At 38.7% G+C, this 128,935-nt stretch overlaps 3 protein-coding genes and 2 non-coding genes across 11 annotated transcripts; 2 read left to right on the forward strand and 3 right to left on the reverse strand.

Annotated features, from left to right (window-relative positions):
- The first annotated feature begins 15,590 nt into the window (after positions 1–15,590).
- On the forward strand, positions 15,591–42,647 carry LOC120872505 (zinc finger protein 420). 3 transcript variants are annotated; one of them, XM_040252922.1, is made up of 5 exons: positions 15,591–15,866; positions 17,474–17,524; positions 25,418–25,504; positions 26,797–26,923; positions 39,449–42,647. In XM_040252922.1, exons 3-5 carry the CDS (start codon positions 25,496–25,498, stop codon positions 41,374–41,376), a joined length of 2,064 nt encoding a protein of 687 aa, XP_040108856.1. In that variant the 5' UTR covers positions 15,591–15,866; positions 17,474–17,524; positions 25,418–25,495; the 3' UTR covers positions 41,377–42,647. The 3 variants fall into 3 exon arrangements, with proteins under 3 accessions (XP_040108856.1, XP_040108857.1, XP_040108858.1); XM_040252923.1 differs by lacking the exons at positions 15,591–15,866; positions 17,474–17,524 and adding an exon at positions 18,965–19,042; XM_040252924.1 differs by lacking the exons at positions 15,591–15,866; positions 17,474–17,524; positions 25,418–25,504; positions 26,797–26,923 and adding an exon at positions 35,321–35,401.
- An 8,567-nt stretch (positions 42,648–51,214) lies between these two features.
- On the reverse strand, positions 51,215–75,590 carry ZNF570 (zinc finger protein 570). Of its 3 annotated transcripts, none has more exons than XM_040252972.1 (5): positions 75,448–75,590; positions 74,432–74,505; positions 70,019–70,145; positions 69,605–69,700; positions 51,215–57,012 (listed from the first exon to the last, which is right to left on the reverse strand). In XM_040252972.1, exons 2-5 carry the CDS (start codon positions 74,462–74,464, stop codon positions 55,658–55,660), a joined length of 1,611 nt encoding a protein of 536 aa, XP_040108906.1. In that variant the 5' UTR covers positions 74,465–74,505; positions 75,448–75,590; the 3' UTR covers positions 51,215–55,657. The 3 variants fall into 3 exon arrangements, with proteins under 3 accessions (XP_040108906.1, XP_040108907.1, XP_040108908.1); XM_040252973.1 differs by having other exon boundaries at positions 75,364–75,451; XM_040252974.1 differs by lacking the exon at positions 75,448–75,590 and adding an exon at positions 60,474–60,615 and having other exon boundaries at positions 74,432–74,507.
- A 6,121-nt stretch (positions 75,591–81,711) lies between these two features.
- On the forward strand, positions 81,712–111,157 carry ZNF569 (zinc finger protein 569). 3 transcript variants are annotated; one of them, XM_040252916.1, is made up of 7 exons: positions 81,712–84,008; positions 85,429–85,587; positions 88,632–88,760; positions 89,069–89,126; positions 101,302–101,467; positions 101,775–101,870; positions 107,925–111,157. In XM_040252916.1, exons 4-7 carry the CDS (start codon positions 89,112–89,114, stop codon positions 109,742–109,744), a joined length of 2,097 nt encoding a protein of 698 aa, XP_040108850.1. In that variant the 5' UTR covers positions 81,712–84,008; positions 85,429–85,587; positions 88,632–88,760; positions 89,069–89,111; the 3' UTR covers positions 109,745–111,157. The 3 variants fall into 3 exon arrangements, with proteins under 3 accessions (XP_040108850.1, XP_040108851.1, XP_040108852.1); XM_040252917.1 differs by having other exon boundaries at positions 101,341–101,467; XM_040252918.1 differs by lacking the exon at positions 88,632–88,760 and having other exon boundaries at positions 101,341–101,467.
- TRNAG-CCC lies at positions 81,987–82,059 on the reverse strand. The gene has a single exon. It is a non-coding gene; the product is annotated as a tRNA-Gly (tRNA).
- Positions 89,542–89,613, reverse strand: TRNAE-UUC. The gene has a single exon. It is a non-coding gene; the product is annotated as a tRNA-Glu (tRNA).
- Positions 111,158–128,935: the final 17,778 nt, after the last annotated feature.

A 128,935-nucleotide genomic window follows, 5' to 3' on the forward strand; every position in this document is an offset into this window, starting at 1 on the left:
TCAACCCTGTTCCATCCACTCTTCTCATTTTTACAGATGGCACTAGCCAAGGAAAAGCAGGATATACAGGCGCATTTATGCTAGTTATTGAAATACCTGAATATTCTGCACAACAAGCAGAAGTTCTGGCTGTTAACGCACGCATTACAAAATATTCCCCTAGCAGTTAATATCTTATCTGATTCTCAATATTCTGTACATGTCACTAAACATATAGAAACAGCAACTATTAAGGATACTATCCCATCCACATTGTATACACTTTTCACAAATTTACAACAGGTGATTAGACACTTGACAGTTTCCATTCTACATTACTCATATTTGGGCTAGTACTAATTTACCAGGGCCTTTAACAGAAAGAAATGCTCAAGCTGATGCCCTTTTACTTCCAGTCTTTACAGAGGCATCAGCCTTTTATGACCTGACACATTGTAATTCAAAATGTTTAAAAACCAAGTTTCACATCACTTTGGCTCAAGCTTAACATTGTGCAGACTTGTTCTAAGCGTCAGATGGTTGTGATAACCACCTCTCCAACAGAAGCCCTGGGGGTTAATCCCTGTGGCCTGAAGCCACATCAGATCTAGCAGATGAACGTAACTCACATTCCATCCTCTGGAAAGCTTGCTTATGTGTATATCATGGTTGATACTAGAAATTTATCTGGGGAACTGCTTGCTCTGGAGAATCTACAAGACATGTTATTTCACATTTGTGTAGCTACTTTGCTACTATGGGCCTCTCACAAAATATAAAAACAAACAATGGCCTGGCTTAGACTAGTTCTGCTTTTAGGGATTTTTTAAAGGCTTGGTCTATAAAATATACAGGAATCCCCTATAATCCCCAAGGACAAGCTATTGTAGAATGAGCTATAATGTCTCTTAAAGAAATGTTACAAAAACAAAAAGGGGAGATGGAATGTCACTTCCCTCACAGCAAAAGTTATATAAAGCATTATTCACTCTAAATTTTTTGCTTCAAGATGATGATTTCACTGCAGCAGAATGACATTTTACAAAGGAACAAAAAGAAATTTGCCCCCAAACCACCTGTTTGGTGGTTTGATCCAGTAACGCACACAAGGCATAGGGGAATCTGATAACCTGGGGAAGGGGTTTCACTTGTGTTTCGCCAGGTGATTCAGAAACACCTGTTTAGATTCCCTCACATCATCTGAAACCATATCATGAATGAACTCCCACAGAAGAGATGCTTTGCAAAGGACGTAGAGCCCCCCAGTAATGAGTTTCAAGGATCTGAGTCTGAAACAAACAACGATTCCCCTCCCATCGACAAATTGGAACAAGATCCCCACTTGGGGACAAATTAAAAGATTAACACAGAAATCAGAGGAGATCTTAGAAAATAAAGGGAAAGCTGTCAGTCCTAACAATCTGGCTGTTGCCGTGTTTGCTCTTATCACCGCCACAGTGAGTATACCCTTAGCAACAGCTGAATCTAAAAATTATACTTATTGGGCATACACACCTAACCCCCCATTACTAAAACCCATTGGTTTGGGGGATTCTGTGATCCCCATTTGTATCAATGATTCTTCCTGGATACCAGGACCTGAAGATACACACCTTCCTCTTTTTAAACAAGAGGAAGGGACTCCCTTCAATGTTACTTATAGTATGAATCCTGGCCAATTTGTGTAGGACCAGCTACAGGATGTCGTAAATTATCTATGCAAGCCTGGCTGTCCACTAATTCTTTAAATAGCAACTAGACTAAGGTTCAGTTACATCTCTCTGGTCTGAGTTTTGCTTATAACAACTCAGAACCCAGTAATGACACCAAATCAGACAGACCTTTATGCAAGCACCACAAGCTGTGGACTGAAAAACAAGATTGTATTAAGTGGGATAATTGCCACAGAACTGAGGGAGTAATTTTGATTAAGAGTTCCTGTGGAATTATATGGGACTGGTCCTCTAAGAAGTCAGTGAGTTAGTTGGTTCAGTCGCTCAGTCATGTTCGACTCTTTGCTACCCCATAGACCGCAGCACGCCAGGCCTCCCTGTCCATCACCAACTCCCAGAGTTTACCCAAACTCATGTCCATTGAGTCATTGATGCCATCCAATCATCTCATTCTCTGTCGTTCCCTTCTCCTGCCTTAAGTCTTTCCCAGCATCAGGGTCTTTTTAAATGAGTCAGTTCTTCGCATCAGGTGGCCAAAGTATTGGAGTTTCGGCTTCAACATCAGTCCTTCCAATGAACACTCAGGACTGATCTCCTTTAGGATGGACTGGTTGGATCTATCTCCTTGCAGTCCAAGGGACTCTCAAGAGTCTTCTCCAACAGCACAGTTTAAAAGCATCAATTCTTCGGTGCTCAGCTTTCTTTATAGTCCAACTCTCACATCCATACATGACTACTGGAAAGACCATAGCGTTGACTAGACAGGCCTTTGTTGGCAAAATAATGTCTCTGCTTTTTAATACCCCTAGGGGGTATACAGTCTCTAATTGCTCTCATCAAAATCAGCTCTGCAATCCTCACAAAAGGCTGCACTGGCAGGTGCATAGTCTTTGACTATGCTAATATTACCATTGATTCAGATCCTCCAATTCTATGGCATGGTAATGCAACATCACCTCCCTTCCCACAATTGGATCAAGGAAGAAGGCAAGGAGAGATTTGGAAATTGGCTTTAAGTCTTAAAAATTCCAAATTTGGGATGGGTATTATTCCAATAAAACTATTCATTGACATTTAATATCAGTACAAACTGGACATTTTATATTCAGATTTGCATGAGAGATCCTTATGTACTCTTGAAAGAAACAATTTCTATCAGTGAAAGTGTACAAGAACTTTCTTGCCAGGATTGCAAATTATATACTTGCTTAAATTCTTCACTTTATAATTCTAATCACGCATTTGTTATATTAAGAAGGAGATTGGGAATATGGCTTCCAGAAAATCAAACCAGACCTTGGGAAGACTCCCCTGAAACATATGCTCTTTTAAAGGTTACAAAGAAAGTACTACAATGTTCCAAAAGGTTTACTGAACTCTATAGCAGCTATTGTGGGAATTATTGCTATAGCCACAACGACAGCAGTAGCTGGGATAGCACTGCATGAAACTAGGTACAACCGACTACATTTGTACAGCAGTGGCACCAAAATGCAAGTTCTGCCTGGGAAAATCAAACCCACATAGACCAAGAAATTAATGAACGATTGATTTAGAAAATGCAGTTCTCCTACTAGAAGATGGAGTACAAAATTTAAAATTACAAATTCATCTTAAGTGTGATTGGAATATCTTTTCATTTTGTGTCACACCTCGTAAGTATAATCAAAGTGCATATACTTGGATCAATTAAACATTTGAGAGGACGCATTCGTAATAATCTATCCTTATATATTTCCCAACTACAGGCTACTATTTCTAATATGCAGAATGCTCACTTATAATTACTCCCAGAAACTGACTTATTTGAAGAAATTGAGGAAAGCTTACATAAACTTGACCCCATGATGTGGATTAAAACTTTAGGAGGAAGATTACTTGGTACTATAATATCAGGTTGTATATTTTTAACTGATTTGTGTCTAGTCCTCAGATGCATGAGAGAAACCATCCGAGAATTGATGAAGAAAGAAGTTGCTTGGATGGCATATCTACTTCTGCAGAAACAAAAAGGGGAAGATGTAGTGGGAATTCCTAATAATGTACTTTCACAACCTTGAGAAATTTCACAGAAACAGCACCGGGAAACACAGTGTGTTAGAAACTGTGTTAATGATTATCTTTCATGTTTTAAGAATAATCACCTTGTTATAAACCCCGAGGCCAGACCCAGAAGGGAGTATGACTGGGTTCATGAAAGCATGGATCTTGGAACACCAGCTTGGCGCCAGGCATGAACGCTGCCTATGGACTTGCTAATTGTTCCTAAGACTAGCCCAGAAGGGAACTGCCTGGGGTAAAACGCAAGGAGATCTGGACTATGTCAGTGTAGTCCATGACATTTAGGAGTATGTGATTAACACATCATGTGTCTTGAGAAAGATAAGATCTGAGAAAGTCTTGTAGTCTGTGATTAGGAATAAAAGCTGGACTCAGAGTGGACTCTGCACCTTAGTCTATTAGAGGCTGCAGGTCCCCTGACCCATTGCACCAGATTTCGTGTTCTGCCTTCATTCTTATCGCTTGCTTCAGGACCATTAGGACTACACAGTTGTTCTAGTACTATTTGTTATATAAAGGCTATCTTTATTGAATTGATTCTGTGCCTTTATATTTGTTTTATGTCTGCTTCTGGATTATCTATTCCTTTCTCTTGATCTATGTGCCAATTCCTCTGCCAATACCACCCTGTCTTATTTATTGTCATTCTATAGGATGTCAATATTGGGTAGAGTGACTCATCCTCATCCCACTTTACCTTTTTAAAACTGACTTAACTACTCTAGGTCTTTTCATATAAATTCTAGAATAAACTAACCTATATCAATCAAAAAAAAAAAGCTTGCTGAGTTTTAGTAGAATTTCAATTTGGGGATAATTGATGTCATTACTATCTGAGTCTAACAATCCATGAACATGTCTCTCCATTTATAGGTCTTTACTGTGGGTTTGTGTTCCCCCAAATATTCAAATCTTAACTCTCAGTACCAGTGAATGCAATCTTATTTGGAAATAGAGACTTTGCAGATACAATCAAATTAAGGTGCGATTGTATTGGATTAGAGTAGGCACAACTCTAATAACCAGTATTCTTATAAAAGGTAAGTGTGACCACAAACACATAGGGAAAGCCATGTGGAATGAAAGGCAAGGTTGGAATGATGCATCAATAAGCCAAGGAACACCTTGGTTACTAATACCTATCAGAAGCTGGAAGGGGCAAGAAAGAATCATCCCCTTGGGTTTTTAGAGAAAGCATGGCCCCACCAATACCTTGATTTTAGACTGTGCAAAAATAAAGTTTAGTTGTTTTAAACTAAATCTGTGGTAATTTGTTATGGAGCCCTAGAAAACTAACATAGTCATTGATTTCTCTTATTAGGATTTGCAATTTGGGGCATACACATCTCATATATGATTTATCAGTGTATAAGTGTTTCACGTTCTTTGGAAAAGTTATAAATGGTGTTTTTGTTTTTACCTATTCATTGCTAGTACATACAAATTGTGTGTGTACATATACATATATACAAATCAATATACAAATTATTAATTAGTTCTACAGCAAAGTCATAGATTATAATATCAATATAATTTGTATATGGACTACAAATAATTTGTATATTGATCTTGTAATCTATGATCTTGCTGCAGAACTCATTAATTAGTTCTTAAAAGCTTGTTTTTTTAGTACATTCCTTGGAATTTTCTACATAGACAAATCATGTTGGCTGAAGTGGGGACAGTTTTTTTCTCCTAGTCTATATGCCTTTTTTCTTTTCTTGCCTTCTTTTGGTGGCTATTACTTCCCGTGCTATGTTGAGTAAGAAGTGGTGCAAGTATAGGAGGAAACATTCAGTCTTTCACCATTATGTTAGCTACAGGTTTCGTGTAAGTGCTCTTTTTTAAATAGAAGGAATTCCCTTCTGTTCCTAACTTCCTGAGGTATTATGTTTTTTTAATCATGATTAGATGTTGGATATTATAAAATGCTTTTTCTGCAGCAATTGAACTTTTTCTGAGGCAGTTAATCATAGTATTTTTCCTTTTCAACCTGTTAATATGGTGGATTATATTTATTTTTTAAAATGCCAAACCTGTCTTGTATACCTATAATAAATCCCACTCAGTCATGTTGTATAACTTCCTTGCTGTATTTGATTTGCTAACATTTGCTAACATTTGATGGTTTTTGTGTCAAAAATTATGAGTTTTTCCCCTAGTCTTTGTCTCATTTGGGAATCAGTGTAATAATGGCCTCATAAAATGAGTTGGGAAGTGTTCCTTATATTTTCTGGAAGAAGTTGTGTAAAATTTGTGTTCATTCTTCAAATGTTTTTGAAAAACTTCCAGTGGAGACACCTGGGCCCAAGGATTTCTTTTGGGGGAGATTTACAATACAAATTCAATTTTTAAAATGGTTATTTGGGATAACTTTCAATTTAGTTGAGATTTAGTAGCCTGTGGGGTTTTGTCTTTGTTTTGGGGAGTTTTGGGGGTTTTTTGTTTTATTTTTTCCCTGCGACGGGGTTTGCAGGATCTGTTTCCTAGCCAGCAATTGAATCTAGGCCATGGCAGTGAAAGCACCAAATCCTAGACAGTAGACCTCTTCCTTAGTAGTTTGTGTGTTTTGAGAAATTTAGTACAATTAGTTCTCCACCTGAAAATTTTCAACACCACTCCCCTAATAAAATTTTTGAAGTTCATTCTGTGAGGCTGGTAGCATAGCCCGAGTTTCAAAGTCAAACAGGAGCAGATAATAAGATTTTTGCTGTAAATGATAATAAATACTCTAGGTTAAAATATAAATAACATCTAACATACAATTAAAAGAATACAAGGGAATACCACTTTCCAGAATATTTTAGGATTAAACTTTTCTAGATTAATTCCAGAGTTTAGGAATTATCTTTCCAAGAAACGTTTATGATGGGAAATTGACTTGCCACAGCCTCAAGTCATTTTCATTATCTTAATGTGTGGTTTTGGATTATGATATGTTTTTCAAGCTTCTTTGAGGGTGACCCAAATAAAGAAATACATTTTACATGTTATTTCCAGTCCGAAAAATATTTTAATTAATATTTCAAATAATACTGTTTCTTGGAGAAGTTCATTGAAACCAGATTTGACTGAATGCTTAATACTTGGCTTAAGACAAATGCACACAATTAAAAACAAATCTGGTATACAAAAAACTCTGAGAAATTTTTTTCTTTTTTTGATAGATTTTATTAAATGATTTCAAAGTTTTTTTCATCATGAAATTTGAGGGGTTTTTCCTTGAGGTAGGAACTCTTTATTTTCTTTTTAGATATAATTGATATAAGTGCTATTTTAGTCTCAGGTATATAACATGTTTATTCAATACTTGCATGTATTTCAAAATGATCACCAAAATAAGTCAAGTTAACATCTGTCACTAGATAGAGAAATTGTGGGAAAAGGGAACCCTTCTATACTTTTGGTGGGATGTAAATTGGTGCAGCCACTAGAGAGAACAGTATGGTGGTTTGTTAAAAAGAACTAAAAACAGAGCTACCATAAGATCCAGCAATCCCATTCCTGGGCATATATCCCAAGAAAGCTCTAATTCAAAAAATACGTGCACCTCAAGGTTCATAGCCGAAATGTTTACAACAACCAAGACATGGAAGCAACCTAAATGTTCACTGACAGATGAATACATAATGAAGAGATGGTACATGTATACAATGGAATACAACTCAGCCATAAAGAGGGATGACAATGCCATTTGCAGCAACACTGACGGACCCCAAAATTATCATAGTAAGTAGGTCAGAAAGACAAATACTGTGTGATATCTCTTATATGTGGAATCTAAAATATGATACAAATGATATTCAAACCAAACAGACTCAGAGAGAACAGATTTGTGGTTACCAAGGGGGAGAGGGATAGAGGAGGATGGATGGAGTGGGAGTTTGGGATTTGCATATGCAAACTATTATATATAGAGTGGATAAACAAAATGGTCCTTCTGTATAGCAAAGAGAACTATAGTCAATATCCTGTAAAAGGGAATTATCTGGCACTCCAGTGGTTAGGATGCCATGCTTCTGCTGCAGGGGCACAGGTTTGAGTCCTGGTTGTGGAACTAATATATGGCAAGCTGCACGGTACAGTCAAAAAAATAACAATATCCAGTAATAAGCCATAATGGTAAAGAATATGAGAAAGAATATATGTAGACATATAATTAGGGCTTCCCTGGTGGTTCAGATGGTAAAGAATATGCCTGTGATGCAGGAGACCCAGGTTCAATCCCTGGGTCAGGAGTATCCTCTGGAGAAGGGAATGGCTACCCACTCCAGTATTCTTGTCTGGGGAATCCCATGGATAGAGGATCCTAGCAGGCTATTGGAGAAGGCAATGGCACCCCACTCCAGTACTCTTGCCTGGAAAATTCCATGGACAGAGGAGCCTGGAAGGCTGCAGTCCATGGGGTTGCTGAGGGTTGGACACGACTGAGTGGCTTCACTTTCACTTTTCACTTTCACATGTTGGAGAAGGAAATGGCAACCCACTCGTGTTCTTGCTTGGAGAATCCCAAGGACGGGGGAGCCTGGTGGGGTGCCGTCTATGGGGTCACACAGAGTTGGACACGACTGAAGTGACTTAGCAGCAGCAGCAGCAACAGCAGCAGGCTGTAGTCCATGGGGTCACACAGAGTTGGGCATGACTGAGCAACTAACAAGAAAGAAAGAAGATACATATAACCGAATCACTATTGTACAGCAGAAATCAACACAATATTTTAAATCAAGTATACTTAAAACTTTTTTAAAAAGCGTAAAAATTAATTGCCTAATTATCCAGCTTAAAATATGGGGGGAAAATGGCAATAAACCAAAAGAAAGTACAAACAAGGGAATAATAAAGATAAGAATAAAAAATAAACCTATATACTGGAGAAGATTAACAAGGTCCCAAGTAGGTCTTTGTGTTATCATATACCAAAAACTATGTTAATCAAGAAATCAATCCTGAATATTCATTAGAAGGACTGATGCTGAAGCTGAAGCTCCAATACTTTGGCCACCTGATGTAAAGAGCTGACTCATTAGAAAAGACCCTGATGCTAGGAAAGATTGAAGGCAGGAGGAGAAGGGGATGACAGAGGATGAGATGGTTGGATGGCATCACTGACTCAATGGACATGAGTTTGAGCAAACTCCAGGAGATGCTGAAGGACAGGGAAGCATGGCATATTGCAGTCCATGGGGTCACAAAGAGTTGGACATGACTGAGTGACTGAACAACAACAATCAAGATCATGTACATATTACAGGAAATAATAAATTAATCAACAGATTGAATAAAGACCCTCCCCCATCAGTTCCATACATATATGTTAATCTAATTTATGACTGTCAGTAAGAAGGGAAATGATGGCCTTTTCATGTTCTGGAACAATTGGTGTACACACACATAAATTATACTTTTATCTTTCAGAAACAGATTGATTCCAAAAGATTTTATAACAACCAAAAATGTGGAAGGCAAAACTATAAACCTTTAAGAAGATAATGTAGGAGACTAAACTTAAGAGCTTGGTATAAGATATTGATTTCTTAAAATACAAAAAAAGAACAAGTCTTAAAAACTTTTTAAATAAATCTGACATTGGAGAACTACTTACTGAAAGATTCACTAGAGAATGAAAAGACAAGCTTTCAACACATATGACTAACACAAGATAAACATCCAGAATATTTTAAATAAAATTCTATAAGACAATTTAAGGAAAAAATGAGCACATAACTTTAATACGCATTTCATATTAGACAAATGGCCAGTAAATATTTCCAGATAAAACCTTAACCTTAATTAGAGAAATGCAAAGTAAAACCAAAATGAGATTTCCTCTCATATCCATCTACCATCTAAACTTAAAATTCTGACAATTTCAAATGTTAGTAAGGAATAAAAGTTGAAAAATCTCCTTTGAAAAATACAGCATTGTCTAGTAAAGGTGATAATATTTGCATGTTCCAAATACCCTATGTTCAGTGATACAACATTCATAATATACATCCTAGAACAAAGGCTGGCAAACTATAGTCACCCCCCTCCCCAGCTAAATCCTACCACTGCCTGTTTCTGTAAATAAAGTTTTACTGGAACACAGTTACACTCATTCATTTTTATACATATAATTTTTATTTATTTTTGGGTGTGCTGAGTCTTCACTGCTGTGCAGGCTTTTCTCTAGTTGGGGTGAGCAGGGGCTGCTCTCTAGCTGCAGTGCACAGGCTTCTAATGGAGTTGCTTCTCTTGTGGAGCACAGGCTCTAGGGTGCACAGGTTTCATTAACTGCTGAACATGGGCTCAGTAGTTGTCCTTTATTGTGCTCATCTTTGCATGAAATGTTCCCTTGGTATCTCTAATTTTCTTAAAGAGATCTCTAGTCTTTCCCATACTATTGTTTTCCTCTATTTCTTTGCACTGATCACTGAGGTAGCCTTACTTATCTCTCCTTGCTATTCTTTGGAACTCTGCATTCGAGTTGGTATATCTTTCCTTTTCTCCTTTGCTTTTAGCTTCTCTTCTTTTCTCAGCTATTTGTAAGGCCTCCTCAGACAACCATTTTGTCTTTTTGCATTTCTTTTTCTTGGGGATGTTCTTGATCCCTGCCTCCTGTACAATGTCACAAACCTCCATCCTTAGTTCTCAGGCACTCTGTCTATCAGATCTAACCCCTTGAATCTATTTGTCACTTCCACTGTATAATTGTAAGGGATTTGATTTAGATCATACCTGAATGGTCTAGTGGTTTTCCCTACTTTCTTCAATTTAAGTCTGAATTTGGTAATAAGGAGTTCATGACCTGTGCCAGCGTCAGCTCTCAGTCTTGCTTTTGCTGACTGTATAGAACTTCTCCATCTTTGGCTGCAAAGAATATAATCAATCTGATTTCAGTATTGACCATCTGGTGATGTCCATGTGTAGAGTCTTTTCTTGTGTTGTTGGAAGAGGGTGTTTGCTATGACCAGTAGTACATTCTCTTGGCAAAATGCTATTAGCCTTTGCCCTGCTTCATTCTGTACCCCAAGGCCAAATTTGCCTTGGAGTCTACCACACAATTGCACTCATCTCACATGCTAGTTAAAGTAATGCTCAAAGTTCTCCAAGCCAGGCTTCAACAGTACGTGAACAGAGAACTTCCAGATGTTCAAACTGGATTTAGAAAAGGCAGAGGAACCAGAGAGAGATCAAATTGCCAACATCTGCTGGATCATCGAAAAAGCAAGAGTTCCAGAAAAACATCTACTTCTGCTTTATTGACTATGCCAAAGCCTTTGACTGTGTGGATCACAACAAACTGGAAAATTCTGAAAGAGATGGGAATATCAGACCACCTGACCTGCCTCTTGAGAAATCTGTATGCAGGTCAGGAAACAACAGTTAGAACTGGACATGGAATAACAGACTGTTTCCAAATCAGGAAAGGAGTATGTCAAGGATGTATATTGTCACCCTGCTTATTTAACTTATATGCAGAGTACATCATGCAAAATGCCGGGCTGGATGAAGCACAAGATGGAATCAAGATTGCTGGGAGAAATATCAATAACCTCAGATATGCAGATGACACCACCCTTATGGCAGAATGTGAAGAAGAACTAAAGAGCCTCTTGATGAAAGTGAAAGAGGAGAGTGAAAAAGCTGGCTTAAAACTCAACACTCAGAAAACTAAGATCACGGCATCTGGTCCCATCACTTCATGGCAAATAGATGGGGAAACAGTGGAAACTGTGACAGACTTTATTGTTTTGGGCTCCAAAATCACTGCAGATGATGACTGCGGCCATGAAATTAAAAGATGCCCGCTTCTTGGAAGAAAAGCTATGACCAACGTAGACAGCATATTAAAAAGCAGAGACATTACTTTGCCAACAAAGGTCCATTTAGTCAAAGCTATGGTTTTTCCATTAGTCATGTATAGATGTGAGAGTTGGACTATAAAGAAAGCTGAGGGCCGAAGAATTGATGCTTTTGAACTGTGCTGTTGGAGAAGACTCTTGAGAGTCCCTTGGACTGCAAGAAGATCAAACCAGTCAATCCTAAAGGAAATCAGTCCTGAATATTCATTGGAAGGACTGATGCTGAAGCTGAAACTCTCAATACTTTGTCCATCTGATGCAAAGAACTGACTCATTGGAAAAGACTCTGATGCTGGGCAAGATTGAAGGCTGGAGAAGGGGACGACAGAAGATGAGATGGTTGGATGGCATCCCCAACTCAATGAATGTGAGTTTGAGTAAACTCCAGGATTGGCAATGGACAGGGAAGCCTGGTGTGCTGCAGTCCATGGGGTCACAAAGAGTAGGACATGACTGAGCAACTGAATTGAACTGATGTGATGTAATAGGATGCATACAGCACTGCCTCCAATATTCTTGTCAAATATATTTAAATGTGACCTAATCATGACAAAACAAAGAAATTCAGAATGTTAGGCTCACCATTCTAGTCTCTTCAATTCTTTAAAATGTCATTGTAAAACACAAAACAAGTGAAGGGAAGGCTGCTGCTGCTGCTGCTGCTCTAAGTCGCTTCAGTCGTGTCTGACTCTGTGCGACCCCATAGACGGCAGCCCACCAGGCTCCGCCGTCCCTGGGATTCTCCAGGCAAGAACACTGGAGTGGGTTGCCACTGCCTTCTCTGGAAGGGAATACTGCTCTACATTAAAAAGATAGGCCCTTTTTTCACCATGTGAGAAAACAGCAAGATGGTGGCCATCTGTAAACCAGGAAGGGCTCTCAGAAGGAACAAAATCTGCCTGTATCTTGATCTTGGACTTACCAGCCTCCAGAACTCTGAGACATAAAAGCTGGTCCACTGCAACGTGAGGTTTTGACTTGGAGTATGTATCAGTTTTTAAAATGCACATATAGGGTATCGGGGAACAACTGGAACAATGTAAAAGCAGATTATATATTAGATGATATTATGAATCAATGTTAAATTTCTTATATATATTCATGGTGTTGAATACTCACAATATTGCACTTATAAATAGAGCAAAAAACAAACAAAAATATGTAAATAAGCATAGAGAATGGTGCAAAATGTTAAAAACTGGTGAATCTAGGTAAAGGGCATAGAATATACATCATTATAATATTCTTCTGCTTTTCCTATAGCTTAAATTTTTAAAAATAAAAACATTGAAAAATAATTATAAAAATACTTGAGAACCTGAGATCACTGACTAAATGCCTGACTCATATGTACTGAGTCAGGCATATGACTCATATGTATTCATATGTACTCATATGCATAAACCTAATCTATTGCCAGCATTGATAAAGAGTCTTAAAGAAAATGACCCAATGCCAGGAAAAAGAATATACTTACCAGTAATGTTCATGGGACACGACTGAGCAACTGAACTGAACTGAATGTTCATGGGACATTGACTACCACAGGGCTCTAGTTGCTGGGCTCAAGCAATAACTAATCCTTGAGGGTCTGGGCCATAATGTAAATCTGAAACTGCCAGCTAATAAACAGGGCACCTGGGGCTTATGAAAAATTATTGCCTGTGCATTCTTTCCCCTTTGCAGTTTTCTCCATGGTTTTTCTGGATTTTATCTTCTTCCACAGAATTTAGGTTCCTTGACTCATTTCTTGTTCCAAAATCTTCAAAATCTCCATTTCCTTTTGACTTTTAAGATTAAAATTTACATACACGAATAATATGTTTTCCTTGTAAGGAAAAAAGAGATACTATCATTAATACCTAAAGTCCTCTTTGACACTCTCCCCCTTTACCATAAGTCCTCGCTTCTTGCCTCAAAGGTTACTACTGACAGAGGGGCATATCCTTCCAAAAATATATACTATTTTTTATGTTAAATATATCATATAGTATGCTGAAAAAAGGTCCTCCTCAGCTCCTGTGACCTTTATTTCTAAAGGTCTTTAGTTCTGGGGGGGTCAAAGTATCTCTGTGTATCTGATAAAGGTGCCTCTACTTTCTCTGGAAAAGAAAAATCACATTTATACACATACAAAATGTCATAAGTTTAATATACAATAAGAAACCCAACTACATAGAATCTATTCATCTCAGGGTACTAATTCCTGTTTTTTAAACAGTAACTTCTTTTCTCTTGCAAGCAATCATCACAACTATTCAAAAGCCAAAAGAGACAACAACAGACAATCAAGATGTGGCTTGAGACCTATGCATGTCTGTCCAATTTGAAACCAAAAAAAACCAAAAAACTACATTTCCTATGTATCCTCTTGACAAAATTTTGGTCCACTCTGACATTCTGACCCACTCTAAGTCAGAGCGATTTGACCATCTCTATTTCACATAGCTATATTGGATCAAGCACACAGGTTCATTCACTCAACAATCTTGGTCACCAAACTTGCTACTCCACAAAATTGGGAAGAAATCAAAGTATTTGGTAAATGGTCCTAAAAATCAGATAAGCTTTATTAGTTCTTGCTCTTCCGTCCCCCAAGGAGTGATGAAACGACAGCTCCATCTCTTTTGGGCTGGACGTTCACAAGTTTATGATTTTTTTTTAAGAACAGGAGGTCATGAAGTAAGTGAAGACAAGCCGAGGCTTATCAACAGACCTACATTAAGTTCTTTTCTCTCTTTGAGTCAAGGTATGCTCATAGAATGGAGAAGGAAATGGCAACCCACTCCAGTACTCTTGCCTGAAAAATTCCATGGATGGAGGAGCCTGGTAGGCTACAGTCCATGGGGTCACAAAGAGTCGGACACAGCTGAATGACTTCACTTTCTTTCTTTCTATAGTTTCTTTTGGAGAAGTAAATGGTGACCCACTCTGGTGTTTTTGCCTAGAGAATCCCATGGACGGAGGGGCCTGGTGGGCTGTGGTCTATGGGGTTGCAAACAGCTGGACATGACTAAGCAACTAACACACACACATGCTCATAGAAAAGGGGAACAGGGTTTGACCTAGAATTCAGGAAATCTGACTAATGCTGGACTCTACTGAAATTTACTCTTCGTATGTATAATTATTTTATTGTTTTATTAACTGGATGGCCTCTCAACATTACCCAACAAAGTCCCTTTAATAGTAGAAAAGAATGAATGCCTACTTTGAAGGGCTGTGGTGAAGGAAAAAGCGGTTACCCTAAGGTTGCCTTTGAAAATATGTTTCTTAAAAAAAAACAGCTGACTAAATTGATTTTGCATTCTTCCCCATAATTACATGTATTTGATCCAGTAGAAAAATCAGGCCTAAATTATTTGCCAAATGAACTGATGACCTTTTCCAGACTATCAAATTGGTGTTCAAGGAAGAAATAATTTGACCATCCGTCGTTTTTTCACAATCACATATGTTCTTTTGCTAGTCACACTCCTACAGATGTTCAGATGTAGGCATAATAAAAGTATATTTATATAAGACAAACCATCACCAGTCACACAACCACTCTCAATTATGGACACAAAACGAACTACAAAGGCAGAGAGTTCCCTTAATCTCTCAGACAATCCCACACAGTTGTAAAATGCTATTACTATGCAGCTTCTCCTACGAATCACCTGACACCCAGCAGCACATAGAATCACACACAGGCAGAAACACAATCCTATACCCGGTCACTGAGGGACTCCTAGTCCACCCGAAAATACCTCGCAATGTCTCGCACATATTCACCTGCTCCAAAGGGACACACAGGGTCTCGTGTCAATCTGACGCTCAAGTTGATTCCCTGCACCTGCCCTATCGGCCTGTCCCACTTTCTCCTGATCAGCCATGACCCGCGAGACCACTCAGCAGCGGCCGCGGTCTTTGCCCCAAAAGCTAGAGATAAGCGCGTCCCACGCCTGCGCAATGAAAGCAGGCGGGCTCTCCCAGAAATCTCCGGGGCGCGGCAGTTGGAGCTCACTGGTTCTAGCAGCAGTGGGGTCCACGAAGCCCGCAGGGAGTTAGTGAACTAGGTCTCCTAGCGTCCTGGCCGGCCAGCCACAGCCTGCCCGGAGTTGGACTACATTTCCCAGAGCCACCGCGTCCCGAACGCGGCTTCATTTCCGTTTTTTCGCGTGATTTGGGGACGTCGCATGGGGAGAGGGCTGCGCCCCTGGTGGAGTTTGGCCTGGCTCCCGCAGGGCGGGCGAACCCGAAACCCGGCAGGGACTCCGGGCACCAGATCCTGGGCCCTGAACTGCATGCACCCTCTGTCGAGGTATGTCCGGAACGCCAGGGCGGAAACGCTCCGAGGAAGCGTCGGGGTGTGTGCCTGGGTGTGTGTCTGTGTGTGTGTGTCAGGCAACCTGGTATTGGTTACCGTATCGGCGAATGGGCGTGTACTGCTGTGGTTTTGTGTGTAAGCGTTTGTGTGAGTGTGAGTTGTTTTTGACTCTGAGGATGTGGTAGTTCTGCTTTGACTGTGTTCATGACCGCGTGCTTCCCTGAGTGGAAATGTGCTTATGTGACAGTATAATTGTGTGTGGACCGTTTGTTCAAGACTGCGATGTGCGACAGTGTTGTTGTGACAGGCTGTTTGAAAGTGCTTGTGTTACTTTGAGGTTGTGTGTGTGTTTCTTGGGTTTGCCTGTTACTTTGAGGTGTTATGATCGTGTTTCTGTAACACGATGTTTGTGATTGCTTGTTTCCTTGAAGTGGTACTTGGTTGTGTTTTTCTGACTATCTGATTGAATGACTGTGAAAAGAGTAAAAGTGTTGTGAAAGGTTATTTTGGGCTGTGTGTGTCCCCAGCAGGGTGCTTGTATGTGCTTGAGTGATGTGTATGTTCGGTATAGGATTGGATTTTCAGACTAGATGGTCAGACAGTGTAGTGTTAACTTGGTGATGGTGACTGGCCGTGAGACTGTGGAAATGTGATTGTGTGTGACTCTGTAAGTCATTTGTATGTTTCATAGCCTGTGACCTTACGGAAGTTTAGCTGGATACAGAGGTAAAATTGCATATTGGTATTTCTGGATTCATTCTGGGGCTGTCTGCCTATGGATCAAGAATCCCATGTGGGTACCTCCCTGGTGATCCAGTAGCTAAAACGCCCTGCTTCGGATCCAGCGGGCCTGGGTTCCATCCCTGGTTCGGGAATTAGATCCCACATGCTGCAACTAAAGATCCTTCATGCTACAACTAAGACCTGGAACACCCAAATAAATAAATATTAAAAAAAGAAAAAAAGAATCCCATGTGGTCCTCTGAGGATGACTTCCTTCTCTTTTGATCACAGTGATTCATTTCCCCTCTTTTCACACATTGGCTGTGGTGCTTCATTTTTCATATTTATCCTTAGTTTGCTGTGGGATTTAAGATGTAACTTCCCTACTGCTTGCTGGTGCCCTCTCACCTTAGAACCTTCAGAGTTTTGAATGCAGAAAAGTGACAGGAAGGAATGTCAGAAATTTGAACTCCTGATTTAAGACTATTAGTTATTCTAAAGCACAGATTCTTGAGATGAGAATTTTAGAACTGATGGCACCTTCAAGACAGGTCACTGGGAAATGTAATGGAATTCCAGGAGTGGGAATACTTCCAGAGAGTGTGCTAGAAGAGTCAATCAGAGACTTGGGAAACTGTACACTCCACTGCAGTTTGTCTCCAACAGACAGCTTTGAATTCAGAAACAGATTCCAGCCCAAGATGGCTGTGATCTTGGCCCTTCTTTCTAATACAGAAAGTGCAGAACTGTTCTAGTCTCCTTCTGATTTTCTTCTATATTAAATGAGGGGTAGATTAATGGGGTGGGGTTCTAATTTAGAGTATACCCTCAGAAAGGGCCAGTATTTCATGGTTCTTTTTTTTCCCTTCTGAGAGTAGCACCCAGAGGAAGGAAGAATGACTGTCGTACAGTCAGAAGCAAGCTTCAAGGTGTGTATATGTTTCCTCTTCGTTTCATGAAATGATTTTGTTTTTTCAGGGCGTAAGAATCTTTTCTTTTTGAAATGTCCACTGAAGCCTTCTCAAGTGATGGAGGGGCCAGGCAATTTTCTGTAGACTGGGAGCAAGGAATATATGTTCAGTTAATTGTGATGGATGCTTCCTGCTGCTGCTGCTGCTGCTCAGTCGCTTCAGTCATGTCCGACTCTGTGCGACCCGACCCCATAGACGGCAGCCCACCAGGCTCCGCCGTCCCTGGGATTCTCCAGGCAAGAACACTGGAGTGGGGTGCCATTTCCTTCTCCAATGCATGAAAGTGAAAAGTGAAAGTGAAGTCACTGAGTCGTGTCCAACTCTCAGCGACCCCATGGACTGCAGCCTACCAGGCTCCTCCGTCCGTGGGATTTTCCAGGCAAGAGTACTGGAGTGGAGTGCCATTGCCTTCTCCAGGATGCTTCCTAGTAGTGGTTAGATAGAGGAAGAAGGACCTTGAGATCCATAAATTTAAAAAGGAAGAGCTCTGTTGTGTTATTTCTGACATAGCATTCTGTTTTAACTTTTTTTTGTTATTTTTCAGAGATACACAAAAGTGTAATGAACTATCACATGCCCACCTTAAAAGTTATCACTTGGTAATCTTATTTCAGTTATTCTGCCTTCAGTTCACAATCCCTCCTAATTTGCCTTTTGATTTCTTCTTTGTTGTATGGGGTTATTTAGCAACACTTTATTTAGTTTTCAAACATTTTAAGGATCTTCCAGATGTTTTTCTGCTACTGATTTCTAATTTCATTCCATTATGTTCAGAGAACATACTTCATATGACTTGAATCATTTTAAATTTATGAATGTTTATTTTATGACCCAGAACGTGTGGGCTCTCCTATAAATGTTTGGTGTGCACTGAAAAGACTGTATTCTGCCACTGTTGGGCAGAATGTTCTGTGAATACTTGCTAAGACAGATAGATTGGTAGTGTTTAAATCTTCCGTGTGCTGTACTCAGTTGCTTCAGTTGTGTCCAACTCTTTGCAACCCTATGGATTGGAGCCTCCCCTGTTCATGGGATTCTCTAGGCAAGAATACTGGAGTGGGTTGCCATGCCCTCCTCCAGGGGATCTTCCCAACCCTGGGATTGAACTCACATCTGCATTGCAGGTAGCTTCTTTACCCCTGAGCCACCAGGGCTGCTGCTGCTGCTGCTAAGTCGCTTCAGTCGTGTCCGACTCTGTGCAACCCCAAAGACGGCAGCCCACCAGGCTCCGCCGTCCCTGGGATTCTCCAGGCAAGAACACTGGAGTGGGTTGCCATTTTTTTCTCCAGTGGATGAAAGCAAAAAGTGAAAGTGAAGTCGCTCAGTTGTGTCCGACTCTGTGCGACCCCACGGACTGCAGCCCACCAGGCTCCTCCATCCATGGGAGTCTCCAAGGCAAGAGTACTGGAGTGGGGTGCCACTGCCTTCTCTGGAGCCACCAGGGAAGCCCCCTTAAATCTTCTGTACTCTTATTGAGTGAGTTGGATTTACCTCTTTCTCTGTAATTTCTATCAGTTTCTGTTTCATTTATTTGGAAGCTGTATTATTAGTTACATAAATATTTCAGACTCAGATGTTGAATTGACCCCTTTATCATTCTGAAATGGTTTCCTCTTGTAATATTCTTTGCTCTGAACATTTATCTGATATTTAATATAGCCACTTCAGCTTTTTTTCATTAATGTTAGCATGGTATATCTTTTTCTATGTTGTTATTGTTCAGGTGCTAAGTTGTGTCTCAGTCTTTGAGACCCCATGGACTGCAGCATGCTAGGCCTCCCTGTCCTTCACTGTCTCCTGGAGTTTGCTCAGATTCATGTCCATTGAATTGGTGATGCTATCTAGCCATCTCGTCCTCTGCCGCCCGCTTCTCCTTTTGCCTTCAATCTTTCCCAGCATTAGGGTCTTTTCCAGTGAGTCGGCTCTTCACATCAGGTGGCCAAAGTATTGGAGCTTCAGCGTCAGTCCTTCCAGTGAATATTCATGGTTGATTTCCTTAGGATTGACTAGTTTGATCTCCTTGCAGTCCAAGGGACTCTCAAGAGTCTTCTCCAGAACGGCATTAATTCTTTGGCCCTCAGCTTTTTTTAAGGTCCAGTCTTTTTCTATACTTTTAACCTATTTGTGTTCTGATAAAGTACATTTCTTGTAGGCAGAAGTTCGTTGGATCCTGTGTTTTTATCCAGTTTAACAATATCCATTTTTTAATTGGAGTGTTTTTACTATTTGTATTTAGTATGGTTATTGGTACAGTTTGGGTCAAATCTATCATCTTGCCATTTATAGTTGTTCTATCTGTTCTTTCTTTTTCCTTTTTTTTTTTTTTCTGCTTCCTTTTGGATTGAGAGGAAGAGTTTCAAAATAACAAGGCCAACATTTTTACTAATCTTATACAGAAAACAGCCCAGACTTCATGTAGTTCAATAGGACATAACCCACTAAAGGATCTGTAATCAAATTCTGTGTTTTTAAAGTCACCTATAATAACCTTTCTTATAGGTAAACCATCAACTTGAGAGACACAGGCTCCTTTGTTTCACCTTGCTTTCTAGTTTTAGGGATTGTCTTCCCACCACTTTGATTTAATTTTGTTTTAAAATCACGTAAAATATTTACATATTTCTAAAATCAAAACTATAGAACAAGGTGAATTTAGAGAAGTCTAGCATCCATTCCTGTCCCTTTCATCTGGTTTCTTCCCTCTGTAGATAACTCCCTGTACTTACCTTTATTCTTCTACTTTTCTTTCAAGTGATATATATGTATAAGTGTATGTGTTTGTATGTATCTGAAGTAGTGAATAACATTTGGTTGTTTTCCTTTATATGATGTTAGCAGCCATTGATAATCTTTCCTTTAGAATCCATTATTTCATCAGAAGTTACAGAATATTATTTAATTCTATAATTTCTTCTGCATTTATTAGCTGGGATACTTCGACAAAGGGAACCATCCTCTCATCAGTGTCTTAGTTACCCTGAAATATAGCTTATGCAAAAAAAGTAGAATAGGGAATTCCCTGGTGGTCCGGTGTTAGCACTTGGTGATCTCACTGCCCAGGCCCAGGGTTAGTCCCTGGTGGGAGAACTAAAATATGGCAAAAAAAAAAAAGTAGGATGAAAGCTTGATTTTACATCTCATTATTTTTCAGTATCTTTCAAAATTTATCCTATGTTTTTCTTTTAAATTACCATTAAGAACTTGTCGATTCAAATATGTTTGTGTTCAGTCTGTAGCAGTTATTCTTATTAAAACTTAAATTATGTTTTACCAGTGGGATCCTCGTTACTACTTGACTACTTCTGATTTGGCTCCTTTTGAATTCTTTAGGATGGCTTTTAGAGTCTTTGGTAGATTCCAAACTTTCTGGTGTGACAGGATGTTCTAAGCCCATCTAATACATCTTGTGTTAAATATGAAATCAGCCACTTCTATATGGAGCTGTGGTTCCTTTTAGTGGTAAACTGTTTTTAAAAGCCACAATTAGGATGATAGTTTTCATTGCTTCTGGTTGTTATTGCTTGTAGGTTTTTATAGAGCTGGTTACATATGTATTTTTTAGAAGGAGAAAAATAGATCCTGAGTTTATACTGATATTTCCAATGAATTTAAAGGTTATAGTTTTTCTTAATTTTTACATTTGTATCTCGTTTTGGACTCTGAAAATCTTTATTCTTAATAACATTAAGATAATTAGATATTTGCTTCATTTTCATTGATATATGTGTACCTGATGTAATTATTTTAGAATGTGAATGTTTTAGAATAACAATGCCAATAGCATTAATAACAGTATAGCTGCTGAAAAACAGTTTATAGTTATTTTGTCTGTAGGTTATATTGCACTAGGAATCTAATGTCAAATGTATATATTTTAAAGTTTCTTGAAATAAACACTTCCTTTCTGTGTTTACCCTGCTAGTATTATGAACAGATAAATTTGTTTCAATTTGCTTATGGTTCTTTGGGATTTTTTTTCCAGTTTGATTTAATTTTGTCTTACATGAAACACAGTTCCAAAGTCAAATGGAGTCTGTTTGATATTACCTTACACTTTTTTGTGTGTCTGTGTTAATGAGAGATATTGAACTATGATTTTTTTCTTGTAATGGTTTTGTCAAGTTTGGTATTATGGGTTTTTTGCCTCAAAATGTAAAAAAGAATGTTTACTCTTTTTCCTACTTTCTGAAAAAGTTTATGGAAGAATAGTACTATATCAGCCTTAAATGTTGGTAGAATTTACTGGTGAAGTCATCTGGGTCCTCTCTGTGGACAGGGTGTTTTGTTTTTTACTGAAAATTCAATTTCTGAAATATCTGTGGGGCAGTTCATTTTTTGTTTCTTCTTCTGTGATTTTTAATAATTTGTCTTTTAAGGTATTTGTCCATATCATTCATGTTGTCAAGTTTATTGGCATAGAGTTGCATCATCCTTTTAATGCCTATGAACTCTGTAGTGTATTCTCCATATTGGTAATTTCTTTTTCTCCATAGACTTGCTAGAAGCTTATCAATTGTATTAATCTTTTGAAAGAACACATTTTTTACTTTGTTGATTCCCTGTTAATCCATTTTGGATTTTATTGGATCCATTTTGAATCCATTGTGGATTTTGTGTTTATTTCTTTATTTCTTTTCCTCTTACTTTGAGCTTCATTTGTTCTTTGGCAAGCTCTTGAACATGGGAACCTAAATCACTGATGGTATATCTCTCTTTTTTACCTATCATTTAAAGCTGTAAATTTTCCTTTAAATACTGGTTTTGCTACAGCCCACAAAATTTGGTAAGTTGCAGCTTGTGGAATCTTAATTCCCTGACCTGAGATTGAACCCATGCCCCCTGCAAGAGAACTGTGGAGTCCTAACCACTGGACTTCCAGGGAAGTTCCAGTAAGTTGTGTTTTCATAGTCATTCAGTTCAATCTATTTTCTAATCTCCTGTGATTTCTTATGGGTTATTTAGAAATATGTTTAATTTGCAGATATTTGGAATTTCCTCTAAAACTTATTGTTATTTCTAATTTAATTGTGTGTGAACCAAGACCAGAAAATATACTCTGAATGACTCAAACTTAAAATATTTTTAGTACTTTGGTCATGGTTATCCTAAGGGAGTTGCAGTCCAGGACTCAGGCCCCCTCGCCAGTCATGCTCTTAACGCACATGTGCTTTTCTAACCCGAGTGCCTCCATTATAATCTCTCTTTTTAAAGAATACATTTAAGTTATTTACTTATTTGGTGGTTGCTGTACACAGGTTTTCTCTAGTTGCAGAGAGCTTTAGTTGTGGCGCTGTGCTAGTTGCTCTGTGGAATGTGGGAATCTTCCCAGACCAGGGATTGAACCTTTGTCCTGTGCAGGGGCAGGCAGATTTTTATCCACTGTACCACCAGGGAAGTCCTTCAATACCTCCTTATCAGATACCTCTGTCAAGACTTCCTTATCATGGATAGGGAGGCAAACCTTGATACTCTGTCTCCATTGTGACTTGGTACTCAATACTCTTCTAGCCCTTCCCCATCTCCCTCTCCGTGAAATGGGAGGGGCCTCTTTTTTGAGTACTCCTTTGGCAGTGACATGATTCCATGGGTCTGTATTTATCCTTCTGACCCTCTTTAGGTGCTGTTTCATGGGGGAAAATGGAACAGTAGGGGAGTCAGCACTTTCTCTTGGCTAGCCTCTTGCTTATACTAGCTGATTAGTAAGTGATTAAAGATTAAGGGCTTGACTGGTACTTTATTTTGGCTGTTGTCTTCATCAGCTTTTCTAACAACTGGCAGCTCAGCTCAATTTAGCATATCTCAGCTTTTGACAGTTGAGTGTGATGTTCTTGACAGTTGGGTATGATAGCAATTATATCACAGTGCTTGATGGTTTTGAATAAATCCTCTATATTGTTACTAATTTTTAAAAATCTTTGTTGTATCAGTTATTGAAAGAAAGATGTTAAAATTTCCAAATCTGATTGTAGATTTGTCTGTTTCTTCTTTTAGTTCTGTCAAGTTTTGCTTTCAGTATTTGATATTTTTTTCTTAAGTCTCTACACATTTAGGATGGCTATATTTTCTTGAGAAATTTATCATTTATTTCCAGTATTACTCTTTGTCTTGAAATCTGTTTTGCCTTATATTAATATGAGTACACAAGCTTTCTTATACTTAGCATTTGTATGATATATATTTCTCCATTTAACTTTTAACTTATCTGTGTCTTTGTATTTAAAGTGTATTTCTTATAGACAGCATATAGTTGGAATTTGCTTTTTGTCTTGTTTTGATATTGTCCTTTTATTGAAATAATTGGATTATTTACCTTTAAGGTAAGTAAAATTTAGTTTAAACCTGCCAGGAATGGGAGCATCCACATATGTTTTTTAAGAAAAACTTGGCACTGTTTGGAGTTAATTAGTTCACTTAAATTTGTATCTTTAGCTCTGCGGTGAATTTTTAATTGTGATTTTCATTTCACCTGAATTCTCTTTTATTGTTATGATGGGCATAGTTACCTATTGCAGCTGTTAGAAGTGGAGTTTCTAATTATTTGTTGAGCACCTGTATCAGTGATTTTCTGTAGAGGCAGTGACTTTCTGCAGGGATGTTTTAGAAATATAACTGGGTGCTTGTCAATGTTAAGATAACTGAACTGAGGGTGAAGGCTTCTGGCTTTTGAAAGACTGAAGCAAACCGTGAATCTAGATCATAGGTTTGACAGCTTTTCTGTATAGGGCTAGACGGTACATATTTTAGGCTTTATGGGCCATATGGTCTCTTGCAGCTCTCAACTCTGCCATTATAGTGTGGAAGTTACCAAAGACAGTATATAAATGAATGAGTATAGAGTATAGATGTATTTCAGTAAAGTTTTATTTTAAAAAATAGTTGGTGGGCAATAGTTTGCCCAACTCCTGATCTAGATGTCCTGCAGTGCACAACAAAAAAAATTGTTCAGTGACCTGCAAAATGAGGACCACAGCTGGGAGTGGGGTGAAATGTGTTTTTTATTATTTGGGTCTAGAATCTCTCACATACTTTTCAAATTGTTCAACTTTTCTCTTTTACTATTAATTGCATAGTTTTGCTATTAGCTAAATCTTCCAGGAATGCTATCATAGTTTGATTGATAAAAGATTGTACTTTGTTTTATTCAGAAATTTACCGAGTTTTTAAAAACCATTTTAAAAAGTCACAGCACTGGTGGCAACACTGCTTGTGATATTTGACTTGCCAATTATCACATACTTGTAGAAGTCTCTATTTGTAGTTAATGCGTTTCCTTGATTCTACAGACACAAACACACATACACACACACATATGGCCTTTATTTTAAAATGTCAACTATAAATAAATGATGTCAACAACATGTTTTTTGTGGTTGTAAGCATAAGTATTTAACTGTACCTTCTGTGTTGTTGTGTATAATCATTAACATATTAAAATGTAACAGGTGGGCATTCTCTTTTATTTTTGGTATGAGTGAGTGAAGTCGCTCACTCGTGTCCAAGTCTTTGCGACCCCATGGACTGTAACCTACCAGGCTCCTCTGTCCATGGGATTTTCCAGGCAAGAGTACTGGAGTGGGTTGCCATTTCCTATACTGTATATAAATGTGTCTTATTGCCTACAAGTTTCGTTTTATAAACAGAGAAGTTGTAAATATTTTCTTTTGTATATTGAGAGAGCATTGAGTTTGACCAGGGTAACAGCTATCACCTACCTGTATCTCCCCTGCTTAGTGTGTATATTGTGGATAGTAGAAAGAGACAGGAAAAGGAAAACAACAAAGATAACTCTGACTTATCCATATGGAGCTTTGTACAAAGCATGGGCTCATGGTTTTGTTTTTTCCTCCCCAGCACTACCTTTTCCAGACTGTGCTTCTCTAAAATAGGAATCTAGAAGATGATCAATCATGTCTCGCAGCTCTAAAAACCATGGCTCAGGTAAACCAGTACCCTCTTCAAAGAATCACTTTTTTACAGAGTATGTGCATGTTTGCATTGCTTATTCTGAAAACTTCTTCCTGACTCACCCCACTCAGGAATGTGCTTTCTGGTTTGTTCCATTGTTATAAAGTGATAGTGTTTTCCCTAAGTATGCTTTCTAATCTAGTTTATACTCACATGCTTAGGCAAAAATCCAGTGAGCTTCTTTGACTGGGAGCACTGATATAACAAAAGCAGAGACACAGAGATGTTTATACACCACACAGGAGAAAACTTTGAAATTCTCTTTAGACGGTAGTTTCCTGGTTAGACAAGGTAGGATTTGCTCTTGACTGGGCTTAGTGTTCGTACATAGCAAGACCTCATGCTTTGTGAGCTTTTAAGATTATCAGCATGATTAGGGATTGAATACAGAGGGATCAGGGATCTACCCTGGGAATGCATGATTGACCAGTACCAATAACATGGATCATTTTGAGATTCAGCATGTTGGGCTAATCTTGAATGTGTAAGTTTAGATTATCCATACCATCTTTCTGTTGCTTGGAATAAGGAAAAAGGTGAGTTTTTTAAGTGATGAATAGTAACAAGAAAGATCATTATTCATATGATGATGCTGTTGAGAATTATAAACTCCCAAAAGTAAGAAATGCTTACGAGGTTTTTATATAACCTAAAGTGTTTAATGATGCACACTTACTAAGTCAGATATATTCATTATATGGAGCTATTGTACAGCCTATTTTAAGTATTTATTAAATTGTTGGTAATAGGAAAATGCCTATGATGTAATGTTTTTTTTGATGTAATGTTCTGATATTAATAAAATGAACCTGAGGTTTCAGTAAATTCTTTCATTTTATACAAATCTTATAGAGATTCTATAAGATTTTACAGAAAAATTTACCAAATTTTTTCCTTCTTAAATGGAGAAGAAAGAGAAACTCACATTTATTGAGCATGTATGGTATATAAGATACATATTGTACAGGGTACTTTGTGTGCTATTTCTTTTAATTGGGATGTTGCATTTACTTCATGAATTTCCAGATTTATATGCATAATGAGATATTCTATATGCAGCAACATAGATGGATAATCTATCTATAGTGACAAGCATAAAAAGAAACTTGAGAAGCACCAATTTGTTTAGTGTCTCATCCATGTAAAAGACTGCCCAGCCAAATTGCTCTGTTCCCTTCTTTGTAGAGAGCTCTCTCCATCATCTCCCCTTCCACTGAAAAAGTATTTTCTCTATTTTCACAACTACTATTATGTTTCTGTTTCAGAGATCAGTGATGTTTAGAGATGTTGCCATTGACTTCTCTCAGGAAGAGTGGGATTGCCTAGACTCAGCTCAAAGGGATTTGTATAGAGATGTGATGTTGGAGAACTATAGTAACTTGGTGTCACTAGGTAAGAACATCTACGCCTAGTATTTCAGGATCTATCTTTGGAATGGCTGTTGTCGTTTCCATTATTTCAGGGTTGTTTTTAAGTAATTAACTGCATTTTGTATTATTCTCAAAGGAATAGTTTTAAATTGCTAGAAGTAGAATGGATAGTTTCATTCAGTTCACTTCAGTTGCTCAGTCATGTCCAATTCTTTGCAACCCCATGGACTGCAGCACGTCACGCCTCCCTGTCCATTACCAACTCCTGGAGTTTACTCAAACTCATGTCCATCATGTTGGTGATGCCATCCAACCATCTCATCTTCTGTCATCCCCTTCTCCTCCCATCTTCAATCATTCCCAGCATCAGGGTCTTTTCCAGTGAGTCAGCTTTTCACATCAGGTGACCAAAGTATTGGAGTTTCAGCTTCAGCATCAGTCTTTCCAATGAATATTCAGGACTGATTTCCTTTAGGATGGACTGGTTGGATCTCCTTGCAGTCCAAGGGTCTCTCAAGAGCCTTCTCCAACACCACAGTTCAAAAGCATCAGTTCTTCGGCCCTCAGCTTTCTTTATCGTCCAACTCTCACATCCATATATGACTACTGGAAAAACCATTGCCTTGACTAGACTGACCTTTGTTGGCAAAGTAATGTCTCTTCTTTTTAATATGCTGTCTAGGTTGGTCATAACTTTTCTTCCAAGGACCGTGGTCTTTTAATTTCATGGCTGCAGTCACCATCTGCAGTGATTTTGGAGCCCCCCAAAATAAAGTCAGCCACTGTTTCCCCATGCCATGAAGTGATGGGACCAGATGCCATGATCTTCGTTTTCTGAATGTTGAGCTTTAAGCCAACTTTTTCACTCTCCTCTTTCACATTCATCAAGAGGCTCTTTAGTTCTTCTTCACTTTCTACCATAAGGGTGGTGTTATCTGCATATCTGAGATTATTCATATTTCTCCTGGCAATCTTGATTCCAGCTTGTGCTTCAGCTAGCCCAGCGTTTCTCGTGATGTACTCCGCATATAAGTTAAATAAGCAGGGTGACAATATACATCCTTGATGTACTCCTTTTCCTATTTGGAACCAGTCTGTTGTTCCATGTCCAGTTCTAACTGTTGCTTCCCGACCTGCATATAGGTTTCTCAAGAGGAAGGTCAGGTGGTCTGGTATTCCCATCTCTTTCAGAATTTTCCACCATTTGTGGTGATCCACACAGTCAAAGGCTTTGGCATAGTCAATAAAGCAGAAATAGATGTTTTTCTGGAACTCTCTTGCTTTTTTGATGATCCAGCAGATGTTGGCAATTTTGTCTCTGATTCCTCTGCCTTTTCTAAATCCATCTTGAACATGTGGAAGTTCATGGTTCACATATTGTTGAAGCCTGGCTTGGAGAATTTTGAGCATTACTTTAGTAGTGTGTGAGATGAGTGCAATTGTACAGTAGTTTGAGCATTCTTTGGCATTTCCTTTCTTTAGGATTGGAATGAAAACTGACCTTTTCCAGTCCTGTGGCCACTGCTCAGTTTTCCAAATTTGGTGACATATTGAGTGCAGCACTTTCACAGCATCATCTTTTAGGATTTTAAATAGCTCAACTGGAATTCCATCACCTCCACTAGCTTTGTTTGTAGTGATACTTCCTAAGGCCCACTTGACTTCACATTCCAGAATGTCTGGCTCTAGGTGAGTGATCACACCATCATGATTATCTGGGTCATGAAGATCTTTTTTGTATAGTTCTTCTGTGTATTCTTGCCACCTCTTCTTAATATCTTCTGCTTCTGTTAGGTCCATACCATTTCTGCCCTTTATCGAGCCCATCTTTGCATGAATTGTTCGTTTGGTATCTAATTTTCTTGAAGAGATCTCTAGTCTTTCCTATTGTATTGTTTTCCTCTATTTCTTTGCACTGATTACTGAGGAAGGCTTTCTTATCTCTCCTTGTTATTCTTTGGAACTCTGCATTCAGGTGAGTTGGAACTCTGCATTCAAGTGAGTATATCTTTCCTTTTCTCCTTTGCTTTTCGCTTTTCTTTTCACAGCTATTTGTAAGGCCTCCTTAGACAGCCATTTTGCTTTTTTGCATTTCTTTTTCTTGGGGATGGTCTTGATTGCTGTCTCCTGTACAGTGTCATGAACCTCCATCCATAGTTTAATTGGGCACATTTATCTCCTCTATCCTTTAAATATAATTGCTTATCTTCCTTCTGTCTTCCTTCCTGTCTTCCTTGATGATCAGAGGAGAGAAATGAATTCTGGGACACTTGCAGTATTGCCAGAAAAAGCAAGCTATGATTCATTGTTACAATTTAGATCTACCAAAGCAACTCTAAATGTTTTTTAAATAGGTGCAGAAATGTATGGTTTTTCTGATAACAGAAGAGCTTATAATTAATATAGTGAGACAGAGGATCAATGCATTTTACTAACTATTCAAGTAAACACAGTTCATTACAAAAAAATTCTCTTATTTGTGTTCTGTAGTTGAATATCATATTTTAAGAACTGTGTATTTTACAAAGAATGAATATACTAGAACTGCCTTTTATTGGAAGTTAGCTCAGGAAGAACCTGTGATTGTTGAAGAAAGTTGATTTTTTTTCCTATAGCAAAATAAAGAACAGAGCCTATATCAATGAGAACTTTAATAAGTGATTTTCCTACCTAAATAATGACTTTAGTCCTCGGACTCTTCAAGTCACTAGCATATAATTGTCTCTTGCCTCTTCCCTCCCCTTCCCCTGCCCCATAACAACCCTTTTATATAAATTTGAGGGTCAGTTACCTTCCAGACTTTTCTGTATTTAGATTTATTGTCTCCATTTCAAAAAATATGTTTGTTTATTCAAAATATATTTATTTATTGGGAAGACTATTCTCTGCCAGTGATTGTAGTAGGCACTGGAGAAATAATGATCTAAACAAGGATCCTATCCTGCTGAAACCTACATTCTTGTGGGAGAAATACAAAACAATAAGGAAATAAAAATATGTGTGTATGTGTGTGCATGTATGTGTACATGTATTTATTTAATAAATATAGCAATTGCAGGTACCAATAAAGAGTATGAATAAAGTTAAAGTAGAATAGACAAATAACTAAATGGCAATTGGTGGGGTGCATTATTTTAGGTAGATTTTGGAGAAACCTCTCTAAGAAAGTAACACTTGAAGAAAGACTTTATCTAAATAAGGCCGTGAGTCAGGGGGAACAGTATTCCAAGTAGATGGAGTATTAATAGTAAGTATAAAGGACTTGGGGTGGGCATTAACTTTGTAGGAAGAATAGGAAAACATTTATCTCAAGAAAAGTGAATGACAGAGTAATAAGAAATATAGTTAAAGAATAGAAAAAAAAGAGTTGATATTTTATTCTCTAAGGTGATGCCCTCTGAATCCTGGCCGAAGCAAATGCATATTGTCTCTGAGGCAAAGTAAGAGGGCTTTAAAATTCTCACAAATTAAGATCAACAAAAGATGAGCTCACAAATATCATCAAACTCACAAGGAAACAGGTCACAGGTGAGTGATAGATAATCTAAGGAAACAACAGATTATGTGGCAAATAATTTCACATATTGGAATTTTTAAATGTAAGTATAAACTAGTGGTGAAATATTCGAAGAAATAAACTGAATCACAAAAATGGCAAGCAATAAAAGGTTTTTATAAAGGAACAGATTTGGAGGAGAACCAAATTGAATATTTCTAAATGTTCTGTTTAGTTCTTTTTAAAAATATAAATAATCATTCTAAGATTGATAATTTGCATGGAAATTATTCTCCTTATAAAAAGACATAAAAGATAAGCCTTGAATTTGGTGAAGATACTTGCAGTGCATATTCAGAAGAATTAAATTAGTATGTGGAATATGAAAATCTTGTATAGATGGTTAAGAAAAAGGTAAAAGACATTTATAGACAGTTCAAGGAAAAGGGAATGCAAATAGCCAATAATCATGGAAACCTTTAACCTCATTAGCAGTCCAGAAATGCAGATTAAAACCAGTGAGATAATTGTTTCACACACACTAGATTGGCAGAAATTAAGAAGTATGACAGTATCAAGTGTTTACAACTATTTAAGGCAGAAGTATTACATACCTCATTATTCACAATAGGAAAAAAATGGAAATGACCCAAATGTCTGTCAGCTGAATAGATGAATAAAACTGATATATCCTTATAATGGAATATTGTCAGCATTTAAAAAAGAATGAAGTTGTGATACATACAACATGGATGAACCTTGAAAATATGCTAAATGAAAGAAGCCAGACACAAAGACTATTTATATGATTGCAGTTAAATGAAATGTCCACAGTAGACAAATCCATAGAGAAAGAAAGTGTATTAGTGGTTGCCCAGCTCTGAGGTGGGGGCTGGGAGGCGAGGGTGGATAGAAAAATGAAAATGGGGAAGTTGAAAATGGCTGCTAATCGATATGGGGTTTCTTATTGAAGTGATAAAAATGTTATAAAATTTGATTGTGATGATTGTTGCACACACAACTCTGTGAATATAGTAAAAACTGTTGAGTTGCAGGTATGCTAAATGAATGAACTGTAGGTATATGAATTATACATGAGTAGATCTGTTTCTTTTAAGAGTTCTATACCTTACTGACATTGGTATCAATTGGCATAACCACTTTGGAAAACTATATAGAAGTTATTTCCAAACTTACATACACTTTGGAAATAGCAGAGTTCCTTTTAAAATTTCATGTCCAAAGCCACACCCCAGACCAATTAAATCAATGAATACAGGACACCGATATTATTTTTTTGAAGGTTCCTTAGGTTGTTCAAATAAATGTTCTGACATGTTTGGTAACTAATATGATATTATCTGAGAATTTATCTTTTAAATTTAACTTATTGTCAATATGAATATGTTTGGGTTTATTTCTCTCCTGTTTTAATGCTTTAGGTTTACTTTTTTTTTTTTGAGTGTGTGGCATGCAAGGTCTTAGTTTTCCAGCAGGGATTAAACCTGTGCCCTCTACAGTAAGAGCACAGAGTTTTAACCACTGGACCAGCAGGGAATTCCCTTGGCTTAATCTCTTGATCTTCTTTGATTCCTTTAAAATCTTTCCTTAACTGGGATGGGTAGAGTTATTTTTTTAGGTCCATTTCCTCCCTTCTTTAGTTTGGAAGACATATACCATTTATATGCTCTTACTGGTTATCTTTAATTTTTTATCACATGCACTTTATTCATTTTAATGCAGATGCAGTTTTATAGTTTTCAGTAATTATAATATTTGAAAAATTTTACATTTTAAAGGAAGTTAAATATTTTACTAGATATTAACTTTTAATTAATAATAAAACATAGTTATTCTTTCCACATATAATATTTCGTTTGCATACTGCTTTGCAGAGGTCTTGTGATAAACTATATGCCTCACTCTCATACTGAGAATTTCAGGGCCAACAATTAAAAACCACAGATATAAAGGATTGTTCAGTTCAGTCACTCAGTCATGTCTGACTCTTTGTGACCCCATGAACCACAGCACGCCAGGACTCCCTGTCCATCACCAAATCCCAGAGTTTACCAAAACTCATGTCCATCGAGTCGGTGATGCTATGCAAGCATCTCATCCTCTGTCGTCCCCTTCTCCTCACACCTTCAATCTTTCCCAGCATCAGGGTCTTTTCAAATGAGTCAGCTCTTCGCATCAGGTGGCCAAAATATTAGAGTTTCAGCTTCAACATCAGTCCTTCCAGTGAACACCCAGGACTGATTTCCTTTAGAATGGACTGGTTGGATCTCCTTGCAGTCCAAGGGACTTTCAAAGAGTCTTCTTCAGTTCAAAAGCATCAGTTCTTCAGTGCTCAGCTTTCTTTACAGTACAACTCTCACATCCATACATGACTACTGGAAAAACCATAGCATTGACTAGACCGACCTTTGTTGACAAAATAATGTCTCTGCTTTTTAATATGCTGTCTAGGTTGGTCATAACTTTTCTTCCAAGAAGTAAGCATCTTTTAATTTCATGACTGCAGTCACCATCTGCAGTGATTTTGGAGCCCCCAAAAATAAAGTCAGCCACTGTTTCCCCATCTAATTGCCATGAAGTGATGGGACCTGATGCCATGATCTTCGTTTTCTGAATGTTGAGCTTTAAGCCAACTTTTTCTCCTCTTTCACCTTTATCAAAAGGCTCTTTAGTTCCTCTTCACTTTCTGCCATAAGGATGGTGTCCTCTGCATATCTGAGATTATTCATATTTCTCCTGGCAATCTTGATTCCAGCTTGTGCTTCAGCTAGCCCAGCGTTTCTCATGATGTACTCTGCATATAAGTTAAATAAGGAGGGTGACAATATACAGCCTTTTATACATACTCCTTTTCCTATTTGGAACCAGTCTGTTGTTCCATTTCCAGTTCTAACTGTTGCTTCCTGACCTGCATATAGGTTTCTCAAGAGGCAGGCCAGGTGGTCTGGTATTCCCATCTCTTTCAGAATTGTCCACAGTTTGTGATGATTCGCACAGTCAAAGGCTTTGGCATAGTCAATAAAGCAGAAATAGATGTTTTTCTGGAACTCTCTTGCTTTTTCGATGATCGAACGAATGTTGATAATTTGATCTCTGGTTCCTCTGCCTTTTCTAAAACCAACTTGAACATGTGGAAGTTCATGGTTCACGTATTGTTAAAGCCTGGCTTTGAGAATTTTGAATATTACTTTACTAGCGTGTGAGATGAGTGCACTCCCTTTCTTTGGGATCGGAATGAAAACTGACCTTTTCCAGTCCTGTGGCCACTGCTCAGTTTTCCAAATTTGCTGGCATATGGAGTGCAGCAGTTTAAAAGCATCATCTTTTAGGATTTTAAATAGCTCAGCTGGAATTCCATCTCCTCCACTAGCTTTGTTTGTAGTGATACTTCCTAAGGCCCACTTGACTTCACATTGCAGGATGTCTGGCTCTAGGTGAGTGACCAGACCACACCATCGAGATTATTTGGGTCATGAAGATCTTTTTTGTATAGTTCTTCTGTGTATTCTTGCCACTTCTTCCTTATATCTTCTGCTTCTGTTAGGTCCATACCATTTCTGTCCTTTATTGAGCCCATCTTTGCATGAAATGTTCCCTTGGTATCTCTAATTTTCTTGAGGAGATCTCTAGTCTTTCCCATTCTGTTGTTTTCCTCTATTCCTTTGCATTGATTGCCGAGGAAGGCTTTCTTATCTCTCCTTTCTATTCTTTGGAACTCTGCATTCAAATGGGTATATCTTTCCTTTTCTCCTTTGCTTTTCGCTTCTCTTCTTTTCACAGCTATTTGTAAGGCCTCCTCAGACAGCCATTTTGCTTTTTTTTGCATTTTTTTTCCATGGGGATGGTCTTGATCCCTGTCTTCTGTACAATGTCACGAACCTCTGTCCATAGTTCATTAGGTACTCTCTATCAGGTCTAGTTCCTTAAATCTATTTCTCACTTCTACTGTATAATTATAAGGGATTTGATTTAGGTCATACCTGAATGGTTTAGTGGTTTTCCCCACTTTCTTCAATTTTAGTCTGAATTTGGCAATAAGGAGTTCATGATCTGAGTCACAGTCAGCTCCTGGTCTTGTTTTTGCTGACTGTATAGAGCTTCTCCATCTTTGGCTGCAAAGAATATAATCAATCTGATTTCTGTGTTTACAATCTGGTGGTGTCCATGTGTAGAGTCTTGTGTTGTTGGAAGAGGGTGTTTGTTATTTACCTTGAAATGAATTGGTGGCTGCTGTGGCAGTGAGTAGAGATTTATAAAAAGGCGAAATTGACATGTTTATGTCAAATACACATTTCATTTTCACAAAATTCTTATCGGGACTGTGCCAGCAGTGTGTGACTGTACTCTTTTTCTATACTTTGATGAACACTGGATAATCATTACATAAAAATACGTGTCAATTTGTAGATAAAAAATTGAATGACATGAGTTTAAATATTTTGGGAGTATTTCTGTCTATTTTGGTCATTTAGTCATTACCATTATTGTTTGTGTCACTTAACAAATACATCCTTAAGAAAAGTGACAATATCTCCCTTCTCCCAGGACAATATAAAGAATGTTAGAATACTTTCATTTTGATTAATCTTTCCTATCTGATATGTTATTGTTGACTAGTATTTTAATTGTTTCCTTTAACCCCCCACAGTGGGCATTAATTTTGTTTTGTAGTGGTAGTATTTGGTTGTAGATTTATTTACATGATTATCCTTTTATTTGCACACTGTTCCTTTTCCATCATACCTTCCTACTGGGATTGTTTTATTTATCATTAAATACATTAGGCAAGACCAATTATTAGTAAATACTCTTCATTTTATATTTTTTGCTTCACCTTTAATTTTACCTGATGATTTAAGTGGGTATAGAATTTATGCTGACAATTATTTTTTTCTCAGCACTCTGAAGATATTATTCCACTGTCTTCTGGCTTCTGTTGTTGCTCTTGAGAAGTCTGCCATCTGTCTCATTGTTGTTCCTTTTGTAAGTAACCTGTATTTTCTCTCTGTTTTAAGATATTTTCTTAAGATCTTAATATAATTGATTATATTGTTTTCTTTATTTCTAGAACTTTGTTATTTTCTCTCTCCTTTAGATGTTTTTGTTTCTTCTATATATTCTCTTTCTCTCGTTTTGATTTTGTATTTTTATATATTTCAAGCATTTATATTACATGTATCATTCAATAATTACAGTTCCTGGGAAACCAGTCTAATTCTTCAGTCTCTTGCAAGCATGGAGGCTCTTGTGTAATGATGATCCATAGTATTTTTTCTTCATTTGATAGAGATTCTAGGGCAAGATAAAAATGTTCCTTGTCATTTTCCTTTGAGGTCAGATGGATCTTTTTCCTTTCCTTTCTCTGTAGGCCTTGGACAGTTCTGATTTTGTGAAGAGAAGCAGTGCCAGTCCTTGACCTTTTTGTCTCTTGGGTTTTTTCTATACCGTTAAGATACAGACATTTAGGCAAGTGAAGTCAGCAAATGTCCCGAGGGTAGCTGTGACTGCAGAGCATGCTAACCTCTGGCTTCTGATGATCTCTTCATTTTGCCCCCTTTGGATCTGCTTTACTTTTTTTTTTTTTTTTTGAGGACTTCCCTGGTGGCTCAGACAGTAAAGCCTCTGTCTACAATGAGGGAGACCCAGGTTCGATCCCTGGGTCGGGAAGATGCCCTGGAGAAGGAAATGGCAATCCACTCCAGTACTATTGCCTGGAAAATCCCATGGACAGAAGATCCTGGTAGGCTACAGTCCATGGGGTCGCAAAGAGTCGGACATGACTGAGTGACTTCACTTTCACTTTACTTTGTTTTTAAACTGTGGAATACTTGTAAAAGGAATACTTGTAATACTTTGTCATATATTACCTAGCATTTCTTGGTGTTTTGGGGAAATCTGACCACTGTTCATATACTTGCAGTATTGAATCCTTCTACCTTTGAACATACTATATCTACTTTCTTTTTATGTCCTCTGTAAAGTTTCATTGCCTTTTTAAAAGATCTTGCACATTTCTTGGTAAGTAATTTCCTTAGTACTTCATAAATTTTGTTCATATTATCAATAGAAATATTCTGTGAAAAAATTCATAGATATAAATACACATACATAGATAGAGTGAAATATTCATGTCTGTAAATTGATAATAACCTTACAGAAATATCTAATAGTTTTTCAGTGGATCATTTTGGATTTCTAGGTTGATAATTTGCTCTCCACCTATAATGTATGATCCTTTTCTTTTCTATATGTACCATTAAAAGAAAACTAATCAGTAGAAGGAGCTGAGTATTTGAGTATATCACATTTTTAAAAGTTATTTTTGTTTTTCAAACTAATTGGTGCTTCTAATGTTTAATTTAAAAATTTTCTATTAGATATGTTTATGTAGGTTTCTGGTAAATACCCTTAATTAGGTTAAGGAAGAGCTATTTGGTCTTAGAGGTTTAAATACAGTCTTAAAATGCATTTTCTGATGTTGAACTATTTCTGCGTTTGTAGGATAAACCTTTTTTGATAATGATGTATTAGTCCTTAAATACACAGCTAGATTATCTGTTGCTAATAGTTTACTTTAAAAAATTTACCTGTGTTTATTTGTGAAATTGGATTGGTTTCCTTAGCTTTCTTTGTCCAGTTTTCTTACCTGAGTTAATTTAATTTTGTAAAATGACTTGGGTGGATTTCTATATTTTTATATGTTCAAGAACAGTTATATGTGATCTTATCAATAATACTGTCAGTCATCAGTATCTGTTGCCTTTTAGGAGCATAGATATTGAACTCAAATTTTAAATTCTAATGTGATTATTGATGTATATTCAGATTTTCTATCTTCATGGGTCATTTTAAAAATTATTTTCATCCATTTTGTCATTTTTATAATTTACTATTGAGTTATATATAGTTTTTTTGTCATAAGCACTTTTTAATTCCTTTGGATTTGGGGGACTTAAGGTCTTTTCTTGTCCAATTTTTTGGATTTGTGCCCAATCTGATTTTTTTCCTACATGTCAAAGTTCTGTATCATGTATTGGTGTTTGCAAATAATTAACTTGTAGTTTTGCTAGCCATTTCTATTCTTTCTGCATTCTAGTTTACTTGTTTATTGATTTTTAGAAAGCTAATTGTTTTATTTTTCTGTCTCCTTGAGTTAAACCTTAATTCTCTTGTTTTTAACTATTTCTTATTTTCTAATAAATGGATTTAAGGCTATAAGTTTTCTGTGATACATTAGCTGAATCTCATGGGATTTCACACAAGCTTGCTCTTGGTATTTAGTTTTAAATTATGGGTTTTACTTTTCTTTCATTTTCCTTTTATGATAATCATTATATGGAAGTATCTTAGTTACATTAAATATTTTTTGCATGCTTTTGTAATTTCTAATTTTATTGTAATGTGTTAACGTCGTCAGTTTTACCCATCTACCCATCTTATGTTCCAGTCTTCTCTGTCTTTATTTCTTGTCTGTTTATATTAGGTCCTAAAAGGGGGAAAGATACTGTTTCCTTCTACTTATACAACACTTTTGATCCTAGATGTGTGGATTTTCCCATACCAAGCAATTCTCTAGTTCTTGGTGGATGCCAACTGGGTATTCTACAGTTTAACTCAGTTCTGACACTGACTCCCCAGAGTAGTACAGACACCACAAGTTAAGGGCTCAGTCCAATGAGATTGACCACCACTTCAGATGACAATTCCAAGTTCCAAGTTGTCACAGGTACTTCTGACTGACTGGCTGTAAATCAGGGTTTCTCAGTGGCTATAAATCTCAGGTTCAATAATTTGCTAGAATGGTTCACAGATCTTAGAGAAACATTGACACTTAGCAGTTTATTATAAAGGATACAACTCAGTAGCAGCTAAATGAAAGAAATGCGTAGTTTTTACTGTTTATGCTGGAATCAGTCTATCAATAATCAATACTGTGGCCAGACTAGCACTTGTAGTTCCTACAATGATTGCAAGTATGTTTCAGTAGTATATATCAGGGAAACTTTGAGAAAAAAGAAGTTTATTTACTTACAGGACCTGGAAATTACACAGCACATCTGAGGCCATACAGCGAGGTTGTTAGGGAAGAGAGAATGCAGGAGAGAAAAAGAGAGCCATACACAGGCATGTGTGTGAGCCTGGGGTTCTGCTTTAACTGGGATTGAAGATTTCACAGGCCCACTCATTAGTGAATTTAAAAGGTGGAATTGGGAGTCTAAAGCGTGGGAAGATAAAAAAACAAGTGGCCCAGATGGTCAGTTATTGAAATCAACTAAGGTCTCTAAAACAAAGGAACTTACTGTGAGGATGTATCCTGACTCACCCTGCCTCTTTACCTAGTTGTGTGGCTGGCAGCATGTTTATTGGTCCAGACATGCTTGAAATGAATGCCTTGACAATCAAAGTTTAACTCATATTCTTGCATTACAGAAAAGGAAAAAAAAAAAAAAAAAAGCCAACTGTAAGGCTTATCCCATAGGAAGGTATGGAGAAGAGTTGCAGAGCTTCCATACCCTCTCCAGGTATACCACCCTTTTAGCACTTCGGTGTAGTCACTGACTCAGCTCTCTGAATCCCTTCCCTTCTGTTAGGGTTTTTCATGAAGGCTTCATTACATAGGCATGATTGATCAACTCATTGGCCATTTGTAATTAATTCAACTTCCAGGGGATCTTCCTGACCCAGGGATGGAACCCACATCTCCTGCATTGGCAGATGGGCCATTAGGGAAGCCCCAGCAACACGTTACTGTGGCATGAAATCAGTTTAGTGGTTTTTGACTCTGTGTGTGAGAGAAGGTGGAGTGGAGAGGAAAAAGATGACTAAAATAGTGTAGTGTAGAATAGAAAACAGAATAGGCATTGTTTTATAAAACTAAATATATATCAGGTTCTTATGGGAAAGGTAAGTAGTACACAATATTTGGAAAACACTGAGGTTATTTCCTATGGATATTATTTTCATATACAGTCTTTTCTACTATGGAAGTTCTTTTGAAATGACAACAGAAAATTTTCTCTTACCTTTCAGACTTGCCCTCAAGGGGGGCAAACAAGCTCTTATCTCCAAAAAAAGACATTTATGAAACAGAATTATCCCAATGGGAAATGAGTGCCAGACTTGAAAACTGTGATCTTGAGAACTCCAGTTCCAGAGATTATTTGGAAGTCAAAGGCACATTGGAAAAGCAACAAGAAAATCAGGAATATTTCAGTCAAGGAATGATCATATATGATAAAATGTCTATTTTCAACCAGCATGCTTATTTATCTCAACATCCCAGGTGTCATTCTACTGAGAAACCTTATAAATGTAAGGAATGTGGGAAGGCCTTTAGACGAGCCTCACACCTAACTCAACATCAGAGTATTCATACTGGTGAAAAACCCTATGAATGTAAGCAATGTGGGAAGGCCTTTAGTCGTGATTCACAGCTCAGTCTTCATCAGAGACTTCATACTGGTGAGAAACCCTATGCATGCAAGGAATGTGGGAAGGCCTTTACTCAGAGCTCCCAACTTATTTTACATCATAGAATTCATACTGGTGAAAAACCATATAAATGTGAAGAATGTGGGAAAGCCTTTATTCGAAGCTCACAACTCACCCGACATCAAAAAGTCCATACTGGGGAGAAACCTTATGAATGTAAAGAATGTGGGAAGGCCTTTACTCAGAACTCACAACTTACTCTGCACCAGAGACTTCATACTGGTGAGAAACTCTATGAATGTAAAGAATGTAGGAAGGTCTTTACACAGCTCTCACAACTTATTCTTCATAAGAGAATTCATACTGGTGAAAAACCCTATGAATGTAAGGAATGTGGCAAAGCTTTTATTTGTGGCTCACAGCTTTCTCAACATCAGAAAATACATAATGGGGAAAAGCCATATGAATGTCAGGAGTGTGGAAAGGCCTTTATTCGTGGCTCATTACTTATGCAACATCAGAGGATTCATACTGGTGAAAAACCCTATAAATGTGAAGAATGTGGGAAGGCCTTTATCCGTGGCTCACAACTTACTCAACACCAGAGAATTCATACCAATGAGAAGCCCTATGAATGTAAGGAATGTGGAAAGACCTTTAGTCATGGCTCACAACTTACTCAACATCAGAGAATTCATACTGGTGAGAAACCGTATCAGTGTAAGGAATGTGGAAAGGCCTTTAATCGTGGCTCCCTCCTTACCCGACATCAAAGGATTCACACTGGTGAAAAACCCTATGAGTGTAAGGAATGTGGAAAGACCTTTAGTCGTGGCTCAGAACTTACTCAGCATGAGAGAATTCACACTGGTGAGAAACCCTATGAGTGTAAGGAATGTGGGAAGTCTTTTATTCGTGGCTCACAGCTTACGCAACATCAGAGAATTCATACTGGTGAGAAGCCCTATGAATGTAAAGAATGTAGAATGGCCTTTACACAGAGTTCACATCTTTCTCAGCATCAGAGACTTCATACTGGTGAGAAACCCTATGTATGTAATGAATGTGGGAAGGCCTTTGCTCGTGGCTTACTACTTATACAGCACCAGAGAATTCATACAGGTGAGAAACCATATCAGTGCAAGGAATGTGGGAAGGCCTTCATTCGTGGTTCACAACTTACTCAACATCAGCGAATTCACACTGGAGAAAAACCCTATGGATGCAAGGAATGTGGGAAGGCCTTTAGTCACGGTTCTCAACTTACTCTACATCAGAGAATCCATACTGGTGAGAAACCCTATGAATGCAAAGAGTGTAGAAAAGCCTTTACCCAAAGCTCACATCTTTCTCGACATCAGAGAGTTCATACTGGTGAGAAACCGTATCAGTGTCGGGAATGTGGGAAGGCCTTTACTCGTGGTTCACAACTAACTCAACATCAAAGAATTCATATAAGTGAGAAATCTTTTGAATATAAGGAATGTGGGATAGACTTCAGTCATGGCTCACAAGTTTATATATGAATTACCTGATACTTGTAATTAATATAGAGAGCCTTCTCTGGTCATTAATTCATTATCATCAAAGAATTCTTAAAATGTGAACATGTAAACACATTTGCTTCATAAAGTTCAGAATCAGTGAATTTGTATGGGGGAAAGATAATGCTAATGTAATCCATGTAGAAAAACCTGTCATTACTGGAAACCTACTCAACTTTAACACATTATAATAGACAATAATTCTGTTCATGTAAATATAGGAAGACTTTTAGCCATAGACATATGTCTCTTTCAAAATTATCTTGACTCTTTCAGTTGCTTTTCTTTGTGACGTTTAACATGATAATTAATTGCTGCTTTGGTTTACACAATTATCAGATAGACCTAAGAAGAATACCTTCCTTATAAGGTTCCCAGAAGTATTATATAAGTTATTAAATGCAAGGTTCTTAGACCAGTGCCTTCAACACAGCATATTACAAATATTAGCTATCATTACTGGTGTTATTTTAGAGAATTTGCACGAGAAGACATTTATGACTATAATGAATATTGAGAAATCTTTCATTAGCACTGAACCTTGATTATTTGAGAGGAGGGCACTGTATGCTGTAATGAATATGAGAATGCTTTCATTCACATTTTGTCCCATATGCTGTAAGAGGAAATTCATAATGTAAAAAAGAACCCTGTAGATTTAATCAGTGAATCATTGAAGAGATTTGAATTGTAACAAAGTCCAAAAGCTCTTATCTTCTGCCATCTCTGACCACTAAGTACAAGTGTTACTTAGAAAGGAAAAAAAAATGGATAGCCAAAATAAACCTTTCTACTAAGAAATTTTTAAAAATTTGAATGTACAGCTTTTGAGTTAAACTGAAAAACTGATATGATAGGCTATTTTGCAATTAAAAATGATGTGAATCTGTATCAGAGACTATTTCTCTACCCGAAATTCATTCTTTTTTCTTCAGTAATAGAATTCTTGGCTGAAAAACTTTCTCAGCCTCCCTTGCAGATCTATAAGCTGGAAGAAGTGTTTGTCTGAATAGGACACTTAAGAAATAATTTCCTTTTTTGCACTTTTTTGTTTCACTACCTACAATGTGGATATTTAAATCTGCAGCTCTGGCAATTCTGTAGGAACTTTGAGAATGGTGTTGAGTATTAAGGATGATGGAGCAGGATTACAGAACATGTCTGCACTTATGTTGATTTTATGGAACAGCCATACCATTTTGGGTCTCCCTGCCTTCTGTATTTCTTTATATAAAATTAAACTTGTTTGTTGATGCTGTTGTCATTTTGTTATTGACACTAAAAATTACAATGGATATAAAAGTTTGTACCTGAAAGTGGAATGCTGTGGGTAAAAGAAATCTCAAATATGGCATTAACTTAGGTGATGGGGAATGAGGATATATGCTCAATTCTGGCGAGAGAACTGAAATGAGCAGTCATCTTACAAGAAAGGTCTTGTACCAATTAAGGCTTTAATGTTAGAGGAAATGGTAGAAGTGACTCAGAGTGTGTGTGTTGTATATTTTTTGCTGCTTTCTTTCAGTAATATCCTGTGAAAGACATAAGCTTAGTGTAGAATTAGCTAGAGAGAGACTGCTAGCAGAGATTGAAAGCAATATTGCTTTATTAAGAGATGCTGTCTCAGGCCTGCAGGTGCTCAATCCAGGTTAATGGTAACTTCTTAATTTTGGAACTTGTGGGATTCAAAATAACAAAATTGATTCTCTACTCCTAACTGAAGCCACTTTAGAGTGGTCTTCAATAGCAGTCTGAACAAAAAAATGAAACCATTGCCCCATCCATGGAAAGACACTGAGTCTCCTTCAAAGACTTTAAAATATTTCCCCACCCAAGCCTGTCATTTTAAAATTAGTCATATTTACTACATTCCAGCTACTGTCATAGCTGTTTAGGATATATTAATGAGAATTCTAGCAGAAGGACATGGAATAATAAATTGTAGAGTATGTTAGAATAAATGGTATTGGATGGGGTCTTTCAAAAGGAGTTGGGAGGAATATGATAATATTTGTTGCTGTGTGAAATAGAATCAAAGTGAAAGCGCAGGCGAGAGGAGCTACCCCAAGTCCAAGGTCCGGGGCAGTGGCCGAAAGTGCCAGGCTGCGATGGTGCGGGAACGGCCGAGAGGAGCTACCCCACAACCGAGGTCAGCAGCAGCAGCCGAGAGGAGCTATCCTGCATCCAAGGTCAGGGGCGGTGGCCGAGAGTGCCAGGCTGCAACAGCGCAGGAGGAGCCAAAAGGAGCAACTCCACGTCCAAGGAGCAGTGGCTGCGTGGGCGCAGGAGGGCCTAGAGGAGCTATTCCACGTTCAAGGTCAGGAGGGGCGGCAGTGAGGAGATACCCCTCGTCCAAGGTAAGGAGCAGTGGCTATGCTTTGCTGGAGTAGCTGTGAAGAGATACCCCACGTGCAAGGTAAGAAACCCAAGTTAGATGGTAGGTGTTGCAAGAGGGCATCAGAGGGCAGACAATGAAACCATAATCACAGAAAGCTAGTCAATCTAATCGCACTAGGACCACAGCCTTGTCTAATTCAATGAAACAAAGCCATGCCCTGTGGGGCCACCCAAGACGGGATCTATTTCCCTGACCGGGGATCAAACCCAGGCCCCCTGCATTGGGAGCTTGGAGTCTTACCCAATGAAACACCAAGGGAAGTCCCTCAAAAAAATTTCTGAAGCACTAATTTTTTATTATTGAAATATAATTGATATACTCATTAAGTTTCAGGTATATTACATAATGATTTTGTATTTGCTAAACAACCCACTCCAGTGTTCTTGCATGGAGAATCCCAGGGATGGGGGAGCCTGGTGGGCTGCCATCTCTGGGGTCGTACAGAGTGGGACACGACTGAAGTGACTTAGCAGCAGCAGCAGCAGCAAATGATCACCATGATAAATCTAGTAACATCTGTCCCCATACAATGTTATTACAGTATTATTCACAGTATTCCTTATGATGTGTATTATATTCCCATGGCTTAATTATTTTATAACTGGAGATTTGTATCTCTTTATCCCCTTCACCTATCCCCTGCCCCAAATACCCATTCTTCACTTTGGCAGCCACCAATTTGTTCTCTATGAGTGTTTTCATTTTGTTTGTTTTTATACTCTACATATAAGTGAAATCATATGGTATTTGTCTTTATTTTACATAGTATAATACCCTCTAGATGCATACATTATTAAAATGGCAAGATGTCATTTTTATGAAATGAGTAATTCCATTGAGTATATATACTGAGTTGAATATATATAAATATATATACCACATATTCTTTATCCATTCATCTATTACTAGACACTTAGGTTGCTTCCACATCTTGGCTTGTAAATAATGCTGCAGTGAACACTGGGGAGCATATATCTTTTTGAATTAGTGGTTTTTTCTTTGGGTAAATACCCAGAAGTGAAATTTCTGGGTCATATGGCAGTTCTATTTTTAAGTTTGGAGGACCTTCCATAATATTTTCCATAGTAGCTGCATCAATTTACAATCCCATCAACAGTGTGCAAGTGTCCTCTTTTCTCCACATTTTTGCTAAAACTTGCCATTTGTTATCTTTTTGATGACAGCTATTCTGACAGGTGTGAGGTGGTATCTCATTGCAGTATTAATTTGCATTTCCCTTATTAGTGATGTTGAGCATCTTTTCATATGTCTGTTGGCCATCTGTATGTCTTCTTTGGAAGAATGTCTCTTTGGGTCCTCTGTCCATTTTTTAATTAGGTTGATTTTTTTTTTTTTTTTGATGTTGAATTGTATGGGTTCCCTGTATATTTTGGATTTTTACCCCTTATTGGAAATATCATTTGCAAATATTTTCTTACATCAGTAGTCTGCCTTTTTGTTTTGTTGATAGTTTTTACTTTCACTGTGCAAAAGCTTTTGAGTTGAATGTAGTAGCATTTGTTTTATTTTGCCCTTTGTTTCCCTTGCATGAGGAGACAGATCAGAAGAAGTATTGCTAAGAACAGTGTCAGAGATTGTGCCAGGCAGATACATCTTAATGGGATGGTGTCATGTTTTAAGAAAGCATATAAGATGGGATATATTTTAGTAGCATTCTTGGAAAATATATTTTGTCCAGGAGATTCTCTCAGTTATGAAGAGTTTCTTTGTGTTTATGGTGGTATATTATTATTATAGCTGTATATTATTATTTTGTTGATGCACTTTGGCAGAATTCCAAAATTCTCATTTTCTTCCTGGGAACCTGGCTACCAAGCCCTGTACCAAATTTCCCATTCTCCCCTACCAGTTATGGTCCTGTGACTAAGTGAAATGTCATCAGAAGTGATACACAGTTCCCCTCTCATTTGCTCAAAGAGTAATTTCCATGAGTATAGAAATAAATCTGAATGCATCATTAATTCCAGTTAAGATAAATATTTAATGTGGCTATTAAAGGATACATTTTACTTCTGGTTCTGGACCAAGATGGAGTATAAAGAATTGTTAAACTATGGTAGAAAAGTAACTATAAGATATAAAAACACTCTGTTGTTTTAGTTGCTAAGTTGTGTCCAACTCTTTTGCAACCCCATGGACTGTAGCCCACCAGGCTTCTCTGTCCATGAGATTTCCCAGGCAAGAATACTAGAGTTCGTTGCCATTTCCTTCTCCAGGGTATCTTCCTGACCCAGGAATTGAACCCTTGTCTCTAGCATCTCTTGTATTACCAGGCAGATACTTTACCACTGAGACAAGGGAAGCCCAAAAGAACTCTGACGAATACCTAGAGGCCGAGGGAGAATATCAAAGGAAAGATAAATTTTGAAGGCGAGTCCCATCTTTTAACTCTGGGGTTCAGTTCAAATTTCACAGAAGGTGTGGTTTCAGCCCCACTGGATGGTGGAGGATTTTGGTGGGTTTCCAGGGCCAGAGCTGATCTATAGTCATTGAGCAAGCAGGAGACAAACCTTTGGGACACAATTGAATTGCAGCTGGTAGAGTTGAGGTGCAGGTACACGGTTTAGAAAACTGTCTGCATTGAAAGGGACATGGAAAATTGCCAGGGCATAAGTGACTGACATCTCATGTGTGGGCACCTAAAGCTGCTGTAGCCCAAGGACTACAGTTCACATTATGTACATCAGGAAGGAAGTTTGTTGGCTTTGGTTGGGCTGTAGAGTTGCCAATCACAATGGAATGAAACTATTAGAAATAACAATAGCAGTAGGAAAGAGGGAAATCCACAAAAAATGTGGAAATTGAACGTACTCTTAACCAATATATCAGATAAGAAATCACAAGGGAAATTAGAAAATATCTTGAGACAAATGGAAATAAAAACACAAAAACAAAGACTTATGGGATGCATCCAAATCAGAGGGAATTTATAGCGATAACACTTACATTAAAAAAGACCTCAAACCAATAACCTAACTTTACAACTTGTGAAACTAAAACAAGAACAAGCTAAACCCAAAGCTATCAGAAGAATAGAAATACTAAAGATTAGAGCAGATATAAACCAACAAATAGATTCATGGGATTAGATTTGATAAGACAGAGTGCCTGAAGAACTATGGACAGAGGTTCATGACATTGTACAGGAGGCAGTGATCAAGACCAGTCCCAAGAAAAAGAAATGCAAAAAGACAAAATGGTTGTCTGACAAGGCCTTACGAATAGCTGAGAAAAGAAGAGAAGCTACAGGCAAAGGAGAAAAGGAAAGATACCCATCTGAATGCAGAGTTCCAAAGATTAGCAAGGAGAGATAAGAAAGCCTTCTTAAGTGATCAATGCAGAGAAATAGAGAAAAACAATAGAATGGGAAAGGCTAGAGATCTCTTCAAGAAAATTAGAGATAACCAAGGGAACATTTCATGCAAAGATGAGCATAATAAAGGACAGAAATGGTATGGACGTAACAGAAGCAGAAGATATTAAGAAGAGGTGGTAAGAATACATAGAAGAACTGTTTAAAAAAAAAAGGTCTTAATGACCCAGATAACCATGATGGTGTGGTGACTCACCTAGAGCTAGACATCCTGGAGTGTGAAGTCAAGTGGGCCTTCAGTTCAGTTCAGTCACTCAGTCGTATCTGACTCTTTGCGACCTCATGAATCGCAGCACGCCAGGCCTCCCTGTCCATCACCAACTCCCGGAGTTCACTCAGACTCACGTCCATTGAGTCAGTGATGCCATCCAGCCATCTTAGGAAGCATTATTATGAACAAAGCTAGTGGAGGTGATGGAATTCCAGCTGAGCTATTTGAAATCCTAAAAGATTATGCTTTTAAAGTGCTCACTCCATATGCTAGCAAATTTGGAAAACTCAGCAGTGGCCACAGGACTGGAAAAGGTCAGTTTTCATTCCAATCCCAAAGAAAGGCAATGCCAAAGAATGTTCAAACTACCACACAATTGGATTCATTTCACATGCTAGCAAAGTAATGCTCAAAATTCTCCAAGTGAGGCTTCAACAGTATGTGAACCATGAACTTCCAGATGTTCAAGCTGGATTTAGAAAAGGCAGAGGAACCAGAGATCAAATTGCCAACATCTGTTGGATCACAGAAAAAGCAAGAGAGTTCCAGAAAAACATCTGCTTTATTGACTATGCCAAAGCCTTTGACTGTGTGGATCACAACAAACTGGAAAATTCTTCCAACGATGGGAATATCAGACCACCTGACCTGCCTCTTGAGAAATCTGTATGCAGGTCAAGAAGCCACGTGTAGAACTGGATATGGAACAACGGACTGGTTCCAAATTGGGAAAGGAGTACATCAAGGCCGTATATTGTCACCTTGCTTATTTAACGTATATGCAGAGTACATCATGCAAAATGCCTGGTTGGATGAAGCAGGAGCTAGAATCAAGATTGCTGGGAGAAATAATCATAACCTCAGATATGCAGATGACACCACCCTTATGGCAGAAAGTGAGTGAAAAGGAATGAAAGAACCTCTTGATGAAAGTAAAAGAGTGAAAAAGCTGGCTTAAAGCTCAACATTCAGAAAACTAAGATCATGGCATCCAGTCCCATCACTTCATGGCAAATAGATGGGGAAACAGTGGTAGACTATATTTGGGGGGGGCTCCAAAATCATTGCAGATGGTGACTGCAGCCATGAAATTAAAAGATGCATGCTCCTTGGAAGAAAAGTTATGACCAACCTAGATAGCATATTAAAAAGTAGAGACAGTACTTTGCCGGCAGAGGTCCCCTAATCAAAGCTATGGTTTTTCCAGTAGTCATGTATGGATGTGAGAGTTGGACCATAAAGAAAGCTGAGGACCGAAGCATGGATGCTTTTGAACTGTGGTGTTGGAGAAGACTCTTGAGAGTCCCTTGGACTGCAAGATCAAACCAGTCCTAGAGAAATCAGCTCTGAATATTCACTGGAAGAACTGATGCTGAAGCTGAAGCTCCAATACTTTGGCTACCTGATGTGAATAACTGACTCACTGGAAAAGACCCTGATGCTGGGAAAGATTGAAGGCAGGAGGAGAAGGGGATGACAGAGGATAAGGTGGTTGCATGGCATCACCGACTTGATGCACGAGTTTGAGCAAGCTCCAGGAGTCGGTGATGGACAGAGAATCCTGGTGTGCTGCACTCCATGGGGTTGCAAAGAGTCAGACATGACTGAGTGACTGAACTGAAACTGAGAATTATATATAAAAATAATCAATAAACCCAGAAGCTGTTTGTTTGAAAATAACTGCAAAATCGGCAAATCTTTCTCTATGACTATATATATAGACAGAGATAGAAGACTTAAATCACTAAAATCAGAAGTGAAAGGAATACTATAAACAGTTGTAGACCAACATACTGATAATCTTGATGAAATAGGCAATCTTCTAGAAACACATGAACTACAAAAAACAGTTCAAGAAGAAATAGATCTTGATGCTGGGAAAGATTGAGGGCAGGAGAAGAGAGCCCTTCTCCTAAGGGCTCCCTTCAAAGGATAAGATGGTTGGATGGCATCGTTGACTCAATGGACATGAGTTTGAGTGAACTCCAGGAGATAGTGAAGAACAGGGAAACCTGGTGTGCTGCAATCCATAGGGTCACAAAAAGTCGGACATGACTGAGCAACTGAAAAACAACAACAAATAGGCCTGTAACAACAACAATAAAAAGCAATTAAATCAGTAATCACAAACCTCCCAACAAAGAAAAGCTCAGGACAAGATGGCTTAACTGGTGAATTTTAGAACAACACCAATGCTTAAACTCTTGCCACAAATTGAGTTAAATAGAAAACTAACAAACTCATCCTAAGAGGTCAACATTACCTTGATTTCAAAGCCAAAACAAAACAACAAAAAAACAAACCCAAAAAATCTACTGGGAAAAAAAAAAAAAACACCTGAAAGCCAGTAGGATGCAAATATCCTCAAAACGGTACTGGCAATAATATGCTAGTGAATTCAGCAAGCTACTGAAAGGATTAACATTGTGGCCAAGTGGAATTTATCCAGGTCCTGTGAGGGTGTTTCAAAATAGGAAACCAATGTAATGTGCTACATTTATAAAGAGGAAAAATCTAAATAATAATATCAACTGATGTAGAAATAAGTCTGAATTAAAACTATAAAACTCTTAGGAAAAAATATACGTGTAAATCTTTGTGACCTTGGATTAATGGTTTCTTAGATATGATTCCAAAGGAAAGAAATAGACAAATTGGAATTTATCAAAATTAGAAACTGTTTTGCTTCAAAGGGCACTGCCAAGAAAGTTAAGAGAGAACCTACAAAAATGGGATAATGTTTATAAATAACATATCTGATAAGTGACTTGTCTGAGTCCTTTTGCTGTAAAGAATACCATAGCTGAATGGCTTGTCCACAACAGAAATGTGTCACAGTTCTTGAGGCTGGAAAGTTCAAGATGAAGGTGCTGGCAGATTCCATGTCTGGTGAGGGTCTACTTTCTGTTTCATAGGTGGATATCTTTTCACTGTGTGCTAACATGGCAGAAGGAGCAAGTGAGCTCTTTGGGCTCTTTTATAAGGGCACTACTCCCATTTGTGAGGGCTCTGCTTTTATGACATAATTGTCCTCCAAATACCTTTACATTTGTCATTAGGGCTTGACACATGGATTTTTATTTGTGGGGATGGGGGGACACAAACATTCAGACCATAGCAGAACTTGTATGTAGAGTACATGGAACACTCTTGATAGTTCAACCATAAAAAGAACCCCCATTGTTAGGGACTGAGTATGCATATGTTGAAATCCCAACCCACAACTGGAAGGTGCAGCTTTTGGGAGGTAATCATTTCACAGTGTATAAATATACCAAGTGAGCTTCTCTGGTGGCTCAGAGAGTAAAGCGTCTGCCTGCAATGTGGGAGACCAAGGTTCGATTCCTGGGTCGGGAAGATCCCCTGGAGAAGGAAATAGCAACCCACTCCAGTACCCTTGCCTGGAAAATCCCATGGACGGAGAAGCCTGGTAGGCTACAGTCCATGCGGTCGCAAAGAATTCCACACGACTGAGAGACTTCTGTTTCTTTTCTTTTTCTTTCTAAATATACCAAAACATTACATTGTACATTTTAAATATATATAATTTTAATTTGTCAGTCATACCTCAGTAAAGCTGGGGGAAAAAAGAATGATGGGGAAAAATGTGTAGTAAGTAGGCTATAAAACTCTCAGCATAAAAATACAGTCATGCTCAAAACACTGATCCCCAGAGGAAAAGTCACCAGATTAACAGTGATTGCATTTGGAAGTCGATTGTATACAAATTTCTTTCTGAAGAAAATGGTGACTATGGGTTGAATGAATGGTAAATATGGCATGTCTGAGGTACAGTGAAGAAATAACTGACAAAAGCAAACATTAAATGTTTTTTTTTATTATGAAATAGTTTAAATATACAGAAAGATACAGAGAATAAAACCCCACAACCAGCTTTATTATTTTAGAAGAATTGGCCATAATTGCTTATTTTTTCAACAAATGATTTCTCATTTTTCTCCCTCTCCAGAGGTCATCACAATTTAATGATTATTTCAATAATATTATTACACTATTTTCATATGGTACTCAGCCATGAAAAAATATGTAATTTTGATTTGCATGTTTTCAAACTTTATATAAATAAGTAGAACCATATCATACAAAATACCCCCTAGTTCAATTTCAGTATTGTTTCTCAGATGTATCCATGTTGATAGAAATCTCTCTAGTTCCTTCATTTCAACTTCAAGTCTAACATTTAAACCCCACTGATATTTTTGATTGCCTAAAACTTTTCATTTCTACAAACACTGAAATGGGTCTTCATGTACATCTCCCTGAACACGAGAGGCTCTGTAGAGGTTTAAGTTGAATTTCTGGGTCAAAGAGTATCCATATCTTCAACGTTACTAGATATTGACAAATTCTTTTTTAAAAACTACAGTAAGTCCCCTACACAGGAATGAGTTCTGTTCCAAGAGAATGTTTGTAAGTCCAATTTTTCCAGGTCCAACTGTTAGCCTGGGTACCCAAGTGACACAATTGGCTATATAAAACTACTGTCGGAGAAGGGAATGAATGGCAACCCACTCCAGTATTCTTGCCTCGAGAATTCTGTGGACTTTTCACACAAATAATACATAAAAAGCAAAAAATAAAGAACACATTTTCAATCTTACAGTACAGTACCTTGAAAAGTACAGTAGTACAGTAAAACAGCTGGCATACAGGGGCTGGCATCAAGGGAACAGGCAAGAATTACTGACTGAAGGAGGGAAATAGGATATGGTAGAACTGAAGGATTGTCAGCAATAGAAGATATCAGCTACATCACTGCCTGCTTTTACGCTTGCTTCTGGACATTCTGGACTTGAAATAAAGATACTGTACTACTGTGCTCTATACTGTGAAGTACACAAAAGCACAGCTACTTGTAGAGGATAGACACATGTCACAAGGTACGCCAGACATGTAAACTAACTTACATGACTGAACATGTGAATGCACATACACATCTTTGAAAGCTTGCAACTTGAAGGTTTGTATGTAGCGGACTTACTGTATTTTCAACTGCATTGTATGATTATTTCTATTGCTCCACATCTTTCCAGTAATTAGTACTGTGATGCTTTTGAAGTAATTCATTGTGATTTTGTTTCCCTCACTGCCATGATGTATATTGTCAATTCTTTTACTACTCCCAAATCCATTCTTTCTCTACTGGTATTTAAACCATCTTTATCACATGCAAATTTTATACAAATAGATTTGATTCAACAATTTTATTGCTGTTCTTTAGAATTCACACTTCATAGATTAATTTTAAGTTTTAAGATTTTATGTGAAATTAAAGGACAAAAAGGCCTCCTGAGGAATTTTGTTGGAATTGCAGTGAATTTGTTAATCAGAAATAATGGATAACTTTATTATCTTGAGTCTCTTCAGCCTAAGCTACATAATACCCTTTGATTTATTTTATTATTCTTCAGTTTTCTGGACCTAGAAAATCTATTGTTTTAACTCCTTGAGGATCTGGTCTTTGTATCAAACATGTTGTCTCCTCATGTCTAAATTGGGGTGTGGCCAACAGCAGCTACTCAATATTCACTGAATGAATGAAACTGTGTAGATATGTGTGTGTGTGTGTGTGTGTGTGTGTAGTTTGTAATTTTCTTCTCAATCCCCTTTTGATTTCAGTTTTAAAATCACCTGATAAAAATTTATAAACTTTGTATTTTTTTCTGTAGTATGAAACAGTTTAGATGAAATCACCTAGATTAACCCATACTATTACTTGGGACTGATGTCATTTTATGCTGCAGTATGAATTTCTTGAGGTTTTGGAGTTAACGGCAGTACTCTCTGTGCTTGATCTAAATAGAAGTTCTGTATTTTTCTCAGTGAACCTTCATTTTCTTTAATTACTTTATCTAATTCTTTCTCTCTAGAAAACTCCTAAAACCAGCTGTTATATAGTTCTACTTCTATTACTTGCCTATAGTAAAAACACTCCTATATATATTCTAAAGTTTTTAGGTTGTCCCAGCTGTGACCTGCTGCTTTCCATGGATATCCTTCTTTGTCTACTAAGGAATCTTGTTTTAGCTGTAAGGATTAAATGAGTTAATATATGTTGAGTATGTAGAATAGTGCCTGGTGCATAATAGGCACTCAATACATGTTAGCTATTATTATTTAGTTGAAGACCTGCTATATTTGATGCACTAGGTGAAGTACTTTGCATGCAAATTTCTTACTTAATATGCACCAATCTACAACAGACACTATTTCATTTAATACTCACATTTCTACGCTACAGTATCCTTTATTATCCCTATTTTAAGAATTAAAGAAAACCCTGAGTTTCAGATAAGTCAAGCAAATTCCTCAAATTCACACAATGCCAGAATAGTAGGAGAGCTATGATTTTCCAGAATCTAAGCTCTTAGTCCTGGTAAGTGCCTAGATCTAGTGCCTAGATCTGAGAGAGAAACAAATAAAATAAGGCTGAAAGGTATATAAGAACTAGATAATGAAGTTCCTCATAGACAGTTTTAAAGACTGTAGATGTTAAAGAACAAAAGCAAGGCAGTGATGTATTATTATACTTGAAAATGATCATTTTGGATGGATGGTGGGAAATGAATTTAAGGGGACCAAAAGTTGATACAGGAAGATCTGTTAGAAAGCTATAGAGTGATCCTCATGATTGGTCAACAGAAACTAACAGAATTCTATAGCTGAAACTACCATTTAGTAATCACTTTTGAAAATCCAGATGCACATTAGAAATATCTTGGAAATTTTTTAAAAACACAAATGCCCAGGTATTACTTTTCCCCCCAAAACTCCAGATGTGATTCTAATGAGCAGCCATGTTTAAAAACAACTGGACTATATGATGATCATTTACTTTTATCTAGTTTCACTTTTTCTATTTCATATTCAGTTCTCCTATTTCATTTACTTGGTTTTCCAATCTCTGTCTCATTTTTTGTTGTTCTTTCTCAAGCCTTTATCAAGTGTAGTAGAAAAGCTTTTGTATACATACATACTTATATATTTTAAAAATATGAATTTTTGCTTAGCTAAAAAATTTATGACATTTTGGCTCCACCTGTTTGACTAAGTATGAATAGAACGCTAGATTTCTAATTTGTATTCACTCAAAACTTTGATTTAGTCCCACTTATTCTGGCATCTAGTATTACTGCTAAAAGTCTAGAAAGCTTATTATTTTAGTGATTAAAAAAAATTTTTTTTGAATGATGCTTGAAACTTCAATTCCGACAATATAAAGAAATACTATGTTGTTAAAAAAACAAGCAAGAAATTAACATGTGATACACTAACTATAGATTTGGTTCAAATTTCACAAAATTTTATGCTAGAGTCCATTATATCTTCATATCTTACTCAAGATTCCACACTGTATTTAGTTGCATTGGGCATGAAACAAATTCTGATAAATTCTCTTTTCATTTTTATTGTTATAAATATTTTCTAATTTTCATTGTTACGGTTTCTTAGATACACCCATCATTTAAAACTGGACGTTTAATTTCCAAATACGTTTTTTTTAAAGTATCCTTGATATTAATTTCTAATTTTGATATTAATTTCTCATTTACATGCTTTCTTCTGTGCAACCACCCTCTGTGTTTTTCCAGTCTTTTAACTTCACTGAGGCTTTTGATGGCTAAGTCAAAGATCTCTCTTGGTAAATGTCACATTGCACTTGAAAATGTGTAGGTTATTTTCAAATATCTTTTCATATTGATTCCTAACATAATTCCACAGTGATAAAAAAGAACAGACTCTGTATGATTTCAATACTTTTAGACCATGAAACTTTTGCACCTCATTTTACATCCCTGGATATGTTAGAGTCTCTTGGTTTATAGTCTATGGGAACTTCAATAGAACTTATATCCTACTGTTGTGTGAAAATTATATAAATCTTAATTATGTTGAATTGGTTCATAAATAGTGCTTTTCTATTCTACTATATCCTTCTACTTTTCTGCCTATTCACTCTATTAATTTTTGAGTTTGATATTGAAACTCCAACTAAAAGTCTTAATTTATCTATTTTAAAAAATAATTGTAATATATAGTGGAACTATATAACTTTGTTTTGTATTTTCCAAGTCTCCTGTAAATGTGTTATCATACTTTGATAATTTAAAAATTATCTTAGAGAGCTAAAAAAAAAAGAGAGCTATAGAGTGATCCATGTGAGATGAGTCTTAAATTGGGATGCCAATATTAGAGATAGAGAAAAGAGTATAAATTCCAAAAGTATTTATGAAATAGTCTACAGGACTTGGTGATTGACTGGATTGGGTGGTGAGAGTGACTCCCCAAGATGGATTCTCTGATGATGAGCAAGGTGTGCATGCTGCCTGAAAGTTTTCTTGCATTCCTTACATTCATAGGGTCTCTCTCCAGTATGAATTCTCTGGTGTTGGGCAAGGGATCCACAGTAACTAAAAGCCTTTCCACAAACATTACATTCATAAGGCTTCTCTCCAGTATGAACTCTCTGATGTTGAGTAAGGGATGAATCATTGCTAAAAGCCTTCCCACATTTAATACATTCATAGGGTTTCTCTCCAGTATGAACTCTCTGATGTTGAGCAAGGTACGCAATCTGGCTGAATGCTTTCCTACATTGCTGACATTTATAAGGTTTTTCTCCAGTATGAATTCTCTGATGTTGAGCAAGGTGTGAATTCTGGCTGAAAGCCTTCCCACATTCCTTACATTCATAGGGTCTCTCTCCAGTATGTATTCTCTGATGTACAGTAAGGTATGCACGAAGGCTAAATGCTTTCCCGCAGACATTACATTCATAAGGTTTCTCACCAGTATGCACTCTCTGGTGTTGAGCAATAGATGATCTGTTGCTAAATGCTTTCCCACATTCAATACATTCATAGGGTTTCTCTCCAGTATGGACTCTCTGATGTTGAGCAAGGTAAGCAAATTGGCTGAAGGCTTTCCTACACACCTTGCATTCATAAGGTTTTTCTCCAGTATGAACTCTCAGGTGTTGAACAAGGTGTGCATTCTGACTGAAGGCTTTCCTACATTCCTTACACTCGTAAGGTTTTTCTCCAGTATGAATCCTCTGATGTTGCACAAGATTTGATCTCTGGCTGAATGCTTTCCCACATTCTACACATTTATAGGGTTTCTCTCCAGTATGAATTCTTTGATGAAGAGTAAGGGATGAGCTCTGGCTGAAGACTTTTTCACAGTCATTACATTTCAAAAGTTTCTTCTCTGTATAGATACTCTTGGGCTTAATGGCAATTAATTTTTTTTTAAAGCTTTTATGTGTGTTATGTTTATATACTTTCTCCTCTTTGGGGATTATCTGTTGTGTATGAAGTAGTGTGTTGGGATGGAAACTTCTCCAAGTTTTGTTATATTCTTGTCTTCTTTCATCAACAGGGGTTTCTTCATGAGTGATTGTCTCTTCCTTGAAACATGCTTTCTGATTCATTGGTTGCCCTTCAAGATGGCCCTTACATTTCCATTCTTCTTTCAAACTGGAGTACTCAAGGCCATAGCTTGTAAGTTTTTCTATTACCTTCTGAGATGATTGTGGTTCATAAATGTCCTGCTTTGGAGTTAATTCTTCAGTCTCACACATAGATTCCCAGTCTGAAAAATAATAATAATAAAAGAATTCTCCTCTATTAAGTACCAGAAGGTACATTTATAAAAGTGCATCTATAAAGGATGTGAATTTAACAGCAAATAAGACTCATAAGAACACTGGTTTTTGTAGTTCTGAAGAGTACAAAAACAATAACTGAAAATAAGTCATGGAGTAACTGGAGGAGAAGAGTGGAGAAGACTTTTGAAAGTCCCTTTGACTGCAAGGAGGTCAAACCAGTCAGTCCTAAAGGAAATCAACCCTGAATATTCATTGGAAAGACTGATACTAGAAGGTCCAACACTTTGGCCATCTGATGTAAGAGCCGACTCACTGGAAAAGACCCTGATACTGGGAAAGATTGAGGGCATGAGGAGAAGGGGGCAACAGAGGATGAGATGGTTGGATGGCATCACTGACTCAATGAACAGGAGTTTGAGCAAATTCCAGGAGACGATGATGGACAGGGAGGTCTGACGTGCTGTTGTCCATGGTGTCACGACCAAGTGGCTGAACCACAACAATAAACTCGAGGAGGAATGATTAGAATTATAAGGAAATCAATACAGTAAATCATAGGTCAATAAGGATTTGTGTAGGTGGTTGGACCTGGTTATGATTTTATACATGTAGGAATAATACAGGAACTGAAATCATCTCCATTCTTATAGTTACTTCTTTCAAGAACATTCACTGAACCTTGTGCCAGGTACTATTCTATATGCTTGCAGTTTCATTTCAGAAAGAAATGAAGATCCTTACCTTCATGGATCTTACACTCTTGGGGAGACCAGAAATAAATGCTAAATAAGTAAATTTTATTGTATGTTAGAAGGTACTAAGTGCTATGGAAAAAGAAAAACAGGGTAAGAGAGATCAGGAGTGATGGTGAAGTCAAAGGAGGGAGTCATTAATAAGTTAACACTGAAGCAAAGAATTGAAGAAAGTGAAAAAGTTAGTCACTTAGATATTCAGAGAAAGAACATTCTGGACAGAAGAAACAGCCTAAAAGCAAAAGCATGTTTGGTTTGTCTGAGGAATAACAAGAAGGTCAATGTGGCTAGAGAGGGCTGAGATGAAGTCAGAGGTAAAGGATAATTAAGATTATTTAAGCTTTATAGGCTTCTTAAGGAACTTGGCTTTTACTCTGAGTGAGATGGAGAGCCACTGAAGTGGTATGAGTAGTATGAGTGGTATGAGCCAATGAAGTGGTATGAGTACAGAAGTGACATCTAGTTACAGTTTAATGAAATTACTGGAAGGTAGAGAGCAAGAAGGGAAGAAAAGGGACCTACTACTGTAGCAATCAATGTGAGAAATAATAATTATTTAGACCAGAGAGATATCAATGAAGATATAAAGAGGTGGTCAGATTCTATTTAATTTTTCCTCTTGGAAAGGCCAAGAAGATATCCTTACAGATTGGATATAGAATGTAACAGAAAGAGATAAGATAAACATGCCTTCCAAGTTTATGGTTTGAACAATGGAAGGATGGAACAGTCATCAACATTGGCCAGTGAACCCTCCCACACTGTTGACAGAACAAACTAGGAAGGAGAGGGACACAGGGGGATGCAAGATAGGGGCAGAGGATTTAGATGTACAAACTGCTATGCATAAAATAAGCTACAAGAATATATTGTACAGAGCAGAGAATATAGACAGTGTTTTATAATTACTATAAATGGAGTATAATTTATAAAACTTTTGAATCACTATGTTGTATACCTTAAACTAATATAATACACTAAATCATCAACTATGAGTGCATGCTCAGTTGCTAAGTTGTGTCCAACTTTTTGCAACTCTATGAACTGTAGCCTGCTAGGCTCCTGTGTCCATGGGATTTCCCAGGCAAGAATACTGGAGTGGGTTGCCATTTCCTCTTACAGGGGATCTTCCCAACCCAGGGATCAAAACCATGTCTCTTGCATTGGCAGGCAGGTTCTTTATCCTGGAATCCAGGGAAGCCCACACTAAATCAACTGTACCTCAAAATAAAAAGAAGTCTAGACTTGAGATTTTTAAATTGGGAGTTGCCAGCATATAGATGGTATTTCACAAGACTATATTATCAAGAGAATGAGCATATATATAAGAGAAAGGAGCAAAGGAATAAACCCTAGAGCACTCCAACATAAAGATATTCAGGAAAAGAGGAAAAACCAAAAGATATTAAGAAGGGCAAATGTAAGCAAGAAAAAACCAGAGGTGAGAACATTAATACCACATGATATTCACGGTTGTAATAAAAATCAACTTGTTCAATGATTTATACCAAAAAAGAATAGAATAAAATATACTTTTAAAATAACATACACAGTTTGGAATATATTATTAAGAAATGACACAAAGGGAATTCTCTGGCTGTTCAGGGGTTAGGACTCCATGCTTTCACTGTGGAGGGTCGGGTTCAATCCCTGGTCAGGGAACTACAATCTTGGAAACCAAATACAGCAGATAAAAAGAAAGAAATGTCGTGAAAATAATTAATAAAACAATGGCTAATAACAACCATTAATAAGAATTATCTTTCTTTATATATAAAGTATACATTGGGAAGAGTTGACTCATTGGAAAAGACTCTGATGCTGGGAGGGATTGGGGGCAAGAGGAGAAGGGGACGACAGAGGATGAGCTGGCCGGATGGCATCACTGACTCGATGGACGTGAGTCTGAGTGAACTCCGGGAGTTGGTGATGGACAGGGAGGCCTGGCGTGCTGTGATTCATAGGGTCGCAAAGAGTTGGACACGACTAAGCGACTGAACTGAACTGAACTGATATATTGGGACTTGCAAAACACCACATAGGTAAATAAAAGGCACATAATAGAACATAGAAGCTATGTGGGAAAGTACTATACTATTTATGCTTCTTTTTTCAAATAAGAATATTATCTTGCAATTTTAGAATCAATTTTAAAAAGCAATAGAAGAAAGCATAAAGAAAAAAACTTTACAATTCTAATAAGGGACTGCCCCCTAAAACTGAATAAATGGAGAAGATGCACACCTTGCTTTTTATATATGAAGAACCAACATGGTAAAGCCACAAAGTCTCATCAAATTTACCTATTATGTTCATTCAATTACAGTCAGAGCCTACTGTGATTTCTTAAAAGAACTATGCAATAAAGAATGTGGCAGGCCTTTGTCCCGGTTTCCTAAGAGGTAACCTCTAAGTCATCTGAACTCCTGGAAGGAGGTCTTTGGTTATTCATGGTGAGCCTCTTGGACTACACCTGATAGTTAACACTAATAAGGTGACTCATGATGACTCCTTGGAGAAGGCAATGGCACCCCACTCCAGTACTCTTGCCTGGAAAATCACATGGACAGAGGAGCCTGGTGGGCTGCAGTCCATGGGGCTGCACAGAGTGGAACACGACTGAGCAACTTCACTTTCACTTTTCACTTTCATGCACTGGAGAAGGAAATGGCAACCCACTCCAGTGTTCTTACCTGGTGAATCCCACGGACGGGGGAGCTTGGTGGGCTGCCGTGTATGGAGTCGCACAGAGTTGGACACGACTGAAGCGACTTAGCAGCAGCAGCAGCAGCATGATGACTCCTTAGGTAGTTTTTGCTAAGGAGATGACTCAGGCTGGAGGCAAACCATGTTGGAAAGACCAACCATATGATCAGAGGGTTGGAGCTTTGAGCCACCATATCAGTCTGACTTTTGGGAAAGGAAGAAAGGCTTGGAGATTGAAAACTCTGGACACTGAAGCTCAAGAGAGCTTCCCTGGCTGGTAATATTCTTTTGAATACTGAGATACCCAATGGGCCCTTATGACAATGGAAACCTTACATTTGCAACTCTCCCAGCCTTCCACCTTTGGTGCCTCTCCTTTTGGCTAATTCTGATTTTCAGTCTTTGTTACAGTAAAAGTGTAATCATAATAATATGCTTGAGTTCTGTGAGTCATTCTAGTCAATTATCAAACCTGAGGGTGACTGTAGGCATTCTCAAATGTGCAGCCCGCTAGTCAGAAATGAGGGTGGCCCCAAGGATGCCCCTACTTGCAGCTGGTGTCTGAAATAAGCACAACCTTGTAGAATGCTGTCCTCTCAGATTTTACAGTTTGGCAAACTCTTTGCAAGATTTTTTTTCTTTTTTTGAGGAAATTCCCTGGTGGTCCAGAGGTTAGCACCAAACACTTTCACTGCCATGGGTCTGGGTTCAATCCCTGGTCGGGGAACTAAGATCCTGTGAGCCAAACTGTATGGCCAAAACAAAAATATTGTGACTTTAAATTTTCAAAGATTGAAATCATACCAAGTATCTTTTTTAATCATAATGGACTGAAACTATAAATCAATAGCAACATAAAAACTGGAAAATCCACAAATACATGGAAATTAAACAGCACACATTTACACAATCAATGGGTCAAAGAAGAAATCAAAGAGGAATTTAAAAATATCTTACAACAAATGAAAATAAAAGTGCAACATACCAAAATTTATGGGATGCATCAGAAATAGTTATAGCTGTGAAGGTTTACATCACAAAAGAAGAAAAATATCAAATAAATATTAACAAACTAGAAAAAGAGAAAATTAAACCAAATGTAGAAGAAGAAAAAATAATAAAGATTCAAGCAGAGATAAACCAAACAGAAAAGTTAAAAAGCAATAGAAAGAATCAATTAAACCAAGAGTTTGTTTTTCAGTAAGATCAACAAAACTGATGAATCTTTAGACTGAGTAATAAAAAAGAGAAATTCAACTGAGGTCAGAAATGACTCCAGTCAGAGCAATCAGGCAAGAAAAGCAAATAAAAAGCACTGAAATTAGAAAAGAGGAAATAAAATTATTTCTGTTTGTAGACAACATGATCTTACACATAGACATTCTTAACACTCCACAAAAGAAAAACACTTGTTACAACAAACTTAGCACAGAGTCAGAATACAAAATCAACACACACCAATCAATTACATTTCTATACATTAACAATGAACAATCTGAAAAGAAACTTAAGGAAACAACTCCATTTACCACAGCAACAGAAAGAATAAAATACTTGAGAATTAATCAAGGTGAAAGACTTATATAATGAAAACTATAAAACATTGGTGAAAGAAATGAAAAGATAACTGTAAATAAATGGAGACATCCTGTGTTCATAGATTAGAAGTTAATACTGTTAAGATGTCCATACTATCCAAAGCTATCTACAGATTCAATGCACCTATCAAAATCCCAGTGATTTCTCCAGAAATAGAAAAATCGATCCTAAAATTCATATGTAATCTTAATGGACTCTTGAATAGTCAAAAGAATCTTGAAAAGGAAAAAGGTAGTTGGAGGTATCACACTTCCTGATTTTAAAACATATTACAAAGCTACAGTACACAAAACATTGTGATGTGACATAAAGATATATATGTGTGTGTGTGTGTAGCAAATAGAGAGCTCAGAAATAAATCCTTATATATATTGTCAAATGATTTTTGATGAGTGTGCCAAGACGTTTCCATGGGGAAAAGAACAGGCTTTTCAATAAATGATGCTAGAAAAATTAAATATCCACATGCAAAACAAAGAAGTTGCTATACCACACATAAAAATTAACCCAAAATGGATAAAAGACTTAACCTAAAACTTAAAATACTCTTAGAAGGAAACATAGGGAAAAATCTTCATGACATTATATTTAGCAATGATTTATTGGTTATGATACCAAAAGCATAGGTAATAAAAGAACAAAGTAGACAATTTGAACTTCATGAAAATTAAAGACTTACTGTGCATAAAGGACACAATCAACAGAGTGAAAGGCAACCCATAGAGATTGTGGGAGAAAATATTTGCCAATTATGTATCTGAAAAGAGGTTAATATTCACAATACATAAAGAACTGCTAAAACTCAACAATAACACAATTAGATTATGAGATTGAGCAAAAAAATGTTTAGCTATATACTGTTCACAAAAGAAACACATAGAAAGTAAGAGAGTAAAGGAGTGATGAAAACTACACTAAAGAAATAGTAACAAAAGAAGGCCTTTATAAAGTTCTATCAAGCCAAATAGTTAAGGGAAGAATCATCACTAAAGAGTAATAATAATAGAACAATTCACCAAAAGATAATCTTTCTGGGATTACCAGAAAGATAATCCCCAAAACATATTATAAAACACTTTCATAATACTGCTCAAGGAGATTTTTTTATAAAATCAGTAGACTCAGAAGAATTGACCAGCACAGTTAATGAGCTTAATCCAATGAACATATATCAAATGCTGTACTACACAAGCTGCAGACATTTTCCAGAACACACAGTTTATCAAAATTTACTCCCTAGAGAGAAGGCAGTGGCACCCCACTCCAGTACTCTTGCCTGGAAAATCCCATGGATGGAGGAGCCTGGTAGACTGCAGTCCATGGGGTCGCTAAGAGTCGGATACGACTGAGCAACTTCACTTTCACTTTTCACTTTCATGCATTGGAGAAGGAAATGGCAACCCACTCCAGTGTTCTTGCCTGGAGAATCCCAGGGACGGGGGAGCCTGGTGGCTGCCGTCTATGGAGTCACACAGAGTCAGACACAACTGAAGTGACTTAGCAGCAGCAGCAGACATAAAATAGGCTTCAAAGTACTTTAAAGCATGCATATTAAACAGACCATATCCTCCACCTGTAATGTAGTTAAAACAAAAACTTAAATTTGGAACTTAAAGCTTCCAAATAATTCATGGTCAAGAAAAAAAAAATCAGTGGAAATTAGAAAATGCTAAGATATACATGATAACAAAAAGACTACATACCAAAACGTGGACTATATTCCTAACATAGTCTTAAATGCTTAGAAAAGAGAAAGCCTCAAAAACACTGAATTATCTAAATTTAAAAGCTAAAAAAAAAAATAAAAGACGACCCTGGTAGTATAGTGGATTTGAATCTGCCTGCCAATACAGAGGACATGGGTTTGATCCCTGGTCTGGAAGGATTCCACATGCCTTGGAGCAACTAAGCCTGTGTGTCACAACTACTGAGCCAGTGCTCTAGAGACTGTGAGCTACAACTACCGAGCCCACACACCACAACGACTGAAGCCAGTGCGGTCTAAGGCCCAGAAGCCCGAACACTGAGCCCACATACTCTGACTACTGTGTGCCTAGAGCCTGTGCTCCACAACAAGAGAAGCCACCACAACAAGGAGCCTATAGGCACAAAGATGAAGAGTAGCCCCCACTCACCCCAATTAGAAAAAGGCTGCATGCAACAACAAAGGCCAAGCACAACCAAAAATAAACAAAATTTTAATAAATATTTTAAAAGAGAGAAAATAGCATAAAAATGTAGGAGGAATAAAATAGAGGAGAACTACCTGACAAAAATTTAAAGATAAATTAGAGATAATCAGTGAGGTAAAAAATGCCTGAAAACATTAATAAGTTGAAAGATTTGTTTCTTTTTAGAAGGAAAAATAGGTCATGATTACATATACTGCTGCTGCTGCTACTAAGTCACTTCAGTCGTGTCCAACTCTGTGCAACCCCATAGACAGCACTGGAATGGGTTGCCATTTCCTTCTCCAAGGCATGAAAGTGAAAAGTGAAAGTGAAATCGCTCAGTTGTCCAACTCAGCGACCCCACGGACTGCAGCCTACCAGGCTCCTCCGTCCATGGGATTTTCCAGGCAAGAGTACTAGAGTGGGGTGCCATTGTCTTCTCGGATGATTACATATACTACCAACTTTAGATAAGAGAAAATAATAACTAATAAATTTGAAAACTTACATGAGAAGTATAAATCTTTAGAAAAATACCGTAACTCCACAACTATAGGAGAAATAAAAAATAGCTTCTTATAACAGAAATTGAATTATTAAATTCTTTTTGTACATAAAAAATCCCAGGCCAAGATGAACAAAGTTCTACCAGACATCCAAAAACAAACATTTTTTATTTTACCCAAAATCTTCTAAGGAAGAAAAAGATTTTATGAGATTAGGACAACTTTGATTCTAAGATCTGACAAGGAATACATGAAAGGAAAATTGAAGGCCAATCTCACTGACAAACACAGATGCAAAAAACCTAAAGAAAATATTGGCACATAGCAACTAGCTATGAATGGAAAAGATAAAGATAGGTCTGTCTCAGGAATACAAGATTGGTTCAACATTAAAAATATAATTCACTACATAAAAAAGAAAACATCATCTAATCACCTACAGATATAGAAAAACATTTATTGAAATTCAAAAGCTTTCTACAATCAAAACTCTTAACAAATGGTAATGAAAGGGTATCTACCAGAAACCTTTAAACATAGGAATTATTAATAACAAAATATTACAGCCTAGGTACACAGTGGTAAAGAACCTGCCTGCCAATGCAGCAGACGTGAGTTCAATCCCTGGGTCGGGAAGATCCCCTGGAGGACGGCATAGCAACCTACTCCAGTATTCTTGCCTGGAGAATCCCCATGGACAGAGGAGCCTCGTGGGCTTACAGTTCATAAGGTTGAAAAGAGTCAGACATGACTGAAGTGACTTACACTTCAGTGTATATGCTTTGAAGCATATACAAAGCACTTCAATTGAGACCAGAAATTGATAAAAATACCTGCCATCACTACTTTGATTCATACTGTATTGGCGATCTAAGGATAATAGAAAAAAGAAATTAAGGATTAAGAATTTAAAGTGAAGAAACTGCCATTATTTACAGACATACCCACCCACAGAAAAAGTAAAGGAAATCTAAAAATTACTAATAGTAATACAAGTTTTCCAATGTTGCTAGATATAAGGTCAAAGTATAAAAGTTAATTTTATTTCTGTGTATGAGCAACAAACTGAAAACACAGAGAACATTTAACACAGGAACAAAATTTAAATGTCTAGAAATGAATCTAGTAGAAGATGTGTGTGGCCTTTATAGAGAAAATTATAAAACACATTGAAAGAATTAAAAAATCTAAGTAAACAGAAAGATAAACTATGTTAACAAATAGAAAAAAAAAATCCAAAATCAGTATGTAGAATAAATAAAATTTAAACCAAAAGCCAATAGCTTTTTGTTGTTTTCTGGTGGAAACTAACAAGCTGACCTAAACTTCAGTGAGATGTCCAAAGGGCAAATTCTGAAGAATATAAAGAAGGTATAGGCACTTACTCTAACAAATATTCAGTTTTTACATTAAAATATTTTTTTAAGACAGTGTGGTACTTTCAAGAGAGAGGGGACATATGTATACCTATGGCTGATTCACACTGATATATGGCAGAAACCAACACAATACTATGAAGCAATTATCCTTCAATTAAAAATAAATAAAATTTTAAAAAAGATAGTGTGTTACTGGTGAAAGGAAACAGAATCAATGGAATGGAACAGATATCAAAATCAGTTTCATAAATATACTATTATGTTGGCCATAAAGTTCATTTGGGTTTTCTGTGGCATCTTACTAAAAATCCAAACGAAGATTTTGGCCAACCCAATATAACCTGATATATTAAGAGGTAAACATTCAGGACAATAAGCAAAGAAAGCTCACTTCTTCAGTAAATGTCTAGGACACTTGGTTTTCCATAAGGAGTAGAAATTAAATACTTCAATCTCAAAAATCAATTTATAGACTATGGCACTAAATGTAAAGAAGAATCTTTAGAGGACAGTTTTAGAATACCCATATGACTTCAGAATGCAGAAAGGTTTCTTAAAATATCAAAAATCATAGGCTACACAAATCAAAACTACAATGAGATATCATCTCATACCTGTCAGAATGGTCATCATTAAAAAGACCAGAAATAACAAATGATGATGAGAATGTGAAGAAAATGGAACCCTTCTACACTGTTGGTAGGGATGTAAATTGGTACAGCCACTGTGGAAAACAGTACAGAGGTTCCTCAGAAAACTAAATATGATCAGAAAACTACCGTATGATCTAGCAATTCCATTCCTGGGTATATATCCAAAGAAAATGAAAACATCAATTCAAAAAGATACAAGCACCTCAGTGTTCATAGCAGCATTGTTTACAACAGCCTATCTGTTCATTAACAGATGAATGGATAAAGATATGACATACTGGGAGTGTAAGACTTAGTGCTTTCACTGCCATAGGCCCAGGTTTAAACCCTGATTGGGGAACTAAGATCCCACCAGTTGCACAGTGTGGCCAAATAAATAAATAAGTAAAAGCAACAAGGATGTATTGTATAGCACAGGGAGGATAGTCAATATTTTATAATAACTTTAAATGAAGTATAATCTATAAAAATACTGAATCACTATGTTGTATACCTGAAATATATGTACATCAACAATACCTCATAAAAATATATACATCTCTAAAACTGAACAAAGGACTGAACAGGCACTTAACAGAAGAGGAAGTCAAAATAGCCTTTTATAAATATAAAAAGATCCCAAATATTTTTTAGTAATCAAGGAAATTCAGATGACAAGTATAAGTAAATATTTCACATATGTCAAATTTGCAAAAAATTTTAAATTTGTTAATTCTAAGTCTGGAGCAATGAATACTCTCACACACAGCTATTAGAAATGTAAGTTAGTACAAGTAATCTGGAAAGTAAAATAGCATTATGCAATAAATTCCTGCCTATATTCTCTACATGAACTCCAGCATATGTGCACCATCAGTCACACGTAATAAGGTTCATAGCAGTAACATGTATAATAACAGAAGACTGAAACAATTCAAATGCCCTTCAGTGGATAAATTAAGATTTTCACAGTGGAATATATTACATTTCACCAGGAAAAAAAATTCAATGAAAAATAGTGACTAAAATCAATATAGATGAATCTGAGGAATATAATTTTGAGTTGAAAAAGTCAGAATTACCAGCACAATGTATTTCCATTTTCATCAGAAAATTGAAAATATGCAATATAAATATTTTGCTTAGGGATATATGTCACAAAACTACTAAGAAAAGTCAAGAAATGATAAGCAAAGTTGTAGGATAATGGTTACTCTAGTGAGGGGTAGGGATGGGCTAAAAGTAGGGAGCGATACATCACTAAGAAGGGACCCTCAAAGGCCTAAAATGGCACTGATAATCTTCTATTTCTTAAGAAGTAGGTACATTTTTTGTTATATTATTACTTAAACTACATATTTAGGCTAATATATATTTATGTGTGTATAATTTATTTAATAATAATAATTAATAAAATTTAGCCATGTCTTCTTTGACACTACAGTTCCACATCAAAATTTTTTCTTAGAAATCTGAACAAGAACATAAAAGTTTGAGGAGAGGTAGTCGAGATGGGGGTGGAATGAGATGGGGAGTAGTGTTGACAGAGATATTTACAGAGACCCTAATTTTCTTCTGAATTTTATTCTTCCATTTTACTTGAATGCATCCTATGTCTGTATGAAAATCATTCCTATACCACAAAGCTGAACTCTTAACCTCTTCTCTCTTAGATGTTTTCTAGCTTCTAACCTGTGTTTTTGTTAAAGACTATCTTCTCAATTAACCAGATTCCTCTCTCACCTCTCTCTGAGCTTCCTTTATGTCAGTTTTCTTTTTATATATGCTGTTTACAGCTATATTGTATTTCTTCTACAAGCTTATCAGTTATTTGATTTTTTACATTTTTGTATAACACCTTAGCATCTTGCAAGTACTCTGTTTAAAGTACAAATTCAATAACCTTGATTAAAAGAATGAGTGAACTGACCATTAAGAGAAAAATGAGGCATTCAGAGATAAACTACTAATATTATAATACAAGTAGCTAACAGCTTTTGAGCTCATAATATGAGATAGGAACTGTTGAAAGCACTTTAAAAATATTATCCTAGTTTACAGATGAGAAAACAAAGGCACAGAAAGATTAAGTCAGTTGCTCAAATTTTCATTTCATGTAGGTGTCAGGGTTTGAACTTTACTTTAGTGTTACAGCTGTGCATAGGCTCAAAAGGTCATCATATTAGGAAAAGATTCTTTTTTTTTTCCCCCCTTTGGATGTTGAAAGCTTTATTTTGAAATTTCACACAGACAGAAGATGGAGAGCCAGACACAGGGCTGAGGGAGGCTTGTGCACCTGAGCTTGGTAAAGACTGGAAGAGGGGACTTTCCTTGTGGTCCAGTGGTTAAGAATCTGCATTCCAATTCAGTGGATGCAAAGATCGCATAGGCTGAAGAGCAACTAAGCACCACAGCTACTGGGCCCCCAAGCTCTAGGGCCCATGCTCTGAAACAAGAGAAACCTGCATACCGCAATGAGAAGCCTTTGCACTGCAACAAGAGAAGCTCTTGAGCTGAAACTAAAGAAAGCATGTGTGCTGCAACAAAGACCCAGCCCAGCCAAAATTAAAACAAAACAGAACAGAAACATTGGAAGATGCTTGTGAAACTAGAAAAGGAAGGAGACTCAGAGAAGAGGGGGTAAAGTGGGCAAGGAGAGACAGTTCAGAGTATCAGCTTTCGGAGAACAACCTCAAAGGACTCAAGTTTCTACTAAGATCTAGAACATTTGAGAGGAACATGCCAACAGCAGAGTGAAGAGGTGCTACCTTTGAGTCAAGCTGGGCTGTACCCTGCAAAGGTTTTTGCATGCCTATTTCCTCTTCACTCACCTGAGCACAAGTCTTTTGTCATCTCTCTCTTCGCCATCCAGGGCTCCTTCCCTTGTTCCAACAATAATATCACACTTGGTTTAGAAAAGCAAAGTCCTGCACATATGAAAAGAAACCAAATTTGGTCATGCTGTAGATATCTGGGAACTCACATCCAATTATTTGATCATTGGGGAAGAGGGGGCTTACAGTAAGCCAGAAAAAATGTGATGAGGACATGCATACAACAGACAGGGAAACTGAAACTTCCAACACAGATTAATAACAGACCCATTCATTGCCAACTCACAAATATTAACCTGTTACTTTGGCACAGGCAGCAGACATTCAGCCAAACACTACAGATGCTAACCCCCCAAATCACAATGATACCCTTATGAGTAGAAGCTCAGTTTTACAAGAAGACATTCTTACCCAGTGATACCAAGATCCTGTAGTTCTCCAGCATCACATTACTGTACAGATGCCTTTGAGAAGGATTTAGGTAATCCCACTCCTCTTGGGAGAAGTCTACAGCCACATCTCTGAAGGTCACCAACTCCTGAAATGAAATGAAATAACCTTTTCTCTTCCCATACCCACCTCATTCATTCTGCCCCAGGCACACGGGGCTCCCAGATACACCTTCAGATGTGGAGAATGTTCCCCCTAGGGCTTTTGTACTTCTCAGATCATTCTGTATAAAAACAGCAATGTTCTTATCCCAGTTCCCTATTCCCCTAACCCTGCTTATTTTTCTCCATGGTACTTAATTATTCTGTTATTTATTGTCTGCTCCCCAACCTCCACTAAAATATAAAGTCCATGAGGGCAGAGTATGTTTTTGTTTTGGTCACTGCTATATCCCAGTTACAGAACAGTATCTGACACACATGAGGCTTATTTAGATATTTGCTGAATAAACTGAATTAATGAATGAATGTTTTACAAAAGTCAAGAAGCTATAAGAGGATGTAAAATGAGACCATAAAGTGCTTACTGTATCTCCCAGAATTGTATTATACCAAGCAAAACAAATCAATTCCATTAAAATGCAAATACTTTAATCTAGAATACTTAAAATTTTGTGTGAAGAAATGAGCCTTCCATTCATAATAGTATTTTGGCCTATAGTGGCTAAGCAAAGTTCTTAAAAACTTGGAGTTATGCTATGATTCATCTGGATTCCAGGTTTCCATAATGTGACCATCTAATGAAAACTAATATACATAATGTGTTTGTGTGTGGGGATACATATACACATGTAAATTATTTTCTGTTTTTTTTTTTTTTTTTTTTACAAAATTAAAAGAGGTGAATCTGTCAAACCAAGAAGATTATTTTATTGGGCATTTTATTCAATTTTGTCATAGTTTAAAAAACTCTCTCTGCAAAATAAAGTTTGAGCAAACTCTGGGAGGTAGTAAAGGACAGAGAAGCTTGGTGTGCTGCAGCCCATGGGGTCACAAAGAGTTGGACACAACTTAGTGACTGAGCAAGAAAATTAAGTATTCTTAAAGTGTTTTTCAACACTCAGTAACTTTTTTTCTTAATTATATGAAGTAGTTTGTGAATCTCTCCCTCTTTGACCCAGCAATCAGTTCAGTTCAGTTCAGTAGCTCAGTCATGTCTGACTCTTTGCGATAACATCCCTAATATATTGCAGAAATGTTCCTGTTTGGTTTGGTCATATACACGCTTCCAAAAATGTTTTCCTTCGCTTACATAGATAGGTATAATAAACACATAAATTTTTTATATATGATATACACATTCTTCACTGAGTCCTTCATTTATACAGTCAATGAAAATAATTACAGTGTCAATACAAGGAGCTTAAATTCTAACCTTCAAATATCTGACCTCTAACAAAGAACCTCTGAAAATATTCGATCTCTAACCAAATATTTGGTTTCAAAATCCATTCATAATTATAATCAAACCCATCTGAAGAAACAGTTCCCTTGACTTTTTGCCTTACAGACACATCATTCTCAGCAGAGAAGACAACTTCCCCTGAGGCCTTGTCATGTAGTGACTGACTTATTTCTCAAATCCCTTGTACTATAGCACATGGAGCTGAGGTAAGTGACCTCTTAGCTCCTTATACTTGCTTTCAGACCACTGTCCCACTCTCTTCCCTAAAATATACCTAGTTTTCCATCTCCTGAAATCAGGCTGTAGCTGTGTATGATCCCTTCTTCTTTTAATTATCTATCAGTTTCTGGTAGATACCAAGTCTCTGTCATTCCTTGAACACTTTAGTATCTTGTCTCACTGTCACTTTCTCCAATGCTACTCCCATTATACATAATCTTTGGTCACTTCAATATTCATATAAATAACCCTTCCAACAACCTGGCCTCTCAGTTCTCTCACCCCACCTTCTCCAATAAGCTTGTCCTCCACACTTCTACAGTCACTTTCATGATCATGCCCTAGACCTTGTCATTATCAGTACCAAACCCCCCGAATCTCAATTCTCCTACTCTCACTTTTACCTCCTATACTGCAATTTTCCCACCCCGATACCCTAATTAGGATGGGCTTCCCAGTGGCACTAGTGGTAAAGAACCCACCTGCCAATGCAGGAGACAGAAGAGACATGGATTCAAGCCCTCGGTTGGGAAGATCCCCTGGAGGAAGGCATGGTAATCCACTCCAGTATTCTTGCCAGGAGAATCCCATGGACAGAGGAGCCTGGTGGGCTACAGTCTATGGGGTCGCAAAGAGTAGGACAGGTCTGAAGTGACTTAGTATGCATACCCTAATTAGGATCATCCTTTGACCCCACTAGAACCTACAAATCATTAATTTTACGTTTTCACTGCTCTTCATTCCCACATACCCTCACATCCTGGAACAACCATTTGTTATAATCACACCCAGGCATATCATCTCAACTTCCCTGCCCCCTTTTCACTTAACTATACTCATCTGGGCCACAGCTATCACTGAGCATACTTGGTTTCTGTACCCTGCACACCTTAATTTTTTTTAGAGAAATAATTCTAATTGGTCTCATTTAAAATTCATGATCACTAACTTCAAGTGAACCACAATAATACATTTCTATCTACCTATATGATACAATTCTCTAGTCCATGCATTTCCCCTACCCTCCCAAATGACCATTTGATATTTTCTTCCCTCTCCTCACATCTTCAATCCCTCCATCCTTATTCTCAGCTAAAAATCTTTCTTTGTTTCACTGAAAAAAAAAAAACCAAAAGCCATTTTAAGAGGATCTCCACAAATTCCCACAACATCTACACATTTACTTGCATGTGGGCCATACACTCTGTTTTTTAAATCCCTCTTTTTTAAATCTTTATTGAATTTGTTACTACTTCTATTTTATGTGTTGGTTTTTTGGCTGCAAGGCATGTAGCTCCCCAATCAGGGATGGAATCCATACCCCCTGCATTGGAAGGCAAGGTCTTAACCACTGGACCACCAGGGAAGTTCCTGACCCATATACTCTAACTTGATCCTATTACTGTAAATGAACAGCCCACTTACCTAGCAAAGGTCAACCCTTCCATTTGTATCCTAGACCTCAAATCCTCTCAGCTACTCAAGCATAGTCTTCCAGCAATTCCCTCCTCTCTCCTCTTCATATTCAATTTCCCTTTCTGCTGCATCTTTAAATCAGCCCACAGACATATACCTGTCCTTAAAAAACCTTTTTGACTATAGTTTTTCCTCCTATATTCCTACCACCTATTTCTCTTCTTTCCTTACAGCTAAACATATGAAAGAGTGGTCTCTACTTTTCATCATTTCTCTCCCCGTCCTGAAGAGGAATGACATAATGTGATGTGTAACAGGAACACTGTGGCTGCTCTGTTGAAAACAGACTAAAGACAGTAAGGGTGGAAGTAGAGGGACAAGTTAAGAGAGCATAGCAACAATCCAGGTGAGGAATGATAGTTTACATCAGAATAGAAACTGGTGGTAGTAAAAAGAGGTCAGGTTCTGGATATATTTTGAAGGTAGGACAAACAACTTCCTGATGGAAGAGTTTTAGCTTGAACATCTTAGACGGGAAGTATGTAAGAAGTTTCTAATTGGTTCTCCTGTTTCTATCCTTGTCCCATTCAGTTTCTTTTCAATAGCAGCCAGAGTGATCCTATTAAATGGGAATCAGATCATGCCATTCCTATGCTCCAGAACTTCCAATGGCTCATTTCACTCAGTTTGAGAAATCTGAATTTGAGGTATCCATTCCACAATCAAATGAAGATGCTGAGTTGATAGCTGGATACATGAGTCTGGATTTCTGGAGAGAGTTCTGGGCTGTATACAGTTTGGTAGCTGTTGGCATATAGATGGTATGTAAAGCCATAAGACAGGGTGCAATCAACAAAGGAGTGAGTGTAGATAGAGCAGCAAAGAAGGACTAAGCCCTCTTAGTTAACAGGTACTTACTAAAAAGTTTGTGGAATGAATGAACATCTGGATGGAGACTAGAATGAAGAAGTTATTCTGTTTCTAGGGGAACAGCATTTTAGGCAGAGGGAACAGTAAGTGCAAGGCCATGAGTCCAGAACGTACTCAGTTCACTGCAAAGAAGTTACTGTGGCTGCAACTGAGTGAGTGAAATACAGAGTGAGAAAAATTAGATGAGGTCACAGGGATAGCCAGGAACCAGATTATGTAGGGCCTTGCAGGTCAAGGCAAAGACTTCATCATTTGTCCAGAATGAGGTGGGAATCCACTGGAGAGTTTTAAAAAGTGACATGATTGGTCACCCAGAAGTTTCAGCAGAAGGAAAATTAATGTCCACCTGTTTTGAAAAAGGAGGAAAATATTTCAGAAAAAAAAAAAAAACAAACACCAACTCACCTGGTACATGGCTTTTAGAAGTCCAACAGCCATTCTTTACTTCCCTTGACTTTTTCCTGGGGAATGGCAATGTCCTTAGATGAGTGAGATGGGGAAGAGAACATGAGAAACTAGGCTTTCCTTGCAGCATCCACAATCATAAGCTGAGAATTTTTCTGCTTTTCATTCCTTTGTTGCACCCTTCCCTCCACTAGAAAGCATAATGGAGACCTAGGAATCTGCTTGCAAACAATTTAACCGGTGCCCAAATCACTTCCTAATTCATTATTTAAACAAGAAATGTTCCAGATTTTACAGTTAAAAACTCCAAGTGATGCAACAATTTGCATAAAGACACAGCTAATAAATAACAGCATTAAGATCAAATAAAGGTCTTTCTGACTCCACTTTCCTTCTCCTCTCCAGTGGTAAGTGATTCTGTCTCCCCACCATTGCGCGATTTGGGAGATCTTAGTTCCCTGACCAGGGATTGAACCCTGGCCAGGGCAGTGAGAGCACCTAGTCCTAACCACAGGACCGACAGGGAATTCCCAGGTCAGCGGGTTCTAAAATCTGGTGGCACACTGGCATCACCTGGCCAGCTTTAATAGATATTGGTGGCAGAAGAGTCTCATTCGGTCCCCCTGCTCCTAAACACACACTCACAGATAAACTACAGCGCCAACCACCATCTTGCACAGATCACAGCAGCCATGGGTACCGGCAGTTTCACCGTCACCCTCACCCATAGCCCCCAGTCGCCAATTCTGTGATGGTCTCACTCACACACTCCAGTCACAAAGAGGCCGAGGACAGAGGAACAAGAGAGGCAGAAACTATCCTTCTGCCTCAACTCAGTCTCGCTCTCTGTGGCACCAACCATCGCTCACTCGCACACGCATAGTCACATAGATATGATGTGTACAGGCACCGCGGGTGACAGACTCACACACCGTAAGGTAACAACCACCGTCTCACACGAAGAGTCACACAGAAAGCCAGGGGGCCAACGTCCGGGTGACCCACTTCCTTCCTACCTGCAGAACCGAACTGCCGGAAGACCAGGTCCCAGCCCGGAAGGCTCGCGTAACCTCCCCTCGGGCCCACCTCCTGGCCTGAATCTGATGGAACCCAGCCTCCGCGAGCCCGGAAAGAGGCGACTCGGGCTCCGGAGGACACAAAGGGGCAACGGGCCCAGTGCTCGCGGGGGCCACTGGGAAATGTAGTCCTGACCAGAGGAAGCCTCAGCGCTCTGGAGTTCAACTGCCCTGGGAGTTTGTACCACCACCTCCTTTGCCCCAGCTTTTGCCAAGCGGACCTCTCCCTGGACTTGCAGGAGGAGCCTACACGTCTCGATCGATTCCTCTCAGCTCTGAGGCTGGGTCCACCACAGAGACTGCGTCGAGCGTCACCCTAAACGGTCGAGATTGAAGGGTCGGTCCACCTTCCTTAGCTACGCGTCGGAGAATTACAAACCGCTCGTTAGCCTCAGGGGCCGGGGCGGGGCCGGGGGGAGCGAAGTGGGCGCGCTCTGTCTGCACAAAATGCCGGAGAAGTGAGTTCCTCTGTTTGAGCTGGGGGACCTGAAGAAAGTGTGTATGGGGCAGTTGGAAATGGAATGCGCAGGTACGTTGTGCTTCATCCAGTCTCTCCTTCCCCAGGTGTTCTTTTTCAGGGAATGGTTTGCCCTGAAGACAGGAGGGGAGAGGTCAGGGTAGAGAGTGTCATCTTTTGCATATGATTCCTGAGTTTGTGATTTAGTGATGGTGGATGTGAATGTGTCCCCTCTTCCTAAAACGGCTCCTCTATCGGGTATCTTCAAAGTTTCTTTACTCTCTACATTCAAATACAAATGTTAACTCATGAGGACTTAACCTGATTACCCTCCTCCCCGCCCCCCCCCCCGACACTTTATGGCTCCTTTGTTGTTGTTGTTGTGTCAGTCGCTCAGTCGTGTCCCACTCTTTGAGACCCAATGGACTGTAGCCTGCCAAGTTCCTCTATCCATGGAATTCTCGAGGCAAGAATACTGGAGTGGGTTGCCATTCCCTTCTCCAGGGGAACTACCCAACCCAGGGATTGAACCTGGGTCTCCTGCATTGCAGGCAGACTCTTTACAGAATTGCAGTCAGAGCCACCAGGGCTCCTTAATCTGCCTCTATACCTGCTTAAAACAACAGTGTTTGTATTTTAAGATTTTTACTTTTTTTGGCCCTGCTAGGTCTTTGCTGCGGCAGGGGCTCAGCAGCTGCAGTGCAGGGGCCCCATTGCCCCACGGATGTGGGATCCCAGTTCCCCTCAGTTCAGTTCAGTTCAGTTCAGTTGCTCAGTCGTGTCCTACTCTTTTCGACCCCACAGACTGCAGCAAGGCAGGCCTCCCTGTCTATCACCAACTCCCAGAGCCTACTCAAACTCATGTCTATTGTGTCGGTGATGCCATCCACCTATCTCATCTTCTGTGGTCCCCTTCTCCTCCCACCTTCAATCTTGCCCAGCATCAGGGTCTTTTCCAATGAGTCGGTTCTTCCCATCAGGTGGCCAAAGTACTGAAGTTTCAGCTTCAGCATCAGTCCTTCCAATGAATATTCAGGACTGATCTCCTTTAGGATGGACTGGTTGGATCTCCTTGCAATCCAAGGGACTCCCAAGAGTCTTTTCCAACAGCACAGCTCAAAAGCATCAATTCTTCAGCGCTCATCTTTCTTTATAGTCCAACTCTCACGTCCATACACGACTACTGGAAAAACCATAGCTTTGACTAGACGGACCTTTATTGGTAAAGTAATGTCTGTGCTTTTTAATATGCTGTCTAGGTTGGTCAAAGCGTTTCTTCCAAGGAGCAAGCATCTTTTAATTTCATGGCTACAGTCACCATCTGCAGTGATTTTGGAGCCCCCCAAAATAAAGTCTGTCATTGTTTCCATTGTTTTCCCATCTAATTGCCGTGAAGTGATGGGACCGGATGCCATGATCAACTTTTTCACTCTCCTCTTTCACTTTCATCAAGAGGCTCTTTAGTTCTTCATTTTCTGCCATAAGGGTGGTGTCATCTGTGTATCTGAGGTTATTGATATTTCTCCTGGCAATCTTGATTCCAGCTGGTGCTTCATCCAGCCTGGCATTTCGTATGATGTACTCTGCATATAAATTAAACAAGCAGGGTGAGAATATACAACCTTGACGTACCCCTTTCCTGATTTGGAACCAGCCTGTTGTTCCATGTCCAGTTCTAACTGATGACATTCATACAGATTTCTTAGGAGGTAGGTCGGGTGGTCTGGTATTCCCATCTCTTTAAGAATTTTCCACATTTTGTTGTGATCCACAAAGTCAAAGGCTTTGGTGTAGTTAATAAAGCAAAAGTAGATATTTTTCTGGAACTCTCTTGCTTTTTCGATGACCCAACCTGCGGCCCCTTCATTGGAAGGTGGATTCTTTACCACTGGCCCACCAGGGAAGTCCCTATATTTTAAGTTTTTGTTTAAGTTTCTGTCAACTGACTGTGACTTTGTGGGTGCACTACCCTTTGATTCTGTCATCGTGTGTTTTATAGTGAGAGTCAGTCAGTTCAGTCGCTCAGTCGTGTCCAACTCTCTGCGACCCCATGAACCACAGCGCGCCAGGCCTCCCTGTCCATCACCAACTGCTGGAGTCTACCCAAACCCAGGTCCATTGAGTCGGTAATGCCATCCAACCATCTTATCCTCTGTCGTCCCCTTCTCCTCCTGCCCTCAATCTTTCCCAGCATCAGGGTATTTTCAAATGAGTCAGCTCTTCGCATCAGGTGGCCAAAGTATTGGAGTTTCAGCTTCAACATCAGTCCTTCCAAAGAACACTCAGGACTGATCTCCTTTAAGATGGACTGGTTGGATCTCCTTGCAGTCCAAAGGACTCTCAAGAGCCTTCTCCAACACCACAGTTCAACAGCATCAATTCTTTGGTGCTCTGCTTTCTTTATAGTCCAACTCTCACATCTATACATGACTACTGGAAAAACCATAGCCTTGACTAGACGGACCTTTGTTGACAAAGATGCAAAACTACGTGTGTTGGGGGTGGTGGTGAACATGGTGCATTTCTGTGACCATGTGTGTGATTGTGTTATTGTGTGTGACATTTGTGATGCTGTGAGAATGTGCTATAATAGAAAGTGACTGGTGGAAAGTGGAGGAAGTGTGTGGTATGATAGTGCATGAGAAATGGTGAGGACTAGGCTAATGGATGTGGGTTTGTGCAAGGAATTCTGCTCAGTGGTATGTGATTAGAAAGCACCTACTGTGTGCCAGATGCTGTTGCTGTTTGTCATGCCACGATAGACCTAGAAAAAAATTAGCTTTAAAAATGGAAAATCAAAAATCAGAGTAGAAGGGCAATTTCAAGAAACCTATTGTATGTGTATTTGGATAACAAACATATCTGGATCAACACAAAACAGTGAAGAGCACCAAAGATGGAAACTACAGGGTTAACACATAATACTATTATCTTTTTTTAATATTTATTTATTTATTTAGGCTGCCCCATGTTTTTGTTGTGGCATGTGGGATCTAGTTCCCTGACTGGGAATTGAACCCTTGCCCCTGCATTGGGATATCAGAGTCTTAGCCACTGGACTACCAGAGAAGTCCCAGTATTTTATTATTTAATTCTTGCCAAAATACAAATTACTATTTAAACAAAAATAAAAACAATGTAGTCACGGTAAATTAACAGATATAGAAGCGAATTCTTAATACATAATACATAAATTAACAGATATAGAAGCGAATTGTATGACAACAATAGCACAAAGGCCAGGAGAAGAGAAGTAAATAGAAAGTAAAGGTTCCAGTATTCTATGGGGAGTAATGTAATATCCCCCATGCAATTTCCATTTGGTGTCAATCAATACATACCATTGGCCATGATTTAGTTTTTTAAAAAGTGATATATTTATGTATACACCAGTAACTGTATATACAATAAAGGAATGGGGAAGAGGAAAATGAAAGACTAGAGAAAACTGTCCTGCAGTAGTTAGGATATAGTAGAACCAAATTGCATTTTTCTAATTGAGAATGTCCTCTTGGTAGGTAGGAACAGAATTTTGGAGTAAAGTAGCTGGATTCTGTTTTAGTAGACACCTCTCTGTTGCTGGAACATACCAATTGTATCTTCATCCTTCATTTCCAACTGTGTAGGTGAGTATGTCTCATTGATTGGCTGCCCATCAAATTGTATTCTGATCTGCCTTATTGACAAACTCAGTCATTCACTATAGACTTTCATTAGTTTACTAAGTTGTTGTATGCCTCTTAATCCTTTTTAAAAAATATTTATCTATTTATTTGGCTGCATCAAGATTTAGTTGTGGGCAAATGGACTTTTTAGTTGTGGCTGGTGGGCTTAGTTGCTCCACAGTATGTGGGATCTTAGTTCCCTAACCAGGGATCAAACCTTCATCCTTTCCATTGCAAGGTGGATTCTTAACCACTGGACCACCAAGGAAGTCCCTATGCTTCTTAAAATGCACCACCTGCCACCTTCTAATTAATATGATCATTGTTCTCAACCTTGACTCCCCACTTGGCCTTTTTGTCAGCCATGGCGAGAACTAGTCTCCTCAGCTGCTGCTTCACTGGATCCACACCAAACACACACACACAAGCGGCAGCAGGAGCAGCAGCACAGAAGCTGCTCGTAGCTTTGAGCTTCACTCCTTCTTTTCCTTATATCCCCAAGCTGGGCAAACTCAGCTGCTCTCTCCTTTGACACTAGCAGGAGATTTAAACCACACAAGCCTCTGCCATAAACACTCCAAGCCAGTTTCCTTTCCTTGCTTTCACAAGCCATTTGCAGACTTTCTTGGGATGCCTGCTTTGCTTTTCCTAGAAAGCTTCATTGTGTGAGTGAGAAAATGTTCATTTCTTCTTGGTGTGTGTGTGCGGCCTCATCTGTCTCAATATCCTAACCAAATTTGGGGTTGGGGTCCATCATGTATTTGCCGATTTTAATAGGAATAGACGCCAATGTCTTTTTTCACAGGTGACATAATCATCTCTGTAGAAAATGCAATGGAACCTCTAAATACTCTAGTAGAAATACTAAGTGAGTTTAGCAAGGTATCAAGCTACAAGTTACAAAAATCAATTGTATTTCTTATATACAGTTGGAAATTGAAATTTTAAAAAATACCAATTAAAATGCATCAAAAACTCTGTAATACTTAGGGGTAGACCTGACAAAAGATTTTGTTACCTGTACACTAAAAATACAAAACATTACTGAGAGGAATTTAAGAAGAGATATATTATGTTCATATTATGTGCATAGTTATGAGATTCACCATTATAAAGATGTCAGTTCTCCCCAATTTGTCTATATACTGAATATAGTCTCAGTGAAAATGCCAGATAGATTTTTTAGTGAATGAACAAATTCCTTCTAAAACTCTTCTTGGTATCTGAAATGAAAAAAAAATTTTATATGAATGTATATAGCAGCTTTAGTTGTAACAGACAAAAGTTGGAAAAGCCCATATGTCCTTCCATGAGTGAACGGCTAAACAAACTGCAGTATGTTCACATGGAATTCTACTCAGCAATAAAAAGGAATGAATTACACATATAACAACATGTATGAATCTCCAGGGAATCATGCTGAGTGAAAAAGTCAGTACTCCAATTACATACTTTATAATTTCACTTATGTAACATTCTTGAAAGGTAAAATTACAGAAATGGAGAACACATTTGGGTTGCCAGGTCTTAAGGAGGGGGTTTCCGGAAAGAGAGAAGTGGGTGTGGCTATAGAAGGACAACAGGAAAGATTCTTATGATGATGGAAGTATGTTGAGAGTATCAATGTCAATGTTCTGATTCTGTGTATAGTATTGCAAGATGTTACCACTGGGGGAAATTGGATAAAAGGTATATGGGATCTTCCTGAATTATTTCTTACAACTACATGAGAATCCAGAATACTGGTGTGAGTTGCCATTTCCTCCTCCAGGGGATCTTCCTGACCCAGGGATCTAACTCTAACAATCTCTTGCATTGGCAGGTGGTTTCTTTACCACTGCACCACCTGGGAAATATTCTTGCATGAAGAATCCTATGGAGAGAGGGGCCTGGTGGGCTATAGTCCATGGGGTCACAAAAGAGTTAGATACAACTGAGCGTGCACACACACACACGAGAATCCAGAATTACTTCCAAACAAAAGTTAAAATTTAAGGAAGTTAGGCCAAAAGAAAACAAATTCTAAGGTGGTAGAACAAAACCCAACTGCTTTATAAATGTAAATTTACTAAATATGTCAAAAAGTAAGACTATCATTTATTTTAAAAATAAATATTATTTAATGAGACGTACTTCAGAAATAAAACAGTTAAAAGAAAAAGTATAGAAAAAGATAATGCACTAGCCAAAAGAAGCATGGTGAAGCTATAGTAATATCAAAACAGACTAAGACAAAAACCAATATTATAAATAAAGGGTAAATTGCATAATTTCTTTTTTTTTGCATAATTTCTTTTTAAAAAGTATTTATATTTATTTGGCTGTGCTGGATCTTTGTTGCGGCATGTAGGATCTACTTCTCTGACCAGGGATCGAACCCAGGTCCCCTGCATTGGGAGCACAGTGTCCTACCCACTGGACCACCAGGGAAGTCACAAATTACATAATTTCTTATTGGATCAATTTAACAGGAAGCTAGTACAACTCTAAATATGTATCATCAACAAGAGAGCTTTAAAATAGATAAAGCAAAGCTTTACAGAAATAAAAGGAGAAAGAGACAAATCTACAGGTATAAAAAATGAAATTAGGAAGCTAGATGGACATAGAATCAGCTCTGTTCTCTTCTCATCTTTTAACAAAATAATTAGCAAAAAATAACTCTTACAGATGACAGAAGAAATGTACTGCTGGTAAACACACATGAGACAAATAATTAAGACTTATTTAGAGGACATGTTCTCTCTATGCAGTGTTTAGGAGTCTCTTTCCAGAAAGAGATTCACACTATTCTGAAACAGTGCTGGTTATCATCTAGTGAAATGAAGCCTGTGAAAGGAAGACTATTTTTTTCTGCTTCCTAGAGATAGCATAGTTCTTTAGTTTTGTGGCTTTGTATAGCTTTACAGTAAGCTTATGAGCAAGAAGCCTCTCTGATACCTTCAACAACTTCAAGTTCCTGATATTTAGCATGCTGTAGTCTGCAGTATTCTGTTCTCTTTGCCAACATACTATTACATAAAAGCATCGTGTTTTCATAGAGATTTTCTCCATTTTAATCTCTACTGCAAAATTACTGTAGTGAGTCTTCAACTTTCATTGAAAACTTTTTAAATTCTTAAATCAGAGTGAAACTCAAATGAAATGTTGAAAAAAATCAGGTCTTTATGGCAGGAGTGACATTAAAGTCTGATTTGCTAGATTCTTAGGTTTTTGCACCTGGTTACTTCTCTGCTTTTCCACCTACACTTTTCACTCCTGATGTCGAGGCTACTTTGAATTATTGACATGCCCTTTCATTTGATGGCTCAAGGTCTTTGCCTTCTTCAACAACATCTTTCTAAATTACCTGTATTATCTTTGTCCATAAAACACACATGGATGTGGAATAACACAGTGTAAAAAAAGTAAGGGTGTTTCCAGCAATACACATTCACAAAACTACGATTTTTTTCCATTTAATATTTTGGTGACTGTGGGGTGTTGACTTAATCATGTAAGTTTCAATATTTTACCAGGTGCCCGTCAGAAAAACAGAAACACAATGAACACAAGCACACTGTCTCTCAAAAACTGCAGGGTCAGAATCAAGAGGTCCCTAGAACAGACGACGCGACCATGGTCACACGAATCAAATTCGCACGACTCCAAAATCACTGGACCTCAGAGTCTCTCGACCCGCTAGGCACCCTACCCCAAATCCCACCGCAGAAATCTTTCACACTGGATCACCCAAGGGCACTTCTCCCTTCTCTGACTGCCGCCCGGAGCTTGAGGCTCAGGCTGGCCCATCTCCTTGTCACGGTGCCCAGATCTTTTCCCACCTTCACCCCACTGAAGTCCAGTCCCAGGTGGGGCCGGGATCAAACGGAACTAAACCGACTCAGCGGTGCTTCCTTCACGGACCAGATACCATAACGCCGAGAACCCGAAGATACAGACAACTGCGCGGAGCCAGCGACTTTTTGCAGAAAATAGATTTGACCGAGGAGGCCTCTGGGAAATGTAGTTCTGGGCAGCAAAACCGCAGACCTTTTCAGATTCTCCTCAGCACCAAGTAGCACTCCCAGGCTCCGAGTGCTAGACTCATGGGAGGCAGCTGCTGCAAAACTCAGCTGAGGTCCCTCGGCAGATCTGAGAGCCCCTCCACGGTGCGGTGGGTCATTCCGGTTACCCTGACAGGGGGAGGGCCAGTCCCTCCTCGGCGAGCCGCGGGGGCCTCTGGGAAGAGTTAGCTGCATCTAACGGACCTGGGCTGGTGCTGCCTACCGCCACAGTCGGCGCTGACCTGAGTGGCACCCCTCACTCGGGCCGCACCGGCTGTGCCACTCGGGCGGTGCTGAGGTGTGGAACTGTGGCCTGTGTCTGCGGGTTCGCCGGTGAGTCTTCGGGAAGCCTCCAGCTCAGCATCCGGGACTCTTTGTGCTGGGTGGAGCAGGGGCCTGCGGCCCACTGGGTGCCTGTGTTGCAGGAGGAGGACGCCGGGCAGGGGCGGCGGGTTCCTTGAGGCCGTGGGAGTGGAGGGTGAAAAACTGAGCATGTGACTCGATAGGACTTTATTTTCCAGACATTTGTCCGTGACTCAGGTGGCCGTGGAGTCGTGTGTGTCGGCAGATTTTGTGGGTGTGTTTTTTCCTTTTCTATTTCCATATGAATGTGGCTTCGAACTACAAAGCCTGTGTGTGATTTGTGAGACTGTATCAGTGCTTCGTTTCTTTGGTTCTGGTCATAGTAAATATGTTTTTCTATTAGACCTCAGTAGCCCCAACACGTTGTTTTAGTATTTGTTTCAAGTTGTATTTTCGTGTATTCGCCATATTTTGTGTGCTTAGTAACTTCATGCTCCTTGCCCCCCACTCCCAGCCCCAATTCAAAATAAAGAAAAGCTCCAAGAAAACAAGAATCATTCATACTTCTGCCAGCCACTATCAAATTTTATTTCCCATCTTTTCATTCCCCGTGAATATATTATATATATATATGCACAGTAGCTTGAAAGTTGGAAACACACTGTACATACAATTGTGTAGTCTACCTATGGTATTTAACAATGTGCAATTAATATTTTTACATTTAAACAATTACACATCTATGTGATCATTTAACAGGTTTTTTTATGGTATACATGTTAATGCATTTACTCTTGTTAATGCGTAATTTGGTTCTTTTCAACTTCTTGCCATTGTAAAGAACGTGTTTATTAGCAACTGTTTGGCACATGTTATGATGCACTTTATTAATTTTCGGGGGCAGGCTCTTAGAAGTGGAACTGATCAGTTGAAGTGTATGTGCTTATTAAAGACTACCTGCATTTGTGCTAAGTCTCTTCAGTCATTTCCTGACTCTGTGCAATCCTTTGGACTGCAGCCTGCCAGGCTCTTCTGTCCATGGATTCTCCAGTGGGTTACCATGCCCTCCTCCAGTGGGTCTTCCCAACCTGGGGATCGAACCTGTGTCTCTTAGCTCTACCTGCATTGGCTGGTGGATTCTTTACCGCTAGCGACACCTGGGAAGTGCAAAGACTCCCTAATTCTATCCAATTATTCTCTGGTAAAGTTCCATCTAATCTACAGTATTATTGGCATAGTATTAGATTGCCTATATTTATACACCCTTGATAACAATGGTTATCATTAATATTAGTAATCTTTGTTAACCTCATAGATGTAAAATTATTCCTTTAATTTGCAGTTATTTGATTACTATTGCAGTCAACCATTTTAAAAATAATTTTTTGTGAATTATGTGTTTTCTAAGTTATTTTTCTAAAGCAGTGTTCTATTCAAATTTCTTTTCCAGGTTCTTCAGGTATTATGGATTTATTCATTCATCTACTCACCATTTATTGAATGCTGCATGTGACGGGAGTTAAAAGATGCCTGGGATATAGCATTGAACAAAGTAGACAGACTCTGCTATCATGGTACTTAAATTGTTGTGGGTCAGATAATAAGTGAGGTAAGTAAATTTAATATAACATACATTACATAGTGAAAAATTCTGAGAAGTAAAGAAGGATAATATATAGAATCAGGGATAGGACTTTTAGGTGGGGTAGCTAGAAATGCATCCTGAAAATGTAATAATAAAGATATGAAGGAAATTAGGAGCTAATTATGCACAGCACATGCATATAATTAAGGGAAGAGGGAACACCAGTTAGAAGAGCCCAGGTGGAAATATGCCTGTTACCAAGAGGCTGCTGCTGCTGCTAAGTCGCTTCAGTCGTGTCCGACTCTGTGCGACCCCAGAAATGGCAGCCCACTAGGCTCCCCCATCCCTGGGATTCTCCAGGCGAGAACACTAGAGTGGGTTGCCATTTCCTTCTCCAGTGCATGAAAGTGAAAGTCGCTCAGTTGTGTCCGACTCCTAGCGACCCCATGGACTGCAGCCTACCAGGCTCCTCTGTCCATGGGATTTTCCAGGCAAGAGTACTGGAGTGGGTTGCCATTGCCTTCTCTGTACCAAGAGGCTGCTGCTGCTGCTGCTGCTAAGTTGCTTCAGTCGTGTCCAACTCTGTGCGATCCCATAGACGGCAGCCCACCAGGCTCCCCCGTCCCTGGGGTTCTCCAGGCAAGAACACTGGAGTGGGTTGCCATTTCCTTTTCCAGTGCATGAAAGTGAAAAGTGAATGTGAAGTCGCTCAGTCGTGTCTGACTCTTCACGACCCCATGGACTGCAGCCTGGGATTTTCCAGGCAAGAGTACTGGAGTGGGGTGCCATTGCCTTCTCTGACTAAGAGGCTCGGGTGGCTGAAATAGAACAGATAAGAGGGAGAGTAGTGAGAGATGAGAGAAGAAAGGTAATTGAAGGGCCAGAGGCCAGATCAGGTTGGTTCTTGTGGGCCATGTTAATGATCTTGACTTTTACTCAGAATGAGGTGGGAAGTTGTGGGAGAGTTTTGAACATGTGATTTTATCTGCTTATGATTTAAGAGGATTGCTTTGGTTGGTCTGATGAGAGGATTAGGGGAAGAAGACAAGGACAAGGGAAGAAGTGGAGAGACTAATTAGGAAACTATTGCATTAATCTAGGGAAAAGATGTTGGTGACCTGGATGAGAGTAGTAACAATGGTGAGTAGTCATATTTGGCAATTTGCTAATAGAACTGATGTGGTGTATAAGTATGATAGGATGACACAGTATTTTTTAATCTGAGCAACTTGAAGATTGGAGTTATTACCTGAGAAGGGAAAGAGGGTAGGAAAAACCTGGGGCATAAGGAAACAGTGAGATTTCAGTTTGGAATATTATATGTGAAGTATGAGGCGCCCATTGGGTATTTAGGTGGAAATACTAAGTTGGCAGTGGGATATACAAGTGTACAGTTCTAAAGAAAGGTCTCAGATTGGAGACATACACTTGGCAGTTATTAGCATGCAGATGAAGCACACGTGTGTGCACGCATGCACGTGTGCTCAGTCATCTCCAACTCTTTGTGAGCCCGTGGACTATAACCTACCAGGCTCCTTTGTCCATGGAATTTTCCAGGCAAGAATACTGGAGTGGGTTGCCATTTCCTACTTTGGGGACTATTCCTGACCCAGGGATTGAACTCATGGTGCTCCCGCATTGGCAGGCAGATTCCCAGGCACTGCACCACCTGGGAAGCCCCTTTTAGGTGGTATTTACAACCAGACTGGATGAGATCACTGGATGAGATCACTGGGTAGATGGAAAATGATAGAGGTAAAGGACTGATCTTTGGGTCACTTCAACATGACAGAGTCTGGGAAATGAGGAGGAATCAGCAAACGAAACTGAAAGGGACCAGCTAGAATGACTGAGAGAGAACTCGGTGATATCCTAGAAACTGAGGGAAGAATGTGTTTTAATGAAAACTGTGTCAGATGCTGCTGATAGCCCAAGCAAAAGAGGACTGAGAAAGTAATGTTGAATTTAGCAACATGAAAATTGTTGGTCACCCTGCAAAGCAGTTTCAATGGAATAAGGACCTATAGAGAAGACTGGACAAGAAAAATTGGTGATAACAAGTATAAACAACACTTTAAGTTTTTTCCCTTAATGGAAGGAGTGAAATGGAGTGGTAGGTGGAGTTAAGAGGTAGATAATAACCCTGTTCATATACTGAGTGAAATGGTTCAACAGAGAGAGAAACTTAATCAAGGAGGAAAGGAGAGAAATGCTATAGACATGTCCTTAAATGGAAGAACAGATGTTAGGGTCTGAGGATAAAGGAAAAGAATAAAATAATCACTTAGGAGACTGGGACAAAGAATAAAGAAATATAATATCTCCAGACAGCATTGAAGACCCACTTGCTGTTAGTTTTCATGAATTTAAATTGAGCCTATTCCACGTGGTTGTTTGATTTTTGTGCCTCCTGCACTGTTCATATGCGTGGTTGTCACCACAGATAGGGGAGGGGAGAGTAAAATTTAACCAGAGTTGTTGGTTTCATGAAGTAAGACAGAATGATGTGAGAGAAAGGGGCAAGGGAGTCTAAGTTAGCAAGAATTAATTATACTAATTGACCGGGGGTTCAAGGCCAGGTAAGTAGAAAAGTGGTGGGAAGAGGGTGAGGGAAAATGAAAAACTGTAGAATAAAGAAATGGAAGTTCCTGATGGTGGTGAAAAGAGGTTGAGTTGAAATGTGAGAGGAAGTAAGGTGGAAAGACAAGGATATTTTTCCCTTTAGTTGCCAAATGTTCAAAATAGGACAATCCCTGTTTTAATCACCATATTTGTTTTAGAAAATGTGGAATGTTGTTAGCTGTATTTCAGTAGGGATTACAAAATGGTGATATTCAAATCCTATCATTCTTTCTTCAATTACTAGCTGGAATATTTTCCTAAGGAAAAAATGTCTGTCATCAATTCTGATTACTTTAAGATACAGTTTGCATTTATAAGAATTTGTTGTTTTCTGTGTAAATATTTAAGTCAATAATTGTAGTAGCTGATGTAAAGTATGCTTGTGTATCTATGCATGCATGCCTGCTAAGTTGCTTCAGTCATGTCCAACTCTTTGCGACCCATAGGCCACCAGCCTCCTCTGTCCATGAGATTCTCCAGGCAAGAACATTGGAGTACGTTGCCATGCCCTCCTCCAGGGGACTATCCTGATCCAGGGATCGAACCTGAGTCTCTTACATCTCTTGGATTGGAAGGCAGGTTCTTCACCACTAGCGCCACCTGGGAAGCCCCTTCTCTGATACAGAGCTATTGATAAGTTCATGGGGCATCTCCTACATATGCGCTCCTATTGTTGTTCACCAAATGTGCTTAAGCTCTCCATGATGTAGTAGTCATCTTTATAGCTATCAGCATCTTTGGGGAATGTATATTCTTGGTCTTTCTGATGGCTCCAAGTATCATTTTACAGAGTGACCTTTAATCTGCCTTGTGGGTACAGGTTTCTCAAACCACAAAGCAAACCTTGTCTAAGGTTTTTATTCTCTTTTATTCTCTTTTTCAGCTCTGCCTTCTCAGGCCCAGTCCATTCCCAGAAAGAAGAGGAAATGAATGAATTCCAGGTAAATTTTAAATAGCATATTTGTTACCTGCCTTATTTTACAGAGCAGTTTAAGGGAATTGTAGTAATCCACACACTAAACTGGAAAATCCTATACAGATAAAACATATTTTCAGAGGAAACAGAGTTGGAAGATTAAGACCAGGAAAGTTAAAATATGATTATGCAGAAATGTATTCACTTAGAGAGATTAAAGTTGGCCTTCAGTTTTGAATTTCATTACTATAGGTAAACAAGAGCAGAAATTCATTATATGTTTAAGTAAGTTTTTCATTGGCATCTAGGTCAATGAATATATTATAATATATATAGGGAGACTTTCTGTAGTTGGTAAAACAGCTTTTCTGATAGTCTGGGATTTTCTTTATAATTAAAAAAAAAATCTTGGCTGTGCTGCATGGCTTGCAGGTTCTCAGTTCCCTGACCGGGGATTGAACCCAGGCCACAGCAGTGAAAGTGCTGAATCCTAACCACTAGACCACCAGGGAGGTGGTCTGTTTTGATCAGGGGTAAAGCAAAGATTATATGTTAAAATATCCCACCATTGGAAATAACACAAATCACCATCAACAGGAAAAGAGATAGTATTTCATGCAGTGGGATAGCACGCACACACACACACACACACACACACACAGACACACACACAGACACACACACAGACACACACACAGACACACACACACACACACACACACTCTCTCTCTCTCTCTCTCTCTCTCTCTCTCTCTCTCCACGCAGTGGGATAGTGTACACACACACACCAAAACAGAGTACTGCAACTTACAATATGGATAATCTCACAAACATGTGACATGAAAGAAGCCAGATAAGAGTACATTCTGTGTGGTACCTTTTATATGAAGTTTGAAAACTGAGAAAACTAGTCTCAATGTTAGAGAATAGTGGTTACTGAGCAAGTATTTACTGGGCCGGGGTATGAGAGAATCTTCTAGTATGCTGAAAATGTTCTGTATTTTGATCTGAGTGATGGGTACACAAATATGTAAATGTATAAAAATGTCTCAGTTTGTACATTTAAGATTATTGCATTTTACCACATTATTCTATGTATGCCATACCTCATTTAAAAATAAAAAAACAGACTATCTGAAGAAATAGATGGGATGTGCCTTTCAAATGACCCTATATAATTATCTTTTTCCATGTATGTTTGCTGCGATTTGGCCACAATCTAATCATTTATGGTAAATTCTTATAATTTCAATCTACTAGAATGTGAACAGAGTAAAAGTTTTATTTGGTTTACTGCTCTACCTACCGGAGAAGGCAATGGCACCCCACTCCAGTACTCCTGCCTGGAAAATCCCATGGATGAAGGAGCCTGGAAGGCTGCAGTCTATGGGGTCGCTGAGGGTCGGACACAACTGAGTGACTTCATTTTCACTTTTCTCTTTCACGCATTGGAGAAGGACATGGTACCCCACTCCAGTGTTCTTGCCTGGAGAATCCCAAGGGTGGGGGAGCCTGGTGGGCTGCTGTCTCTGGCGTCACACAGAGTCGGACACGACTGAAGTGACTTAGCAGCAGCAGCAGCTGTATCTACAGCCCCTAGAACAATGCTTGGTATACCTGGTTTTTGTGAATGTGGTTGTAATGGATCCATGGTTCCTTATTTCTTCATTTTACTCTTAAAGTAATGTCTGTTTCCTCTTCAAGGAAATTTCCTCAGAACTTCATCCTTTTTCTTCAAACTTCCTTTGAAATCTTTCTCTTTCAGATTTTATCCTGTACTCTTAGCTACTAAACATATTTCAATTTACTGCCTTTTCACTCTCAGCTCAAAGATTTGCTTTACTGAAACATACCTTTCTTTGACCAAGTGCCCCTATCTCATAGCTTTTCTGTATGTCTAGTTTTCCCCTCAGTTAATTTTCAAAGTGAACACACGTGTGTAGCCAGCATAAGCACTGGATCAAGAAATAGAATATTACCCTAACACCCACTGGACTCCTTCTGCACCTTTCCAAGTTATTACCCCTACTCCAGGGGTAACCACTGTTTAGTGTATATCACTATAGATTATTTCTGCATATTTTTAAACTTTATGTAACTTTATGTACTTGGTGTTTAACTTCTTTTGTTTAATATTTTGTCAGATCTATGTTGAATTGCTGCATGTAAGCTGTAGTTCACTCAACTTTATTATTGAATAATTATATATTATTCAGTTATATGAATAAACCATAATTTTATATATCCATTCTATTATTGATTGGCATTTAGGTAATTTTTATTTGGGAATAATTAAAATATTGTTCCTGTGAACTTTCTATTAGATTTTTGTTGCACATATGTGCATATCTCTACCAAAGCAGAATTGCTGAGTCATAAGTTATGTATAAGATTACCTTTTATTGATACTGCCAAACAGTTTTCCAAAGTGGTTGTCCAAAATTATACTCTTAACAGTGCATGAGAGTTCTCAGTTATTCCAAGACAACAACATCTTGAGTGTATTCTCTATGGTCACTAGCTTGTTTCTTGGTATAATATGAAACTCATAGGTAGTAAAACAGAAGCTCAACTAAATTTGAGTACATAAAAATTACATTCTCCTGTTGATACAATCACCATAAATAAAGTAAATTTGCAAAACCTAACAACAATTTTAGTAATACATATGGCAGACCAAATCTGGTATTTAAATATTTACAAACTAAATTAAAATCCAATAGAAAACTGCATATAATACATGAAAAAAAACCACAATTGAAAAAATAAAAAAGAACAAATGCCCAGTAAAAACTGTAAATAATAATATCTATTGTTAATCAAAGTTTTACATAGATTACCTTATATAATCTTCATAAAGAGTCTATCTTTCCTATTTGTTTATGTTTTCATTTATTTCCCTCAACTAGTATGTAACTTCCAGGAGGACAAGAACTTATGTCTATCTTCCAGCTATAACCTTGGACTCTAAACCAGTGCTGGGCATATCTAGTAACTCAGTAACTTACTGAATAAAAAACTATAACTCTAGGGCTCAAATATGAATTATTTTCTCATTCTCTTTAGTGGCAGTTAATATTCATAATGAAAACCTCAACTACTATGAGACCCTCAAGTAGTCTCTGAGCTATCAAAAAACAAACAAAAAAAAGGTTCAGTTGTTTAATTCTCTGGTTCTACTACTTTAACATATAGAAGAAATAGAAAAGCTGAGATCTCAGTGGTATTGCAGAGACTGAATCAAATGAACTTGTTGATACATTGTACCTAGGTGTTGTAGAAGAGTTATGAATCAAAATATATGCTGCAGTTCCATTTTTGGAAAAAGGGGGTTAGTGTTGTTATTAAGAAAGGTAAGAAAGTTAATGGCAAAAACTGCTGAGTATTATATTACTGCTCACAAACCTAATATGGAATAGGTATCAGTTCAGTTCAGTCGCTCAGTTGTGTCCGACTTTTTGTGAACCCGTGAACTGCAGCATGCCAGGCCTCCCTGTTCATTACCATCTCCCAGAGTTCACTCAGACTCACGTCCATCGAGTCCGTGATGCCATCCAGCCAGCTTATCCTTGGTCGTCCCCTTCTCCTCCTGCCCCCAATCCCTCCCAGCATCAGAGTCTTTTCCAATGAGTCAACTCTTCGCATGAGGTGGCCAAAGTACTAGAGTTTCAGCTTTAGCATCATTCCTTCCAAAGAAATCCCCAGGCTGATCTCCTTTAGAATGGACTGGTTGGATCTCCTTGCAGTCCAAGGGACTCTCAAGAGTCTTCTCCAACACCACAGTTCAAAAGCATCAATTCTTTGGCGCTCAGCCTTCTTCCCAGTCCAACTCTCACATCCATACATGACCACAGGAAAAACCATAGCCTTGACTAGATGGACCTTAGTCGGCAAAGTAATGTCTCTGCTTTTGAATATGCTGTCTAGGTTGCTCATAACTTTTCTTCCAAGGAGTAAGCGTCTTTTAATTTCATGGCTGCAGTCACCATCTGCAGTGATTTTGGAGCCCAAAAAAATAAAGTCTGACACTGTTTCCACTGTTTCCCCATCTATTTTTCATGAAGTGATGGGACCGGATGCCATGTTCTTCGTTTTCTGAATGTTGAGCTTTAAGCCAACTTTTTCTCTCTTCTCTTTCACTTTCATCAACAGGCTTTTTAGCTCCTCTTCACTTTCTGCCATAAGGGTGGTGTCATCTACATATCTGAGGTTATTGATATTTCTCCCGGCAATCTTGATTCTAGCTTGTGTTTCTTCCAGTCCAGCGTTTCTCATGATGTACTCTGCATATAAGTTAAATAAGCAGGGTGACAATATACAGCCTTGACGTACTCCTTTTCCTATTTGGAACCAGTCTGTTGTTCCATGTCCAGTTCTAACTGTTGCTTCCTGACCTGCATACAGATTTCTCCAGAGGCAGGTCAGGTGGTCTGGTATTCCCATCTCTTTCAGAATTTTCCACAGTTTATTGTGATAAAAGCCACACAGTCAAAGGCTTTGGCATAGTCAATCAAGCAGAAATAGATGTTTTTCTGGAACTCTCTTGCTTTTTCCATGATCCAGTGGATGTTGGCAATTTGATCTCTGGTTCCTCTTCCTTTTCTAAAACCAGCTTGAACATCAGGGAGTTCATGGTTCATGTATTGCTGAAGCCTGGGTTGGAGAATTTTGAGCATTACTTTGCTAGCATGTGAGATGAGTGCAATTGTGCGGTAGTTTGAGCATTCTTTTGCATTGCCTTTCTTTGGGATTGGAATGAAAACTGACCTTTTCCAGTCCCGTGGCCACTGCTCAGTTTTCCAAATTTGCTTGCATATTGAGTGCAGCACTTTCACAGCATCATCTTTCAGGATTTGAAACAGCTCAACTGGAATTCCATCACCTCCACTAGCTTTGTTCCTAGTGATGCTTTCTAAGGCCCACTTGACTTCACGTTCCAAGATGTCTGGCTCTAGATTAGTGATCACATCATCATGATTATCTGGGTCGTGAAGATCTTTTTTGTACAGTTCTTCTGTGTATTCTTGCCACCTCTTCTTAATATCTTCTGCTTCTGTTAGGTCCATACCATTTCTGTCCTTTATTGAGCCCATCTTTGCATGAAATGTTCCCTTGGTATCTCTAATTTTCCTGAAGAGATCTCTAGTCTTTCCCATTCTGTTGTTTTCCTCTATTTCTTTGCGTTGATTGCTGAAGAAGGCTTTCTTATCTCTTCTTGCTATTCTTTGGAACTCTGCATTCAAATGCTTATATCTTTCCTTTTCTCCTTTGCTTTTCGCCTCTCTTCTTTGATGCAGTCTCAAAAACGACAGAATGATCTCTGTTCGTCTCCAAGGCAAACCATTCAATATCACAGTTATCCAAGTCTATGCCCCAACCAGTAACGCTGAATGGAATAGGTATATGTTACCTTAAATAGTGAACTATTGATGACAAACTACTAACTGGATTCTAAGTAGTAAATAAACATGATAATGATAAAAGCAAAATTTTCTGTTAGAAAAGATTATTTTTACAGTCTGTCATAAAATCCAGGATTCGTGAAAGAATCTCATCATTTTCTTTGGATGAAAACTCCATATGTGAGACAGTGTGTGTGCATGCTCAGTTGTGTCTGATCCTGCGACCCCATGGACAATATAGCCCTCTGGACTCCTCTGTCCACGGAATTTTCCGGGCAAGAATACTGGATTGGGTTGCCATTTCCTTCTTCATATACATTATTTTTTAAATATTCTTTTCCATTATGGTTTATCGCAGGAGATTGGATATAGTTTCCTGTGCTGTATATAGTAGGATCTTGCTGTTTATCCATTCTGAGTGTAATAGTTTGCATCTGCTATCCCCAAACTCCTTGTCCATCTCTCTTTCTCCCCTGCTACCCCTTGACAACCACAGGTCTGTTCTCTATCAGTGTGTCTGTTTCTGTTTTGTAGATAAGTTCATTTGTGCCATATTTTAGATTCCACGTATAAGTGACATCATATAGTATTTGCCTTTCTCTTTCTGACTTAGTATGATAATCTCTAGTTGCATCCATGGTGTTGCATGCAAGTGGCATTACTTTATTCTTTTTTATGGATGAGTAGTATTCCATTGACTGTGTACCATATCTTCTACCCATTCATCCAAGACAGTAAGCTTTAAATAAACAAAAAGAATGTTACTTTAAAATGCCAATTAGTGCATTAGATAATAAAGATAAATGGTTAGGACTACTTCTGCATCAAACTGCAGAAAATTTATTGTAAGGAATACTGTGAAAAATAAGAAACATATCAGTAGGCAACTTTTATTGATCTGTCTTAGCTCATGGTAGACACATAGACAACAAAATGAATATAACTACCAATAATAATTTGATAGAGCTAATTGATTGTCATAGCTTATAGCCTGGAAACAATAATACCCCTTTTTTAGATATGGAAAAACTAAAAGACTGACCATATATTAGGCCCAAATTCAATAAATTTCAAAATATAAACTGTATATATTCCACAGTGCAATTACATAGGAAGTTAATGATAAAACTTCAGAAAGAAAACATTTCCACATCAAAATTTTAAAACTAGCCTAAAGAACTTAGGATCAAGAAAGACAGAATTTAAGATCATGGTTCAGGCCCTAATACCCTAACCATACTTAATCTTAAGCTAGAAAAATAGCCAGTAGTGGCTTGGAAATAGGATGGTCTCAGCATGAATGCAGTAGTAGAACTAAAGACAGAGAAGCTGGAGATTGTTCATTGATGATGCTTCTCATAGCTGGTTCTCCTGAAGGGAATCTAGGAGCATATTTTCATGGCTGCCAGAAAAATAGTACTTTGAAAAGTTCTCTTTCTGGCATGAGCATTTATCTGTCTTAATAGATTTACCTAGTGTTATTGACTGTCTGTGACAGAAATCTTACATAACAGTTGCTTAAACAGGACAGAATTTTGTCTTTGTAGGAATTAGGTACCTTAAAACAAAAACCGAAAACACTTGTCCTGTATCTCTAAGGCACAGGCAACCAGGATTCCTCTATTTCATTTTCTATGTGTTGACCAGCATCTTCCCATTACCCCCACCTCTCAGCCCCTGGCAACCACCATTCTATTCTCTATTTCTATAATTTTGACTTTTTAAGATTCTACATATAAGGGATATCATAGTGTTTTCTTTCTTCATCTGACATGCCCTGAAATGCCTATCCATGGGGTTGCCAATTGCAGGATCCCATCTTTCTCATGGCAGAGTAATATTCCATTGTATATGTATGTATTACCTCTTCTGTATGCATTCATCTGCTTTTTGGTCTCTGCTTTTTAATACACTCTCTAGGCTGGTCAATAGCTTTTCTTCCAAGTAGCAAGTGTCTTAATTTCATGGCTGCAGTTACTGTCTGCAATGACTTTGGAGCCCAAGAAAATAAAAGTCTGTCACTGTTTCCACTGTTTTCCCATCTATTTGGCATGTAGTGATGGGATCAGATGCCATGAGCTTCGTTTTATGAATGTTGAGTTTTAAGCCAGCTTTTTCACTCTCCTCTTTCACTTTTCATCAAGAGGCTCTTTAGCACCGCTTCAGTTCAGTTCAGTTCAGTCGCTCAGTCGTGTCCGACTCTTTGCAACCCCATGAATCGCAGCATGCCAGGCCTCCCTGTCTATCACCATCTCCCGGAGTTCACTCAGACTCATGTTCATCGAGTCCGTGATGCCATCCAGCCATCTCATCCTCGGTCGTCCCCTTCTCCTCCTGCCATCAATCCTTCCCAGCATCAGAGTCTTTTCCAATGAGTCAACTCTTCGCTTGAGGTGGCCAGGGTACTGGAGTTTCAGCTTTAGCATCATTCCTTCCAAACAAATCCCAGGGCTGATCTCCTTCAGAATGGACTGGTTGGATATCCTTACAGTCCAAGGGACTCTCAAGAGTCTTCTCCAACACCACAGTTCAAAAGCATCAATTCTTTGGCACTCAGCCTTCTTCCCAGTCCAACTCTTACATCCATACATGACCACAGGAAAAACCATAGCCTTGACTAGACGGACCTTAGTCGGCAAAGTAATGTCTCTGCTTTTGAATGTACTATCTAGGTTGGTCATAACTTTTCTTCCAAGGAGTAAGCGTCTTTTAATTTCATGGCTACAATCACCATCTTCACTTTCTACCATAAAGGTGGTGTCATTTGCATATCTGAGGTTATTGATATTTCTTCCAGCAATCTTGATTCCAGCTTGAGCTTCATCCACCCCAGCATTTCACGTGGTGTACTCTTCATATAAGTTAAATAAGCAGGGTGACAATATACAGCCTTGACATACTCCTTCACCAATTTTGAACCAGTTCATTGTTCCATGTCTGATTCTAACTCTTGCATGTTGACCTGCATACAGGTTCCTCAGGTGGCAGGTAAGGTGGTCAGTATTCATTCTTTTATTTTTTTTTAAATAATTTCTGAAATTAATTTTTGGCTATGCTGGGTCTTCATTGCTGCATGAACTTTTCTCTAGTTATGACAAGTGGTGGCTACTCTCTAGTTGCAGTGTGTGGGCTTCTCATTGTGGTGGTTTATCTTGTTGCAGAGCACAGGCTCTAGTGTGTGCAGGCTTCATTAGTTGTGGCACATGGGCTTATAGTTGCAGCTCCTGGGCTCTAGAGCACAAGCTTAATAGTTGTGGCACATGGGTTTAGTTACTGTGAGGCACAGCATGTGGGGTCTTCCTGGATCAGGGACAGAACCCATGTCTCCTGTATTGGCAGGCAGATTCTTTACGACGGAGCCACCAGGGGAGCCCCAACAATATTAACTCTTTTGATCCATGAACATGGAAGTCTTTTCACTTATTTGTATTCTCTTCAGTTTCTTTCATCTCCTTGGTTAAATTTATTGCTAAGTATTTTTGTTGTTTCTGTTACTTTTGTGAATGCGTGCATATGTGCGTGTCAAATCATGTTTGACTCTTTCTGACCCCATGGACTGTAGCCTATCAGGCTCCTCTGTCCATGGGATTCTCCAGACAAGAATACTGGAGTGGGTTGGCATTTCCTCCTCCAGGGGATCTTCCTGACCCAGGGATCGAACTCGCATCTCTTATGTCTCCTGTTCACTATTGTGAATGGGATTGTTTTATTTCTTATTCAGATATTTTGTTGTTAGTGTATACAAACAGAGCTGATTTCTGTCTATTGATTGTATATCCTGAAACTTTACTGAATTTTTTTATTTGTTCTAACAGTTTTTTGGTGGTGATTTTAGGATTTTCTGTATATAAGATCATATCATCTTAAAAAGACTTTTCTCTTTTCTTTCCTATTTGGATTTTTTTTTTCCTTGCCTGACTGCTCTGGTTAGGATTACTCACACTATATTGAATAGGATTGATGAGAGTACCTTGGTCTTGTTCTGGTCTTAAAGGAAAAGTTTTCAACCTTTTACCATTGGGTATGATGTTAGTCATTGGCTTATCATATATTGCCTGATTTATATTGAGCTACATTCCTTCCATACTCAATTTGTTGAGAGTTTTTATCACAAAAGGATATTGTATTTTGTGAAATGCTTTTTCTGCCTCTGTTGAAATGATCACATAATTTCTGTCTTTCTATTAATACATCACATGTATAGATTTGCATGTGTTGAACTGTTCTTGCATCCCAGGATTAAATCCTTCTTGATCATGGTGTTTTAACATGCTGTTGAATTTAGTTTGCCTATATTTTGTTGAAAATTTCTGCATCTACATTCATTAGAGACACTGGCCTATAGTTTTCTTTGCAGTGTCCTATCTCCCTTTAGTATCAGGATAATGTTGGTCTTGTAAAATGAGCTTGAGAGTGTTCCCTTCAGTTCAACTTATTTTTTTGTGTGAAAGTTAGAGAAAGATTGGCATCTATTCATCTATAAATGATTGGTAAAACTCATCAGGGAAGCCATCTAGTTTTTGGCTTTTCTTTTTTGGAGGGAGAGGAGGATTTTCTTTATTGGAAGATTTTAATTACTGATTCAGCTCCTTACTCATTATATCTGTTCTGATCTATTTCATGGTTCAATCTTGGTAGGTTGTATGTTTCTAGGAATTTATCCATTTGTTCTAGGTTATCCACTTTGTTACCATATAACTGTTCATAATAGTCTCTCATGGTCATTGTATCTGTGGTATCTTTCAGATATCACATGCCCCCTTTTTCATTTTATTTGTTAGACTCCTCTTTTTCTTCTTGACGGTGTCCTTAGCACAGTTAGTACGATCTGCTTCTCTGTAATGTCCTCTGAGAATGTTACCCGCTGCTCTCTCAGACTTTTCAGTCATGAAGCTCAAAATTCAGTATGCTGGATATGATGAGAGAAAAATGAGACTCTTTGGCACTGTCCCATTTAGCTGAGAAAACAGGGTACTCACACATTTTTACTTTCCTTTGCGAATGAAATCATGGGCCAGGATTTCTCTTGGCCCTAAGCTATGTTGCCTTGATGAAGGAGTGATGTAGGTAAAAGTCAAACTGTTCCTCTTACCCTTTCTGATGAGTCCAAACTTGTATTTTTTGCTCCATTGGTGCACTGGAAATTCTTTGCTGGAGAATTGCACTTTCACAAAGTCTGTCTTTTGTTGGGTGCTTGTCTCAGATAGTCATTTTCTGGGGGCTCCTGAACAGTGGCCAAAAGAGGCTAGAGTCAGTTCCCATGCCTCTCAGGGGTCTACAGCAAGAACTGAGGTCTTTGTGCTTATTTTGCCACATTTGGGTAGGCAAGACTCCTTCTGAGTCCCTTGCATATGGTGCTGGATCCCACAGTTCCCATAAGGGCACTTTTGTCCATGGATGGATGCCAAATTACTGTTTTTGCAGTGGGGACTGAATGAGGGATGTCTTCTTTAGCCATGATTGCCTTTGGTTTCTTAAGCCTGATTATTTACAAGTCCTTGCTCTTCAGTAGGAAGGGCTCCAGAAAAGGAGTTTCCATTATTCTCACAGCATACTCTGAACCTTAATGAATGTTCATGTTTATAGGGTCCTTTTAGGACCTAGAAATTAATAATCAGAAACATTCTTTGTGAGTTTGCTCCTGGTGATTTCGTTTTATCTTACCCCATCTGTCACAGAAATTCCTGAAAGTATAGGAAATATGGACAGCTTCCTTTGTTCCAGTGCTGTTTTTCTTATGTTTATATTTTGGGGATATTTTGGTTTTTAACTAGGAAAGGTGCATTTTATCACACTGTTTTGAAGAAATTTGTCACCATTCCTCACTTCTGACAGTTTAAATCTTTCTTGGTACTATTTTCTCATAGTTCTGGTTGTAATTCAGATTTAGAATTTTAAAATTCTAAAATTTAAATCCATTTAAAAAAACTTCATTAACAAACCTTTTTTTCAATATCTTTTGGTATTTGTAGGATTCTGTTTGTGGCACTCTTTTTTCAGTATATGTGAACTCTGCAGTTTTCATGGCTGCAGACACATATTATAGGCTTATGAACAATAAATCTTCATTTTCAATTTAGGTTTCTTCTAACCTAATGAACAATATGTGCAATTGCTAAATCAATGAATATCTCCAGTTGGATGTCCTACTATGCTTCAAAGTTTGTATACCATTCTCTCCCCTTTTATGCTTCTATCCAAATCCTATTTTCATGTGTTAGTGAATCACAGGGATCTAGTGAGTTCCCAAACCAGTTAACTTTGAGTGAAGTTTTATATTTCCCCAATTTTTACATTCAGTATAAATCAGTACCCAAGATCTCTTTAACCCACTGCTGCTACTGCTACTGCTAAGTCGCTTCGTCGTGTCTGACTCTGTGGGACCCTGTAGACAGCAGCCTACCAGGCTCCTCCATTCTTGGGATTCTCCAGGCAAGATCGCTGGAGTGGGTTGCCATTTCCTTCTCCAATGCAGGAAAGTGAAAAGTGAAAGTAAAGTCTCTCAGTCATGTCTGACTTTTCATGACCCCATGGACTGCAGCCTACCAGGCTCTTCCATCCATGGGAGTTTCCAGGCAAGAGTACTGAAGTGGGTTGCCATTGCCTTCTCTGCTTTAACCCACAGTAGTTATTAAAGATATGTGCTTGCTAAATCAATGAATGAACACAAACTGACAGGATATTGCTAAAATGATTTTTCTTTCAGACAGTAAGAAAAACATAAAATTTATTTTATAATCTCTTACCTTTGTGTATTACCTGAACAAGCTTCAATATGTTTTATCCACAACATATAAGGTGGATGACTTCAGATTGAGTGGGAGTATGTTGTTACAGGACATGGTGACATTCAAAGATGTGGCTATTGACTTCACCCAGGAAGAGTGGCAGCAGTTGGATCCAGCTCAAAGGAACCTGTACCGGAATGTGATGCTAGAAAACTATAACAACTTAATCACAGTGGGTAAGGGTAGTTTCCTATATAACTCAAATTCTGGGAGTGAAGTTCCCTTTTTTCCCCTAGTGCTTCTGAAATGTGTGCAACCTTCAAATGTTAGACTGAGTTTGGTCTTTAGATGCCTTTACTCACATGCACATCCATGCTGCAGCTTTCAAAGCAAAATGTCATCTATGGTTATGTTTCAGGGGGCAGCATCCCTAGAAACAATGCTTTTCTTACCCTTCAGAAGGCCTTGGGCTAGCCTCAATTCTTGAATGATTCTTTTTTCCTACTATTTATGCCCAAATCTTACATCCCTTCCCCTTCACAGGATGTCCATTCACCAAACCTGATGTGATTTTCAAGTTGGAGCAAGAAGAAGAACCATGGGTCATGGAGGAAGAAGTGTTAAAGAAACATTGTCCAGGTTAGTGAGAGGGAACCATACAGGTGACGAAGGGCCAAGGCCCTTTAATAGCTAATATGTAAGTTCTTGATCCCTCTGAAATATTCCAAAGGTATATTTTTTTAAGGCCATAGAATTCCATACTGACAATTGGTGTGAATTTTTTATATATGTAAGATGTCATTTTTGAAACTTTTTTTTGAAAATTCACATTTTTGTTGTGAATTTAAATATCCTAACTCTGTCAAGCTTTGAAGTCAGTGGTACACTGGTTTCATAAGATTTAGAAACTGTCCTTCACATTCTTCACAATCTGTATAAAATTACTCATTGTGTTATTTATGTCTTCCATTAATTCTACAGCATTCTCAGCATCATTAAATATTAGCTCTCATTCATTGTCTTAACACTCTACCACTGAAACTGATAGATCCTAGACCTTTTTATTTTTTCTTCCATATTTTTAAATCTCCTGTTTTCTTCCTTTGTAGCTCTCTGTTGCCTTCTCAGTAATTACTTTAAATATATCTTCCAGTTTAATAATTCTCTCTTCAATTGTGTTTATTTTATTTTTAACTCATCTACCTTTTTAAAAAAATTATTTATTTTTGGCTTTGCTGGTTCTTTGTTGCTATGATGGGCTTTCTCTATTTGTAGCAAGCAGGGGCTACTCTAGTTGTGGTGCACAGGTTTCTTATTGCAGTGGCTTCTCTTATTGCAGTGGCTTCTCTTATTGCAGAGAACAGATTCTAAGTGCACAGGTTTAAGTAGTTGAGGCACGTGGACTTAATAGTTGTGGCTCTGGGGCTCTAGAGCTTGGGCTTGTTAGTATTGTGCCACACAGCTTTATTTGCTCTGCAGCATGTGGGATCTTCCTGGACCAGGGATTTAACCCATGTCTCCCACACTGGCAGGTGGATTCTTTACCACTGAGCCACCAGAGAAGCTTAACTCATCCACCTTTGGAAAAAACTTTTAGTATAAGTATTTTGTATTTTTAGAAATTCCTTTTGTTTTTGCAAAAAATTCTCACATCTTTCTGATTCTTCCTAATAATTTCTGTGGCTTCTTCAGATTTGTGTTTTAATTTTTTCCTTCTTTAAAAATACTGTACATAACTCTTTCGTATTGTCTTCAAGTTTAAATGTCCTATTTTTGAGGACTCAGTGTGTTTTGGTTCTTCATGTGCTCGATGATAGCTGATTCCAATTTGAGTTTTTTTAAATCTTAATTTATGATAATCTTCTTGTCCTAAATTGAGTTGCTTTCTTCTGAAGGTGATTTACATGTGTTTCTCGTGGGCACCAAGAGGCGTTTCCAAGTAAGGATCAGTTCTTTGAAGGTCCTGGCTTTTGGTAGGAACCTCAATTGAACTTTTCTTCTTTATTGATAGCCCAAGAGCCTTACATTTTACTTAATAAGGCTTTGCATAGGTACTCAAGTCAGATCCATGTTCAGGCTGCTTTCAGTTCTGCTCTCTTAGTCATGGTTTTGGCTAATACTTGGTTTTGTTTTGTTCACTTTTTGTGTGTGTATAGTGCTCAGGTTGTTGGAGAATACTGCAGTGTTCTTGGAGATTTAGGCTACTTCCTATAAGCCCAGTAGTGCTTCAAAATTTCAGCTTTATCCACTGTCTAATTTTGCAAATGAGGCTACCCTATTGTAATTTCAATGTTAAAAATCCTTATGTAGTCTGTCTCTCTTATTCCCCTGACTTGCATGGTGTTTTTTGTTTTGGGTGGTTTTATTTTTCTCTTTATTTTTTTCTTGGTTCTGCTGGTTAATCTTTTTTTAGCCCTTTTTGTTTTCTCATTGTTTCTTCCTCATGCATTTGTATTTCTATAAATATCTTTCTATATTTTTAGCTCTTGATTTATACCTGGTATTTTCACTAAGTTTTTTCATTCATCGCAATACTCAGTCAAGATTTTCATTCTGTATGTCATAATTTGCTTTAGCTTGAATTTTTGTCTGCTTTCTTTATATCATGTTTCTTTTTTTCTTTTCTCTTACATTTTTTAAGAGATATGATTTCAGTACCTTCTCATTTTTGAGTGAGGATAGTTCCTTCTTAACCTGATTTTTAAAGAAGTATAATGTTAGGGAAGGAAAGACAGTTCTTGGATCTAGAGCACAAATCTGCAAACTAAACTGCTAACAAAACTGCAAAACTTTCTTTTCTGAGGAAGAAAGTTCTCAGATTTAGAGCACAAACCTGTTGGCCAGCCACTTGTTTTTGTAAATAAAGTTTTATTGGAATACATTCATACCAAGTCATTTACATCTTGACTGTTACTATTACAGAGGCAAGGTTGAATAGTCATGTCAAAGACTATATGACCCATAAAAGTGAAAGAAAGAAAGAAAGTGAAGTCACTTAGTCATGTCTGACTCTTTGCAACCCCATGGACTATAGGCTGCCAGGCTCCTCCATCTGTGGGATTTTCCAGGCAAGAATACTGAAGTGGGTTGCCATTTCCTTCTCCAGGGGATCTTCCTGACCCAGGGATCAAACCCAGTCTCCCACACTGCAGGCAAACTCTTTACCATCTGAGCCACCAGGGAAGCCCATATGACCCATGAAGCCTAAGATATTTGCAATCTGACCTTATTTAAGAAAAAGTTTGCCAACTCTTGATGTATAGGAATACATCTGTGCTTCATACTAAAGCCTTTTATTCTGCATGGTTGTGTGAATATAAGTATGTTTAGGCTTTATTTCTTCTCATCCAAAAAGGAACTGTGGCTATGAGTCTCATAACTCTGATCTTATACTCTCACCCCAAGATGTCTTCCTAAAAAGATAGTATTTCACAGTGTTTCCTTGCTCAGTCCTGGTTTCCTTGACGTAGTTAGGGATGTCAAGTCTCCTGTAGTCAGTCTGCACTCCCAAATTTCCATGTTGTAAACATGGGTTAATTAATTCTTCTCTTCAAGGTGTGATGTCCATTTTGACAGTGTCAGCTGTTTGCTCTGCCCACAATCGGCATGAACAATTGTCTTCTCTTAGAATCCCTTTTCCCCTGTTCCACCCTTCACTGTATTTGTCAACATTAACTCATTATAATTGAGGTTATAGCCATCACCTAGGATCACTGAAGCATCGACATTTCAATTCTTGTTTGTATACAGGAAAAGAGATTAGATAGTTTTTCATTCTACCATCTTAAAACATGGAGTCTTTTCTGTCACATTTGGTATTTTGATCTTGCTCCTGGAATTTGTCACTTCTACTTGGACAGTACCTTAAAGACCTGATCTTGCCTTCTTCCTCAACCTCTTTTGTTTAATTGAGCTTTTCTGTTTCCCTAAACTGAGGTGACTCAAAAGCTTAAGCTCAGTATACTGGTTTCTACCAAGTCTCTTAAGTACCTCCTTTCACAAGAATCTTTCATTTCCTTTCTTCTCAGTCTGGCAGAGAGGAAAATGGAGATTATTTTTTCCTCCCTATTTTTGAGCTAAGCAGCCACTGGGGACTGGAAGTCTTACCCTTTGGTAGGATTTTCATTTATTCTGTTTGAGCCAGATCCTTATCTCTGAATTCCTCTGCCTGGTGTCCTTGTTGTAGAGCTATTCTGCTTATCTTTCTCAAGAGAGTAACCTCACATATTCTCTAGGATGGAAGAGTAGTCTTTGTCTTCATTAGTTAATACCTTTTTTATACTTTGCCTCATTTTCATGTGGTTTTGGGTAGGATCAGAGATAAATTCATATATCAATTGGGCCATATTTAATTTCTCATTCTTTGTTTTCCCTTTTGCTCAGTTGTTGTTTAGTCGCTAAGTCATGTCTGATTCTGTTGCAACCCCATGTACTATAGCCTGCCAGGCTCCTCTGTCCATGGGATTTCCCAGGCAAGAATGCTGGAGTGGGTTGCCATTTCCTTCTCCAGGGGATCTTCGTGACCCAGGGATCTAACCTGTGTCTCTTGCACTGGCAGGCAGATTCTTTACCACTCAGCCACCTGGGAAAGCCCCCTTTTGCTCAGTACTTACTCCCTTTTCAGTCATGCTAGGTAGGCTTTTCTGCTTTTATATTCTGATTCTTATATCCTATTTTTACCTTCCTGTTGTTTGCTCTCATTTTATTAATTACTGTAGTGTTCAGGTGAATTTTTTTTTAAATATGTAGTACGTGCTTAGAATACAGATTTTTAAAGTACAAAAAGATACATATTGAAAACTAATTTTTCTTCTCTTACCCATGTCTTCCTCTATGCTGGCAACCTGTAGTATCATTTTCCTATGAGCTATTACTTATTTGTACTTTCAAGCATTTTTATGGAAACCACTTTAAGTTGATAGGTTAACTTGTGAATAACTATCATCTCTGCTGTTGAACGTTCTTTTCCAAGAATGTGATATGCCTTTTGTCTTAGTTTCCTAGGGCTGCTATAACAAAGTAGAGGCTAGAAATACAAAATCAGGGTGTAAGTAGGGCTCATGTTCCTACTGAAACCTCCAGAAGATTCCTTGCATCTTTTAGCTTCTTTTATCCCCAGATGTTCCTTGGCTTGTGACAGCATAACTCCAATCTGTGTCTTTAACGTCACATAGTGTTTCCCTGTGTTTCTGTCTCTTCATGTGGCAATCTTCTTTTAAGAACACCAGTCAGATTAGAGGCTTACCCTACTCCAGTGTGACCTCATCTTAACTAATTACATCTGCAATGACCTTATTTTCAAATAACTTTGTGTTCTGAGGTAGTGGGCATTAGGACTTAAACATATTTTAAAGGTGGGACACACAATTCAACCCATAACACTGTTTCATGTGTTCAAATCTGTGTGTGCATGTAAAGTTTTATAATTTGTGGAACATTCTAATTAAATATATTCCCCAGTTTTTTGTATTTTTATTATAAATGTAGTCTTTTGTTATCTTTTCTAAATAGCTATTTGTATATATGAAGGTTACTAAAACTGAGTATTAATTTGCTATAATGAATTTAATGAACTTTCTATAATTTTTCAGGTAACTCTTGATTTTTCAAAGAAAGAGTTTTAATATTGACAAATAATGTGAAGTTTTCCTTTCTGTGTTGTTTGTGTGTGTGTGGGAGGGTGACCCATGCTGTGCAGCACATGGGTCCCTAGTTCCCCAACCAGGGATCAAACCCATACCCCTTCATTGAGAGAGCAGTCTCAACTACTGAACTGCTAGGAAAGTTCACCCTTTCCAAGTTTTTATACCTCATTTCTTTCCCTTATTTAATGCTCTACCCTGTACTATAATAATAGTTGTTATAGTACTCATTTTTTTTTCTTCCTGACTTTAATGTAACTGCTTTGGGATTTTTCCCATTAGGAATGGTACCAAGGTTTAAGTTGTACTGTGATTTTTCTCTGGTTAAATATGTTTCCATTTTATAAAGTTATTTTTATGGAAAAATGGGAATATCTTTGGAAATGATTACTTGACTTTTCACTTTTGACCTATTTACTATTACTACTATTTACTCATAGATGTCTCTAATATTGAAACATACTTCTATTCATGGAAAAAAACAACATATGTAGGTCTTATATTTAATATGCTTCTGAGTCACTTTCTTTTCCTTCTAGGTCATTTTGAATGTAGGGTTTTTACACTGATATTCAAAAATGAAGTTGATGTATAGTTTGCTTTTTGGGTTGTCACCTTTTTCCAGTATTGGTATTATGTTTGTCTCATATACAAAAAAGAATTCTTTTTCTTTCATAATATTTTGTATAGCACATGCTTAACAGTTGTCCTTTAGATAGTTGTTTAAATTCCCATGTAAATATCTATGAGCCTTGTCTATTTATTTTGTTTGGGGGGATTTCTTTTCATAATTTTATTTGTGGTAATTGGTCTTTTTTTTCTACATCTTATAGAGTCAGTTTAGCTAAGTTATATTTTCCAGAAATTATTTCTATCAAGCCATTTATGAAAGTTTATTTCCATAGGAAATAGGAGCTATATATAAACCTAGAATTTGCTTAATAGGAAATGAAGGTATAAGCTAAGAATCCCATACATGTATTTTTTTGGTTTTAATTATGTATAATTTTGGAAAATTTTACAAGTAACATTTATTTGCAATTTCTTTTAGGAGAAATATGGGGGATGGATGAGCAGCTGAAAATTCAGGACAGACTTTTGACACAACTTGAAGATAAATTCACAAAAACATTGACTGAAGAAAAAGTCAATGAATGTCATAAGAAGTTTGCAAATGCATTTCCTCTGAACTCAGACTTTTTTCCTTCCAGTCACAGTGTCTATGAATATGACTTATTTGGAAAGTGTTTAGAACATAATAATTTCAACTATTATGAGAGAATTTTTATAGGAAGAGAAGACTGTGAATATAAGGAACCTATGAAATCATTTGGCAATAGCTTATCCCATCTTGTAGTAACCCCCTTTAAGTGTAATCATTGTGGAAAAGGTTTTGATCAAACTTTGGACCTCATCAGACACTTGAGAATTCATACCGGAGAGAAACCCTATGAATGTAAAAAATGTAGAAAAGCTTTCGGTCACAAGGAAAAACTGATTAAACATCATAAAATTCACAGTAGGGAACAGTCTTATGAATGTAATGAATGTGGGAAAGCTTTCATTAAAATGTCAAATCTCATTAGACATCAACGAATCCATACTGGCGAGAAACCCTATGCATGTAAGGAGTGTGGGAAATCCTTCAGCCAGAAATCAAATCTAATTGATCATGAAAAAATTCATACTGGAGAGAAACCTTATGAATGTCATGAGTGTGGAAAAGCATTCAGCCAGAAGCAAAGTCTCATTGCACATCAGAAAGTTCATACTGGGGAGAAACCTTATGCATGTAATGAATGTGGTAAAGCCTTCCCACGAATAGCATCTCTTGCTCTTCATATGAGAAGTCATACAGGAGAGAAACCTTATAAATGTGATAAATGTGGAAAAGCCTTCTCTCAGTTTTCCATGCTTATTATACATGTGAGAATTCATACAGGTGAGAAACCCTATGAATGCAATGAATGTGGAAAATCTTTCTCTCAAAGCTCAGCCCTTACTGTACATATGAGAAGTCATACTGGTGAGAAACCTTACGAATGTAAGGAATGTAGAAAAGCCTTCAGCCACAAGAAGAACTTCATTACACACCAAAAGATTCATACTAGAGAGAAACCTTACGAATGTAATGAATGTGGGAAAGCTTTCATTCAGATGTCAAATCTTGTTAGACACCAGAGAATTCACACTGGAGAAAAACCCTATATATGTAAGGAATGTGGCAAAGCCTTTAGCCAGAAATCAAATCTCATTGCTCATGAAAAAATTCATTCTGGAGAGAAACCCTATGAATGTAGTGAATGTGGGAAAGCCTTCAGCCAAAAGCAAAACTTTATTACCCATCAAAAAGTTCACACTGGAGAGAAACCTTATGATTGTAATGAATGTGGTAAAGCCTTCTCTCAAATTGCTTCCCTTACTCTTCATCTGAGAAGTCACACAGGGGAAAAGCCTTATGAATGTGATAAATGTGGGAAAGCCTTCTCTCAGTGCTCACTGCTTAATTTACATATGAGAAGTCATACAGGTGAGAAACCCTATGTATGTAATGAATGTGGAAAAGCTTTCTCTCAAAGAACTTCCCTTATTGTGCACATGAGAGGTCATACAGGTGAGAAACCTTATGAATGTAACAAATGTGGAAAAGCCTTCTCCCAAAGTTCCTCCCTTACAATACATATACGAGGTCATACAGGTGAGAAACCCTTTGACTGTAGTAAATGTGGAAAAGCCTTTTCCCAAATCTCATCTCTTACACTTCATATGAGAAAACATACAGGTGAGAAGCCTTATCATTGTAATGAGTGTGGTAAGGCCTTCAGCCAAAAATCACACCTTGTTAGACACCAGAGAATTCATACTTATTAGAAATAGAAACTTTATGAATCTTGTGAATATGGAAAAAGACTTCAAAAGGAATTTGCATTTCCTTGCACATTACATAATGGGATCTAGAACAGAAAACTGTGAATGTGGGAAAGCCTTTTTAAGAAGCCACACATTTGTGAAACATAATTCTTACCAAGGGGACAAGATGTATGAGAAAGCTGATCATCAAAAACCTTCAGTAGACATCTTACCTAATGATATTTATGCAGCATTCTCACTAAAATCTGAAACAAGATATTTGCTATCAGCTTATCAACATGATACTTGAGCTCCTAGCCATTGCAGAAAAAATAAATACTCTTAACCTTTTTATACTAGAATAATTAGAAAATATGTTGATATAAAATATTTATGAATAAACTGAATTACAAGGCATATATATGTAGTTAAACATTTTGAAGGTCACAAAAGAACACCTGAAATTTTGGGGAAAATAACATTGTCTAAAAAGACATATATGTGTGTGTGTATATATATATATAATTTCTCACAAATCTCTAAAGTACTTCCACTCAAAGTTGTTTTTTTTAAACCAGTTTTTAAGAATTTCACAAACTGATTGAAATTTTATATAGGAATGTAAAAGGCCACAAATAGGTGAAATATGTAAAAAATTCAAGAGAGAAGATACACCATTAGATTTCACATTTATTTAAAGCTGGTATCATTTTTTTTTTACACAATGTTCTTAATGAGTATATCAGTGGAAACAAATTGAAGATTGGAGGAAGGCAATATGGGAATTTTGTGTATTATAGTGCTATTGAAATCACTGGAGAGAAAATGACCTATTCAATAAATGGAAGATTCATATTAACAAAAAATGTTAGCTCTCTACTTTTTATCATATACAAAAATAAAATCCAAACAGACTGAAGACTAGAACATAGAAAGCAAAATTCTATATGATGAAAATAAAATAGACTATATTTACTACTTTAGAGTAACAAGATTTCTTTAACATACATAAATGTGGAACATTCAGTTCTATTTTGGTGCATTGGCTTCAGAGGCACCCACATATGTCACAGAGATACATATATCTTTGTGTTAACTGGATCATGGTTTGTATTCCTCTAAATAGAATATATACATTTCCATTAATGGAGGGATAGAGTGATACAATATGGTTATTTCTATGATAGAACATAATATTTAAAGATACAGATTTGACATAATTACACAGATAGACTACATAATACTGACAAAAAGCAAAATGTACAATGAAATAAAACATTTCTATAAATTTAATAAAACAGTGCAAAGAACAGTACTGTGTGTTGATCATGGATACATATATGACATTGCCTTTTAGGAAGTGAAGGCAGTTGTTATATTTATCTGTAATGTTTCTTTAATAAAAGACAAAGCAAATATGACAGTAGCAATGAATCTGGTTGTCAAAATTTATGTTGTAGTTTTTTAAAATTATTATTTCTTGTCTGTATTTCCCTGTTTCTCTAATCAAGTGGATAGAGAAAACCTGGACCTATATGGATTCTTATTTTTGATCAGATATAACATTTATAGAAAGTTATTAATAATGATACATAAACCAAACCTGAATTAAGATATTTTGCTTACTACCTCATGTTAATTAGCGTATACAAATCAGAAGTATACAGGATCTGTTTGAAGAGATCTTTAAATTTTTTCATTTTTTATTTTAAACATGAGTTCCTCCCTATTTGAAACCAGTGAAGAAACAAATATTCAGTTGTTGGGATACATTTGGGAAAAAAAATATCACCTGCATTTGGGTTGGTTTCAAACTAAGGGGAAAAGACCACTCATGCATAATGTAAAATGTTAGTGTTGTAACATATCAAGACAAGGATAGTTACTCATATTGGGACAGAAGAAGTTTCAAAGTATATCAACAAATCTTTCTTTGGCTTCTGAATTTTTAAATGGGATTTCAGATAGTAGTTATTTTTATGTGTCAGGTAAGAGCTCAGTGAATGTGAAAGTTCACTTCTTCCTATACCACAGCTGTTTTATATTAATGCCTTTCAATTTTTTTCTGATTTTTTTATTGGATAATTGCTTTACAACATTGTGCTGGCTTCTGCCACAAATGAACTCAAATATTTATAGTACTGAAACTTCTTTCCTCTGAATCAGTTCAGTCCAGTCACTCAGTCACATTCAACTCTTTGCGACCCCATGGACTGCAGCACACCAGGTTTCCATGTCCATCACCAACTGCCGGAGCTTGCTCAAACTCATGTCCATTGAATCTGTGATGCCATCCAACTTCTCCTGCCTTCAATCTTTCCCAGCGTCAGGGTCTTTTCCAATGAGTCAGTTCTTTGCATCAGGTGGCCAAAGTATTGGGAGCTTCAGCATCAGTCCTTCAAATGAATATTCAGGACTGATTTCCTTTAGGATTGACTGGTTTGATCTTGCAGTCCAAGGGACTCTCAAGAGTCTTCTCCAACACCACAATTCAAAAGCATCAATTCTTCGGTACTCAGCTTTCTTTATAGTCCAACTCACATTCATACATGACTACTGGAAAAACCACAGCTTTGACTAGACGGGCCTTTGTTGGCAATGTATCTGCTTTTTAATATGCCATGTAGGTTGGTCATAGCTTTTCTTCCAAAGAGAAGAAATTTCACAGCTTTTAATTTCATGACTCCAGTCACCACCTGCAGTGACTTTGGAGCCCAAAATAATTTCTCTGAATAGTCCATTCATATATTTTGTCTTTTTCTACTGGAACTTCCAAAAATACTTTTATTTAGAAATTATTACAGATTTTTATAAGTTGAAGAAATAATACCCTAAAGCAGGGGTCCCCAACCTTTGGGATCTAATACCTGATGATCTGAGGTGGAGAGGATACAATAATAATAATAGAAATAAAGTGCATGATAAGGGTAATGTGTTTGAATCATCCCCAAACCATCTTCTTTTCCCACCACCCACTCCACCTCTGGCCCATGGAAAAATTGTCTTCTGTGAAACTAGTCTCAAAGGTTGGGGGCCAGTGCTCTAGAGGATTTTTAGTTTGTGTACCCTATATCTGCATTCCCCTAATGTTAACATTTTACATGACTATAGTTATATATCAAATTTGACACTAATTAGATTCATAGGCCATACCAGATTTCACTGATTTTGCTTGCATTTGTGTGTCTCTTGTTACAATTTTATCTAGAGTAAATTCTTGTAATGACCACTACAATCAAAATATAGAACTTGAAACACCACAAGTATCACTTATTCTATCGCTTTGTAATCATACCTTCTTTCCTTCCCTTGAACCCCACTCCTAACCTTGCCAAACACTAGTCTCCTTAATTTCACTATACCAGGAGTGTTCTCTAAGTGAAATCACTGTATTACCTTTAATATTTACATTTACCTACCTAATTACTATGTAACCTTTTAAGGTTGGCTTTTTTTCACTCAACATAATTCTTTTAAAATCAATTCCACTTGTTGCAAGTACAATAATTTGTTCTACTTTGATCTACAGAGTTCTTAAGTACATTTCTTTGTATTAACTTTTTAGTAGTTTAGAATTTCTAGGTGTTACTTTACACATACATGACTTACCACAGTCTACTTTCATTAACACTGAACCAGTTCAAAACCTTATTTCTCCCCTTTGGTTGTATAGTTATCATAAATATTTCCTCTATATACCTTAAGAACTACATAAGATAGTGTAGCCATTTTTTTTTATTTTATTAAACCATCTAACATAATTGGGAACTCAACATTAAATGCACCCATATGTATACTTTCTGTCCTTTCCTCACTCCTGATATTGAAGAACTTCTTAGACCTCCTGACAGATTCTCAGTTTTCCGTTGTCTGAGCATGTCTTCCTTCACTTCGTTCATGAATATTTTTTGCCAGTACAGAGTTCTGGGTTGACAGTTTCTTCAGCACTTAAAAAATGTGCTACTTCTAGATGTTCTGTGTTCTGATGAAAAATATGTTATTTAAGTCACTGTTTCTCTGTAGGTGTAGATCATTTCTAACACTGCTTTCAATTTTGTTTTGTTTTTAGTTTTGTGAAGTTGGATTATCATGTGTCTTATAGATTTCTTTGGGTTTATCCTATTTGGGATTTGCTCAGTTTCTTGAATATGGAGGCTTACATTTATTGCCAAATTTGAGGAGTTTTCTGCCATTATTTCTTTGCATTCAGACTCACACTCTCTCTTTTCCTTCTAGGACTCAGCATATTTCCCCTCCCTTTTGCTCATATTGGGTAATTTCTCTTGTTCCATCTTTAGTTCCCTGATGGTTTCCTCTGTCCTCTCCACTGTGTTCTTGAGCATATCCACTAAGTCACATTCAGAAAACGAAGATCATGGCATCCAGTCCCATCACTTCATGGAAGTAGATGGGGAAACAGTGGAAACAGTGTCAGACTTTATTTTGGGGGGCTCCAAAATCACTGCAGATGGTGATTGCAGCCATGAAATTAAAAGACACTTACTCCTTGGAAGAAAAGTTGTGACCAACCTAGACAGTATATTCAAAAGCAGAGATATCACTTTGCAGACTAAGGTCCGTCTGTTCAAGGCTATGGTTTTTCCTGTGGTCATGTATGGATGTGAGTTGGACTGTGAAGAAGGCTGAGTGCCAAAGAATTGATGCTTTTGAACTGTGGTGTTGGAGAAGACTCTTGAGAGCCCCTTGGAATGTAAAGAGATTCAACCAGTCCATTCTGAAGGAGATCAACCCTGGGATTTCTTTGGAAGGAATGATGCTAAAGCTGAAACTCCAGTACTTTGGCCACCTCAAGCGAAGAGTTGACTCATTGGAAAAGACTCTGATGCTTGGAGGGATTGGGGGCAGGAGGAGAAGGGGACCACCAAGGATGAGATGGCTGGATGGCATCACGTACTCGATGGACGTGAGTCTGAGTGAACTCTGGGAGATGGTGATGAACAGGGAGGCCTGGCGTGCTGCGATTCATGGGGTTGCAAAGAGTCGGACACGACTGAGCGACTGAACTGAACTGAACTGTATTTTTCAGTTAAAATATTTCATTTTGTTCTTTATACTCTCCCTTTCTTTGCTAAGATTTCCTACTTTCTTTTCATCTCTTTAAAGTGTGTTCACAATTTGTTCACTGAAACATTTCTATGCTGTTTTAAATTTGTTGGGTAACTTAAATGATGCAGTTCAAAAGGTGGCACATGTTCTTTCAGCTAACACCATAACTAGACAAATTGATGAAATAGAGGATACTGAGGTGCAGCTCTTAGGATTAAAGAGTCACTGTGATACACAATTCAGGTTGACTAGTCTACTAATGTTGACAACCAGCAAAAATACTTGCTTTTGTGAGATATATTTGTCAGGAGGAAGTGTCATGTTATTCGGTTGCTCAGTTGTGTCTGACTCTTTGTGACCTCATGGACTGCAGCATGCCAGGCTTCCTGTACTTCACCATCTCCCGGAGCTTGTTCAAACTCATGTCCATTGAGTCTGTGATGCCATTCAACCATCTCATCCTGTTGTCCCCTTCTCCTCCTGCCTTTAGTCTTTCCCTGCATCAGGGTCTTTTCTAAAGAGTTGGCTCTTTGCATCAGGTGGCCAAAGTATTGGAGCTTCAGCGTCAGCATTAGTCCTTCCAATGAATATTCAGGATTGACTGGTTTGATTTCCTTGCAGTCCAAGGGACTCTCAAGAGTCTTCTCCAATACCACAGTTCAAAAGCATTGATTCTTCTGCACTCAGCCTTCTCTATGGTCCAACTCTCACATCCATACATGACTACTGGGAAAACCATAACTTTGACTGTATGGACCTTTGTTGGCAAAGTGATGTTTCTGCTTATTAATATGCTGTCTAGGTTGGTCATAGCTTTTCTTCCAAGGAGCAAGCGTCTTTTAATTTCATGGCTGCAGTCACCATCTGCAGTGATTTTGGAGCCCAAGAAAATAAAGTCTGTCACTGTTTCCCCATCTATTTGCCATGAAGTGATGGGACCAGCACGGGAATAGCACAAGCAGCTGAGACCAGCAGACATAGTGCGGCTGAGAGGAGCTACCCCAAGTCCGAGGTCAGGGGCAGAAGCCGGGAGGACCCCATGCTCGAGGGGCGGTGGCCAAAAGGAGTTACCCCACGTCTGAGGTCAAGGGCAGTGGCCGAGAGTGCCAGGCTGTGATGGCACAGGAGCAGCTGAGAGGAGCTACCCCACGTCCAAGGCCAGGGGCGGTGGCCGGGAGGAGCAACCCCACGTCCAAGGAGCAGTGGCTGTGTGGGTGCAGGAGGGCCTAGAGGAGCTATTCCATGTTAAAGGTCAGGAGGGGTGGCAGTGAGGAGATACCCCTTGTCCAAGGTAAGGAGCAGCAGTTGCGCTTTGCTGGAGCAGCCATGAAGAGATACACATCCAAGGTAAGAGAAACCCAAGTAAGACAGTAGGTGTTGCAAGAGGGCATCAGAGGGCAGACACAATGAAACCATAATCACAGAAAACTAGTCAATCTAATCACACTAGGACCACAGCCTTGTCTAAGTGAAACTAAGCCACGCCCGTGGGGCCACCCAAGATGGGCAGTTCTTGGTGGAGAGGTCTGACAGAATCTGGTCCACTGGAAAATGGAATGGCAAACCACTTCAGTATTCTTGCCTTGAGGACCCCATGAACAGTATGAAAAGGCAAAACGATAGGATACTGAAAGAGGAACTCCCCAGGTCAGTAGGTGCCCAATATGCTACTGGAGATCAGTGGAGAAATAACTCCAGAAAGAATGAAGGGATGGAGCCAGAGCAAAAACAATACCCAGCTGTGGATGTGACTGGTGATAGAAGCAAGGTCCGATGCTGTAAAGAACAATATTGCATAGGAACCTGGAATGTCAGGTCATGAATCAAGGCAAATTGGAAGTGGTCAAACAAGAGATGGCAAGAGTGAACGTCGACATTCTAGGAATCAGCAAACTAAAAAGGACTGGAGTGGGTGAATTTAATTCAGATGACCATTATAGCTACTACTGCAGGCAGGAAGCCCTCAGAAGAAATGGAGTAGCCATCATGGTCAACAAAAGAGTCCAAAATGCAGTATTTGGATGCAGTCTCAAAAACGACAGAATGATCTCTGTTCGTCTCCAAGGCAAACCATTCAATATCACGGTAATCCAAGTCTATGCCCCAACCAGTAACGCTGAAGAAGCTGAAGTTGAACGGTTCTATGAAGACCTACAAGACCTTTTAGAACTAACACCCAAAAAAGATGTCCTTTTCATTATAGGGGACTGGAATGCAAAAATAGGAAGTCAAGAAACACCTGGAGTAACAGGCAAATTTGGCCTTGGAATGCGGAATGAAGCAGGGCAAAGACTAATAGAGTTTTGCCAAGAAAATGCACTGGTTATAGCAAACACCCTCTTCCAACAACACAAGAGAAGACTCTACACATGGACATGACCAGATGGTCAACACCGAAATCAGACTGATTATATTCTTTGCAGCCAAAGATGGAGAAGGTCTATACAGTCAACAAAAATAAGACCAGGAGCTGACTGTGGCTCAGATCATGAACTCCTTATTACCAAATTCAGACTTAAATTGAAGAAAGTAGTGAAAACCGCTAGACCATTCAGGTATGACCTAAATCAAATCCCTTATGATTATACAGTGGAAGTGAGAGATAGATTTAAGGGCCTAGATCTGATAGATAGAGTCCCTGTTGTACTATGGAATGAGGTTCGTGACATTGTACAGGAGACAGGGATCAAGACCATCCCCATGGAAAAGAAATGCAAAAAAGCAAAATGGCCGTCTGGGGAGGCCTTACAAATAGCTATGAAAAGAAGAAAAGTGAAAAGCAAAGGAGAAAAGGAAAGATACAAGCATCTAAATGCAGAGTTCCAAAGAATAGCAAGAAGAGATAAGAAAGCCTTCCTCAGCGATCAATGCAAAGAAATAGAGGAAAAGAACAGAATGGGAAAGCCGAGATCTCTTCAAGAAAATTAGAGCTACCAAGGGAACATTTCATGCAAAGATGGGCTCGATAAAGGACAGAAATGGTATGGACCTAACAGAAGCAGAAGATATTAAGAAGAGCTGGCAAGAATACACAGAAGAACTGTACAAAAAAGATCCTCATGACCCAGATAATCACGATGGTGTGATCACTGATCTAGAGCCAGACATCCTGGAATGTGAAGTCAAGTGGGCCTTAGAAAGCATCACTATGAACAAAGCTAGTGGAGGTTATGGAATTCCAGTAGAGCTATTTCAAATCCTGAAAGATGATGCTATGAAAGTGCTGCACTCAATATGCAAGCAAATTTGGAAAACTGAGCAGTAGCCACAGGACTGGAAAAGGTCAGTTTTCATTCCAATCCCAAAGAAAGGAAATGCGAAAGAATGCCCAAACTACTGCACAATTGCACTCATCTCACATGCTAGTAAAGTAATGCTCAAAATTCTCCAAGCCAGCCTTCAGCAATACATAAACCGTGAACTTCCAGATATTCAAACTGGTTTTAGAAAAGGCAGAGGAACCAGAGATCAAACTGCCAACATCTGCTAGATCATCCAAAGAGCAAGAGAGTTCCAGAAAAACATCTATTTCTGCTTTATTGACTATGCCAAAGCCTTTGACTGTGGATCACAATACACTGTGGAAAATGCTGAGAGAGAAGGGAATACCAGACCACCTGACCTGCCTCTTGAGAAATCTGTATGCAGGTCAGGAAGCAACAGTTAGAACTGGACATGGAACAACAGACTGGTTCCAAATAGGAAAAGGAGTACATCAAGTGTGTATATTGTCACCCTGCTTATTTAACTTATATGCAGAATACATCATGAGAAAACCTGGGCTAGGGGAAACACAAGCTGGAATCAAGATTGCCGAGAGAAATATCAGTAACGTCAGATATGCAGATGACACCACCCTTATGGCAGAAAGTGAGGAGGAACTAAAAAGCCTCTTGATGAAAGTGAAAGAGAAGAGTGAAAAAGTTGGCTTAAAGCTCCACATTCAGAAAACGAAGATCATGGCATCTGGTCCCATCACTTCACGGCAAATAGATGGGGAAACAGTGGAAACAGTGTCAGACTTTATTTTGGGAGGCTCCAAAATCACTGCAGATGGTGACTGCAGCCATGAAATTAAAAGACACTTACTCCTTGCAAGAAAAGTTATGACCAACCTAAATAGCATATTCAAAAGCAGAGACATTACTTTGCCGACTAAGGTCCGTCTAGTCAAGGCTATGGTTTTTCCTGTGGTCATGTATGGATGTGAAAGTTGGACTGTGTAGAAAGCTGAGTACCGAAAAATTGATGCTTTTGAACTGTGGTGTTGGAGAAGACTCTTGAGAGTCCCTTGGACTGCAAGGAGATCCAACAAGTCCATTCTGAAGGAGATCAACCCTGGGATTTCTTTGGAAGGAATGATGCTAAAGCTGAAACTCCAGTACTTTGGCCACCTCATGCGAAGAGTTGACTCATTGGAAAAGACTCAGATGCTGGGAGGGATTGGGGGCAGGAGAAGGAGGGGACGACAGAGGATCAGATGGCTGGATGGCATCCCGGACTCGATGGATGTGAGTCTGAGTGAACTCCAGGAGTTGGTAATGGACGGGGAGGCCTGGCGTGCTGCGATTCATGGGGTCTCAAAGAGTCAGACACAACTGAGCGACTGAACTGAACTGAACTGATGGGACCAGATGCCACGATTTTCATTTATTGAATGTTGAGTTTAAGCCAGCTTTTTCACTCTTCTCTTTCACCTTCATCAAGAAGCTGTTTAGTTCTTCTTTGCTTTCTGCCATAAGGATGCATATCTGCATATCTGAGGTTGTTGATATTTCTCCTGGCAATCTTGATTCCAGCTTGAGCTTCATCCATCCCAGTATTTCGGATGAATATAATCAATCTGATTTCAGTATTAACCATATGATGATATGCATGTGTAGAGTTGTCTCTTGTGTTTTTAGAAAGGGGTACTTACTACAACCAGTGCATTCTCTTGCCAAAGCTCTTTGTTAGCCTTTGCCCTGCTTCATTTTGTACTCCAAGGCCAAACATTTCTGTTACTCCAGGGATCTCTTGACTCCCTACTTCTGCATTCCAGTCCCCTGTGATGAAAAGGACATCATTTTTTGGTTTTAGTTCTAGAAGGTCTTGTAGGTCTTCATAGAACCATTCAACTTCAGCTTCCTTGGCATTAGTGGTTGGGGCACAGACTTGGATTACTGTGATACTGAATCCTTTGTCTTGGAAATGAACAGAGATCATTCTGTCATTTTTAAGACTGCACCCAAGTACTGCATTTTGGACTCCTCTGTTGACTATGAGGGCTATTCCATTTCTTCTAAGGGATTCTTGCCCACAGTAGCAGATGCAATGTTCATCAGAATTAAATTTGCCTATTCCGGTCCATTTTAGTTCACTGATTCTTCTAAAATGTCAGTGTTCACTCTTGCCATCTCCTGTTTGACCACTTCCAATTTACCTTGATTCATAGACCTAACATTCCAGGTTCCAGGAAGTGCATGAGGATATGTTATGTGCACTTTTGTTGCCAATCAACACCCCAGCCACAGAATCTTTGAATGATTACATATCAGGAAAACGGAACTGGTTATTTTGTGTTGGTATACATATGGACAGAACTGCTGCCATGACTGAACAGCTTTCTGGTTTCACTAGTTGGGCCAAAAAGGTCACTTCTGAAAGTGAATCTATGCACTGTGTCATCCATAAAGAAATGCTGGATAGCCAAAAAATGTCACCTGAACCTAACAATATTTTACGGGATGTGATCAAAATTAGCCACATTAAAGTACATGCCCTTAACTCAACATCTGTTCTTGCAGCTCTCTGAGGAGATGGATGCAAAGGACACGTTTTATACACAGAAGTGAGATGGCTTTCTAAAGGTGGATCGCTGGCCAGAGTTCTTGAGTTACAAGAGCTGCTCCAGAGATTTCTTTCAGAAAAGCAGTCATCACTGGCAGCACATTTCATCGACACAGAACAGGTGGCAAAACCTGCCCATATAACATATTCAACAAACTTAATCTGTCACTTCAGAGAATGACAACTGCATTCAAGTTGGCAGATAAAGTGGCTGCATTCAAAATCAAACTGGGATTATGGAGGCAACAAGTGAAGAGTGGAATCTTTGACACGTTTCAAACATTAACAGAGATTTTAAGAGAGACTGAGAAGAGCAGCTTCCTTCTCCCAGTCAGTCCATGACCACCTATCTCAGCTTTCAAAAGAGTTTGAGCATTACTTCCCAGCCAAAAAAAGATCCCGAACTGTGACAGGATGGATCCATGACCCACTTACAAATAAGCCAGGTGAATCAACACTGTCCGTGCTAGAAGAGGATCAACTGCCTGCAATCACAAATGACGGTGTCCTTAAAAGTATGTTTCTGACAACTTCAAATCTCCTTATGTTCTGGATTAAAGTCAAGGGAAAATATTCTGAGATTGCCACAAAAGCAAAGAAAAGCCTGCTTCCATTTCCAACATCCTCTTTGTGAAGCAAGAGTTTTCTGTAGTGACAGCAACCAAAACAAGATTACAGAATAGACTGGACATAAGCAACACACTTCAGGTGTCAATGACTCTGAACACCCCCAGATGGGACTGCATAGTCGGAGGAAAACAAGCTCAGGGCTCCCACAAATTCTACATTATGCTGAGATGTTTAACTATTTCATTATATATCACAATGTAATAATAACAGTAATAAAGTGCACAGTAAATCTAATGCTCTTGAATCATCCCCAAACCATCCCTCCCCACCCGACTCCATGGAAAAATTCTCTTCCATGAAACAGGTTCCTGGTGCCAAAAAGGTTGGGAACTGCTGATCTACACTATCAACTAGAATATGTCACTGAACTATACAAATCAAATCAAAAGAAAAAAAGTAGATAGCCAAGAAAAAGTAAGAAAAAGATGCGAAGTCATTTTGCAGAAAGGAAAAATCAAATATTTTATGTCAAAGTTAACAATATTCAAGCTTTTCAATCATCAGATAAATCAAATTTAAAGATACAAATTTATACATAGATGATTGTGAAAATTAGAAAGCCAGATAATGCCAAGTGTTGGTAGGAGTGTGGAGAAAGAGGAACTCATACACTACTAACAGGAATATACATAGTGGAGAATTTTTGGTCAAATTAAGTACAAGTGAACGCTATGATACAGTAATCGCATTCTCTGGGGTATACATCCCAGAGAAAATTTCACACTTCCATAAGAGATATGTATAAGAATGTTAATCACTCTTGTTTGTTATGCTCACTCTTTTTGTCACTCTATGTTATGTCACTCCTCTTGTTGGAGGAGTGAAGTTTTTTGGTGGAATTAGAGGCAATCTAGTATCCTTCACTCAGGGAATGGCCAAATAAAATCAGTTGAATATTATGGAGCAGTACAAACAAAAGAACTAGACATGTTTTTTGATGAGTGAAAAAAGTTTTAATAAGTCTATTGTGCCATATTGCTTATGTAAGTTAAAAGAAACAGAAAACAGTAATATTTGCATTTTATGTTGTTAGAAGAAGACACTTAAAGACATAGTGTGTTTGAAGGGATTCAAGATAAGGATAAAAGGGAGTTATGTAAAAGTTATATTAAATAATAATAAAAATTACATTTGTGTATTTTTAATACTACAAACAGCATACATAATTTCAAAAAATTACTTTAAATGGAAAAAGTTAGATATATGTTTTTAAGACACTAGAAGGCTTTGGGAGAGCAAACGAAAGTACCTGACCTAGCCTTGAGGGGGGCATGAAGCCTTCTCTGAATAGATAGATTAAATAAACCCCATATTAACTAGGAATACAGTAACAGATATTTTAATTTGAGGTAAAGGGAAGTGGCATAGAAGTGGCAGAATGAGTGGAGTTTATGCAGACTGCAAGAAAATTATATGGAATCCAGAGATAACTTTACATAATCAGAGGTCTAATGATGAAGCATTTTGTACAGAAAAGGTTAGGTTTTATCCAGTGGGTAAAGGGAAATAAAAAATTTAAGCTGGAAAGTGACTGATATGGACAGATTCTGGAACCATGAAGTGGACGTGCTGCAGTAAAATGTCATTAAAAATAAAAAAATGGTGTAAGTAGCTTTGGAAATGGGTGATAGGTAGAGGCTGGAAGAGCTTTGAGGTTCATGTATGAAAAAGCCTAGTTTGCATTGATGGGACTGTTGGTAGAAATGGGTGCGTGCATATGTGGTAGAAATACAATTGTTAAAGGTGATTCTGGTGAGTTCTGTGAACATGCTGTTGGAAACTGGAACAAAGGAAATTAATAGAAAGTGACAAAGAACTTGGCAGGACTGCTCTCATGCTTTGTGGAAATAAGTGACAGCCTTGTATTAGGTAAGAAGATTTTTAAACAACGTGTTGAAGGTGTAGCTAGTTTCTTCTTAAGGTTTATTATAAAATGTAAGAGGACAGGAAGATAAAGGAATTGTTGAGCAGAAAAGAACCAGATCTTGAATATTTAGAAAATTCTCAGTCTATCCACATTGCAAAAAAAGAGAAAATGAGTTCTGGAGGCAACAACAGGAGTCTAGCTGGACACTCTATAAAGAGTTTACCAATGGATTTAATCAGCCACCTCAGTTGGAGCCAGTATCAGACAGGATTATAACAGAAAAACTGCCGGCTGGAACTAAAGGGAATAGAGAAAATGGGGAAGAATGAAGAAAGTCTGTTTTACTTCTAAGATTTCACAGGACAGGCAGGTCAGTCGAGCTATCTGAACTTGGATGTGCGCAATCCCTCGAGAAAAAGGATGGGATGAGGATCTAGTATAAGATGGCAACATGGAGGAATCCTGAACTCATCACCTCCTCCTGCAGACACAATGCATCAACAGCTACACACAGAACAATTTCCTCTAAAATGAACCCCAAACCAGAGGAGGAACTCCCACACATTTGGCAAACAAGGGAAAAACCCACATCAAAACAGGTAGGAGAGGCTGAGAGACAATTTCACCGTAAACCCCACCCTTGGCACAGCGACCTACAACTGGGACGAAACTTCACAACTCTGAGCTTCTCCCTGAGGAGCAAAGGATTTGAACTTCACATCTGGCATCCCAACTTTTAAGACCTGCATCTAAGATGAGGCCCTCAAACCCTCAGCTTTGAAAGTCAATGAATGGGATTTGCATTCATGAGACCTACAGGATAGGACAAACTGAGAAACAATTCTTAAAGGGTTCCAGCAGACCCACCTTGCTACCTCCAAGGGCCCAGCACAGAGGGAGCCTAATTGAGACAGCAGTGAAAGGGGCAGGACACAAATTCCAGATAATGAGGAAGGGGCACAGCTGTTTGGATGCAATGAAGACTGGCTGGAAGCAGCTGAAATCAAGGTGGCTTTGAGAACAGTCTGGTCATTGACCTTTACCTCATTACACCTTCACTATAATACTAAAAATTACTCCCTCTTGTGCAAACTCTAAGTTGGACCATAAAAGCCCAAAAAAGTGGACAGTGGTCCAATTCCTGGGAAATCCTCACCTTACATCAAAAGAACAACAATGTTCCTCCCACTCATTAGCCTATGAAATTCCTTAACGTATAAAAACCTACAGCCTGTCTATGGCCATATCACCCAGAACACACCCAATCTTGTCTGATCTTGGAAGTTAAGCACGGTCAGACCTGGTTAGTACTTGGATGGGAAACCTACTACCCCATGCCCCAGGGCCACTATCACTTAAGACAGTCTGCATTCTGCCTATGGGAGGTGTATCTCTCTAAATTGACTGGTTTTCCCTTTACTCTGGGCTCACTCTCGAATTCTTTCCTGCATGAAGCCAAGGACTCTCACTTGGCAGTCTGTCCTAAGAACTCCTGTAGGTCCCAGGATAGTGACATTTCCCTCCTACAACATAATGAGTATCCAACTTTCTATGAAAGGAGCCAATTTGCAAAGCTGAAGCCTGAGGAGCAGGTACCTATTTTAACACGTCTCCAGTGCCTACTGAAATACTCTCTAAATGACCAGCAGGGCTTATGTTTCTAGGTCCCAGAGGGCTGTAATAAACAGGGAGGTTTTTTGTTTGTTTGTTTTACCAGCTACCCACCCCAGGGTACAGTGGAGAGGTAGCAGACTGAGATGCCCAATCTTTCTGTGAAAGAGGCCTGTTAGCTTATCTTCTCAGCTGCGGCCTGAGGGCCCGGTTGTTTTTTGTTTTGCCGAACCACACAGCCTTTGGGATCTTAGCTCCTGTGTGCATGCTAAGTCGCTTCAGTCAGGTCCGACCCTTTGTGACTGCATGGACTGTAGCCCACAAGGCTCCTCTGTCCACGGGATTCTCCAGGCGAGAATACCAGACTGGGTTGCCATGTCCCTCTCCAGGGGATCTTCCTGACCCAGGGATTGAGCCTGCGGCTCCTGTAGCTCCTGCATCGCAGGCAGATTCTTTACCGTTGAGCCACCAGGGAAGCCCCAATCTCCCTGACCCGGGATCAAATCCAAACCCAGTCCCACCACAGTGAAAGCACCAAGTCCCAACCACTGGACCCCCAGGGAATTCCCCCAGCTTCTAATTAAACACATATATTAGGGCTGAGTTTAATCCTCTCCGGAGACCTGGGAGGCAGGCACTAACTTTATGCTCTCCCTCAGTCTCCCTCCAGTTAGCCTGAATCTCCCAGAATGGAACATGTGCACACATTTGGTGCCTGTTATGCCCAAGTCGCGAAATCTCCCAATGACCACCAGGGAGCCAATATCTGATGCAAAAGCAAAACAGTTTTTATTACCAAGCTCGAGCTGGGGCTCCCACCGATACCGACGCTCCACCAGGGAAGCCCTTAAATACAAGAATACAGTCTCTCAGAAAACCTCCTATAGAGACACAGAACTTCAGATCCAAGTACTAACATCAAAGATTTCAAGTGAAGGAAAGGAAGCCAGGTTGAAAGAAGAAGGGGGAGGAGGCGGGAGATGGGGCAAAAGGGGTGGCCTTACAGACGTCTCCTGCCACCTACAGATACCCAGGCCTTACGGGACTTTTCCCTGGGCCTCCAGAGAAGGGAGGACTGGAACTCGGCCCTACCAGAAATCAGAACCAGAATTCGAGTTCTCTGCCAAGAGGAGGTGATCAGTCTCCAATCCTCAGCTCAGGCTGAGGGCCCTTCGACCAGATTCCTGCATCCAGGACCGGGGGACTAGAAAAACAGGGAAGGGTAGGAAGGGTTAAGGAGAGGAAAGAGAGAGGGAAGGGGAGAGAGATCAATAAAGTCTCTTGTTCCTTACCGGTCAGGGCACTCTGGCCAGTTGTCCGCGTCAGGAAGAGACCAGGGACAAAGGGTCCCAGTTGCGGCCGCTGGGTCCATTGGCAGGCAAACTGGCCCCTGAGTACCCCGAGTGGTCAGGATGTCAGTCTCGGTGAAGAAGTGTCCCACCAGAGTCACCATTTGTTGCAGGGAAGAGGGACCCCTTCCAGGGCCCGAAACTGGGCTCTTGTCTAACACTCGGAAATGAATTGTCCGAGGAGACACATGTGCTGACAAAGCAAGAGATTTTATTGGGAAAGGGCACCCGGGCGGAGAGCAGGAGGGTAAGGAAACCCAGGAGAACTGCTCTGCCGCGTGGCTCGCAATGTACACGCGATGTCTCCTCTAGACCTTTCCCGAACTCTTCCGGTTGGTGGAGGCTTATTAGTTCCGTATTCCTTATCAGGATCTCCTGTCATAAAACAACTCATGCAAGTGGTTACTATGGTGCCTGGCCAGGGTGGGCGGTTTCAATCAGTGTGCTTCCCCTAACAATTCCCCCCTGCAAGATGGGGTATAGCGGCGCCGTTGGTTCAGGCTCCTTGAGATTCTTCGGGTTCTTTCCAACACATGTCGCCAACACCTGAGGGGTAGAAAATCCCTGTTGAGGCAAAAAAGGTTTTACCCAAGGTTGGGGGGGCTTGGTCAGGATGTCCGATCCGCGGTCGGAAGATGATATCTCGGACTCGGTGTACAGTTCCCAAGTCAAAGGTGCCTTCTGAGGGCCAGCCTACATGGAAGGTAGGCCATTCTGCGCTGCAAAAAAGTGATTAATTTATTCCTTTTAATTTCTACACTGAGGTCATGAGCGCCCATCTTGACCTCCTTAAAATTATCAGTAAACAAGGATAGAAGTGTGGGGCTAGAATGGCATTGCCCCATCATCCCTGGATCAGTCAGATGTTGGTAAATTAACACAGACAATACGAACAGCCACAAAGACAGACAGAGAGACAGGAGAAATACACCTCGGGGAGTCCGGAGGTAAAACCGAACGACGTCGGCCTCCAGCCGTTCAGTGGGAGCGACCCGCTATCGTCTACAGAGAACAGGGGCACTCCGTCCCCCCACGCCGGGGTCGGGGACGTCGCCCAACGACCCCCACCATGACTCGTTGGTGCGTCCACCTGAGCCGTATACCGGTCTCAGAAAATAGGCCCTGTCAGAAACGAAAAGAAAGACAGAAAAAAGCTTACTGGTTGCAGATGACTCTCGGGATTGGTCTTCCCCTGGAGCTGGTGGGAGGTCCTGGACGAGCCCCCAAATGTTACGCCCAAGTCGCAAAATGTCCCAGTGACCACCAGGGAGCCGATATCCAATGCAAAAGCAAGAGAGTTTTTATTACCAAGCTCGAGCTGGGGCTCCCACTGATACCAACCCAGCGGCTACAGGGAGGAGCCCCAGGTTTTGCATTACATTGCTTATATAGGGAGTATACATTGAAAAAAAGGATTTCTAGGAAGGGGAATGTCTCATTGGTCACTTTCTTTCGAAGGGTTGTGTGTTGGTTCTTGATTGGTCCCTGTTGTCTAGGTAGACCACAAGTTCCTGAGCATTAAGTCAGGAGATTTTGGTCTGGGGTCTGATTGGCTCGTGGGTGGTGGGGTGAGGTCAGGGGATTTCCAAAGGCTCTTTTCCCAGAACCTTACGAAATGGAGTTTTTCTGTTAACAAAATGGAGTAGCTTAGATTCTTCAGTGCCCTGATTCTTGATGGCTGCAGGGTACACCCCCTGATCACCTGGCTCTTGTGGCCAGCAGGGCTTAAGTTTGCTGATCCCATTGGACTATAACAAACAGAGAAAAATAACCAAGCAAGACCCTATAATGCCTTCCCAGGATAGACCTCACCTATGTCCTCTGCCTGCCTTCTGTCTGTAGAACAAGCTTAGTCAAAGAATAAATTTTAAAAAATAAAATAAATAAATAAATAAATAAATTTAATCAAAGAAGTGAGAAAATGCAGAAAGAAAGGAAAAGACAAGCAAGACAAAAATACTTTAGCCATTAAACAAAGTCAAGGATCTTTAGTTCTTCCTCAGGGATTATAGATCATATTCTGAGCCATGTCCTTTGAGCTGTCTGCAGAGACTGAAACCCCCACCAGGTGGAAGAAGTTAACTGTATACTGCCCACAAGCATGTAGAGTCCAAACTATTTGGAACCAGAAGGCTGATGGTGCTGACTCCCAATTACCACACCACCAACCAATGAAGAGTATCCACGAGCTGATCACACAGCCCACAAACCCCTTCCTTTACTCTGTCTTTATAAACTTTACCCTGAGAGACTTTGGAGATTTTGGGTCTTTTAAGCACTAGCTGCCTTGTACTCCTTGCTGGGCGCCCAGCAATAAATGCTGCAGTTTACTTCACCACAAGCCAGTGTCAGAAGATGGGCTTCACTGCACACAGGCAAGTGGACCAAAGTTTGCTTCAGTAACAGAAACAGTTACTGGCTACTCTTAGGGGAAACAGCACAGAGGTAGCAGAATGGCATCCACCCCCATCTTTCGTCTTTCGGTGAAAGAGGCCTATTTGCTTATCTGAAAGCTTCAGCCTGAGGGTCAGGCTTCTGATTTCACACAACTCTAGAGGTCTACTGATGGAGAAGGCGATGGCACCCCACTCCAGTACTCTTGCCTGGAAAATCCCATGGATGGAGGAGCCTGGTGGGCTGCAGTCCATGGGGTTTCGAAGAGTCGGATACGACTGAGCGACTTCACTTTCAATTTTCACTTTCATGCATTGGAAAAGGAAATGGCAACCCACTCCAATGTTCTTGCCTGGAGAATCCCAGGGGTGGGGGAGCCTGGTGGGCTGCTGTCTATAGGGACACATAGAGTTGGACATGACTGAAGTGACTTAGCAGCAGCAGCAGTAGCAGAGGTCTACTGAA

Source organism: Oryx dammah, unplaced genomic scaffold (genome assembly GCF_014754425.2).
Source record: "Oryx dammah isolate SB20612 unplaced genomic scaffold, SCBI_Odam_1.1 HiC_scaffold_13, whole genome shotgun sequence".
Lineage (NCBI taxonomy): Eukaryota > Metazoa > Chordata > Mammalia > Artiodactyla > Bovidae > Oryx > Oryx dammah.

Bases quoted from the DNA above. Each gene is read 5' to 3' on its own strand.
- ZNF570 (XM_040252972.1), bottom strand. From the start codon at position 74,464: ATGGCTGTTGGACTTCTAAAAGCCATGTACCAG. The intron at 69,701-70,018 runs GTAAGAATGTCT...TCATATGTGCAG, and splicing joins CAGGATCTTGGTATCACTGG to GACTTTGCTTTTCTAAACCA. The intron at 57,013-69,604 runs GTGAGTGAAGAG...ATTATTTTTCAG, and splicing joins GACAAAAGACTTGTGCTCAG to ACTGGGAATCTATGTGTGAG.
- LOC120872505 (XM_040252922.1), top strand. The intron at 26,924-39,448 runs GTAAGAACATCT...CTTACCTTTCAG, and splicing joins TAGTAACTTGGTGTCACTAG to ACTTGCCCTCAAGGGGGGCA.
- ZNF569 (XM_040252916.1), top strand. The intron at 101,468-101,774 runs GTAAGGGTAGTT...TCCCCTTCACAG, and splicing joins TAACAACTTAATCACAGTGG to GATGTCCATTCACCAAACCT. The intron at 101,871-107,924 runs GTTAGTGAGAGG...AATTTCTTTTAG, and splicing joins GTTAAAGAAACATTGTCCAG to GAGAAATATGGGGGATGGAT.